This window comes from Cantharellus anzutake (assembly GCF_015039405.1).
Source record: "Cantharellus anzutake strain C23 chromosome Unknown EI90scaffold_28, whole genome shotgun sequence".
NCBI lineage: Eukaryota > Fungi > Basidiomycota > Agaricomycetes > Cantharellales > Hydnaceae > Cantharellus > Cantharellus anzutake.
Genome location: NW_024066978.1, coordinates 553150 through 690425, shown reverse-complemented (window position 1 = coordinate 690425; position 137276 = coordinate 553150). Strand labels below are relative to the sequence as shown.

The 137276-nt window shown below is 49.2% G+C and overlaps 25 protein-coding genes and 1 non-coding gene across 26 annotated transcripts; 14 read left to right on the top strand and 12 right to left on the bottom strand.

Annotated features, from left to right (window-relative positions):
- Positions 1-2358: 2358 nt before the first annotated feature.
- Positions 2359-2431, bottom strand: EI90DRAFT_t135. The gene has a single exon. It is a non-coding gene; the product is annotated as a tRNA-Tyr (tRNA).
- Positions 2432-15370: 12939 nt separating this feature from the next.
- On the top strand, positions 15371-16078 carry EI90DRAFT_3061088 (uncharacterized protein). The gene is made up of 3 exons (XM_039060534.1): positions 15371-15664; positions 15726-15785; positions 15841-16078. Exons 1-3 carry the CDS (start codon positions 15398-15400, stop codon positions 16036-16038), a joined length of 525 nt encoding a protein of 174 aa, XP_038915377.1. The 5' UTR covers positions 15371-15397; the 3' UTR covers positions 16039-16078.
- An 11479-nt stretch (positions 16079-27557) lies between these two features.
- EI90DRAFT_3061083 (uncharacterized protein) lies at positions 27558-28880 on the bottom strand (the record flags this gene model as incomplete). Its single annotated transcript, XM_039060533.1, has 4 exons — positions 27558-27638; positions 27865-27927; positions 28336-28568; positions 28787-28880. Coding segments are annotated over 3 exons (390 nt in total), but the record flags the coding sequence as incomplete, so codon positions are not given.
- Positions 28881-36829: 7949 nt separating this feature from the next.
- On the bottom strand, positions 36830-37592 carry EI90DRAFT_1232434 (uncharacterized protein). The gene has a single exon (XM_039051583.1). The coding sequence runs from the start codon at positions 37432-37434 to the stop codon at positions 36916-36918; it is 519 nt and encodes a 172-aa protein (XP_038915375.1). The 5' UTR covers positions 37435-37592; the 3' UTR covers positions 36830-36915.
- Positions 37593-38261: 669 nt separating this feature from the next.
- Positions 38262-39258, top strand: EI90DRAFT_1232455 (uncharacterized protein). The gene has a single exon (XM_039051584.1). The coding sequence runs from the start codon at positions 38520-38522 to the stop codon at positions 39066-39068; it is 549 nt and encodes a 182-aa protein (XP_038915374.1). The 5' UTR covers positions 38262-38519; the 3' UTR covers positions 39069-39258.
- Positions 39259-40528: 1270 nt separating this feature from the next.
- On the top strand, positions 40529-42189 carry EI90DRAFT_3289903 (uncharacterized protein; the record flags this gene model as incomplete). The annotated part of the gene is made up of 6 exons (XM_039067193.1): positions 40529-40722; positions 40850-41083; positions 41457-41582; positions 41637-41709; positions 41760-41836; positions 42055-42189. The coding sequence occupies exons 1-6, from the start codon at positions 40570-40572 to the stop codon at positions 42187-42189; spliced, it is 798 nt and encodes a 265-aa protein (XP_038915373.1). The 5' UTR covers positions 40529-40569.
- Positions 42190-42839: 650 nt separating this feature from the next.
- Positions 42840-44077, top strand: EI90DRAFT_3061062 (autophagy-related protein). The gene is made up of 7 exons (XM_039060532.1): positions 42840-42915; positions 42975-43091; positions 43154-43264; positions 43318-43374; positions 43428-43450; positions 43507-43547; positions 43605-44077. The coding sequence occupies exons 1-7, from the start codon at positions 42883-42885 to the stop codon at positions 43790-43792; spliced, it is 570 nt and encodes a 189-aa protein (XP_038915372.1). The 5' UTR covers positions 42840-42882; the 3' UTR covers positions 43793-44077.
- A 192-nt stretch (positions 44078-44269) lies between these two features.
- EI90DRAFT_3205073 (defective in Cullin neddylation protein 1) lies at positions 44270-45789 on the top strand (the record flags this gene model as incomplete). The annotated part of the gene is made up of 5 exons (XM_039066431.1): positions 44270-44367; positions 44476-44642; positions 44744-45210; positions 45288-45342; positions 45412-45789. The coding sequence occupies 5 exons, from the start codon at positions 44270-44272 to the stop codon at positions 45477-45479; spliced, it is 855 nt and encodes a 284-aa protein (XP_038915371.1). The 3' UTR covers positions 45480-45789.
- EI90DRAFT_1231776 (uncharacterized protein) lies at positions 45422-46252 on the top strand. Its single transcript, XM_039051581.1, has 2 exons — positions 45422-46099; positions 46165-46252. Exon 1 carries the CDS (start codon positions 45599-45601, stop codon positions 46070-46072), a length of 474 nt encoding a protein of 157 aa, XP_038915370.1. The 5' UTR covers positions 45422-45598; the 3' UTR covers positions 46073-46099; positions 46165-46252.
- A 309-nt stretch (positions 46253-46561) lies between these two features.
- Positions 46562-48109, top strand: EI90DRAFT_3061057 (uncharacterized protein; the record flags this gene model as incomplete). The annotated part of the gene is made up of 4 exons (XM_039060531.1): positions 46562-46681; positions 46762-46866; positions 46937-47885; positions 47939-48109. Coding segments are annotated over exons 1-3 (961 nt in total), but the record flags the coding sequence as incomplete, so codon positions are not given.
- EI90DRAFT_1232228 (uncharacterized protein) lies at positions 47273-49071 on the top strand. The gene is made up of 7 exons (XM_039051582.1): positions 47273-47662; positions 47724-47797; positions 47854-47885; positions 47939-48109; positions 48164-48634; positions 48688-48896; positions 48974-49071. The coding sequence occupies exons 2-7, from the start codon at positions 47737-47739 to the stop codon at positions 48981-48983; spliced, it is 954 nt and encodes a 317-aa protein (XP_038915368.1). The 5' UTR covers positions 47273-47662; positions 47724-47736; the 3' UTR covers positions 48984-49071.
- Positions 49072-49661: 590 nt separating this feature from the next.
- Positions 49662-53818, top strand: EI90DRAFT_2973219 (phospholipid methyltransferase-domain-containing protein). Its single transcript, XM_039055768.1, has 17 exons — positions 49662-49967; positions 50035-50381; positions 50443-50507; positions 50568-50815; positions 50873-50986; positions 51046-51481; positions 51535-51830; positions 51890-51978; positions 52035-52095; positions 52155-52221; positions 52276-52413; positions 52468-52685; positions 52735-52810; positions 52864-53017; positions 53075-53257; positions 53308-53371; positions 53429-53818. The coding sequence occupies exons 1-17, from the start codon at positions 49838-49840 to the stop codon at positions 53761-53763; spliced, it is 3021 nt and encodes a 1006-aa protein (XP_038915367.1). The 5' UTR covers positions 49662-49837; the 3' UTR covers positions 53764-53818.
- A 157-nt stretch (positions 53819-53975) lies between these two features.
- Positions 53976-54508, bottom strand: EI90DRAFT_3124664 (uncharacterized protein; the record flags this gene model as incomplete). Its single annotated transcript, XM_039063743.1, has 2 exons — positions 53976-54205; positions 54256-54508. The coding sequence occupies 2 exons, from the start codon at positions 54506-54508 to the stop codon at positions 53976-53978; spliced, it is 483 nt and encodes a 160-aa protein (XP_038915366.1).
- A 2705-nt stretch (positions 54509-57213) lies between these two features.
- Positions 57214-57900, top strand: EI90DRAFT_3061042 (uncharacterized protein; the record flags this gene model as incomplete). Its single annotated transcript, XM_039060530.1, is given in 3 exon segments — positions 57214-57579; positions 57590-57729; positions 57818-57900. Coding segments are annotated over 2 exon segments (454 nt in total), but the record flags the coding sequence as incomplete, so codon positions are not given.
- A 5606-nt stretch (positions 57901-63506) lies between these two features.
- EI90DRAFT_3061026 (uncharacterized protein) lies at positions 63507-64607 on the top strand (the record flags this gene model as incomplete). Its single annotated transcript, XM_039060529.1, has 6 exons — positions 63507-63523; positions 63583-63606; positions 63674-63733; positions 63784-63878; positions 63937-63975; positions 64026-64607. Coding segments are annotated over 4 exons (294 nt in total), but the record flags the coding sequence as incomplete, so codon positions are not given.
- Positions 63943-65132, bottom strand: EI90DRAFT_3061024 (uncharacterized protein). Its single transcript, XM_039060528.1, has 6 exons — positions 64954-65132; positions 64795-64851; positions 64677-64731; positions 64530-64591; positions 64395-64481; positions 63943-64346 (listed from the first exon to the last, which is right to left on the bottom strand). Exons 1-6 carry the CDS (start codon positions 65041-65043, stop codon positions 64293-64295), a joined length of 405 nt encoding a protein of 134 aa, XP_038915363.1. The 5' UTR covers positions 65044-65132; the 3' UTR covers positions 63943-64292.
- A 123-nt stretch (positions 65133-65255) lies between these two features.
- EI90DRAFT_3155059 (putative short-chain dehydrogenase) lies at positions 65256-66499 on the bottom strand (the record flags this gene model as incomplete). The annotated part of the gene is made up of 5 exons (XM_039065972.1): positions 66361-66499; positions 66189-66306; positions 65890-66122; positions 65488-65693; positions 65256-65433 (listed from the first exon to the last, which is right to left on the bottom strand). Coding segments are annotated over exons 2-5 (678 nt in total), but the record flags the coding sequence as incomplete, so codon positions are not given.
- Positions 66500-76448: 9949 nt separating this feature from the next.
- On the bottom strand, positions 76449-78092 carry EI90DRAFT_3016910 (uncharacterized protein; the record flags this gene model as incomplete). The annotated part of the gene is made up of 5 exons (XM_039057045.1): positions 76449-76490; positions 76530-76622; positions 77256-77331; positions 77405-77892; positions 77976-78092. The coding sequence occupies 5 exons, from the start codon at positions 78090-78092 to the stop codon at positions 76449-76451; spliced, it is 816 nt and encodes a 271-aa protein (XP_038915361.1).
- Positions 78093-79789: 1697 nt separating this feature from the next.
- On the top strand, positions 79790-81826 carry EI90DRAFT_3016909 (uncharacterized protein; the record flags this gene model as incomplete). The annotated part of the gene is made up of 9 exons (XM_039057044.1): positions 79790-80056; positions 80079-80124; positions 80161-80236; positions 80812-80903; positions 80974-81113; positions 81177-81248; positions 81398-81516; positions 81639-81729; positions 81788-81826. 9 exons carry the CDS (start codon positions 79790-79792, stop codon positions 81824-81826), a joined length of 942 nt encoding a protein of 313 aa, XP_038915360.1.
- Positions 81827-83633: 1807 nt separating this feature from the next.
- EI90DRAFT_1228197 (ubiquitin-conjugating enzyme/RWD-like protein) lies at positions 83634-85013 on the bottom strand. Its single transcript, XM_039051580.1, has 6 exons — positions 84779-85013; positions 84582-84714; positions 84390-84467; positions 84214-84329; positions 84043-84156; positions 83634-83942 (listed from the first exon to the last, which is right to left on the bottom strand). The coding sequence occupies exons 1-6, from the start codon at positions 84779-84781 to the stop codon at positions 83832-83834; spliced, it is 555 nt and encodes a 184-aa protein (XP_038915359.1). The 5' UTR covers positions 84782-85013; the 3' UTR covers positions 83634-83831.
- A 746-nt stretch (positions 85014-85759) lies between these two features.
- On the bottom strand, positions 85760-88078 carry EI90DRAFT_2922864 (riboflavin synthase domain-like protein; the record flags this gene model as incomplete). The annotated part of the gene is made up of 11 exons (XM_039054805.1): positions 85760-85904; positions 85956-86047; positions 86096-86232; positions 86285-86431; positions 86487-86598; positions 86645-86794; positions 86852-87024; positions 87088-87215; positions 87265-87549; positions 87602-87876; positions 87926-88078. The coding sequence occupies 11 exons, from the start codon at positions 88076-88078 to the stop codon at positions 85760-85762; spliced, it is 1797 nt and encodes a 598-aa protein (XP_038915358.1).
- A 216-nt stretch (positions 88079-88294) lies between these two features.
- Positions 88295-90649, bottom strand: EI90DRAFT_3204995 (uncharacterized protein; the record flags this gene model as incomplete). The annotated part of the gene is made up of 10 exons (XM_039066430.1): positions 89851-90649; positions 89749-89797; positions 89561-89697; positions 89378-89508; positions 89165-89313; positions 88931-89110; positions 88726-88873; positions 88545-88674; positions 88470-88488; positions 88295-88417 (listed from the first exon to the last, which is right to left on the bottom strand). Exons 1-10 carry the CDS (start codon positions 90339-90341, stop codon positions 88295-88297), a joined length of 1557 nt encoding a protein of 518 aa, XP_038915357.1. The 5' UTR covers positions 90342-90649.
- A 2246-nt stretch (positions 90650-92895) lies between these two features.
- EI90DRAFT_3155055 (glycoside hydrolase) lies at positions 92896-94820 on the bottom strand (the record flags this gene model as incomplete). Its single annotated transcript, XM_039065971.1, has 2 exons — positions 94579-94820; positions 92896-94523 (listed from the first exon to the last, which is right to left on the bottom strand). Exons 1-2 carry the CDS (start codon positions 94751-94753, stop codon positions 92896-92898), a joined length of 1803 nt encoding a protein of 600 aa, XP_038915356.1. The 5' UTR covers positions 94754-94820.
- Positions 94821-94863: 43 nt separating this feature from the next.
- On the top strand, positions 94864-96261 carry EI90DRAFT_3060962 (uncharacterized protein). The gene is made up of 5 exons (XM_039060527.1): positions 94864-95136; positions 95188-95450; positions 95506-95969; positions 96030-96112; positions 96168-96261. The coding sequence occupies exons 1-3, from the start codon at positions 94899-94901 to the stop codon at positions 95866-95868; spliced, it is 864 nt and encodes a 287-aa protein (XP_038915355.1). The 5' UTR covers positions 94864-94898; the 3' UTR covers positions 95869-95969; positions 96030-96112; positions 96168-96261.
- EI90DRAFT_3124656 (uncharacterized protein) lies at positions 96065-97173 on the bottom strand (the record flags this gene model as incomplete). Its single annotated transcript, XM_039063742.1, has 5 exons — positions 96065-96091; positions 96153-96395; positions 96452-96929; positions 96991-97043; positions 97099-97173. The coding sequence occupies 5 exons, from the start codon at positions 97171-97173 to the stop codon at positions 96065-96067; spliced, it is 876 nt and encodes a 291-aa protein (XP_038915354.1).
- A 1239-nt stretch (positions 97174-98412) lies between these two features.
- On the top strand, positions 98413-101076 carry EI90DRAFT_2973201 (uncharacterized protein; the record flags this gene model as incomplete). The annotated part of the gene is made up of 3 exons (XM_039055767.1): positions 98413-98685; positions 99643-99999; positions 100053-101076. Coding segments are annotated over 3 exons (1525 nt in total), but the record flags the coding sequence as incomplete, so codon positions are not given.
- Positions 101077-137276: the final 36200 nt, after the last annotated feature.

Genomic DNA, 137276 nt, shown 5'->3' with positions numbered 1-137276 from the left:
AGAGTGGATGGAAGTAGGGTAGGAGAGTGGCAGAAGGGTGGAGATGTTGTGAGGAGTAAGAGGAGGAGGGTGGCGAGAGGAGTGATGTTTGGTCCGAGGTGAGTATTGGAGCGGACGGAGATAGGGTAGGACTCCGGAGGTGGTGAAGCAGAGGGTCCGGAAGTCGGATCGGGATTGGGTATGTATGGATATGACAATTGTTCAGAAATCAGGAGAAGGATAGGCATGTACCAAAGGTTTGGCCAAACCTCCTTCACTGAAGAACCTCTTGAACAGAGAGGTACCACCATGCTCTCTCAAGAAAATGAGAGAATTCCTATCCAGTTGTCAGAGACCGGGTCGAGACGAAGGAGTGTCTCCATGACAGAGGGCTTCGGCCTCAGCGACTTATGCCAGGAGCGCTGTGCCTAGTAAACACGTCCGTGCCCTAACTTACTAACTGGCCACCAGAACTGAAGAGGGTAAACTCTAGTCGATTTTATTACTGGAGTGTAACCTATGTACAAGTGTAGTATATATAGTTACAGCGAGGGCGGGTCCGCAAATGGTGGAGCCGAGCGGAGCGGGGCTAATGGGGTTTAGACATTAGCCGATTGAATATTACCGACGAGTCGGGTTACGGGGTTAGCAGAAAGGCAGGCGATAACCCAGAAACGGAAAGGAGGGATAGGCCCGAAGGTGAGCTTGCAGGGCAAGCAAGTGTATTTCCCAGTGGAGGCGGGAGTGCGCTGTAGGCAGGCACAGCCGGTACCACGCAAACAAGCCGATTATCGCGATTCTACCACCCATGTCAAGTACCCCACTCCCGAAACACATCTACCACTGTTCCAGATACCCCTTCCATGTTTCCCATATTTTTTCCGATTTTTTCAAGCCATTCCCGACCACGGACAACCATCAGTTTCCAAATTGGGCAACTGTCACCCACATATTCCGCCGCTTCCTCTGTATCTCCATCAATTCTCCACCGATCCGGACGAATTTGGTATCGTTGGAAAGCCCTTGTCAACACGAGTCGAACGATGTTACGAGTGACGCATTTGGTTCAGCGGCTGTTCCGATCGCCATGGTTCTTTATTTCCTTAACAACATCAATATTTCTTTGATATTGCTTTTTTCTTATTTGTTCCTTGTGGATCTGTTGCCGTCCTAAACCCGTCGGATCATTCGGATTTCCACGTATTTCTTTCATATTTATAGTTACCCTCTTTCCGGTATTTACAAAAAAGGACTCCCCCAACAGAGAGAGGTGCTCCCCAAACGAACATGAAGTTCTAGCAGACATTACCAGTGCCCAGAGCAGCGAATACGAAGCCAAAGAGGCTCAAGACATAGTGCAGGGGCAGAGTTCCCCATCAGTTTGATTATCAGTGAGATTTACGAGTTTATCATTTTTTTTATCACATAGCACCGGACCATTTCTCCTCCCCCCTCCTCATCATCCGAACCTCCCCTGAGCATTCCCAACTCTGTGGCCCCCTCTCTTTCTCATTAGGGTGGTAGATCCCTTGCCCCCTTACAGCACTAGCGGACGTCGGAGCTGTCCGGAAGCCTTCGGGGCTCCATACTTAGGGAGGCATAGGTAATAAATTGAAAGGAGGGGGTGGTGACCATCGAGGGGTACCGAGGGGATTGCGGAATACGGGAGCTCCAAGGTTAGTGAGGAAGGAGCGGAAGTGGAATGGAGGGATCAGAGGGATCGGAAGTCGATGGCCAGGGATGGATATGACACCAGTCTCAGGTGCAACCACCCAAAACAAAAGAACCACTGAGAGAAAAGTCTCTCCCAGTGAAAAACACTCCATTGGACAGTGACCCTGCTAAGGCAGGGGAACAAGAGGAGTACCTGGAAAAATGTACTCACTCCATTCCCGGAGGGAGTAAAGCCGGAAGCCCTGAAGAACAGCCTGGCTGTCAGGGGACACCCCACCTGACCCTGCACCGTGCCACCCTACTCCACTCCCCTGCTATCACTCCTTGTTTCTTCTTTTCCCTTTCCTTCTTTCTATTTCCATTCCACGGTCGACTTCCCCTTCTCTATGTATCATTACACACCTAACCCCACTCCCCTGATCGCTGCACCCGCCACACGCATTCCCACTCACAGAGCGGCACACCTCTGGGATCTCCTGCAGAGATACCCAGGGAAGTGCAGCTGTGTGTGGAGATGATGTGGCTCCTCCCATGTGACCCCAACCGCATGTATATAATAGTGCCTGGGGTGGGAACAGAAGAAGCAGCCTTCTTCTCAACTTCCCACTTCAGACTAAGTGGTTGGGGACACTCACCCCGCAACGGGACCGCCGCTATGTGTTGGAATTTGTACACGTGGTCTCAGGAACCTTAATGCATAAAATATGGACATTCTGGGAGTCGAACCGCAGAGCCCTGCATAGGTACCTTGAGTGTGTTACCATTACACTAAATGCCCGCATTAGGCAGAGGTGGTTTCTAACACTATGCATAGCTGACACCTGTCCCATCGAGTCCCTCGTGCCGGGACCTCGCTGCTTTCGGAGCTGTCCCTGACACTGTTGTAGTACATCTACCTCTTGTTTTGATTTCCTTTTCTTTTCTTTTTATGTGTCACATGACTGCAGAGATGAACTCTATCTGTTTCTACTCTTGTATAAACATTACAGTTCATCTCAGAGGTGCCATAACCTGAATTACAATGGACACTGGCCTTCCCTGACAAGAAATGGTCAGGGGAGAATGACATGGAGTCATTCTGGCAGTGGTTCATGGAACTACTGGGATTCCTTGCCTCGCAAGGATGCAAAGGCCCCCAGTTCAATGAAGTCCATTTGGACTGTTTAATTCGTGGACTAGGGGGACCTGCATTCGACCTCAGAATTAGACTTTGAGATGAAACTCTCCTCAGAGGAGATGAGGGCATGTTCCTCAAAGTTCTCAACATACTGATGAGAACTTTCATAAAAGCATCTGCCACATTAAATGTGACAAAAAAGTACCGCAATGTAAAATATGAGGTGGGCAAAGGTTTAAAACAGTTCTATTTAGAACTGTCAAAACCAGTGTCCCAAATGGTGACACCACCAGACCAGGCATCCTTCAATGCCAGGTTCCTAAACAACATTGCCCTCAAATGGAAGAGGGAAATGATCACTCATGACAGAATCAGAGTGGACTTCTCCTCAAACGAGGAGATGATAAGAGCAATATCTTGTGTAGATGAGATAATTGATGGGCTGAAGATGTCTTCAGCATACAAATCAGGTTATTACACCCAAACAACCACCACAGCAACCACAAGCTGTGGTAAACCCTCCCATCAGGGAATAGGGCTGAGGAGCCCAAACCCAGATGGAAAGCGGACTCATCCTCAAAATATTCGAGGAAAACTGACCAAAAATCAGTTTCAATTTGCAGCAAGTGCAGCAAATTAGGGCAAACAAAAGATTGCCCTAAACATCATGCAATAAGTGACAAGAAACCAAGGCACATAGCTGCCATGGAAGTTGCCCATTTATCAGAAGAAGAGTCAGAGGACTCATTGGAAGATAAACCAGAGAATAACTCTGGTGACTCTGAAGCATCAAGCTTTGAAGTTGAGGACCCATACGGGGGACCTCAATACTCACCTGACTCAGAGGATGAGGAAGTCAATGTTGGGACCATAAGAATGGGCCCAATGTCAGTCGTTGACCATGATGACACCAACTCCAGAGTCAAACTGGCAGTAACATGCCAGTTAGAAGAATGTGCAGACAAGAACATCACAGAGGCTTTGGTGGAAACACCAAAGAAGGATGCCTTGGGAACCTACACAAAGGAACCCAAGAAGAACAAGGGGAAAGGGAAGAAGGACCAGAAGTCTGACAAAACCCAAACCCCCTCATTCAATGCGAAATTTTGTATCTCCAAAGATGCAGGGAAATATCCTGTGAACAGACTGCTCTCTACTAAGAGAACGTTGACAGCCCATGTCAAAATAGCAGGCATAAAAGCCTACGTGCTGTTCAACAGTGGAGCCAAAATGGATGCGATATCGCTGGATTTCATCCATGTGGTCCACATCCCAATTCTCCAGTTGGAGAATCTGGTCATCCTCCAAATGGGGATGAAAGGAACAAGATCAAAAATCTTGTTTGGAATGAACATGGGCATTGAGATCAATGACCACATTGAGAAACATTACTTCGATGTCATCCACATTGACAAATATGATGCCATATTTGGCACCCCCTGGTTGAATAAAAACCAGGTAAACTTAGACTTCCAATCTCACAAAGTGAGAATGGCATCCAAGGGCAACATAGACACCTTGGAGTTGGAGAAGACTGTGTGACGAGATCACATGGGTGGAAAGCTCAAGCAAGGACTCAAGAACTGCCAAGAAAGAAGCCCCCCTGACTGGGAGGCAATAAAGAAACACACCTCAGGGTAATCCAAAAGAGATAGCCTGAAGGTTGGCCCAACCCTAGTCCAGAAGGACTAGAACTTCCAGATGTACCATATCTGGAAGGACTCTCCATGACTAGCCCTGAGTTTGAAATACTCAGGGAATGGTGGAGAGAAAAGTTTGAAACTGTAATGGCACCAGCACCATTAGAGATGCCTCCGCTGAGGGAGGCTAACCATCGGATCCCATTAAAGGATCTTGTCATATCCATACAATCCCGACCTCCGCTCCGGGCTCCCGGAACTCCGAAACTGATTCTGGAGCCCTACTTCCCTTCCGTCACCTTCTCCTTGCCGACTCCCAAGAGGTTATCCCACCTCCGGCTCCAACACCACCTTCAGTCCGACTCCGGAACATTCCGGGTCCGACCTCAACCTCAACACCTCCCAGATGAGCACGCAACACCTATGCCCCTGACTCCGGACCTCCGCTCCAGAATCCTGTTTCGCATCTCTGTCTCCGGAACCTCCAGTCTTAGCTCCGACCTCAGACTTTGACCCCACCTCCGCTTATACCCATTGTATTGGTTAGCTCATTCCATTTAATTATGTTTGCCAATATTCCGGAGTTTAACTTCCGAGTTCGGACTTTCCGGACTTACCTCGGACCTTGCAACTGTTGCATTGTCCTATTCAATTCCGCTATTCTCCCTCATTCCTATTTGGGCTGCTGCTTCCTTTCTATTCAGTCAGCTGGCCATTCCCCACTCCCATCCTCCTTCCTTCCTCCTTGGGCCTTGGCCCTTCATTCCTCCTTTGAGAAACACCATTGAGTCAAACCCTTGACCCTCGGTGTTGTTCCTCTTTCCATCTCCCTTTGTCTCCTTTTTGTCCTACCCTTGTTCCTTTTGATTCCGGACCCCTCCTTATATACAATGTACATAGTAACTTGTAACCTCAGTCCGAAATTGACTTGAATCCCCCAAGAGACTTCCCCTCTGCTAGATCCGAAATTAGGGACCCCCAGGACAACTGTCACGACCCGACATATCCATCACTTCCATCAATGTGTCCTAGTGCCACTTGGCCTGTCCCTCCCACTATCATCATCATCCATCCACCCACCTGTCCACCCGTCACCCTCATCCTGTCAGGGACAGCTCCGAAAGCGGCGAGGTCCCTGCGCGCGGGACTCGGTGGGACGGATAGCGGCTGTGCGTAGCGGCGATCCCGTCGCGGGGTGAGCGTCCCTGACCACTTAGGCTGAAGTGGGAAGTTGAGAAGAAGGCTGCTTCTTCTGTTCCCACCCCAGGCGCTATTATATACATGCGGTCAGGGTCACGTGGAGGAGGCCACGTCATCTCCGCGCACAGCCGCACCTCCCTGGGTGTCTCCGCAGGAGATCCCAGAGGTGGCCGTTCAGTAGGCAGGAGTATGCGCGGCGCATGCAGCGATCAGGGAAACGGGGTTAGGTATGTAGTGGTACATGGAGAAAAGGGAAGTCGACCGTAGAATAGAAATAGAGAGAAAAGGGGAAAAGTGAGGAAGGAGGGACGGGGCTGATAGCGGGGGTCGCGGAGTAGAACAGTACAGCGCGGGGTGTGGCGTGGGGTCAGGCAGGTGTGCCCTGACACATCCGCACTTCCTCCCTCGCGTGCGTACCTTCCAACCTAGGTTGCCCGCTTCATTGTTGTCTGCTCACCAGCCGGACGGCTTGCTAGACGGCCAGATGGCCTTTTTTCTTTTGTCCGCTTGCGGACTATTGTTCTTCCTTTTGTTCCTTGCTTGCCTTTTGTTGACCAAGTTTGCCGATATTAACTATTTGTTCCTTTCTTCATTCATTAATATTGCACTTGATCCGCCACTCCTTCCGGGCCGGTCTCATTTAGTTACTTGTGTTTATAACGCATGTAGGTTACACCGGATGTACCTCAGTTCGTATATCGACTTGGATTCCCCCTTTAAACTCTTATCCTCATCGTAAGGCTTCTGTCTGAAATTGGGACACCAACGTAAGAACGAAGCGCAGCGCTCCACCCGAGTCGCTGAAGCTAAAGTCCCACCCCTCCGACCTTACGAGCCCAGACAACCTCGCGCGCCTCGCGGGTCACCCGGATACACTTCTGGCACATTCCTGACAACAACCAGCAATGGCACAGCGCTCCACCTGAGTCGCTGAGGCCGAGGTCCTTCCATGCTAAGTCTCCGATTCCACTCCGGAGTTGTCTGAATCCGCACGTTCTAACAGATCTGAACAAAAGATTTCGGGAAAATACCCTGAGATGCCCTGCAGCACTGCAGGAAGCACTAGTGACCAAAATAGATCACTATGTAAAAGCAGGATGGTGGTATCCTGCAAGCAGTGAGCGAGCATGCCCACTACTGTGCATCCACAAAGCAGACAGATCTTTGTGCACAGTAATTGACATGAGAAATCGAAACTCAAACACGAGTCTTGACATCACCCCAATGCCAGACATGTGACTGATCCAAGAATCAGTTGCCAGAGCAACATACTGATCCAAGATCAATATGTCAGACGCATATGAACAGATATGCATGGATCCAGACAACGTTCACAAGACAACGTTCCCTATGCCCCACGGAATGTACAACTCCAAAACGATGCAGCAAGGAGACTGCAACACTCCCTGTACTTTCCAGCACACATTGACCTGGGAACTACAAGGAGAAATAGGCAGATGTCTATATGTTGTAGGCAGGATAATTGCCCACATGCAGAGCTGGCTCAGATACCTGCTTTCACAACTATAAAACCCCTTTCATTCATGCGACAACTCGATATGAATTTGGTACCTAAAAATAGGGCTAATTCTTACAATTTCGACGATATCAAGAACGTCCTAATCAGTGGAGAATTGACAGAGTTCTGTATTGGACAAGTTAGGCATGGCAGGTCATGAGCATGTGCAGGTGTGGGAATCTCAAGCAGCAACCCAGAATTCCTGCCTCACTCATTCCCACAGTGTCTAATAAATTGGTAAAAGTGCTTATTGGCTGCGTGAAATTTATCTCTGGCTTCCCTTCCAATTTCGGCTCTTAATTCCATAAATCCGTTGAGATATCGCTTATTTTCTTATATTTTCATATTTTGCCATCATTTCAGTTATTGATTGATATTCTTTTATTGTTACTGTTACCCTTTTTTTATTATTTCGCCTAATAAGGTATGCAGGTGCCATATGGCACCAATATTTTTCATCTATTAGTTCTAAAAATAATTGTTCCTTATATCCTGTACATACCAGATTCTGGAAAAGAAGTTCTCCCCTCCCCCAATTTCTCTAAGGTGCTAGGATGCACTAGAGTTGGAGTGAGTGAGTGGAATTCCAACAGTAAGAATAAGGGCAGCTGTCTAGCTCACAATGAGTGAGTAGTGGACACTGAGCCCAGACCTTGCGGAATCCCAGAGAACCCACCACAGAGTTAAGGATCAAGACAAGCAAGTTTAGAGAGAAAGTAGAGGTTTGGAGAGTTTGGCCCCCATGAGCTTAGTCAGCATAGAGAGCTGTGAGCCCTCTTTCAACATCTGGTTCAATGATATCTTCACCAGCACAAGGTCGGTGAAGAACCACAATAAAGCACTATTGTGGTTATTCACTCACCTCAAGGGGGTGAAGTTCTACATAAGCCAGAAGAAATTCCAGCTGTTTGCTCCAATCCTAGACATTCTAGGAAGCCACATGGATGAACAAGGCACCCATGCCCAAGCGGATAAAATGGAAAATTTCTGCAACTGGTGAGAGCCAGTAGACCACACAGGAGTCTTAAGATTCCTGGGAATGGTAGAATATTGTGAGGTCTCAGTGGGGTAGCTCAGCACACAGAGCTGTAAGTGATACGAAGGTGTGTATTTTACGGTGTGTGTAAGCAGTTAACGGAAGTTACCACTTACCCACGTGACTATATGTACCTCGTAATTACATATGGCTCGGGGTTTGGGGCTATTGCCCTGACAAATATCTATTGATATTCATGCCAAACGTCAGTGGCTACACAGGGCCACTGCAAACAATCTGCTTGAACAAGCAGATATTCAGGTGGACCCCACTCCACCAGAAATGCTTTGATGAGATAAACTGTCTCATGTGGAGGGCTCCAATTCTGAAGCCCATCCAGTGGAATCCACTGGAAAACCTCTCGATAGAAGAGAGGGACAAACTCCACATCTGGGTTATAACAGATGCATGCCCAGCAGGCATGGGTGCACTAATTGGACAAGGCAAAAAGTGGCAAACTTGCTGCCCTGCCGTGTTTATGTCCAAAAAGTTCACAAACACTCAGCGTAGGTACTTTGCCTATGAACTCAAGGCACTCATGAGATGGCAAGATGATCTCATGGGAGGCTGTGAATTCACAGTAATCACAGATCATAAAGCCTTGGAATATTTCAAAGTGAAAAACCACAACTCAGGAAGACACCTGAGATGGCAAGCTTTCTTTGCAAGCTCCAATTGCAAAATAAAATATGTGGAAGGCCACAAGAACAAAGTGGCAGATGCACTTTCACATTACTATGACTTGTCAACTGATGAGGATCTGCATTTCAATGACTGCATGTTGGCAGATATTGTCAGGGCATGCCCTGACATGCCCTGCCCAACCCCCACTCCACTTCCTCGCTCTGCACTGCATCTTCCTTCTTTCCTCTTTCTTTCCTCTTTCTTTCTTCTTCCTTTCTTCTTTCTTTCTCTCTCTTACATGGACCACCTTTCCTGCTGTCCAATGTATCACCAGGGCCCACGTGATCGACCCCACATGTATATAATAACAGCTGGAGTGGGAACTGAAGAAGTAGCCTTCTTCTCACATTCCCACTTCAGGCAAGTAGTGTAGCCCTCCCCTTTAATGATAACTCACATTCCCACTTCAGACCAAGTGGTCAGGGATGCTCACCCCATGATGGGATCGCCACTACACATAGCCGCTATTCGTCCCACTGAGTCCCACATGCTGGGACCTTGCTGCTTTCGAGCTGTCCCTGACAGATATCCACCTGGATAAAAATGCAGAAGACATCATCCCTGACAGGGTCAAGGAGTATGAGGAACTGCTGCTAAGCAGCACTCTGAGTGAAAACTCAGAGAAAAGACTCGCAGCAATACATGCAAGTAATAACCTAGAGGAAGCTCTAGGGGGGAGCACCCAAAACCTGGAAGAAATCATACTTCCAGAAGAAAATCTTTAAAAACAATTCAAAGAAAAAGACCTCATTGAAGCGATGAAGTCTGGCTATAAAGAAAGCCAGATATACTGCATCTGTCATATCCCGGAATCCCGATCCCATGCACTCCCACCATACCACACCTTCCTAACAACTTCACCATCCCCTACACCATGCCTCCCCACTCTCCAAGTCACCTTCCCCCCTGACTTTCTCAGCTCCGGTCTGGTTGCGGCACACCGAACCTTGGCCACTCCCATCCCGGAAACTCGGTCCCGAGTCGGAACATTCGGAGACCCCGGATTTGCTCCAATATCCTGATGGACCTCCGATATCCCGTGACATGCCCTTAAACCCTTCCTCCACCCATTTCATTTATTTGAGTCACCTAACATCCTTCGGATACACAACTCCGCTTTCGGAGCTACCCGCATCCTTCAGTGATCTCCCTCACGTTATCATTTATTAGTCACCTTCCGTTCTTAGCACGACTACCTTTTACTACCATCCAGTCGGCTAACCCCCTTTACCCATTTGTCTTCCCCATTCATTTTCCAGCCTCCAACTCCACCCTCCTTGGCCCGACACCTCAGTTCCCCGTTTTAGATATCGTTCAGGACCTTTCAGTACCTCTCGGTATCATTCGGTACCTTTCAGTGTTTTCCCATTTTGTCATTTCGGACTTTGACTAAAGTCCTCCCCATCCTCCTTTTTAAATACACGTAGATTAGAACCTGTAGTTCCTCAGTTCTAATCTCGACTAAAATGCCACCCAAAGTCCCTCTGAGTGATTCCCGTTCCTGTTCTACAAGACACCTCAGACATAAGAAATACAAGGACTAACTGAGACGTAACGGAGGCACAGCGCTCCCTCCGAGTCGCTGAGGCCACGTCCTTCTTAGAGCCTCTTGTACCATCCAGCAGAACCAGGCTCCCTGAGAAGCTTCGGTTCACTACCGGAGCCCTTGGACCCCCCTCTAGTTGAGCCCCGCCTGCATTCGGACTCACGCATTTACCCCTCTTCCACAACCCGGGTTTTTGACAGCATCAGCAAACTTGGTAGGGAGCTCTGAGAGCTCTGTGAGCAAATTGAGTCTTTTTGCTGTGCACCCTCTACACATTGGGTGGAGAAAATTAAATGTTTGAATGATTTTATTCTCCTAAGGATGCAGAAGTGCAAAGATAATATGTATATACATTTTTGGAAATGGATGGTCTTCATATCTCCATGAAATCTGCTTGTTATTTTGGCACCAGTATGTCAGGGCACATACCCTGACTTAGCCCGGACCCGGACCCGCGTCCGGACCCGCTCCACTTCCCGCGCACTTCCTGCGCCGCACGCTCCGCGCACCGCATGATCCGACCCCGGATCCCACCTCATGTGACTTCCGGGTATCCCCGGAAGTTTTCACCATATTGGGGCCACTGTGGGAAAGTGAGAAGTTAACCTTCTTCTCACTTTCTTACCCACAGTAGGCAAGTGTAGCCTACTCTTCATTTATCTATACACTTTCTTACCCACAGTAGTTATGCCCTGAGATGGGCTGTGTTTACAGGCTAGACTGTGGACTGTAGAGAGGGGTCATGGGGACCCGGGGTCCATCCCCTGACACAGTAGTGCAAAGATAATATGGATATATATGTGTGTAAAATGGCCATTGTCATTGCTCTGAAAGCTCTATGAGCTCAGTGGGCTCATAGAGCTCATATACCTTTTGTGTTTACTAAAATCAGCACCTTATTTTTTTTATTGCTATGTACAAAATTTGAGGAAAACTCTGAAATTCAAAAATTTGCACTTTATCTTTCATCTCATTTCTTGCTCAAAACTCAACCAATTTTGATGATTCTATGTGAATTGGAAAGCACCAAAGTGTGGCAATGTAACCATGCATGTTATGTAGGGTATAAATCAGTTTTAAAAAAGTGTTCCAAATGAAGTAAATTAAAAATACCACCCAATAAAGCAAACAAAAAGCTGATGTATTCTTCAGATATCATCCAAGCCTTTGACACCAAATTTCCCATGGTCAAAAAGCCATGGTGGGAACTTTTCTAACACTGAAACATACATTGCTACATTGCCCCACTTTGGCACTTTCCAATGCACATTGAATTATCAAAAAAGTGATTTAATTTTTTCCCAATTTTTCCTAATTTCCTGAAATATCTCTCCCTAACTTATCCCAAAATTTCTGATTTTCCCCCTAATTTCCCCTGATTTTTTGGACATTCTCCTTTTTTAGAAAGTCCCCCATTTTCTGAATTTTCCTTAATTTTCCCTGACTTTTTTAGAAACCCCCCAGTTCCCCCTCATTTTCCTCCCATTTTCCCCTTCATCCCCCCCCTCAATTCCCCCCCCCTTCAATTTTCCCCTCATTCCCCCCCCCCCCAATTCCTCCTTAATTTTCTCCTCATTTCCCCCCATTCCCCCCTCATTTCCTGCTGTAGGAGAAATAACAGTCACACTATGGAAACCCATTATGGAAATATGCCAGATAAATCACAAAACCCCATATGACAAGTAGATATGAGAAAATAGAAGAACCTGAATTTTAATGAAATTTTACAAATTATTATGACTGCATACAATAAAATGGAAGAAAGAAAATTAGCAAAAATACTTCAAGCTTAGCATCAACAAGACGGAATTCTCGGGGGAATTTATAGCAAATATTAAACCAAGAATTAGGACAATCAAACAAGATTTGACTATAAAAACAGCCAGAGAACCTCCATGGAAACTACTTTCCCACGTCCGCACATGTAGCCGAGGATGGAAGTACCACAGAACAAGGATTCCTTAGGAACTAATGCAAAATTCAAAGTCGTGTTTATAATAGGAAATGTAGATGTCCCCCAAACGGACCCAATGAAAGCAATTACAGGGAAAACTACCCATAAACGACAGAGATATGACTAAAACTCCCGGAAAATGAGGACAATGTTAAAAGGACTCCTTCCACTTTGCAGGAAGTCGAATCCAAACCACCTCCTTGGCCCTCTGCAGGCCAAGAGGGGCGCTTTCCTGGCGCTGTTAAGTGCCAGGTCACCAAGATGCGCGATGCTGTTCTACATCGCGATTTTGGTGATTCATTATACTCTCCCCCTACTCATCTTGATCTGAGGGAGCATGGATTTGAAGGGCCTCAGAGGCCCTCTTCACACCAAGAGGAGCGTTTTCCTGGCGCTTTTGAGTGCCAGGTAACCAGGATGTTCCGGACCACGGACCTGGTGGTTCATGATTCTCTACCCCTTCCGCAGAAGGGAGACCAACCCTTTCCAAGGAAAGGGTTCTCATCTATTGTTCACTGCATAGTGAATGATCTGTTCTGCCCACAGACACTCCACCTCTGGGAGAGTCTGTGTGTTCCCGGCATTATTGGGTGCCGGGTCCCCAAAAATGCACGGTGCTTCTTTGTACCGCGCTCATTTCTCTGTTACCTTTCCATCTGGAAAAGGATTCTCTTCTGTCATTCACTGCATAGTGAACGATCTGTCTTGCTAACAGACACTCCACCTCCAAGGGAAGGTCTGTGTATTCCTGGCGCTGTTGAGTGCCAGGTCATCAAAATGCATGGTGCCTCTCTGCACCACGCTCATTTCCTTATTGCCTTCCCATCTGGAAGGCTGGCCCTTTCTAAGGAAAGGGCTTCTCTCTATTGTTCACTTCATAGTGAACAAGCTGGCCCCAACAAAAAACCCGTGTCTGAATGATCAGACATGCTCAGTCCTGCCCAGTTCATGGGCCGCGCTTCCATTCTGTCACTCATATGGACAGAATGACCTCTCTACTCTCCTAGATGATTATCTAGGGAGGAGCAGGTCGCTGCTCAGACCTCTGGCCCACATTCAAGTGTGGCGGAAATTTTGTCTTATTTTTTTAACCTAGATTCCTAGGTTGAATTTTCATTACTCCCCCAGACAACTGTCTAGGGAGGAGAAACAAACCCGTGCCCCTCTTTAGTGGTTATTTTTGTGGGTCAGCATCGCACTGACTCATATTAAACTATTATCTTACTCCCCAGACAACACTCTAGGGAGGAGCGGCCTCAGTGGCCTTTGGGATCACTGGCCATCACCGGGGTACTGACCTTTGGTGAGTTACTTGTGTCACTGGAGTGTCAACCTTCGGGTGTGGAATCACTGGCCATCACCGGGGCATTGACCTTCGGTGAGTTATTTCCGTCACCGAAGTATCAACCTTCGGGTTGACTGCTTCATCTCTTGCTGGGTAGAAGCCATGATGCTGCAAACTTGTGGGCATTATAAACTCAACTGCACAGTATGTGCCCAATCCCACAGTGGACCAATTCAGGTGTCACTGCCTTTTCTCATCAACAACAATGCTGTTGTTGGTTCTTTTCCTTTCCTTTATTGATTTTCGATGGTGACTCAACTGTTACTCTAGCTTGTCATATTGACACTTGCTACTTCATCGTTGACAATGCTGTTGTCGAGAGCTGGGTACATATGTTCCAGGAGAAACTCTAAGTGGGCTTTGCCTACAAACTACTACTATAGCCTCCTGCAATGAGTGTACCCCCACTTGCATACATTCTTCATATGTAGAGTGTTATATTTCCTTAATATGCTTGCTTTCCCTTTCATATGCTTTTACCCTGTCTGCGATTCAATATCGCAAGGGAGGAGGATGTAAGGGATTAACCTTACTTCACTATAATTCCCATTATAGTGATGCTATTATTTCTTTATTTATTTGTGCCGAGATATGTAATTTACATATATATACCTCGGAGTAGTTGTAAAGGCCTGGTAGCCTTTTACCTCTACCCCGTTGAATATACAGCACATTTAAGCTTATATTTAGATGGACTAACTGAGGCCTGAGGCGAATGGGGGAACGGAACGTTACTGTCCCCAAATAAGTAAGCAACCTTTCATGAACCCTGACCAGGAGAGACAAAAAATAAGGTCAACTGGCTGCCTGACAAATTCCCGCTACTCTGTAGCGGGTCTTGAATGCATAAACTGAATGCCCGTGCAAGAGGTCCTGTATTATTGCAAATTCCCTTGCTATCTAGGGTCCTTGTCTTGATTTGTAAGCCAACTTTCCGCATTTGTTTTGTAACTTCCATATCCTGTTCTTGCTTTAAAAGTTCCCCTTCATTCTCTCTTTCACGGCCTTATTTGACGTTTCCCTAATGTCTGTGGTCAATGATGTCATCACCCATTACACAACTCAATTTTCATCCCCAATGCCACTCTTGTCATTTCAAATCAAGCTGAGGGCCTTGGGAGTTGTCTTGTTGCAAATGCATGAATTCGCCACAGCGTACATGGGTAGAGCACTCGTTCAAGAGGAGATATCAATGTACCCCAGTGCAGTGACACAAGTTTGGCTAACCGCCGCACTGCGTAAACTAAATGCCTGCGCAAGAGGTCCTCTATTATTGCAAATTCGCTGGCTAACCAGGGTCCTTATCTTGATTTGTAAGCCAAATTTCCGCATTTGTCTTGTAACTTCCGGATCCTGTCTCCGCTGCAGGCGGCGTCCATCAGTTATGTATATCGTGACAAGGGTAGGGTCAGTGTGACGCTACCATAAAAGGATGCGCATTGAATGATGAGAGAACGACGATGAGCGAGTGAACTGAGGTGGGTCGATCCCTCACCCACTCGCTGCATACATGCTCCTAGTACATTACCATCGCATGTGACATATTGGAGTTGTTGGCATGCCATTGCCAAAACGTTCAGTCTCTGGGATACTGGCTTACGCGGCCTTATCACAACGTGCATCATGGGACCTCGAAAGGAGGAAAATTTGAATTAAAAAGGCAACATATAACGGCCAGCTCTGGTAGTGCTCCCTATCGAGACATGGCCACCACTCAACTCGCTGAACATCTCACTGCAGCCCGCAAGGCGCCATCCCCCAACGTGAAAACTGCTCTGCGCCTCTGCGACGCTTGGACTTCATACTCTGATGAAACCCTGAAGACCACCATGGATGAGTGCGTTACGGACAGCTTTGTCTGGAACGCACTTCCAGAATCACTCAGCACGCTAGGATGGAATCAGTTGAATAAGGCGGCGTTCATCGAATCATTCCGGACTGCTTGGTGGGCCGCGATTAAGGGAATGCAGGTGCGCGGTCCGATCAGTCATTTGTTTATGCGATAGGAGCCCAAAGACCATTTCCTTTCAGCTTATCGTCACAGACTTGGTGGAAAGCGAAAATAACGTGATTCTCTACACAAAGTTCGGGGTACGTCTCTTCATTTGTTGTCATACCGTGAAGGCCGACAGGTCCGTACACGCAGCCCGGCGTCGTTTCGGTAGAAGGGAAGTCGATCGCTGCTTCGTTCGTGAACGGGTTTCGCTTCAACACCGATGGAAAAGTGGTGGAGCAGAATGACTTCCTGGACACCAAGTGGAGGTCGGATTTCTGGGGGTCAGAGCCCCAGAAAACCATAGTAGCAACCGGTCGAAAGTCTGTCGCAGCCGGAGGAAATCATTAGCCGGAACTGGGCTTCATTTCGGAATCAACAAATAACAGTCAGTGTACGATGCTTTGCCGACTTGCCGAATGACAATGTAACAGTCGCTCAAGTCAGCCCACTTTTACCTGAGAATTCCCAGACCTCCAGCCAGGTGTCCCTGATACCTCCATGGAGAGAACAGCTGACTTCGAAGAGCAAGGAGGGCCCATAAGCTGAGGCGAGAAACAGAGCTTCTCAGAAGTAAATCTACACTTGATCTTTGTGGAACTGTCGAGCAGCGGTTAAACACGTTCAATGGCACTGAATGACTCCACTGAAGTGTTTCCAAGGTTGTCGCGTTCAGTTTCCCAGCCCAAGGGCCTTAAATTTCTGCACTGCGAAATGCGTAAAAGTGATATATTCAAGGTGCCGGGAACATTTAGAACACGAGAGAGGACTGTGTGCAAACGAGGGTATTTAAACGACACCGGGTGTCCTAGAACTGGGCTGGGAACTGCTACTAGATGCCTGGATCAGCTGCAGCACCATTTGAAGAAAAAATTGAGATCTAAAAATAGAAGAGGCTAGACTGCTCACTCGCGACGGGGGTGTTTGGGGTTAGGGTTCCATAGGTATGACTACATCACGTCGCTTCCCAAAGAAATCGTTATTGGGGATGGCACGTCGTCTAGAATTGTTAGTGATGTACCGCATAGTCCGACGTCCGATACTTATAGAGCGCTTTGGAGGCGTAAGGACTCCGACAAGGGAGAAGGGAAGGAAGCGTGTAGGACAAAGGAACAAAGGAGACCTAGGCATGACGGCGGAGGGGCGCTTTGAGCGGATGCGACCCCTTCAACAATCGTAAAGCATTGCTAAAGGAAGGACTTCAGAAACGACTACTGGGACTTACTTGTAGGTCATCAGGCGAGCATATCCTTGATAGCCTCCGAGAGGAAGCAGTCGCAGAGTCTCTGGCAGCGTATGAGAAGATAATTCAGAGGGCGAAAGTTGGGTGGGGTGGTTCCCCCATCCGCTTTGACTGGGGGAGTTTTGGACACCGTCCACCCAATACTCGATTGCTTGTAAGAGGAATTACAAGTGCATGATTTAATCCCTGTTTGCGTGTGTTTGTGCTGAAGATTACATACAGTAATTCACCCATGAATGGTGTTGTTTTTGTAATTTTGAGATTGCAACCTGAAATAAGCACCAAACAGAAATCTATCATTATGGATCATAGCCAAACTAAATGTTTACATGTATACGGAATATTAAAGCAAACAGACAGGAAATGAGTGAATATATGAGCAAACAAAAAATGAGGCCTTCCCTACTCAATGGTTTTGCGTGACAAGGTGTGACAATGGATACCATGTGCCAACCCAATCACTCGTTGTCATCCCCAATGGGCTCAACCTCCTCCCCTCCACACTCTCTGACCATATCTGATGCCAAACCAGCCAGCTGGGGATAGTTCGCTGCTATCCACTCCCTTTTTGTGACTCCTTTCGGTTTCTTTGGCACCCTCAGCTTTAGTGCCTGCAACCTTTCCTTCTCCTCCTTCCATGCTGCTGCACATGCCTTCTGCCCTCTTTGGAACTCTTCCCAATCCTTCTGTACTTCCTTCTTTACCTTCTCTAACTCTTCCTCCATCATCTTCCCCTTAAATCAGTCTGTTTGGTGCTGAACAAAGCCACTGTGTGTCACCACATGTCCAAATGTGCCTTTGATCTGACCACCCTCCTCTTTGTGTTTGTCTCCCTTTTCACACGAGAGAAGCTGGGCCTGAGCCTTTGATGCATACATTCCACACAGAGCTAGCTGGGCATTGGTTGCGTCTATGGCTGACACTGCACTCGCCACATACTCTTTTGCGCTCCGGAATTCAGTGCGTGTTTCTTGCAATTCAGCAATCAACTCTGCATGTGTCTTTGACTCATAGCTTGATCCCTCAGCTAGGTCCCATTGGATGCTTTTCAGTCCTGCAGAATCCCCATATGCCTCCTTTGGAAGTTCAAATGTTGAATGGAGTGGTGATGTCGAAACAACGAATTTGGACGATGATGAGAACAACATGATGTGCTCTAAATCATCGACTGCACACCTTTTTGCCTGGGAATATGCCACTGGTGTCTCAACTACTGTTGGAGATGTCATTAAGAAGCCTTGGCTTTGGCATGTTGGGGTGTGTATCAATGAGGAATCCTCAGGTCGCTGCCAATGTACGGCATGGATCATAGGATCAAATATTGGCTGATTATTTGTATTGTCATCGTTGCCTAAGTTGCCATCCTCACTGTAGTGATCACTCCAACTGCCAAGGTACATCCTGGGGTCCTGAGAGCTGTCAAATGGGGAAGGTGTGTCCTCATGCTGGTACTTCTTGGCCAAGAGTTGACTGTGGAAGTACATAATCCGCTTAACAGGTGATGTAACAGGCAGAGGGAGATCAGCATGGGTTGAGTGTTCAATACTCGGTGCCAGTTGTCGGGGGTGGATTACAGCTGGGTCAAATGGGTAGACACCAGTTACGTGGAAACAAGTCTTGACATGTTCCTTGGTGACAGAGTCCACCCAAGCCGACCCAAACACAGATAGAAATGAAGTTTTGTTCAACTTCTTTGGGACATCATTCTCCTGGTTATAAATATCATGGTGTTTGGTGAAGGATCTTTTGAGAAGGGCAAAAATCACAACATCAAGTCCTTGAAGCACATGAGTCGTATGAGCAGGATAACAAATCACAACAATTTTGTGCTTGCATGCATATGAGATGAAGTCAAGGCTGTAATGGGAGTTGTGCCCATCAACAACAAGGAGACAGTAATGGTCTGTGTCATATCCATCCCCGGCCATCGACTTCCGGTCCCTCCGATTCCTCCGTTCCAACTCCGCTCCTCCCTCACTAACCTCGGAGCCCCCGTTATTCCGCAATCCTCTCGGTACCCCTCGATGGTCACCACCCCCCCATTCCAATTTATTACCTACGCCTCCCTAAGTACGGAGCCCCGAAGACTTCCGGACAGCTCCAACGTCCGCTAGCGCACCCCCGCCTCTGCTGAGCAATACACTCACCTGCCCTGCAGAGTCCACCTTCGGGCTTATCCCTCCTTTCCGTTTCTGGGTTATCGCCTGCCTTTCCGCTAACCCCGTGAACCGACTCGTTGGTAATATTCAGTCGGCTAATGGTTAAACCCCGTTAGCTCCGCTCCGTTCGGCTCCGCCAATTGCGGAACCGTCTCCGCTGTAACCATATATATATCCCACTTGTACATAGGTTACGCCCCAGTAGAAAAATCAACTAGAGTTCCCCCCTAGGTTCTAATTGCCAGTCAGTAAGTTAGGGCATGGACGTGTCACTAGGCACAGTGCTCCTGGCAGAAGTCGCTGAGGCCGAAGCCCTCCGTTACGGAGACATTCTTTCGTCTCAAGTCTGGTCTCTGACAGTCTGCTGCCTTCTCCTCTGTATTTTCATTGAATGTTTGGAGCCAGTCCATTCCAATCTCATGGTCTGTCCAGCCCTTGTCAGAAACAGCAACCCTGCCAAAAGTGAGCTTAGGTTGAATTGTGAACATCAAGACTTACGCGCATTTCAATGGGTTGTTCTGCAACCATTTTGAATTTATGTTTTGTCCTTTGAAGATCATGACTGGTGGCATGTAGGAGCCATCAGCACAGACCGTCACAATGACACTAACATTCTCGCGGTTGCCATCACATTGGACATGTGCCTGTTTTGTCATTTTGCATGCAATCACTTTGATCTTTTCCCCAGTACCAAATGGAAACCTACTTTCATCCATCCCATATATGTTCTCAGGCAAGAAGTTGAACTCCTTGTATTGAGCATACAGGAGCTGAAACCAATGTTCTAAGGTAGTGGGGTTGACAGCACCACCGTGAATATTCTCAAGGTTTGAGCTCCATTTCAAATTGAGTCGGTCCTTGTTACAGATCAAAAAATTGTCAATCCAGTTCTTGCCCAGTGTTTGGAGATCAGGATGTCGGACTCAGGCAATTTCTAGTGCATACTCCACAGCTCCACCATGTGCTAAGGGGAAGCCACAGTCTGACATGAGGAGTAAAAAGTCAACAAGAGTATCATTTTCAGCCTGATTTAGCCATGATTTGGCCACAGCTGCTGCTCTACGACTATGTCCACCATTGTCAGGGCATGCCCCAGCATGCCCCACCCGACCCCCGCTCCGCTTCCCCACTCTGCACCGCTTCCCCCTCCTCTCCCTCTTCCTTTCTTCCTTCTTTCTTTCTTTCTTTCTTTCCTTCTCTCTCTCTTACATGGACCACCTTTCCTGCTGTTCAATGTACCACCAGCGCACATGCCCATTTCCCCTCCTGTATCTTACCATCCCTACATCACCGCTACTGCCGCCGCACTCGCCCTGCACCAACAGCGGGCCCTCTCGGGATCTCCCACGGAGGCACCTGGAGAACCACGGCTGTGTGCGAGGGTGACATGGCGCACCCCATGTGACCAATCCCACATGTATATAATAACAGCTGGAGTGGGAACCGAAGAAGTAGCCTTCTTCTCACATTCCCACTTCAGACTAAGTGGTCAGGGACGCTCACCCCACAACAGGATTGCCACTATGCACAGCTGCTATTCGTCCCACCAAGTCCCACATTGTCAGGGCACACACCCTGACTAGCCCGGACCTGGACCCACGTCTGGACCCACTACATTTCCCGTGTGCTGTAGGAGAAATAACGGCCACGCTATGGAAACCCATTATGGAAATATGCCAGATAAATCACAAAAACCTCATACGACAAGTAGATATGAGAAAATAGAAGGACCTGAATTTTTACGAATTTTTACGAATTATTATGACTATACACGATAAATCGAAAGAAAGAAAAATAGCAAAAATACTTCAAGCTTACTATCAACGAGACGGAATTCTCAGGGGAATTTATAGCAAATATTAAACCAAGAATTAGGACAATCAACCAAGATTTGACTATAAAAAATAATCAGAGAACCTCCACGGAAACTACTTTCCCACGTCCGAACACGTAGCCAAGGATGGAAGTACCACGGAACGAAGATTCCTCAGGAACTAATGCAAAAGTCAGAAGTCGTGTTTACAATAGGAAATGTAGGTGTCCTCCAAACGGAACCAATGAGAGTAATTACAGGGGAAACTACCTATAAACGATGGAGATATGACTAAAACTCCTGCAAAACGAGGACAATGCCTAAAAGGGAAGCGCGAAGATTAACCAGTAACGACCGAGACAAGCTTGATAGCCCATTAGAAAGGAAGGGATCCAATCTTAATCCTCCCAAATTTTCATAATAAAAGGATCATGCGTTAATGAGATATCCAATAACGGGAATAGTGACATCGAAAGTCCGAGCTTAGGGAAAAGACGATGTTTGCGTAGGATCCATAGTTACAACATACAACGAAATTTACACGGAAATTATTAAAAATGGGGAACTATAGTTATGCAAATTTTCAGCCCAAACAGTCCAGCCGTTGTGAAGTTATACCCATGACGGGAATATAGAAATCCGCATCATGTGTAATGACACGTGAGGGTGGCGATGCGCAGGGAACCGGCCGTCAGAACTGAGATCCGCACTTCGGCAGATCGCGAAGACCAATTTCCATCCAAATAAGGAACAGCCCGGTCAAAACAAAGCACGGAAAGTGCAAAACAACCTTAAATCATGAGGGAAAAATCTGAAATAAATCACAGAAGCCCATATGAAAGAAATAAACACCCACGCATATCATAAATCCCGAACAATTAAACGGAAATGGCGCCTGCATACGAACGACTATGGGAATGATGCACATGATTACCGAATGTGTGCGCGAACTTTTGCTAACTCAACGAATACCAGGAAATAGGACACAACCTTGGTACCATTGGAAAGGTGGGAATAAATGAAAATTTATGATACCAAGAACGTGAGAAAACATCCAGAAATGAATGAGATATAGGGACATGAAGTTAGAAACCTGAAAATGCGCAGGAAAACAGCTTCAAGAGGTCCAGAGTCCTAAATAAAATACATAAAAATATGAAATCTTCAAGGACGACCTACTATAACAACGAACAATACATATGGAGGATTAGGATGTGATAATACAAAAGGGAATCAGGGAATATGAACGAAATTCACGAAAACCACTAAACTACGACGGACCATGGCAGGAATTTTAGGGAACGATATTCTAATGAGGAGGAGAGCTATAACACATTCGTTTGAGTAATTCTTGATTACTAGCAACTTTTTCATTCAGTTTTAAACCTGAATAATTCACTCATTTACCATTTCAGTCTCATTTTAACTAAATGTCACTAAATAAAAATGGAATAAATCAGCTGAAGGTCTCAGCATAGCCGTACGCATAGTAATGCGAAGTTTGAATTCAGAATCATCGAGTCATAGCAAATTTAAAGGGAATTTGAAATAGGTAACTGTGGCAAATGCAGCGCAGCCAATTTCCAATTAACCATTAAAATAGCTTAGGCGAGGGAGGACAATAAGAATTCTAGGCGCAGTCTGACCACAGTAGAACCGCAGTTCAGCGCAGCAAAAGCGCAGTAGAACTATAGCATGAAAATTTCATTTTTATTCAGTTTGAGAAAAATACACTGTAAATAAATCCTGTAAATAGAAGGTATAGCGTGAAAAAGGAAGGCGACCCAAGGAGTATAAAAGGGAGACCCTTTCTGCGACTTTTTGCCCCCCTTAGAGAAGTAAGAAAATAGAGTATTATTTTTCTCAAGCATTTCTGGTTGTCACTCCAGTGCAAAAAAGTGATATACAGTTAAGATTGCCACTGTAGTAAAAGGCAGCAATAAAGGAGAGAAATATTAAGTAGATATTTCAACAGGAGAGCTGGTTAACACTCCAGATTTCAAAGTGTAAACACAAAACAGTTATTTTGCTACTGTTAAAACAAGCAATAAAATAAGACAAAAATAGAACAAATTCAAGGGACACTCCAGACACAATCCAAATTCATTAACTGAATAAAATCTTTGAAACTTCACTAAGTAGAAGATTAAATTCAAGTTTAAATCCAAATTAAACAACGCTACACAGAATTACACCTAGACAAATTAATAAATTTCAATAAAGAAACAGCTCCGCAGGGCTCGGTTTATCTGTAAGTCAATTCCCAGGAACTTTAAAACTAACCCATAAAAATAGAATTAGCCAAAACACTCGGATTGGTACTTTATTTACAATAAATAACACTAGTACACTTCCCCATCCTAACTAAAGAACCAGGGAACAGCTTGGTGGTGGTCTCGTTTGAACCTCCCAACTGACCTTCCTTTGTTCTCTCCTTCAGCGCATTCCCACACCGCATGCTCCATGTGCCACATGATCCGGCCCCGGATCCTGCCTTCATGTGACTTCCAGATATTCCCAGAAGTTTTCCTGATATGGTGGCCACTGTGGGAAGATGAGAAGTTAGCTTCCTTCTCATCTTCTTACCCACAGTAGGCAAGTTGTATCTTACTTGCCTTTCTATCTATTACATCTTCTTACCCACAGTAGGATTGTGCCCTGGATAGGGCTGGCCAGACCTGAGGCTGTGGGCCATAGGGGAGGGTCATGGGGACCCGGGAGTCATCCCCTGACACACATGCTGGGATCTCGCCGCTTTTGGAGCTGTCCCTGACAACCATTGAGCCTCCTTAGAAATGTAGTATAGGCTACCCCATAATCCAATGCATATTCTTTTGCACAGACTGGCTTCTGGCCTTCCTGCTTGGCGTGCGCTAGTCCAGAATGGTATGATGTGAGAGCTTGCAGCATATGCAGCTCTGCTGCTTGAGCCACCTTTTGCTTTCGCAACCTCAGGGAATCTGCATGCCTAGCCATAGAGGAAGTCAGGTAGAAATTGGCAAGCAGCAGGCACAAAAAGGGATGACTTAATGAAATGAAGCACAGATGTAAACCTGCCCAAAATGAGTGCGCTGTAGGAGAAATAATATTCAAAGAATAAAACAATGATCTATCAGAATAGTCAACGAACAGGTGACAAGTTCAGACGTTTAACAGATCTCATGATCTTTATGAGACTGGACAGACATTAGAAGATCATTATAAATTATCTACACCCATGTAGCATGAGATTTAATCTACTACAATCATGCCTAGAACCTGGCATAGGTGTAATATTCAAAGAATATATCCCTACAACAAGAAAATAGCACATAGACGGCAGAATAAGAAGGAACATTGGGAAAGAAATGTGAATATCTCGGGAACCAGTAAACTTTTGACTGTAATCTTTTTACCATCTGAAAGGACTGTTTCTTAACTTTATCCACGGTTTTGTTTCATTCTAAAAGCTTCAAAACTGACGGAGATATTGCTCAAACGGCGAAACACCTTATAATTCATGTATATTTATTTGCTAATTCTTACAAAAAGTAATGTGACTCAAGGGAAATATATTGGCGCCCGGAAGTCTGGCGGACCGAATACCATATGATAGAGTATTCCCCGGCGCGGGCGGACAGTTTTTGATCGCATCAGAAGAGGAGAAAATGCTAAAAAACCGGATCTTGTATATTTTCCCATGATTCATCAAAACTTTTTGATTTTAAGCTCAAATAAATCGGAACAAAGGAATGATTGATGATCTGGATCTCGGATCATAAGCATGAAGTGATTCAAAAGTCCGCGGATCAGTTAATTAATTGGGAAGGCTCTAGAACATTAGTAATGATGCGGCTTCACAAAAAGGGGTCAATTAGAGAACAGTCTAGAAAGTTCCTTTATAGCCGAGTCATTTCTAAAGATAACCGTTCGTAATTAAGGCGGTGTAGAGCATAGCTTCAGCGCTACAAGACCCCGCTAATATCGGCCCAAAAGACAAAGAAATGAATTAGTTATTGCTGAGTCATGTCCTAAGTCCATTATTAAGCTTACACAGCCCAAGCCCCTATATCATTCTAGAACTATCTATAATACAAATGTAGCACATGTAACTAGTGCGAGGCGTGGGAGTAGAGAGGCCTCTGAAAAGCATAAAAGGCCGCCGCTTCTGCCCCCTCTCAAACCTCAGGTAGAAATAAAAGTTTAATTCTCCTCACCAGTGGTTGGTTCATTTGCTCCAAAAGATAAAAGCAAATATTAGTTGTTAGCTAATATAGAACTAACACGTCACTCTAAGCGTGAGTTAGGGTCAGTTAGACACAGCTGAACAAAAGTGTCATAGTGAGAATTAGTGAGAATTTGGTGGAGGGACTTCTTAATTGAATAATCTCTCAGCAATACTTGGTTATCACACCACAGGAGAAAAGTGAGCGATCCTGAACCTGCTAGATAACTAGCACACACTCTAAGTGATAGAAAGAGCAGTTTGGTCACTCCTGTTTTGAGTAACATTTATTGCGGAATTATTTTATTAGTAGTTTTCCTTCAGTAAATTATCAGGAAAATCATGTCCTACTGAAAAGTGGTATATCTAGGTGTAATATTGACTAGAAATCATAGTAAAGTCAATATAGAATTTTATCCATAGACGATCTATACGTCAGGTGAGATCGTTGGGGGGTGTTTATTGTTGTTTAGACAGTGAACAATTATATATTTGGCAACCAAAACACAGTCAGTATGCAAATCAGCACAAAACTCTAATATCATTATTGGACGTAGGAAACTGGTTACATAAGGTGATCCAGCTCCGCTCCTTCAGCGCATTTCATCAAAACAAACAAACATGAGTGCATGTGACACTGGCTTTTTAGTCTTGGGTGACATCCCAAGCTCTGGAGTGCATGTCAGGGTTCAGCACCCTGCCCTAGGGTGCCCCAGACTCCCCAACCAATCCCTTCCTTCCACTCCTTCATTGTTGCCTTGTTGTTGCCTTTCTGTGTTGTGTATCCGCGTGCACGGGATAGCATGGGAACTTTCTGAGCGAGCAGCTCACCCAGAATGTTCCCACAGGTCACAGCCACAGTTCTGGGCGAGCAACTCGCCCAGAACGTTCCCATGCTTACTGGGCACTGCCACCTGGATGTTCCCTCCGGGTCACACTACACAACTCTAGGAGCTGTATAGTTGTGGGCATGTGACCCATTCCTTTATATAGCAACCATGCGGGGAGATGAGACCTTTACCCTTCTTCTCATCTCATGCCCTGCATAGGCAAGTGTATATATTATCTTTCCTTTTACTATACATCTCATGCCCCGCATAGTGTGAGGACAGGCCAGATGGGGGTTGAGGTCAGGGAGCCTCCGAGTCCGAGGCCGGGCCCTGACAGTGCACCCATACCACTGTAGCCCCACTCCTGGAAGCACGGGACACATAACTTTCGAGGATATGAGAAGTTAGGTTAATAGTCACCATAACTCATTTATTTCATGTCTGATCTGGCTAATTTTTTGCATAGTCATAGTAGTAGTTATGATGGACAATGTCAGAACCATGCGAAGGTTCGCCGAGGGTAGCCGTAGGCGACCGAGCGTTGCCTGCTAGTAGTAAAGGCGTCCTACACCCGACCGAGCTTTAGCAAGGGATAAACCCCACCAATCTCGAGGCCGAGGCTACTTAGGCGAGTGAGCCGGGATTTCGGCTTCAACGACTCTAGGAGGAGCGTTGCGCCTCGTTCTCGACGCGGTCCCGATACTTAGAAAGTCGGAGGTCTCACGGGGACAGAGGTAAGCTTTAGGGGGTAATTCTAGTTGATTTCGAACTACAGTACAAGCATTAGTTACAAGCTGTATATAAGCGCTAGGGAACTGAATAGGGAATAAGTCGCCAGATCTCGCGGAGATTGCGGGCGGAGAAAAGAAAGAGGAAAACAAACAAAGAGCATGTGTTCAAGACAGCGAAGGTCAAGCGTGACCTTCGCCGCAAGGTAACAAGGTGCAGCGAAACATGGAACAACAGGTCGTGGCGCTCTGCGCCGCTAGGTCGTTCAACGACAATCAAGGGAGGGGTTGTGGAGAGGTGGTGGGAAGTGGATAGACGGCGACGGGCGGCGAGCGGAGTGTGCGGGGAGTGTTCGGGCATGGGAGAGGGTCAGGGAGGAGGTCGTCTGGCCCCAGGGAACGCCGGGTCGTGACAGACAAACATGGAAAGAATGGGGGGATATCATTGCAGAATAAGGATGTTGTGGATGAAAAAACCATTGATGGGTGAAAACCATTCACATGTGAATTACTGTACCAAAATTCCAGACTCGGACCCAGTCGTTCCAGGGGAACGACTGGTGGAAAACATTGCATCCAGGATGATGTAAGCGCTACATGTGACTATACCGACGTCAGTTCAATGTATATCACTATTTACACCTACTTCAATGTAAACTCGCGAACGGCATGGCCACCGACTCCATCCCTATCCTGTCTGCACCCATATGCTGAGCCAATGGAAGATACAATAAGGAGAAATGTCGCTGATGTCTTTGGGAAGACTCTTTGTGGTTTCCAATTGAGAGCAGTCGTTGCCCAGATCCATTGGAGGGATTTGCTCTTGACAGCTCTGGCAAAACTTTGATATACTGGGTGCCATTGCTGTATAATGGCAGAAGGATTCTAGTAGTCATAACACCACTTACTGTCCTTGGCTCTCAGCAAGCAACTGGACTCAGTGCACTTGGTGTAAGATAAGACTGGAATCCTTACCATGAGTAGGACTCCAAGTAGGGCTGCTGTGGTTTGGTTCCAAGAGCAGAACCGAAGGTCCTAAATCGCAAACATGATAACAGGTTGGCTCATACTTTGGTACAGTTTGAGGGATTGAAGGATGATTGGATTCAGGCTCGGTATTGAACCGAGCCTTGGTCATCTCCATGACCAATTCGGTTCCTCTCGGAACTGAACCACAGCAGCCCTAAGTAGGAAGGCAACCTGCCGCTTCTCACTATGGGATCGGCTCCTTTGAGACAAAGGTGGGAGGCCACTAGAATCTAACTGTCAGAGTACAGCCCGGTTAAGTCCGGACTGCTTACACACAACTGATGACACACCTGCCCCATACCCGCACAGCCTGATCATCATCCCCGGACTGGCACAGACATTTGTTATATTTCCTTCTGCAGAGCGGCCCCGCTTCGCCGGGTATACTGACTTTATCATTCCCTGGGTAGCGAGTGAGGAAGATAACTTTCTTCTCTCACTTCCCCTCGCTGCTCAGGTATGTTGTACATAGTATATACAATGATATGATCTCACTTCCCCTCACTGCTCAGCTGGAATCCCTATCGCAATCCGCTTTGCCAGGTTCCCCCATTGAGACTGATCCTGTCCCCCTCGGCCTCAGCTCCAGCGAAGGCTCGGGATCCCTCGACTTAGAGTCCGAGCAGCTCAGTACCCTGACACTAACCAGCAATCATTGTCATCATTATTTTCGTTTTCCAAATCGTCAATGTCCTCCCATTTATCCAGTTCAACAATTTCCCCAGGGGTAAATGTTGCCAAAAGGAGACAGCCAATAAAATGCCACAAAGTAGGAGCTTTATGGGAGAATTTCTTTGCTGTCTGCTGAACAGACAGAAATTTAACTTCCTTGTGTGTCATTGATGAAGCTGAGAAATGGAAGCCAGAGGCTATGTCTCAATCGAGCTCATTCATGAGTTGTTGGCAAGTGTAAAGGAGCACTGAAGTGAGGAACAGGGTAGGATCCAGCGAGTAGAGCATTTAGAGACACTTTTGGAGGCTTTCCCTTTCAATAATGAGACCAACAAGCATAGGGAGAGACCCCTCGATTTTATGGAGATTTGTGGGGTTGTGACACAGATCATCACTAAGGCAAGCATTGAGAAATTCAGACCATTTGCTTTGAAGGAGTTAAGCACAGCCTCTACACGCACTCTCTTTGGCACTTGAAAGGGTAAAGGAAGCGGGGACTGGTGGACGTTCATCATATTGGACAGTGAGATCAGTTGCACAATAATATTCTTGTTGAGTATTGTTTGTTCGATTCAATATGCACAAACAACAGTATACAGCTGTCGTGGGAAAATGTTTTCCACCAGCCGTTCTGACAAGATAAACAAGCATAAACAGAACGGCTGGGTACGAGCCTGCCGCTACTCCGTAGCGGGTCCTACGTTTTTTTCTCCCCAACTCAATTGTCCTATGCACAGGGTCCTGTATGACCCCCAAACCCAGGGACCATTATCCTCACTCCCTCCCAACCTAGGGTTCCCTGCTTCCTCCCAAGCTCACTGACAAATCATATCTCCTGAAAAAGCTCATGTTCACTCCCGATACAAGTGAGTCGCCGATACATCTAATGCTACTTCACTTCTATGCATGCGGGGTAAGAGTAGCGGGATCTGCCGCTTCAGGCGACGTTCCCCAGTTATAGTATGGCTGAGAGTTTAAGACCATCTTTCCTGCTTTCCATGTTTTATCAGCCACGGACCTAACTTATATCCGCAAAACAATCGCCCAATTTATTAGTCCTCTCTTCTCAACTACCACTCCACTGGACGCCAACGGTTTTCGCAAGAGTATTCAGGTCAAGGAACGTCAACAGCCGCTCTAGACGAGCCTCTCATGAAGGACAGTGGTCGTGCAAGACCTGATGTGATGGGTGAATGGGTCGGTAGAAGCGAGTAAAAATTGTGAGCGCCTATTTATCCGGTGAACAGATGCACTATCGCCGTGGTTTAAAGGGAAGAGTATGGATTCTCAAAGGATTCAGAAATTTCCAGGAAGACGTGGTGGAAAGTGAACACCTGGTAATACGTGTTGACCTCAGTAACAAACCCCGCTCCAGAGACCGTGCAGTTCTTGCCGAAGTCAATCCCCACGAGGCACCAAGGACAAGTTCTGGTGTCTTGTAGAGATTGTTTTGGGCATGCAGGTTCACAACCTCAATGGAAGCCGTCAAGATTGGCTAGCTTCCTCCTCTGATGCGCGAACACTCGCGGCCCCACATTGCCTTTGCGACCGTGGCACTTGGCGCTTGGGGACCTTCAGTTGCTAGGCTAGAGAGTGAATAGGGGATTATCTATCCCAACGTCTACGGATAGCCTCGGTCTCGCCCCAGGAAGTAACGAATTTCCTAGGCTGGGAAATACTTTCCATGGAGAAGAGACTACACATATACGCGCCTATGACGCTCTCTCTTCATGAGAATGGCTTTCCACACTTTATTATAATCGTGAATGAGCACAATCATGCGAATTCGCTGAGCCCGTAACCCAACGCGAAAGCGTGGTGTCGGTTGATCCATCTCTACAAGTCATCATTCATCACTAGTCTCCGGCATCCCGAAGTCATGTGTGGACACAATGCAGCGACCATAACTTATTTGACTTGCCGAGAATTCACACGTTCACAATTAAAAATTAGAAGCTGCAAGATTACAAATTGGCTGCCGAGCTAGGACCAACGGCGAACGTTTCGACTAAGTTGGCCTTATCTGGCACAAACTGCAGACTTGGGCATTAACGGTATCGCCGGAGTGTCCGTCTGAAAATCCAATCACCTTTGAAGCTCACTTATGAAAGCGATAAGTATACCCTGTCAGGCCGTACCATCTGAACAAACAAGGAATTGATCCACACTTCCAGATCACCTCAGTAACCATCAGAGGATCAAAGCACCGTCCTGGTAGGAAAATCCCCACGGGATGGCACTGATTCAGTTTCATTCAGACAAGCGATGCGGGGAATCCTCAGTTAAATGAATGCGTTGTTCGATGGAAATAGGAATCTTCTTATCCTCCCCAGGCCGTGCCCGCTTGAATCATAACAAGAGAACACTGTCCAATGGATGCTGGTGCTTTGCATCCTATTCAATCTGGCCGGATTCGGATGGCTTTCGCTTGATAAGAATGGACTTGTTACAGGACACGTCTTCCTCTCCCCCACCTCACAGGTGTCCCCAACCCCTGTCTAACGAGCCATGCCCCCAGACAGAATGTCAAAATGTCGGATTTGGAGATTGTACGCCAATTTTTGTCACTGGCTCCTAGCAAATGATTCACCTGAGAGACTCAAACCCTCTAGTCTCGTGCACTGGACCTAATCGTAATATACGTTGTGACGAGTGCCAGGCGAATCAAAGAGGCAGTGGGCAGAGCTCCAACGCACCGAACGCGGACGCGAACGTAAGTCGAGCAAAACGTTTCATTGCCGCCCAAGATTTATATATTACTCTTGCGCGCTTCTCTCTACGTCCAGCAAAGCCAAACAGCACTTCTGGCGGTTGGTAGTCACCAAAGCTTCTCTTCTCTGCTTGAGTTCAACGGGCTTTCTTTCTATCGTACAGCGGTGACCAACGGCGCCGGAATTCTAATGCACCACTGGTATCCCCCCTAACCACCCTGCATCCCAACTCGAGGGAATCGCTGAAATTGCTCCGACGAGATCGACAGACTTCACCGATCCTATAGACTCCAGCAGCGGAATTACATCTTGTTCTTTTCTTCACAATATTCCTGATGATTATCGATGACCTAACGAATTCGTGGCGTTTACACGTTTGTTTGTGTACAAGAGGTCCTGATTACGATATTGAATAACGTTAGCTTAACTAAACATTGCACTACGGAGTTCCAGGCGCCGACATGATCTCCTTGTAACTCGATATGAAATAATACCGCCACTCATACCAAATGGGTAACCGAGCAATTGAATTATTAACTCCGCTAAGGGTCATGCTGACTAGGATATTACAGAGATCATCCTTGAACTGGTGGGTTATTCCAGGTGGTCTGCCACAGGGCACACTTTGCTCATGGTTAGGTCGTTGTCTTTGATCCCATCTTGAACTGAGTCAGTGACTTCCTTTCGTGGTGGGACATGGGATGCGCGCCTGCAATGAGTTCCTGAAAGATGTTATAAGTACGATTGTTAGCCTGTGCCACCTGTTGCCACGATGACGAAGAGAAAATCAATGGATTCAATCGGGAAAAGTGACCAACTGAGCGAGCGACGATCCCTTGACATGCGGCTGGCAAGGCTCGACTCAACCCATGCACGCATGCACACAGTAGCTCCCTCTGAGAAGGGGAGAGGAAATCATCAATCATCTCAAGTTAGCACTTTGGTACCTCGCTGCTGTGATCGGCGTTCAAGTCCGACCCTGAGGAGCTGCGCCAATTCATTGATCCCCCTTGGGTCGACACAAATCGGGCACCCTGAGGTTGTGCTGCGCCTCGCCACATCCCTCTAGAGTCTCTTCCCCGGGCGCTCTTTCGAGTAGCTTGTGGTGCGTGTCCAATATCTGGGGGAAACATTAAATCACAACAAAACACACCTCTGAAGCTGCGATTTCTTGCTTATGCTGGAGTTGGGGGTACAATCGTATTGAGAAGCCTTGATTAGCATTCCTGGCTGCACGGTCAAGACCCCTTTTTTAAGAATATACGCATGGGTGCAGTGATTTGATTGAGAAGCGCTCAAAGGCCATTAAGATCGTTACTGTCCTATTATCGCCCTGCAAAGAAGGACGGCGTATTCGCTATTACAAAGTTGTATTTTCGCCACTTAAGAAGATAGCCGGCACATGTGGCGAGCAGTTCATTGGGCTACGACTCCGCCAGGGTGCCTTATCCTACAAGGAACACTGATTTATCCTCCCGACCCAAGGACGGGAAACGTGGGGATATCGTGGCACACCTGTTTACTGTCGAAGCTCTTCCGCCGAAGATGAGCCATGGGCGCTAATCAAAATGATACGGGGAATTCTGAATGTAGTGACCGCGATATAGGATCGGTTCCAAATACTAAACCATCACTGAGACACCTAATGTAGCATTGTCTTGAGTATCAACAACTTCATGGCGAGCCACAGTGAACGGCGCATCCATTTGAGTTTAAGAAGCTATGAGAGAAGCTTCTGCAGAACTACATCTTCTATCACACAGTCATTCAACTGGCGAGCGCTTCCAACCGTGACTTGTCACAACGTGATGCGTGTCACTCCCACGCTTGGTCGGGTAATTCCAGCAAGCACTCCTCCAAGGGAAACGAAATGGAATCTACCGTTTTCACCCGCACCACTCAGAAAAAAGAATCTCACCAGAAGAGGAAATGGGCTTTCACTGGCACGGACCTTGACCACGTTCCCTGATTCACTACTAGATTCCAAGCTTTTTTGTCTTGTGTGCACGCACTCTCGACCCCTAAGCTGTACGAGCATACTGACCGATCTGGAAAAAGATCTGCAGACTCAATTAAATATTGCCGCTAAATTATCTTAACTTAATGGAGAATAATAAGCTCATCGAGTCTCCTTCTGGCTATGGGCACTCTAGTGGCCCCTGCCAATAACTTTGACTAATAGCACACACTATATAAAAATGCCTGGGGAGAGTACATCGTCTCCCCAACAACCCTTCCACACCTCTCACAACCACTCTGAATTTTGTACCTATGGCAGATACTCAGAATTCGTGCGCCACTTGTGGAAACAATCCACCCGTACGCGTCAATGATCTTCGCTCGGCAATCAACCTGATGATGAAAACCCCCTAGCAGGCTCGTACTTGCTGTGCGATACCCAACAAAGGCCGCGTGGATGCTGGCGAAACGACTGTTCAGGGCAACTGTTTGTACTCACTTAGATTCCTCTTCCTGGAAACGGCCTGACATCCACCCCCTGACTTAGCCAATAATTATTCGACTGATCGTTCCGCGCGTGGCGACGACCTAATGAAGCCTTACCCGATCTGTCAGCGCTGTACTCCCCCAAGCACGCCCCCGCAGCAATGTGTGCTGAGTGCAGAGCACGCTTGAACCATTAAGCGAACACTTTCGTTCGCTCGCAGCCTTTATGGGCGTCGTTTTCCCGGTGATCATTCTGTAGCGAGATCCGATGTTGTCTGATTTGAGAGCAGTATTGCGCCAATGTCATCTAATGTAACTAGTAACAACCGCCATCGATCTCATAGTTCCGATAAGTATTGAGGTCTCCTTGCCATCGTCATAAGTCAGTTGCTGGACGTGTGACAAATATTGTTGGAGGCTACAAGAAAAATTTACAGCGAACGAGCGCTAAACTGGAAGTGGATACCGGGTCTGGAACACGAATGCCTAAGGACTAGCCTCAGGCACTGTTCATCAGGACATGCGTGGCATCAGTGCCCATGTGGCTGAATAAATGCCGTCGCCATATCCTAGATCTGTGACGTCTTGATGCCCACGTGTTACGGCACCAGGCTGTTTTCGCATGCCGGTCGTTTCTAAGATGCCAACAACGAGAGAACAAACGCTCTAGATGGAAGAAACCGAAGTTCTACATTCCCGCATGTTTCGCTGCTTGACTAGTCTGCAACCTCCGCGGATTAGGCGACCTCGCTGAATTCCGGATTTTTCATTCAGGGGGACTGGCGCCATTCAGTTTGAGCTCCGGCTCGTTTGACACCGCGCGCCGAACTCACCCCTCGGACTCATTCCGGCAAAATCGGATATGGGCGTGTACAACAACGGAGCGGAGAATACTCATTTGGAAACTTAGCTCCGCTACTCCTGACTCCACCACGTACTTGCCGAGGCATCTGACAATGACAAAGAGGGTTATAGTACTCTGCTGCTAATTCTGGTCGATAACGGGCATTCGGGCATGAACTTGGGACTGGGCTGGAATTCCGTCCCCAGGCAACAGTGACATGCATCCGTGTCTATCTTTTGAACACTTTTGGGGAATTCGATTTGAAAACCTTCCCGTTTACACAGCGCCGCCGAATCCGATCCTCCATGTCTGAAAGGAACAACCAATGCCTCACTTGTCTCATAGAGACAGATCGTACGTGCTCTGGGACGCCTGCTTCCCCAGAGACCTGCTGATCTCTGCCTAGGCGTGGGAGGGCAGGCGGCGAATGCAGGCGCTCAGGACTGGAGTTGCATTGGTGATAATCCAACTCCCCTGCATGAACCAAGGCCGGTCTTTGGTCCCCCCCTCCATACTGACATCTTCATTTGCCTGCCAGAGTTGCCGTGCACGTCGCCATGTCCCACCCACGACAAGTCGCTTTGCGGAGAGACACGGAGGTCAGCCATCTCAGCTTCTCTCACTTGCTGGACATTCAGCCTCACGTCACTTCGTTTCCAGAGGGGACTAACAACTTCCCAGAGGGTGAAAGTAGTGCAACCACATAGAACGGCTTTTCTCCCCAACCCTGCAGATCAATTGACTGACCGACCGGCCGCACTGGACCTCCCACTTATGGTCACTTACGTTATCCTCCGGAGGGCCGGCAGTAAACCTCCCAGGGACCTGATTGGGCGATTGAGGTAATCCAAATGAATGTATGGACGATCTTCATCGGTTCGTTTATTTGGCAGGAATGAAGGATCACCCCAATCGTCCAATCAGGTCCCTGGGAAGTTTTTTGATTGGGTCTCTACAAACCGCTCCTGAGCTTTGACCCTGAAGCCCTAACCGAAGGACTACACCTGGAGTTTCGCTCACAGACGGAACCTCACTCTCAATACTTCATCAGCAAATGGAATTGATTTTCAAACAATAAAAACACCACATTTCAGTTCGAATTGGGACACATTTGTTAGGATGGAGATGGAATTGGCACCGGTGAACTTCTCAGTCCATATTGCGAAATCTCAATTCGAATCATTGCCCTCAAAGCTTAAGCGCCGCTTTTCCCTGATGATTAGCAGCCTATGGATAATCCTCATTGGTCGATAAGTAGCAGAGGCAATTATAGTGAGAAATTAATAAACGCTTACGACATCGGTTATGCGTGACAGGCGTTACGCCTCCGTTCCAGCGATGCAGCCCATAACATCGAGCTTGGTCGGTATGGCAGCAAGGCGTCTATAGCCTGTACACGTTGGAGGCGTGCTTAGATGTTGGATCGCGCGGCTTATTGGGGCCCCTTTGCTCGCAACTCTCTTGGTCATTTGTCCGGAATAAGTAGTTAAGCCTCGTTGCTCAGAGACCTATACACAAGTTCTTCGCATGCTGTCTCATGAGCGGACTATAGTAGGGTTAATAGCTTTCACTGTAGTTTCAGCCTGCAATCACGGATTCTGATACTCTACGCAGAATAAACGACACGACCTTTTTTGGAAGGTAATTGATTTCAACGGGCTGTCAAACATCTCTCCAGAGCAGCGAGGTAGTTCGTTAGGTGACCTGGGCTGATGTTGCTTTGGTTGGTTTCCTGGATAACTAATCGACAATGGTCCCAGATGACGGAGGTGGGTCACCCACCGCGCAACATTTCATCCAACGAATTTACAGGATTATGTCCCATGGGAGGTTCGGTGGGCAATTAATTCCGTGGTTTGGTATGCTTTTTTTTTCGAATAAAATAATCATTAATGCCTCTCCGAGTGCCTCGGAATGACAAAGGAGCAAGTCCCAACCAAGCTTGAAGGCCGTTATAGCAGTCCAGGACGCCGAAAGACCGTTCCCATTCAGCAAGGCCGGTGTTTGTGGACGAATGAGCTTGCATGCTCTGCTCCTATTGATCCGCCTGGTATCCTGTCCCCCCACATACACGCCACCACCTATGGGCGTTGGTGAACTGTAACATCTTACTATGCCACGACGACTTTACACGTATAACTCACAACGTCTCAATTCCATGATCAAAGTCTCAAACATGATTGTGATAACGTTGGAAAGTGAGCACAGGTGACTCTTGCTGAAGTAGTCATGGTTCGAGATGCACGCAAGATCCTCCCAGATTGCCTTCGTTTCCTGGTTCGTAGGACGTGAAGTCGCACACCATGATCCATAAGCCCCCATGTCATAGCCATAGCACGGAGAAATAAACGGGGGGACAGCTGAGACTCGCCACGACATACAAGGGGAGGTCTTTGGGACCTGCTACCGTGGTGCAAGATTGAAGTCCGCCATTGAAATGTGTTACACGGTACGAAGTAAGGCTGCGCCTGGGCGGGGTCAGCACTTGGGTTCGTTCTAGTATCTCCGGTCGCGAGGAAGCAGTAGCAGCGCGCCCTTTCTCCACAACTTTCATGGTTTACGGCTGAGATTTGACGCATACCGGGGGACTCCTCGCCGAGACAATGCTACAAAGTGGCCGGCCACCGGGCTGATGTGGCCTCTTTCGAGAGTTGGAGGATGGCTGGCAGGCGTGGTGCCTAGGAGATGTGGATCGAAAGTGCTAGATGTAGTAGCCTTTTGCCCCGAACCTGCACACAAGTATTGGCTCGATCGATGGGATAGATTGGAGGGTTCGCAATCCTTCGAACCACCATGGCGACTCAAATATAGATGTGGTATAACAGGCGCGCCCAATATCGGAAAGATAACTGCGTTGTCTTGCTTGTTGAGGAAAATGCCCTGCGAACGGCTCAGGTTGTAGGGGTCTCGATTCTTTTTGGAAACATGTTGTAAAGGGCCATGCGTCGCCCTAGCCCAACTTTTGTCTACTGGCACTAACGGGACTCCGTTCCTGGTACATATGAATAACTTCCGGAGATGTGACAGGGTAGTTGAGCGTCCTGATGAAAATGGTACCCTCCCGGTCATGAATTGTGGTCAGGAATGAAGATTTGATCATAATTTGAAGATAAGGCATCACAGGCCGACTAATAAGCCATATAAATGGGACTCTGAGGTCACTTTCCCTGCCTTCTAAGGTTTCGGTGTTTCACAAGAATTTCAAGGACCGCGGCCGCGCGGACTTAAACCGCCCACACCGCACCGCCGCGCGTTAATTCGCACCGTATTGATTCCCCTCTCTACTACCCTCCCTCGATTCCAGCGGCCTTCGAAACAGTGCCCATGGTGAGACAAAGGCAACAGGAACTCAGGAGGGGCCATGTCCCTCTTGAAGAACTTTGGTCGTGTGAGATCTATATAATTTGGTAGAGATCGATCGAGAAATTGTATGGGAGAGCGTGCAAGAAAAATTCACGAGCGCCCATGTATCCTGGCGAATGGATACACTATTGACACGGCTTTTAAGGAAGAATATCGATTACCAGGGGAGTACAGAGACTTTCTGGGGGGGTGGGATGGGACGACACCTGGTGACGCGCATTTGTCTGACAGTGCCACAGAGGCCTTGTAATTCTTACTGGAGCCTGCCCACATAAGGCATCAACGACAAGTTCTGGTGCCCTTTGAGGCTGTCTCGGGCATGCAAGCCCACAACCTCAAGGGGAAGCAGCACTTGCCTACGTTTGCCACTTCCATCTTGATATACGAACTTCACCCGCGGCCATTCTGCATCACCTTCGCCGCCAAGGTACTGCGAATTTCGGGATTCGGCACTTTCAGTTGGGCCGGAACGTGGACAATGAATCGTCTATGTTCACATCTTGGGGTAACCCCCTGGTCTCGCTGGGAAGGGGCATCGTTCAAACGAAGTAACGAATTTCTGAGGCCAGGAAATACCACCCTCCATTGGTGCAGAGACTATAGGGTGGTTATGCGCAACGCGTATACGCCGACGACGTCGCTCTTCATGAGAGTGGCGTTCCGCACTACATGATAATCACGAATGAACATGCTCACGCAATTCGTGCCATCTCCATAGCTTTGAACGAAAACAAAACGCGGCATTGATCGACCTATCTTTACGAGTCTTCAGCCTTCAGAATCCTGGAGTCATGTGTGGCTATAAATGCCTTTTGAGTCGGGTTCTGAGAAACCGCCTTTTCAGAGAACTCCCACTCGATTTAAAAAAACGGAGGTTGATAAGGTCACGAATCTTCTGGCTTTTTCCCGAGCTATATTCAGTTCCAATGGAGTTGTACTTGATACACTCATGGTTTGAAATGGCACCTCGTGCAATCGTTCTTGGACTAATGGCACCACCAGTATGGCACAGTATGGCACCCGCGTCGACCACTGCACGCCAGCTCAGTAGGATGCGGACTGCGCCGATGCTCCTTCGTTCTTCCAAGCTATCCCACTATTTATATCTCTCGGGGGGGTCAATCACAGCCCTGGAAAGGGAAAAATTACCCAGGAGATATACACAACTTGTCTTATCCAGCTCTCCTTCAGGCGGCCAACGCAAGGACTATAATTTCCCGGTCAAATACTTGATGGAAATAGGGTTCTTTTCATCCTCGCTCGGTCTTGAAGCCCGACCGAATAATAACCAGGGCACCGCGCAGTACATCACATTCATATCCAGAGACCCATCGCCCTGATAAGAACCCTCTTGTTACGGGGCGCATCCTCCCCTCCCCACCTCTCCCAAGCCTTCGCGGGTGTGCTTGAAAACCTTCGTGCTAAGAAATAATGTCCACACCGAATCCGGAACGTTCAGAACCTGGATCATCGGAGATTGTAGGTTAACCTCCCGCTGCCACCTCCTGGCAAGCAGCTCACCTGAGACCCTCCAGCCCTCTAGTGCTGGATCCAATCCTGATCAGGCTGGTAATGAACCAGGCCCCGGCGCAAATGCAAATGTGAGTCGATCGAAACGTTTCCATCGCTGCCCAAAGCTCATGCAGCGTTTTTGTTTTCCCCTCTGCTTCCAGGGAGGCTCGAACAGCGAATCACCGACGATTGAGCGCAGAGAACGAACTTCTGAAGGTTGATAGCCACTGTTTCCCTACTTTTTTTGGGTTCACGGAACTCTCTTCACCGTATAGCAAACTCCACTGGTATAACTGCATATCCTGTCTCACCGTTCAAACTCAGTGAACACCACTGAGATCGCGCTTCGAGCGCCCCCCATGGCTGAACAGCCTTCTCAAAGTCTTGTCGGATATCTGAATCACTTTTTTCTCCTCTGCTTTCACAATTCAGCTAATGATTGTGTTTGTATACGTCCGGAAGGAACCGATTTGATTGTACAGAGATCTCCTGATCGGGATCAGACTAAATAACGTCAGCATGACTAAGTAACTGCCCTTGCAGCTAATCCCCACTAAGCACCAGTCGCTCCGAAAAAATGCCGCCGTAATTGAATTCACAACAGCGACAGGATGGGTGCCTGGGTTCTTGTAAGATGTTAATTATACTTCCGCCTGTTCGCCATGATGACAATATTGGACGCACGCAGCCGATCGGCTCTACTCGACCTATGCGTGCGTGCGCACTTTGAGAATGAGACATACGATGATGTTTCAATACTCCGCGGGGTAATAAATCTGAATCGCCACCACCCCTCGATTCCCGTGGGCGTCAGGTTACAGCAGCATGCATGATGGGGATGTCAATACATAGTGAAATTGCTGGTGTGTGGCTCCTGTTACGAGGTCCTCGGGTTGGTCTTCCCTGGGGGGTTGCCTCAGTAATGTTTCGCAGACTGAACGCGATAAATTGAATTGAGTTGCCCAATTCATCGCATCATAAGAGTCGTGTTTGCAAACTATGCCTCTTCCGCACGTTCGAGTGCTTTCGCAAGCACCTTGTTGTGCAAGTCAATTAACTACTAGTCACCACAATAACAGGGTTTGCATTTCACAATCTCTGCAGATCCTAGGAGCTGGAAGCATATTGCGAGACTTCCATTCAAACTCTGGGCCGCGTGTTCGTGCGCACGATGAGCAGCAGCAGCGTCCCATGCACCCCCATTTAAAAACTTTATGGATGACGTAGGGAGTAATGGACTCAACATTGTCGAAAGGAACGATCTCTGTTACGGGGCTTTCATGAGCATGGCGTCACTACCGGGACGTTCACAACTGCATTGTAAGCTAGATGAAGTCGGGGATGTTTGTGCCCCTCGAGGGCAGTGCGATGAGGCTAGCCTACTCGACAGGTTACCAGATTCTTCATGCCGAAGATGGCGTTGCCTTAGGACACCGTTCTGCCGTCAAGGCCCACCCGCCAAAATGTACGCGTAACAATGACGTGCGAATTAAGCGGCGAACGCAGTGACCGCGTCATAGGTCCGTTTTCTGGATGCGTGGTGTAAGATCACCACTGATTATAAGACATGCACTAGGTTAGCAATACCTTCTATAACAATATAACACAGGTCCATACTGGGCCAGGTCACTTGTCCGAGCCCGTCATAGGGCTACACGTTTTCGTGACGAAAGAGGCTCCGACCGACCATTACACAACCTACAGTCAATTTCGTACCGTTGTGGGACTTGTGGCCAGCGCCGATCTTGCCGCCGATTGCGATTTATTTGCCATTCCCGAGGCCTCTCGGAACCGCTATATTAATGAGCGGAACGAAACCTCCCGTGTTTACATGCCGGACTCGGTAGAACACTAGACAACTCGGAAAAATAGGCGCTCAATCCAGCGAAGTTGTGTTTGCGTGCACGTTTCCAACACCAGTATCTGAGATTCAGCCTGTGTTCCTTTGACGTCACACGATGGAGTGGTGACTCTATCACCATGTTGTTTCTTGACTACTTTAGGAATGAGTCGCGAGTGCTGCCGTGCTGCCTTCACGTTGTCTCTTGGCTAACTTTAGGAAAGAGTTGGGAATGCTGCTGCGCAGCCTGAGGGCTGTTTCACTCACTAGCATTTCGTATTAGAATCAATTTGTTGGATCATGATTAGTACGTCTGCCTGTGTTTTCCTAAACCAGACCTACGCAACACCATGGACTTGTATAAAATTAATTTGAGGGGGATGTGCCTCTTCGTCAACGAAATCCCTCTCTCGCCCTTCCTCCCACTGTTCAGAGTTTTCGCACCTATGGAGTCGAGGCGAACCAGCAGCATGCCACCGCGACTGTTGTGTCTATTGTCTGTGTATGCGTGAACAATCTTTGCTTGACGACCCGATTGTTGATGAAAACCCCCTAGCCTGTTTGTAGTGCCGGCGAGCTGCGCAACGACCATCAGGGAAATGCTGCTACTGCTCCTGCTCGGGCCGGCGGTTCGTATCCCCAGACTCTCCTTCCTGGAAGTGACCTGACCTCCACCCAGACCTAGTCAATCATGACTCGAATAATGGTTCAAATGGCATCGCGCCCGTGAGGTTTCTAGCATATCCCGTCTGCAATGTGTGTGCGGCAGCCAGCTCTCAAACAAGCGGCGATCAGTCGCAGCCATTGGAACCATCCAACATTGGATAAGCAAGGATGTTTATTTGCTTGCGGCCCTCATGGGCGCGCCATGGCACTTTTATGTGGGAATGCCTGAAGTTGTCTGATTTTGAAAGCGGTCTTGCACCAATGCAATCTAATGTACTATAAGTAATCTGAAGATGTCTCCTCATCAGTCTCGTCAGCTAGCTTCTAGCGGACGGGCAGCGGTTGAAGGCATTGAGAAACAGCGACTTTCTGCACCGGGTGACGATGACCCAGAGACTGTCGAGAAGCCTGGGTCCCAGGGCCGTGAGGTTAAGCGCAAATAGTGGCGTGGCTGGGGCACCATTACCGCATCCGCAATATAATAAGGCAGTGATGTAGTGAAGTACAATCCTATGTGTTTTGGCACCAGGCTGTCTTCGCGTCCCCGTCGTTTTACGACTGGGTACGATACAGCTCATTAAGTACTCCTAGTATTAGCATACATTGTTGAATTGCTCACCTGGGTACGACACGGCAACACCGTCAGGCGTTGTACCGCAGGTGCTGCACTATCGCACTTATGCTGATCAACGATAGGGCATTCGCCCCAGCTCATCCGACGCCTTCCGCCTCGTATCGCCCCTTCATCGACAACTCCCCGTCGTCATGGTCATTGAATCCCATTGAAAATATGCCGAACGGCCTTGAGGCTTGGGCGGTATCTCTGGGACGAATGGTGAATTTGCGCTAGATGAAAATAGCTGGTGTTTCACTAGTTTTGGCCCTGATATCTCGCAGCCTGTAGATAACTCGATAAGAAGAGGAGGTTCAACAATGGGATATTGAGAACACGGACATTACAAAGAGAACTGCTTGTGTTATTGATTCCCCGTGGGATCAGCAACCCCTATCAGAGTATTTTAGCTAGCGGCAAACAGACGATCCATTTGAGTTTAGTATGCATGTACATTACATTTCAAATGCGTGACAGGTGACAGTAATTGCGCGGCTCCGACGACCCCCCGCGTTTTGTCTCCATGGATGCAGTCCATGACATCAAGATCGATCTAGTAAGCCCGAGCGCCCATGGTGGCTAATATGCACAGGAGGGATCTGAAAGTGTGTCTAGACATTGGATCGCGCAGTGACTCGAGACGTATTGAGGGCCCTTCTGCACGCGATTCTTTTTCATCGTTTGTTTGGAACAGTTCAGCCTCGCTGTATTGAAGTCTTAGACATAACTTTCGTGGGTTCTTCATGCACTGTTCCATGGGCGAATCATACTAGTGGGAATAACGGTGACTCTAGCCTGGAATAACTGATTCTGATATCGAACGCAAAATAAACGATAAGGTTGACCTTTTTTGGAAGACAATTGATTCCAGCGGACTGTCAACTGCATCTCCCCGGAGCGGCGAGGTAATTCTTTGGTGACTTGAATTGAGGCTGCTTTGGTTGATTTGCTTGGACAGCTGATTATAACGTTTTCCGAAAAAAGGGAAAAGCGACAATGGTTCTCGATGACAGAGGTGAGCCATCGGTTGTGCAATATTTCGTGATGAATATTCTAATTAATATATAGGAATATGTCCCATGGGAGGTTTGGTAAGCGGTTCAATGGCTCCTCGTTGCTGCGTCCGGTGAGAAGTTGTTGAATACAGGACCATTAATACTACTATCCGAGTGCCTCGGAACGATAAAGGTGGGAGTTCAAACACTCAAAATATGTTATCCATCGAATTTGATCGAAACAACTTAGAACGTCGCGAGATCATGGATCCACTGCCCGGGGAATTGTCCGAAATATTGAAGACCATCTTGAATAAAACCTCGTCAGAAAAGGGGCGTTCTGTTGTACCGCCCATCCATTCTGCAAACGTCATTACACCGTTTCCCCTGAGCATTCGCGTTCGAGTTAGCGGAACTGATGTTGGTGGTCCAGACTAAGTTTGCATGCGTTGCTCCTTTAGATCTGCCTAATTCCATATTCTGTCCGCCCCTCCTGTGGCAATGGTGAATTATAACGCTCTTGTATTAGTGCTCCCATCTCGTGTTTTGCGGAAATTCATGGATGCCTGCAGAAGGTTGTCTACCTTACGTAACACTCTTGCGTTCCTTCCTGTTGTGGTGTGTTGTTGCGCGGCAGACTGACCACGCCTTTCGTGCCATTCCACCATACGGTCCAACAGAGGGGGAAGCACTCTTTTCAGGGGGGTTGGGTCCTCTCTGCTTGTACGTTCCGCGACGTTCCTCACTCTCCTCCTCTTCTTACTCCCTATCGCCTATTTTCTCTCCATGGTGACTCGTGCCTTATCCTCTTTGAACAGCTCGGAAATTGACATTGCCCCTTTCGTTCTTCCTCCGGCGCTACCTTTTTAATCTGCGGCGTTGGCATTTACTTGATCGTTTCCGTCTCGCGTTTGGATGTCGTTCCTGTTTGGCGGTCAGTCTTCGAAAGCGCGACAGGAGCAAAATCGTAAGGATAATCTAGTGACACAGTTTTGTCAAGTCACCGGTGCTGGGTAAGTATGAATTCGTCTCACTGCCTTAGCGCCGTCCTGGCTAGCGAGCTAAATCGCTCTTCCGATGATTCACATCAACATTCATGCGGCATCTACGTATTCTTACAGCCAAGCAGACGCCGTTAAATACTTGAAGAAGCATAATTACCGGCTCGAAGCCGCTCTTGACGGGTTGTACAATGACCCGGCAGCGCTTGCTGCACTGACTGGAAATACTAATAAGGACGCGCAATCGTCAGCAAAGAAGCTTGGAGATATATTTGACAAATACAAAGGTGTGTCCGGTTCGTACATCCGAAACTCCCTTCGGCACCTGTTCGTGTGATCACAATTGTTCGATCATCGCGTGCTCATTGTGATCCTTTTACTCCTGTAGACGATGAAGATGGGGATAGCATCACGGTCGAAGGCACTATGAACTTCTGTGGAGATGTTGGTCTTGATTTGGAGGATGCGGTAATTCTCGCTGTCTCACATGAATTGCAATCGAAATCGATGGGCGAATTCACACGGACAGGATGGGTGGACGGATGGAAGAATCTCAAATGCGACTCCCTGGAGTCTATGAGGAAGGTCCTCCCTTCGTTGCGGTCGCGGTTGTCGAGCGAACCTGCGTACTTCAAAATCATTTACACATACGCTTTCGACTTTGCGAAAGCCCTCGGTCAGCGGAGTATTCCAGTCGAGAATGCCAAAGCATTCTGGGCAATGTTACTGCCGATTGGCCTTGAAGGCGATGCGCTGAGGCGCGAGGATGGATGGAAATCGGACCATAATGGTTGGTGGTTCGAGTTCTTAGATGCTAAAGGGGGCAAAGGAATCAGCAAGGATGTCTGGAACATGGTGAGTGCGCAATATTTCCGATTGGAGAGATGTCTGAACGCTTATCGTGACCCATCACCATGGTTCTCTCGAACTAGTTCTACGAGTTTATAAGGTCGATAGACAGCCGGTTCGAGAACTATGATGAGGATGGTACGTTCGGCCTCTATCGTCTGCCGTATGGCGATGGCTCATAGTCACCGATTTCTCTTCTGAACATAGCTGCTTGGCCTTCGATAATTGATGATTTTGTCGTGTACAGTCGAGACCGGCTTAAATCCTCCCAATAGAGCTTATAATTGCGATGTCTTGTTCTTCGCCTTCTGTGGTTATTATCTTGCTGTTGTATTTTTGATCGATTATTGGCAAACTAAGATTTGCATTTGACCGGGCGCTAAATCCTATCACAATGTGTTTTATCCTGATGCACCGGCGAGGCCCACCGCGGTGGCCACGAGTTATGCCTCGTGTCGGCCTCGATGCTCGCTTCCTTATTCAGGCTGGTTCCTTGCTCGGTTCGTCTGGAATGCAAATCCTTATTGCATTAGAAAGGGTTGTGGTTGTATTAGTTGAATTTCAGGTCAACTTCAGACATCCAGGCAGGGACTTGAGGTTGTGGTTCCAACCATGCTCCTGTGTTTGTTATCCCAACATTCAAACATCCTCAGTCGGCATTAGAGTTTGTCTTGAACCCATATGTATATATACCACGCCCACGTTGTATTCACGCACCTTGCCTGTTTTCCGCTCCTTCCCCTTCTTGTCGTCTTCCCTCTGTCGCTTCAACTTCCTGTCTCCTCTCCTGTGCTCCGTTTTCCTTTCATTCCCGCCCCTGGTTCTCTCAGCTCTACGTTGCTTCCCGTTCGTATCTACTTTGTTTTGATTAAGCGATATCTTCATGTCCCGCTTCGTGAGCACTGTGACTGGTCCTCATACCCGCGGGCCTAACGCACCCCTTCGTCCCGAACACACAAGGTAGATCATTAGCACAACATTCAGCTCTTATCTGATGCTGTCTTGAACCGCGACCACCAACGACCACTACTGTATTCAGCACCATCAATATTACTACCGCTAATGGCACCTCTATCAACATTTCTGGCTCGCATATCCAACTGGAAGTAGAGAATCTGCCTCCACAGGATGGGGCTGTGCGTCGACGGCCCTCGTTTCGCAACATGACCAAGGAGCTAGAACACTCTGAAGATGAGGACAATCGCACTACCGTTATGTGGGAAGAGACTAGACGTTTGAATCCTGCGATGGTGCGTTGACCTATCATTATTACTATCGGGCACTGAACCCTGGTCATCACCCCATGTAGAAACCTCACCCGCATCCGCCTCCAAACAAGCCAGTCAACAGTAGTCCTAATGCCATCGTCCCAGTGGCAAGCAATATCAGCCGGACAAGAGTAGAGAGTATGAAGACGAATTTGTCGGCTCGACGGCCCAGTGTCGAAGATCGGCACACGCGTGCGGACAAGATACTTGTGCGTTTGTTTATCAGTCACTTTATTTGGTGTAGATCAAAGGCGATTGACGAAATGTCCTCTTTTCGCCCTACTTATAGGGCACTTCCAATGAACATCCTTCCGCTCACCATGAGGGATCACTGCCGCAGAGAGGCAGCGGGTCAGCTGACGCGACTCGCGGCGCGGGAGCGCGTGTATCGTCGGTGAGCAAGTCTTTCCGAAATGAATATTGGACACGGATTAGCAATTAATTTGAGCATGATAACGACATAGGGTCCAGCAGGGATACGATCTCCAGAAGGTCCACCCAGCCAATTCATGGTACCAAAAGGGCCACATTCTCCACCAGTTGTTCACCAGCATGCTACCCCTCAAACATCGGCTGTCCCAATTCAGTCGGTTCATCCACTACCACGCTCTATCTCGAATCCCGTCCCGATTGAGGCCTCCGTCACAAAAGAGAAAGCTGATGTCGACGACAACATCGATGATGATAAGGACGGTGTTAGCGTATCAAGTTCATGGAGGCGCCGTTCCAGTAGGTTTGGCGATACGCCATTGCAAGATATGATCCCCCCGATCGTCAGCACACCCAGCACCTTCAGAAGACCAAATTTAACACATCTACACACGAGCGATCCCGTTGAGACGTCTACAATACCCAGGGCCCCTTCGCCGTTTGAAAGGCAGGAGATCGTTCAGAGCACTCCCGCCATGTCGGTAAGGACGATAAATGGGAGGAGGGAGAGTGCATCCATAGCCACACCGACGGCGAGAGCAAACGATGTGGCATCGAGGAAGGATGATACGATGTCGAAGGACGATGCTGCATCAAAGAGGAGCGATGTAATATCGAAGGCGGACGATGTTGCTTCAAGGGTAGGTGGGGAGAGCGCAGCCACTTCTGCTTGGAAGAAAGCACCTTTGCCTCCCTCTGAAGTTGGTCGGACATCGGTAGTTGGCTCCACGCAATCTTGGTCTTCGACGGTTATTGAGAGGGTCTGTCCATTTTTCTCCCCCCAATGGTTGGGGTATTTCAACGGACAATTTCTTTCTTTAGAGTCCCGGTGTTGATGGAACGCAAACTCCTCCGGAAAACTTGGGAAGTACTCCAGCGAGCGTCACCAAAGGAAAGTACGGAATGCACATGACCAAATCGAGCAATGCACCTACTATTGAAACTCCAGAAGTGGTCCCAGCGTCCCGGTTCTTCAACACGACTGTAAGTGAGGGTTCTTTTAATTTCGCATTAGTTTGCAATATCTCGTTTTGAAGGTCCCAAGTTCGCGAGCCCCATCATGTGGGAAGGACGATGCGTCAGAGGCAAAAACCGGAGAGTCGGCTTGGAAGAAAACCCCTTTGCCTTTGTCTGAAAGTGGTGTCTCCACTGCTGCCACACCGTTCGTAAGGCCAACTCACACACCACGTTCGAATTCTTCCGAGAAGGTATACACCCTGTGTCCGTTCGAGATCATATAACTTTTTCTAATTTTTCGCTAGAACCGAATATCGAACATTGCCAGGGGCCCGGCTTTGCCTGAAGAAGCCGATTTAATCACATCGTTAGGGTGGAACATAGCTTCAGACACTCCAGAACAGCACGTTGCCCTTGAGCCCGTCCCAGACGATAATGCGTCTGTGCGCTCGGGCTCGGGATCTCACCACACCGGACGTCAGTCTGTGGTAGGTGGAGCGCCCAGTTCTCGCACTTCGAAAATGCGCCTCACCTTCAATTTTGTCCCCTTGTCTCCTTCGAAGCAGCAGTCGGTGTCGGCTCAGCAGCATGTGGAGCACCGCGTTCATGCGCCGCCGACGGATACTCCATCCGGAAGATCGATGTGGAAGAGTAAACTGCTTCCGAATTCGGAGACGGCCTCGGAAGATGGCAAGTCTTCGAAAACGATTCCTGGAATACCGGTCCCGATTGAATTTGGGCCGCCTCCTCAATCAATCACCGGACGTTCACACAAGGTAGTGCTGCCTCATGTATTCCTTTATATCTTCATCCAGTTCACACGTCACAGGCTCGATCTATAGTTACTCCGTCCAATGCCAGCAATGTGGACGTCGCTGAAAAGGGGCCTGCCCATCCTGCTCTTTCCCATGCTTCCACCCCGGGACCATTTGGTTTGAAGACTGAATCTCTGGATCCTCTTGCTCATCCAGGCTCTATTGACACTGCTCCTCCCGCTGTTGGCCGGTATACACCAACGTCTCCGGAGACTCGGAGCATGTGGGCGAATAACTTCCCTCAGCCATCTGCACTTCCTCTCGGAAAGATTGAAACTGAGTTTTCGGGACTGAACCTAGGTCATTTTAATGGGCAACCGGAAATATCATCCGCAACCGAGACCCCACAAGATGATCGAACAACTTCAGAATCGCAACAAACAGCGAAGATTGTCCCCAGTGCGATTCCCGAACCTCGCATAAATTCATTAACGCAGCCTCTGGTAAGGAGTCATTCCTCAAGTACGTCGAGAAAAATTCAGACGCCGTTTCGACCCCCAATGCCAATTCCAGTGCGCATCTTTATCTTTCTCTATGATAGTGCTGCACTTACATGTTATTATAGTCTTCAGAGCCTCAGTCCGCTGAATCGTCCCCAAAGCAGCCTGCTTCACTTACAACTCCTTATTCGCCCCCCGACGAAGCTGTTGACGGGTCATCGCCCAACTCGCTTGGATTATTTGGTGTTGGACCCAGTGAATCTGGGCTCTCTGGGTCTGGTTCTCTGAAGCGACAAGCGAGTAGGGTCGGGAAGACCGGGCCTGTTGCCCCAAGTACCGCCCCGGACACACCGAGGATGATGGCTTTGATGTCTGTTCCTGCATGATATGGCGTGATTTCATCAGTCTTGCATTCCCCACCTTTTATTCTCGTCCCTCTTCTCTTGTACAATATCCCTGGAAGATGTATCTTTACCCTGTTTGGATTAAGGGATCGGAGCTAAACCGAACACAAGGCGCACGCTTTACACGTGGACTTCTCCGCCATTATAAGGAGCCGCGCGTTCATTTTTCTGGCTAAAACATACCTCAGTGCCTTCCATCTAACCAAGTAACCCTCCGCACCTCAGTTCCGAATTGCGTATTTCGCGCTTGACGCTGACGTAAGCTATTGAAGTTTTCCCGTTGAATTATCCCAGCGCCTCCGAACACGAGTTGGCTATAGATGAGTGAACTGTCAGAAGACACTGTCTTACGACAGCGCGCCCAAAGCTCATTGCTGTCGGAGAAACAAGAATGCGATGTGGATAAGCTGACGGAGGAGGTCGTATGGGGCAAGACTCCTGCTGGCGTCGGTGAGAAGCTTCCATTTCACGCAACCGTCAATAAGTATCTTCAATTTATTGTCAACTCCGTTTCTAGTGTTCCCTGTTCCTACCACATACGACGTCTTGACCAATCTATTTTACCCAACTCATCCAAAATCACATCTAGACCTCTTCAATTTGTCTCTATTGGCGTTGCAAGTCCTACTTTTCTTTTCACTTCCAAGAACCACTGCCCGCGCATTTTTTATGTTCTATTTTGCATTCTGGAGATGTGCTTATGATCTTGGGCTTGGGTGGATTTTGACAAAACAGAGCAAGAAACGGTGGATTGTTCGCGAAGTGCAAAAACGCGGCTGGCTTGACGAGAACAAGCGTCCCTTAATATATTCATGGATCCGTAATCAACTACAGGGGAAGATGGGGAAAGACTATTCGTTCGATGTGAGCTTACTGGATCCGTTCTTTCTTTTGCATGGATAGCTGAATCAGAGCTTGGTCAAAGTCTTTGCCAATTGAGTACAATGCATGGCTTCTTTTCCGTCAACTCGTTGATGTCATCTTAATGAAGTTTGTGATGTTTTCTACTTTAGTTGGTTATTCGACTAATCCCTTCGTTCCTCTTTCAAGTGATTTCCTTTCTTACACGCTTTTTGCATTTACCTGTTTCCGCCTGCCTGAAGGGCTTTCGATATGGATGCACATCTTGAGATGGGCTGGTGGTCTCACGCTCATCGCATTCAACCTTTGGGTGAAGACCGAAGCGCATCATGTCGTGAAAGACTACGGCTGGTATTGGGGTGATTGCTTCTTTGAGCGGGGCGCATTGGTATTTGACGGCGTCTTCGAGATGGCGCCTCATCCTATGTACTCAGTCGGTAAGCGTCATGATCGTGTTTATGTTTGGTGGCTTCTATCGACTATCTCCCATCCAGGATACGCGGGGTATTACGGATTGTCAATGATTGCCGGCAGCTATGCTGTTTTGTTTGCCAGCTTGGCGTGTCATGCCGCCCAGTTCGGCTTTCTGGTTTTCTTTGAAAACCCTCGTAAGTTAACTTCTTCATTAATTACGTTTTTTTCACGTTGTTCCCCTCCGCCCATATAGATATTGAGAGGATGTACGGCCAAAGAAAACTGATGTCATTACGGACACCACCACCACTTGACACGGACGCGGTGGAAACTGAGGCCAACACTCCTACAGTGCCAGGCCTTGAGCAGCTTTCAGGCCTTGGTGCCTCTGAAATCTTTTCGCTGAACAATGAAGCCGATGAGTCAGTGACCGAGGTCGAAACATCCACAGATACGGATGACCACACAGAAACCGAAGCTGAATGTGAAGATGCTGTTCCTTCACGTTCTGGGCGTTCCGACCGGCTCGGCATCGGTAGACAGTCACCTTTGCCGAACAGCATCTCTCGCTCTCCCCCTTCCAAAGCCAGACGCAGCCGTGCGCGGCGGCAATCTTTCTCGCAACATGATCTGCTTACCCGCTACTTCAGGAAGGATCCTATCGGATTCCACAATATCGACGTATTGAGGTAAGGATCTGAGCTTCAACACGAGATGTCTGCGGAAGCACTCATTATGTTAGGGCTGGCGACGTCCAACTTATTCTACTCATTTTCTATGCTGTCGGGAGTGCCATCACTCCTTCCCTATCTCCGGCTAGTACTCTCGCAGTACACTTTGTTCACGCTCTTGTCTGGCGTATTTTCCATTCTTTCGGCCTCGGCTCTCTCCTGAGAAGCCAGAGTGAACGTAAGGCTTATGTGAAACATTTTATCAAACACTACGTCTATCACAGCGAGGATGTGAAACAATCAGCGTTAGAAGAAGCGTTCACCAACTGGAAAGGGTTATACAACTTGAGTTTGTGCATGACCTACGGTAAGTAGTAGCTACGTGAGGCCTTAACGCAATCAAAAATTAATAATTCCGTTTCACAGCATCTTTTATTGGCCTTGCATGGAAGACATACGCTCCGCCGCAAACTTGGTCCCATGGGGATGGTTTGCTTCGTCATATACTTGGAGCGGTGCGTGGCCTGTCGCCTCAGTATATTCCAGGGATCTCCGTTTGACAACATTGCAGATGCTAATCGCGTTGCATGGTTGGACAGCCAGCCAATCCTACGATGTACTTGGTGTCTTTGGTACGCTGTTGCAATTCTACACGAGTTAGGCGCGAGCAAGTTCTCACCACTTCCAACAGGATGGTTTTTCGGAGATTTCTTTATTGATGACTACCCAGCCACACTCGATTATACTGGTATCTATCGGTGAGCAATATCATTGGTGTACTTGATCTGTAACTCTTATCTTTCGTGGCTCAGTTATTTGAACAACCCAGAAAAAACTATGAGTGGCGCAGCACTCTTCGGAATGGCCTTAATCAGTGGCAGCAAGCTGGTTTTTGCTCTTGCGGTAATATCTACAGCCTCACATTGGTGGTTTTTAAGCAATGTTGAGGAGTGAGCACCCCTCGTTCTGCGTAACAGGGCGGAACTTTGCTGACGACTCGGTAGTCCGCACATGCGCAAGGTGTACGGGCCTTCGATTCGGAAGGAGGCCGGTCTTACGAAGACGATCAAACTTCTTGCAATCAAAAACGCCGTGGCTTTGGAGCGCGGCCCTGGACGTCATTATGCACCCACTATCAAAAACGTCGCAAAGGAGTTCCGGGGCACCATTGACAAGGTCTATGAGGATTACACAGATGTATTGGAGGAGTTCTTTACCAAATGTGAGTAACATTCTGGTTGTCCTTTGAACGTGGCTGACCGGAGAACTAGCGCGCCCCCGAGTTTCTGAGGTAGTTCAAGAGGCAAAAGTTTTGCTTCAGCAATCCGCCGAGAAACTTGTCATCACGTAAGTGGACACTTGGCTGCTGCTGTTTAAGCAAATATTTGACCCTCAAGAAGTCCGCTGGCGCAGGATCTTTCCTCACTAGATGTATCAAAATACGAGCTTTTCTTTGATCGAAAACCTCTACGTTTCCACTTAGGAGAGCCCATCCGATTAACTTGGCGAGCACCTTTGAACCACTCGCGGAAAGATTGGATTGGAATGTACAGGGTTCGCTTTTTCTTCACAAATCCTGCCGTTCACTGGCGCTGAGCGATATATCGAAAGGCTGGCGCTAATAAAGATAAACGTGTAACCAACACGGTTTCCTTGTCTTGGCTTCCGGTCCATGATGAGGAGTGGGAGGGCAATTCCCCCATCTCTCCGGACCAGGTGACACGCCCAGAAACTGATAATGGTGTGGTCGAGTTCAATGGCAGCAAACTTCCTTGGCACGTCGGGTTGTATGAGGTGTGGAAAATCGAGTACCTTTTCGGCAACCCCATTGAATCCAAGTTCAGATTCGTTATCACCACGACAAGAAATACAACGTCATGAAAACTGCCCCACCTGTAGAGATATACGGTCCGTCTTCATGAAAGCCCTAATTTTCAACGGTCTGATAAGTGCATTCAACCTTAGTGACACGCCCAGATGGGATGGACTTCGATTCAGTGCGATCATGCTTGCTCCGTATCATCCCCTGGTGTCTGGACTCCGATCCATCTTTACTTCCAGCCTCTGCGACCAGGTCTCGGCGTACCGGAGACAACGATCGTGTGGAATCGGATGATGACTTCAGATTCTGGTCTGAAGCCCAAGCAAAGAGAATAGCAGTTTGCATCAATGCCGCTTTTGGTGTGGAATGTTCGCACGAAGTCATACTCGGCGAGGCAAATGTGTCGGCATTGGCCAACCGCATATTAGCGATGAGGGAACTAATGGACTTGGATAAGCGCCAGGCGGTGGGGGTGTAAATACATGTCTAGCTAGGACAGTGGAATCAGACGAAATGACTTCTACATAATGACTTCTACAAAATGTCCCTTCTAAGTGAACAAAAAACTCCGCTATTCTTATGGATGTCTCAACACCAAATAGCTCTTACGATTAAGAGCATTTTCTCTTCCCATATGTGATGTCGACCGAGGTAAGGATAATAATATTAGCAGAACAGGATCCTCGACCATTAATGGGAGTGGGAAGGCGGGGCAGAATGATGATTTGGGGATGATGGTGGAGAACCGAGGAAGGATCGCTCCTCGCCTCTAAAAACTTGAGATGGTGGGAGAGTGTGACCTTGGCCAGAAGAAATGATAGGGACGGAAGAACCGTGGGGAGACGGAGCTGGGAAGGAGGCAAAGAGTTCGTCACCGCTCGGGGCTACGGGGTAGGTTCTCGTGGCGTCGAACGTTAGATCTGGTACAGGGTTCATCAACTAGAATAAACTCCACACGACAAACACTTACCAGGCAAGTTATGGGCCGTCAAAGAGCGGGGGGTTCTGACAGGGGACGTGGGGGAAGGGGGTGCCCTCAGCACGGAAGGAATCCTGTGGCCATCAGCATCAGGTTGACGAGTGCTAGTGATCCTGATCCTTCCTTCCGGCGAAGTCGAGGCTGAGCCTGTGCCGTTGACATGCACTGTGAGGGGTTTGGTGAGGGCCTTCTCGCGACGCGACTGGGAGCCCTGACGATTTGCCGCAGGAGAATTCTCGCTCATATCTGCTCCCAATTGGTGTTGGTACAAAGCACTGAAGGATGGCAGGATGAGGGACAATCCCAAACGCAACTTTTGAGGGCCTTTTAAGACTGAACAACTTGCGTTAGCTATTCCATCAACCAGAGGATTATAATCGCGATAACGATCATGTCGAATGATCATGGAACAATGCCCTGGCTTGCATGAACGTCTGCAAGAGCTAATTCCCGTCTAGGAAGGTCTCGCGGAGAACGTCTCACCCAAAAGGCTCTTTCAGCAGAGCGCGAAACCCGGGAAGTGTGGTCTAGAAGCAAAGAGTTCGAGCGTGCCACCAGCGCACTCACGCTCCGTGCCCTCAAGATGTCAGGATTCCGGCTGGCCTGGCTTGCGAAAATAAGGCGTGTGGTTGATATTCACCCATATCTCAATTGAAATCGAGATACAACTGACGCAACCAGATTGTGTTCTGCTGTGAAATTCACCAGCTGCGTGCATCCTTCCCACCGATAGCTTGTGTACGAGCGCCAGCCATCAAGACAGGTGTTGGTCCGCACCGGAGAAAATTAGCAAAAGAAGCCGCGACTGAAGAAGAAGGGTCTGATAGGGTCGGCGTGAAAACAACTGCAAAGGGGTCTTCGTACAAAACGAGGTTGATTTATCCTGGAAAGGAAGGGATTTCGGGTGAGTTTGGAGCCACCTATTAATTCAGGGAAAAAGAAAATCGTCGGGCTCCATCCACCGCACAACCCGTTCCACCCTTTCACAAGTGCAACAACTTCGCCCCATTCACAGTGGAACAACCGACGAGAGGTTATTGACAGTTGTTTACACGGTCCGGCGGTTCCCCGGCCGCCACCATCATCACTGGCATGGCCATAACCCTTTGTACTCCTGTGTATTGTGCGCTCAGATAGAGTCTATCTCTGCTCTTCTGTCTCACCACCGCTACCTCGGACCGCGTGGCGAATTGATGCAAACAGAAACATCGCAGAAAACAATTTCGTGGCTTCTGACATTGCTTTTAGTCCTCTATCGCCTGTTTCAATGATCCCTGGGGCCTAGTACACTTAAGGGAAAACCATATGCACCAATGGGATGCTGGTGATGACATCATCTATTTTTGCTTTGAACCTTCCGATAGATTGGCTGCCGATCGTGTCTTGCTGAAAGTGTGAATCAGCGGTATGATCAATGTCCACCAGCAGAGGGAACAAGGGCCCAGACTCCCTTGCATTGCTTTATTAGACGATTTGAATTGTCTGTAGGGCACTATCTACCACGAGCCATGAAATGTTGCCAATCAATGTTCAGCGTATTCGTTTTGATAGAATCTAAACAAACCCCTCTCCAGCCGCGTTATCATCTGGGATTCAAGGCTAGACTGGCTGAGGGTTTTATGCCAGTTGCTGATTCAGCGCGCACATCAGATCTGCAGATTTTTCATGCTCAGCAAAGTGGTGGGTGAAATCTAGCCCTGACCGAACCGCACCAACTCTAGGCTTGCACTTATCACCATTAACTACTCGATCAAACAACCATGTTTTCGGTAGCATGTGGGAGCAGGTATTCCTTCGCGATAGAGACTTTCCTTGCAATCGTCCTCCGACTCTCCCACACCTGGTGGTCAACGCTCACCCATGCACTGGAATACTATGTACCTTCTCTCGACTTGATTTATTAATGACTCGAGTTTTCTAATGACCACTGCTCCAGACTGCTGTCTCCGTCTATCTCTGCACTCAACCCCGGTTGGCTTCAGCCTCGTGACTGACGGTTGAGAATGTTGTATTTGGAATCCTGTCACCGTTGGACGTGTCGATGAATTGGCTAATCGGTCACTCCGGGAAAGACTTCTCCGTGACGCAACTCCGGTTTCGAGCTCTTGGGCTCGTTTGCAGACCGCCACACTGAACGGACTAGAACGGGGGGGTTCGAATCCTCAGCTCTATTGGGCCGAATCCGGGTGAATTCATCCATCCCTATACTAAATCGGGTTTCAACCTGGCGACGCACCATATGGTGCCTGAGACATGATTTGGGTCGTTTTGCGCAACGTGATAAGACGTGCGGCATGGAAACCCACCGTTTTCTACCCACAAATCTCCGTGCTATGAAGCCGCAGGCAACCGATGAGTTGTCAGAAAACCACTCAGTTTCGGACTTGTGACGTTGCGCATACCTTTGTCTTCATAAAGATCTAGGCACGAGCAAATAATACATGCATTCAGTGCCAACTGAGAGGTAGATAAGTAACTAAAACGTTTGATTGCCGTCGCTCATCCAATTCAATTTGCATGCCCTGTGTTCGTGCTTCTGCAAGCACAAGAGCATTTGCACTATCAGTACCAGTACTGAACTCTCCCTTCAGCATATCGCAAACAAGTGATGGTACGTACAAAAATCCGCAATGACAAGGAGCTGCTCCCCAGGTGACCAAACATTTAAGATGCAACGACGATCACTGAGTGGTAGCTCGAGCAGATAGAGCTCAGTCGAGCATCGTTGCTGCGAGTGGAGCGTTGGGATGGCCGCTGAGTGCGCGGGCGAGGTGAGTTCGCGACTGAAGAGACACAGTATCAATATTGGAGAGCGATCTCAGGCGAAAGGGCGATGCAGAGAAATAGGGCTCGATATGGCAATTGGAACTGAGATCCCGGACTGCAAATGTATCCACCCAACAGCGGGGGATTTTGGGAAAATGTTATGAACGTTCGTAAGAAGAGCGTGGCTCGCATGCAGTTACTACAATTGAAATGGGCCTTCAGTAACAGGGACGATCTAGACATGATAAAAGTCTTCCATGCCTCTTCACGCAGCAGCTGTCAGCTGAATCGCACTTTGGAACCTTCAGTCGCAGCAATGACAATCCCCCGAGACGGGCTCACTTGTGGTACAGTGTCCATTTATGACAACGTTCTCACTCCGTCTTGGCAATTGACTTGCGATACTGCTCAAAAGCTAACAACCTGCTTTTCACTCCTTGTGTTTCTCCTATCCTATTGGCAGATAGAAGGTACGGTCTTCTGGAGAGGGGGAGGGCTGAATTGGGAATCGGAGGAGCTTGAATACCCGCCAAATAAAGTCAGAAGGGGGAAGAAGCACAAGTTCGGTGGATGGGCCCCCGGAAACTGCAGATCGCCAATCACATATATTCTATACCTTCCTTCCCTTACGAAACCCATCGCTCTTGCTTTTGAAGAACGATATAATGCGAATGACGAGTTGCGCCCCCACCCTACGAGCTGTATGTGGCGGATGATAGGGTGTTAGGGACAGACCGGCTTGAATGTGGGCGAGATCGGTAGGCATGGGTATCAAGCCAGCACGTACTGGAGCGGACTTGTCAAACTAATTGAGTATACGCGGCCGTAGAGGGAGTCCTACCTAGGTTGGGAGGGTCATGGGGACCTCATCCCACGATTTTAAGCGCCCAGGGTGTGAAATCCATTGCATTGAAACGCGGCTTACATTTAAAAATCTTATTGTTGGCTGTTATCGTTTATGCATTACATACATGTTGAACTCCGCCACATCGTAGCGGAGTTGAATTGCATTACTTAAGCCAATATCGCGTTGAATGATGACGTAACTGATGGCTTCTAGACCAACTTTGTCGGTTGGCGACTCGCTCAGAGCTAAAAATCCCAACGCATTGGGAGCAGAGGAAGCTGCGGTAATATTGCGGAGATCATGGAGAGTAAGGAAATCATGGAGTTCTGGAGATCGGTCTCATGCCTGTGTTACCACAAAATTCAAAATGGGATGAAATAAACAAGCACGCAACGAAGCCAGTAGGATTACGGGTTTACCTCCAAAGAAAGTCTGATTTCATGTTTGATTAGGACAGTATACTGCAAATGCAGCAGATAACCCTGTTCGACGATGGAAACGTGGAATTTTCCTTTCGTCACGACTTGAGGATGGTGATGTCTCACCGTTGGTAACCAATGCGAACTGCCTGGACTCGACAGGCACACGAGAAGACAAAGATATTTGAGACTCAACATTGACTAGAACTAGTGGATAGATGAGTGTAAAGTGCACTCGACGTTGTACTTGAACTGATACCTACTCTCCTACTGCATAGCAAACACAGATTGAGATATGGGAGCAATCATTAAGTCGGTGGCGGAAGATCATGATATCACTAACATTGAACCTTGTCCCATGTTTCACAGTAAAAGCAAGTCCCTCCAGTAACCCAACAGTGTTGTTAGGGTCCCACTATGAAAAGTGGCTTGATTCCGTCTTCCTTGACTAGAGTATGGGATGCGTGGACCAGGCATTATCATCTAATCCCAGTGTGCCCACCCATTTCAATCCCTCGGTGACTCGATTCACCACCGTATCGTACATGTACACACACTGAAGTGTCAACTTCATTTCGAACATTGTCTATCGCAAGAACACGCTTGAAGATCGAGAAAAATCAGGTGGCAATCGGGGCTTCGTCATTGGTGTTTTGAGCGTATTATGTTGACTGTTACTCAAGACCTTGATAACACCTTGCCCCAAAAATGCAGAGGCATCAGAACGCACAGGGCACGACAGGTAACAGATATTATAGGTCTCACACATCAAGGCATCACCAACGGCGATAAAATTTTTTGGAGAACGGCTTCGAAACATAACGTTCCAAAACAACTGTCCGGTGCGTCCGATCAACGTCTTCGGTAGCCACCTGGACGATCCTAAGAAACCATTCATCCCTGATGTATTCTTCTTTGAATTGCCGAGTCAATTCATGCATTCTGCGAATGTCTCGGGATGTGTCAATCCCGGTGAGCACTAAACATAAACATGGGTGTAAAGTGACAAGGCCGGCCGTTGGTTCTTGAGTATCCCCAAGGGCTTCGGCCAGTCGCTGGCATTGGTGTGAAGGTACACAAATGTCCCATCCTCCAAAGACAACATGATTCTTAGGAGGCATCCTTGCCACTTTCCCTTGCGTTTCTGGCGATAGTTTAATATAGCACCTGATGTTCGGAATGTATGAAATCCATTCATATGGACCCATTTCTTCAGAGCCAAGGGCAATGATTTACTCCCTATAAATGCAGAACCAGAACAATCCACAAAGAGTGCGCATGGGACCGGGATTACCGAGGCTAGGCGGCAAAAAATCGAATAGAGTGTGGCATTATCGGCCGAGCTCTCAACGCCGGTTACGGCCCCTTGGATAACTTGGGGCTTCTCATCGCAGTATGCGGTGGCCAACGTCTGCAGGGAGATTCAAGACTGGTACACAGCCATTCCCAACAAAAGACGCGGCGCACCATTTTTCACTCACGAGAATCATGAGGCTGATTTTATCCGGCCTGTGAACGTCGAGGTCACCAGAGTACGACGGTCCTGGCTACTACCTCCTAAATCCGGGAAGTATGCAAACGTCATCCTTGGGAGCTTCTTGGTCGAAGTTCGAGAACAGTTTGCTAAGTGCGGGCAGTCACAATGGGCCGGCCGATGGAGACGCTGTGAGGAAGGCTGGGGCAGTTTCAGGTTCAATTATAAGAACGGCTTCGAAGTAATTCGCCAGAACCCTGTAGCCCGATAAACTAGAAGGCCTTTAATGAGACAAAGTGATGGTGCGTGCGCTAGTGGAGCTACGGTACCTGGCCCTTGCCACAACTGCCTTAGCTGATAAGCAGCCGCCGCAGCCTTGCTGGCCATCGGGTGGTGTTGTCGCATTCGGGAAATGCCGATGGAACTGGTCGTCTGGTTTCATTCCTATTTTTTGGACCGCCGTCACTCACCTAGCGTAGGAGATATGTACCAATTCAGAACGATCCGTCCCCCCCCTTTCCTCAACTTCTTCATCGTTCATGTCTGCTTTCACCCCTAGTTTGAACGGCCCTGGCACGTGACCATGTATGGTGTGCAACGATGACGGTGGCCGCGACGCTTAGGGTAGAACAACCTGGGGTCTTCATAAACGAAAGACAAGCACTGGGGAGTGGCAGGGGAACCATATTCTGCGATTTTCACTGTCTCATCGTTACTCATTTGCAATGGACCCTCTAGAGAAAATGCCCGACGATCGGACTGTATCCTTATCATTTTCCCCTCGCGTCCCCCTTTGATACTTCTTCTTATTCGAGTCCGTCTCACAATTCGACTATGTTATATCTTTGGATCATCCATATCGTAAGTTCGCGCACTCATCATGATTTTTCTAAAGCGCTTCTCGTAACGTGCTTTGACGTATGCCTCCGAGCTGTTGCTCTCCTGGACGACGGGCGACCGCCGGGCTGAATGCGTCCGTTTGGGGGGAAAACCTGAAATATAAGTCCAACCAACAATTCTCTCACCGTCCCACAAACGACCATCCTTTGAAACCACAATGACTGACGCAAATATGAACTTTGGTATCACATTTCAGGCGATCAACTGAAGGGACTGGTCCATGAACGGTTCTAGCATCGTGTTCGAGATGTCGATGCCGTCAATCCCTGGAAGGTAGGTCACGGCAGTATCGCTGTATAGTCAACACCTCTTACGTCCTCCAGGTCTTCAAATCCATCCATGCCTACCCCGTACCACCATCGACCAATCTGACTTGCTCCTGGATGATCCCACACAGCCCATCATAGAGATATGGGAGGCGGAACCTCCTAGTCGACTCCTCCACGTACAAGCAGAAAACCCGCCAGCGAGTAAAGAATATCCCATTCCCTACCTCCCTTGGCAAGTGACCCCGCGTTTCCGACGATCTCTCTCTTTTCTGGCCGCGATGATGACCGTCACCTGAGTAAGGAGCAGCTGAAGGAGGCTGTCAATTCCTTCGTGGAACAAATGACTCAAATTTACGGCGACGGAGGGAAGATGGATTATGTGCCCTAAACCGCATTTCACCCCTTGTGGGAGCGGCAACAAGCTTATGCCGCCTCCATTGGTAGCATTCGCACCGACGGTCACTTTAATTGGCCGCTCGGTGCAGCATTCTGCTTAGTCGGATCCAAGATGATCTGGGCGGGATCTGCGCAATTCCTGTGGTCGGACTCACTTCCTACGTTGCCCACTTGCAGCCAAACATTTCGAAGACGTGATTAGAAATTGGAGGGTGCCATGCTGTGGTTTGATGGTTGTCTGGATCTTCAGATGTGCTGGAAGTTCAACGGCTACTTAGGGCGCAGTGGCCTTCGGGTACGACGGGAATAAGGTGGCGTGGTAGAAACTTCCCTTTTCTATTTCGTTCAAATTAACGCCGTACCTTGAGCACTTTGGTCCCTCTTTGGCCTACGCGTTAGGTCCTCAATACCTATCTATAAAATATAGACCTTTTCGCTACTTCTTACCTCCCTCAGTTCACTCAGCGTGAAGCTAAAGTGAGAGCGATACTTCTATCAGTTGTTATCAATCTTACTAACAACTCGTGTATGATAATAACATTGCAATTAGATATTCTTTCAAGATGAGTCTGGCATGATGTGCATCGTACGAGGGCCATCTGTCATATCCTCTTCCGCGGAGTTCCTCTCACCCACACGTTGTCCGTGCGTCGCAACTGCACTGACGGACACGCTCTGTATGCAGCTTTCACAGGTGCGTTGCGCCTACTCGACATGCGAATCGCTTTAGCGGCGCACCGCCCATGATCGAGCTTGTGGATCCCGTATATATATATCCCAAGTATGGGGCAGACAACGAGGACATCCAATTCTAGATTATTACTATTAGGCGCAATCCCCCCGAAGCAGACTGCCGCCTTCTGTGCATCGTCCCCAGCTGAGCAGCAAATCTTCCCGAAGTCCACACGTCGCTATTTGATCGAACTGCATGCGTTTTGTGCCTCGCGTGGGCACGCATCAGGCATTGTCGGCTTCAGGTCACTACCAGGAGATCGGTTGGTTGTTGCCGTTGACTACCGTTCGCCGTCCATTCCACCATCCAACTCACCCACGCATTCCACAAAAACCACCTGGCTCACGGAATCACTTCGTGATGGAAAAAGTGTGAGAAACTAGCGGTACGTCAGCGCTAGATAGTTATACCACGTTCAGTAAGTAGTCCAGTACGATCAAGAAGTACGGTCTTATCTTAGTTCACGATAGTAGAGCTGAGGAGAATAAAAAACAGTCGCGATGAGTGGCTTTTAAGGTCATCAACAAAATACAAAATGAAAAATGGGCAATCCTTGGCGGCTGGAAAGCCCGTGTGCCTCTACAGTGGGACGTCTACCTTCCTCTAACAGAAAGGTGATGTCAATCGACTTCGATTGGGGTGGAGAAGTTGGGAGGGCATATTGCCCAAATACACAACTCTGTTCCGAATTGACGGATGGGCGAACTCGCACCGACCTCATGATAGCGGGTTGCAATACACGGCCAAAAATCCAAAAGAAATAAAAAGAGAGATAGCTCACATCTCGTGTTTCTGTTTATCGAACTTTCATTCTTGTCATCTGCAACGGATATCACAGAGCACTGGTAGGCGTGTGTTTATCATTGAAGTGCAACTGTGAGTCACCACCTCATTCCCCAAAGGCGAAGTGGCAAAGATTTGGATGCCCTACTAGAAAGTAATCGAACAGTAAACTGATCTTGTAAGTCGTAACTGCTGGGTCAACTAATCCTGCCACTGTACTCATGTCACTTTAGGTATCTTTCCATTGAACAGAGATAGAACTATCTCGTCAAAATTGATGGTGGAGGGCGTTTGCGGTGGGGTAGGAATGACCGGTTTGTTGATATGCATGATTCCTGGCGAATGCATACAGAAGGTCACATTGGTATTGTCCCAATGGATGGGACGGAGGATAGAGATGTGCAAGAGGTGGTGGCATGGCGATAGAACTTGTCTCTATCGACGTTGAAGCAAAGCCCCCAAGATGGGAGGGCGAAACGTTTCTTCAGATTCTTCACAATGAAAGGAATGTATGAGCGATTACTCAGGAGAACCATAGGGAGAATACACAGATATATGTTGCAGTAAGTCGCTGTTCTAGAGCCGGCCGAGAAACCCCTCATTCTACTTGCAGGATAAGAAATGTGAACCTACCTGTCCAGAGGACAGGGGATCGTTTGAACACCCAGATAGGTAATATTGTTAATCGGTATAAAGTCTAGCGGCTCATTTCGGCATTCATCCTTCACCAGTGGAGGGTTTATCATATCTGCAAGGTTAAGCCTTGTCGCCGTGCCTGTGTTTTCGATGACGACCGGTACCAATCAATTTTTTTGTTTAGATGAAAAACGGGCAATTCGCATGCTGTCACCTCTCAGCGGTCATTATCGCTCATTCATTGACGTGAGTGCTTAGAACGGTCGAAATTATATTTAATACACCTTCCTCCCTAGCACTTCAAGAGCTTTGAAAAAGGTTTTGAGGAACGAGGGGCTGATTTGTCGAAGCTAGACAGAGCCGAAGTCGCGCTTTGGATATGGTGTCTGAGGTGTTTGTGTTAATTAAATCCATATTGAAACCCTTCGCAACGTAGAGAAATATTCGAGATTGAAGAAATGTGTTTCCTTAAGGGGACAAAGCCAAAGGTAAGCTTGGCTTCTATATCAAAATTCGAGTCATTTCCCTGTCTAAAGAGCGGACCTCCATCCTCCCGTTGGTACTTTCCACCCGTTCCATGCTATTTCTGGGAAGGGAAAAGCTACGATCAAGGAAAACCCGACCGTGGTGGACGTTAACCTCAATAACGTGTTACATATGTTGAAACAATGCAAGATCGAACAGGCATTTCTAACAAGGTATATATGTTTCGTTTCTATTCCTCTCGGTTAGGATCGTAATCCACAGGGTTTATTGCATTGCATGCAATGGATGTCAGGCGGCATTCTAAACTCTCAATATATGATCATGCTTTGGACCATTTTCCCTTGATTCTCATCACACTGACCGGCAACTTCGCCTATGAGATGATTTAGAATATGGGTATGGGGAGATTCAAGCTCTTCACCTTTTCATCGTAATCTGTCCATTCCTCTTCGCCTATATCTACCTCGAACTCCGTCCCGGAATCAATTCCATTGCATCTCCACGTCCCCTGAGAGGAATGAGCATCTACAAAGAATATTGGAAAGGATGAACGAACCGTTGGATCGAAATCTATAAACTCTAGACCCCTACAATCGAGAATCAATAAGGGTTCCCACCCTCACCCCCATCCTCGAGGGCTGCATATGGCTTGACGCCGAATGCGGTATCGAATGTCGCGGAGGATTGGCGTTTACAAAATCACAGCGCCATAAAAAATTAGTCTTGGTTGACTTGGTCGTGGGCATATCGAGAATTGTCTAGAGCCGATATACGAATTGCTTAGAAGAAGAAAAAGAACTATGGCTGAAGTTCTGGCTTACTTTTCGATTCAGACTGACGAGTTTTGAATGTACCTCGTGGCAGCTACTGCACTGAATCTAATCACACATGTATCGGGGTGTTTAAGATAACGGCCACCCGTTATCGCATTTGCATCGTTGATCGTTGGACAAAACAGGTGTGATAAGAAGAATATTGACCTTGAAGAAGTACTCGAAGCTGTCAGAGCCAGGTTGGAGATCGGTGACGTTCTCTAGTTCAGCCTTGATGGACAATAGCAATCGGACCATTTTTCTCGAGTTATGATAAGCGATTTATCGATCGCGGGCAAGGCAAGCTCAGAATAGGCTGGCGAAACGGATGGCTGTGCGAGTCTATGTAATAGTCTAGTTGAAATTTTCAGAAAAATTCGTATTTACATTTACATTTACATTTGACAGCAACAGTAACGACTTGTGAACAGACTTCATTAGTAAAGCCCTAATACACACGAACTCGTTACCAAGCGATGTCGGTGTGCTTGTGCGAAAGGAACTTGGCGTGATCCTCCTTTGTAGACTCCTTGATGACTTTGAGGGTACCCAAAACTCCTTCGTCGATGGGCGTCCTGGGGTAAGAAGGAGCATACTTGTCGAAGTAAGGAACGAGACGATTGGCGAGCTCCGTCCCGGGGATGTAGCCTGTTGATGGTGTTAGAACGGGGTAACTCAAAAAAAAAGTGTTGAAACACATACCGGGGTAGATAGAAAGTAATATAATATCGCTTCCCACGGTTTTCAATGCAGCGCCGTACTTCCTGACAGCCATGTTGAGCGCGGCTTTGGTAGTACTATAGGTATCGCCCAAGAAAGGAATGCCGATGGCGGCGGTGATAGAACCCATTTCGGAAGTGAGGAAAGCTACGCGTTTAGCAGTGCCTTTGTTGATGAGGGGGTGAGTACTCGGGTGAGGCGTAAGGGTGCAATGACATTAATTTCGAATTCCTCATGGAACGCTTTGAAATCGCTGGTGTGTGGGTGAATTGCGAGGGTGATCGAATGATCGAATGACCGAATGGAGGACGTGTGGGAAGGAGTAGGAATAGTTAGTCACATGAAATCTCAGTTAGACTTGGGGGAGACGAGTAGCCGACTTACACGTCGTTTCCGAACGTCTGATTGGTCTGGTAGTCAACACCAGCGTTGTTGATGAGGTAATCGAGACCGTTGGGGAGAAGTTTCTCAGTCTCAGCCACGACACGAACAAAATGCTCCTCTTTGGAAACGTCCAAAGTGAGGAGGTGTAGACGGCTAGACTTGGGGAGAGCCGCGAGACCTGGGGCGCTGATGTCTCGGGCAGTGGCGATAACGACGTTGGAAGGGTCTTTAATCTGTTGTTTGTACAGGGGAAGGAAAAGTTTGACATGTCGTGCAGATATAATATGAGGGGTACTCACGAGCTCCTTGACGAACTCCAAGCCTAGACCGCGAGAGGTACCAGTGATGAACCAAGATGGCATGTTGAGCGAAACTTGAAGCTTTAAGGTTGTGTACTAAAAGATATGGAATGTGTGACTGAGGGGATGGGTCAACTTGAACGATTTTGGGAGCCTTTTTATCTTGCTCAACTTTACACCAAAATCACACCCCAGTTCCCGTGGAGGCGTCAACGGCATCACCCCCACATAGATTAGAATGTATATCCAAACCTGGGATCCATTTGGGAATTGGATTGAACCATTGTGAGAAAGCGAGACAGCATTTGTCAGAAAGAGGCTGTGCTTCTACTATGCGCTGACTTTGCGATGACAAAGCTTCTGAGGGTTGAAGCCCAAACCAATATTCCTTGATGCTCAAGTTCCGATTGCGCGCCACTCGATACGCACCGATTCTTTGTATCTTCCTTGATGGTTGCGGGGGTGGAGGCAAGCTCCGGCGAATTCGCCTTTTTAGGCGATCTCTTCAGTAAATCATGACTCAACCTGACTCCCATCTGATCGCCTTTCCTGCACCCATAACCACAAACTGCAAGAGTATCTCTGTACACATGGGCTTCTGTATATGCACACGTGTAGACAATTCCTTTAGGCAGATCGCTGAGTCAACAAGAGTTGTTCGAGAGATTGAGGCTTGGTCATATTCCGGTGGCTCGGACGCTCGGATCTTGGATGGGCTAAGGGGCGCGCGCGTCCATCACTGTCACCAAGGCACAGACCGTCTCGAAGATTCTTTTTTCCAGCCTGATCCATCGTCACTGCATTTGCAGGACGGACCCCTGGCCGAGGGTGCGCATCGCATTCATTTGCCCATACATTTTAGTGAGCTAGATCGTCTCTGCAGCCATTTCCCAAGATATACATTTCTTAGATACCGCATCGCTACCCCCCGCGTGAATCATCTGTCTTGTCGCTCATTCCCCATGCATATCAAGTGTATACGGAACTCTTTTCTAGATCGGTGGAAGGCAGGAAGCTTCTGTGGTGGTTTTGTTTTTCAGGAGCAATTCATATACAAAGCCCAACAGTCATCAAGTACGGCCTTCTACTGATATAATGGAGAGTTAGTTCTTGTATTGCTTCAACCAAGAAACCGTTTGGTTCCCCACCCCTCCTCCATAATAATAATAGTCTCTTTCGAGTTGATATGTCTGAATAATGCGTTCGATCCCTCGCAGACGGACCTGGATATACATACAATTCCAGATTAGTGCTGCCCAGCAAGATTGACAGTTCCACAACGAAATCATATGTTAATTTGTGGCGCTGTGACTTTCGCCTCATCTATGTACGACTTCCGGCATCCATCATGCTTTAAGGCCAAGGGCACATCGGTCAGATCCAGCATTTTCGCAAGGGGCAACACAACACAATCGGTGGTTTAGATGAAACGCCGAGTAAAGGGAGAGGGCGAACAGCCAAAGGGTTCAGAAACCCTTACAGACGGCGGCAGTGCGTCGCATCAATCAGTCTGTGTAAGCTACGACCTGGCGTGCTTTCTAACGCCCCCCACAGCAAGATGCCGATGATAGGGTACGTTGAGGGAAACACCGCGGCGACTTCGTCTAGAACCCCTGCGCATCGTAGAATGGGGTTCAAGAGACACCTAACCAGTAATTCAAACAATGACCCGCAGTTTGTCGTCCCCACACGCCGGCGGTAGAGATTGCTCCTCCAATTATAGAATAAGGTCTAGCCGTGTATGAAGACGAGGGGATGAAAGTCAAAGAGAAATTCGAAGAACTCGCCGGTACCATACCAGTGCCATACAATACACCACACTAGCACTAGCACTGCACACGAAATATCCATCTGCATTACGTCTAGCTCCTGAGACGAAGATATTCATATACAAGTAAGCAACCGGCCCAGCTAGTAGGGCCGCATCAGGGCCAGCCGTCCTGACCCTACTTCCTCCCATGAGATTGTATAACTGCATTCAGTCAACAGAACACAGAATCTTCTATCCAGTATTCATCGCTTTGCTGATCGGAATAAATAACCCCTCAAGTGCCCGGCCACAAACATACACACAATGCAAATGCGATGTCAATCCGCACAACCATCTCCCTGCCACTAGGCTTAGGAGGTATGATGGGGTGTGTGCATAGGTATGAACGTGGACAACGAATCGCGGACCCCTTCGCCGAAACTTGTTTCACGTGCTTATGACTTCAGACTGACATGAGAGGGCGGAGTACTTGCGCTGCTATATAGCATTATGGTGCAAGGCCGTGGGGCCATTAATTCATGGATGGTCAATGGCGTGCGTATTCGAGCTTGCTGCCTCAGCCAGAAGTATTACCCGCTGAATCGGCGAGAACAGATCTACAGCCGAGAAATGCCTATTGCCCGGTCGGCGGCGCTCGTATTTTCGAAGATAGAGGCGCATGTACACATAATAAGTGACGTCGTCCGAAGAGGCTAATTTCCCAGCGCTTTGTATAGGATTATGAGAGGAGTAAGCCAATCGCGGCGGACCACTTCGCCGAAAGGTTCACCATTTGTTGACGCTACGATGGATGTGGGGCACAGTGCCCGCTAATGCTACGCTGTATGTACCGCGCGTTCGTTAACCTCAACCGGAAGTAGTAACTAGCTGTACTACCCGCCAAATTTGGCCAGGAAAAAAAGCCAGAGCCGAGAAATACATCAGCACTTTGCACGGGATAATAAGCTTGAGGTTATGAGAGTGGGGCTGACAATCGCGGAGCTCTTCGCCGAAAAGTTCACCGCTGATTTGTGCGACGGATGCGAGGCTCGATCGTTGCCAGTACATATTATATGCTATCACGCGCGTTCAACTTCAATTGAGGTCACTTCGAGACAAATTGGCTGGTAAGAGCCAAGAGCTGAGGAGTGCCCAATTTTCCAGCGGGATATTTGTGTAAAGAGCGTGACTGGTAAGGTGTTTCGTGGACCTCTTCGCCGAAAGGTTCGCCGGTCATTGAGGTAGCAGAGGCGAGGCCGGCTGTTCGGCTGCTCGTACCGCATTGATGCGCTTGAGCAGATTAAATGCATTTCAACCCAAAGTGGTGCCGCCAAATTGGCCAGCTGGTAGACAGAAGAAAAGAAGAGAATCCAAAGGCCTACGCAGTCCAAGAGTCAACAGATTGCAGGGAAGAAGTAGTTCCTAGAGGAGAAACCCACGGTGTGCGGAATCCGCCTCGGCAGAACGGTATGTAGGCCCTAGAGACAGCCCCTGTGCATAATTCCAATTAAACTCAAAACAGTATGCATATCCCTAATCATTCGAGCGGTGGCGCAATGGTCTATCTATAGAGGCAGTGCTTCAACATCACCGCCAAGCCTAAGAAGCTCCATGGGACATAGAGTTACCGCGTTTTCATAGTAGCTACTTACCTACCGAACAAAGAAAAGCAGGCGCAAAACACGCACACAACCACACTACTTATACGAAACAACAATTGGCAAACGGTCACGGCAGGAGTTGCATTCAGCACTACCATTCATCGGATCGGCCTTTCTTCAGCCAACACAAATTGGTCTTGTACCTTATAAAAATCGAACAAAGGCAGCTTATGTGTGTAACGGTATTTGCCGTGCTGGCGTTACGCCCACGGCCCCTGTCGCAAGGCCAACCAGGATATCCAGCACTTCAAGTCTCGCGTCGGTCCATCTCATGTATACCATTATGGACCTGAAACGCGAGGCGCGAGGCGTTGTCATGCTAAGAGCTGGAGTTATGAGTAGTCGGCTAATTAGAGTGGGAGTCAAGCAAGCCAGGCACGTCATGATTCGACCAATTTCCATCTGCTCCAAGTTGTTTCACGCACTATTAATCCCGCGCAACGTGTAAAAAACGAGGCCTACACATGCATGGCAAATCAGGAGCTCCCATACAATTTACCAGTCGAAATTTCGAATGGAGCCTGAAGCGCGCATCGAGTTCTCGGGGTTGTCCACCAATGCGAACCGCGTGGACTTGATTGGGCACGCCAGATGACAAAGCCACTCGAAACTCAACACTGGATAGACCTAGCAGATAGGTGAATGCGAAGTGGCATTGTATCTGACAATCTACCTCATAGCAAAGACAGATGTGCAGCGACCCAACAGTGTCGAACCCAAGTGCTTGATCAGTGTATTTCAAAAAGTGGCCTGAATCCGATACCCCAGAGGACTCTTTCCGCTAGTAGACGTACGTTTGTATCGAAGTGCAGCTGCGAATCACAGTTTTATTTTCCCCAAGGCTCAATCATGAAGGTGGTAAAGATTGGGACTTCGGGGCAGGCTCGGAAAGCAATTGAATAGTGAACCAATCTTATAAGCCGACTAATCCTTGATACTCAGGTTGCTTCTGGGTATCTTTCCATTGAGCAAAGGAAGAACATAAAGTTGATGGTGAGGGCGTTTGCGGCAAATGACCAGCTTGTTGACGCGATTCCCAGCAATTGGAACGATTAAGAATGTCTTATTGATGTCGTCCCAATGATGGGACGGAAGATAGAGATGTCCCTTCACTGTGAAGGAGCTGAAGAAGGGCTAGTTCGCCCTCTCATCGAAGTGGTCACCGCATAATCCTTCGCCTCAACGTCGACAGAGACAAGTTCAATCGCGACACCGCCACTCAGGGTGCCTGCTTCTCGCCCAGGCCTCTCTTGTAATGTATGAGCGATTACCCAGGAGAACCGTCAAGAGAAATACGTCACTGTTCTAGTGCCAACCAAGAAAACCCCTCATTCCACTTGGAGGATAAGAAATGTGAGCCTACCTGCCTAGTGGACAGGGATCGCATTGGAGCGTTTGAATACCTGCCAGTGGGTGGATTCAGACTTACAGCCATGCTTTGATGACGAAACTGATACCAATCAATTTTTTTGATGAGCTTAATCGAGGTGAAAAACGAGCAAATTCGCACGATCGCATCTCGCAGCGGTCATCCAGCAACGCGACTGTTTAAAACTGTCGGGACGAGATTTGATGCACCTTCTTCCCTAGGACTTCAAGAAGGTCTTGAGAAACTAGAGGCTGACTTGTCGAGGATACACACGAGTGCTGAAATCGCGCTGTTGGAGGCTTCTGAGGTGTTGTGTTGAGTCCATATTAAAGCCGTCCTTCACAGGATAGAGAAACCTTCGAGATGGAAGAGAGGTGTTTTCTTGAAAAAGGGACGAGGCCAATGGTAAATAGGCCAAGCTTGGGTTTTTTATGGAAACGTCAAATTATCTCCCCTGTCCAAAGACAACACGATCGGGGAGCCACTGCACGGAACGGGTGGAAAGGATAGAAGTATTGCTAGGAAGGAAGAGGCTGCGGCCCTCCGGATATCGGGGAAAATTCCGGCCATGGAAAGGAACGAGGGGTAGAACTTCAAGAAGCGGTGGCCGATGAAACGTTTCGTGTGGAACAATGCAGTAACGCTATTAATTGTGAGTGGTACGATTATTATTATTTGACTGATGAACGTTTGCTACCGGCTTGTGCTTGCGCTAGATAAAAACTTGCCTTTCGCTCCCCCAGCATGAGTTTGGGTGATATCCTGTTTTTATCAAGATTGTGAACGCTAGGAAAACTGGTTCGGCTAGCTCTGAAGGAGCACCCTGGAGATTTCCCCAAGCAAGAATTTTCACTATGTTGGACATCGCCAAATGTGCCTCGTACCACCAGCCTCTATCGGAATAGAGGTTCAAGTTGGGATCCGACTCGGATGACTGTTGGCCTCAAATTTATAAAGGTACCATTATCAATACAGTTGCGCATTTACGCTCATTGCCGACTTGTTTATTTACTCTTGAGTCTGAACTCAGGATCCTTCGAAAGCGACGATTGTCGAAGCCTATCGCGCGGGGAGAACAACCGTTATTGCCGCGGCCCGCCTCAATCTCGGCTTGGACCCAACCCCAGCATACCCCTCGGGCGTCCCAAAAGGAATTAGGAGGAAACTCACGCGAAGTTTATGTCGCCACTCAGTGACTGCAGCAACCCCCGTGAGGGTAATCCCTCCTTCTCCCTACTTCCCAGCTACTCTGCCTCCGATCCCACATCCCTTGAAGGCTGATCACCGGACTCCCTGCCACCGATTAGCTGGGAAGGCAGTGGTGGTCACCGACTACAAGCGTTCCAAGGGAGGTCCAGCAAGCCGAAGCCATTCTTGCTGCACTTCATCATCAATTTGGCAATTATTTTACACCCAAAGAAACAAGATTCACAATCCGCGCACTGCCGCTTTTCTCCAAGCTCAGGGATCCAGCTTCTCGGATTAGCGCTCGCCTTTCTAGTCAATCACTTCAGTGAACCTGACTCACAGCTGATGGTCCATTTCTGCTTTGGTTCCCTGACCCTGCGACCGCGAGTGCGACTTTCAAGAGCTTCTTCTGTACATGCACGCGTGTAAATTGTGATATTAGGCAGATCGCTGAGTCAACGGTGACCGAGGGGTTGTTTGAAAGAAGTCATGTTCCGGTGGGTTGGATATTGGACGTTGGATGGGCTTAGGGACGCGCCCATCACTATCGCCAAGGCACAAATTGGCTCGAGAATGCTTTCCGAGTTGATGCAGTATCGTCACTGCATTCGAATCTCTTGCACGACGGAGAGCGCATCGCATTCTTGATCATTAACTGTTCATACATCTTGGTCAGTTCGATCGCCTCTGACCATTTCTGAATATGCAGTTCTAGACATCACGTCACTACTTCGCGTGCCGCACCCCTGTGTCCTTTTGCTCTTGCCCACCGTGATCAACATGGAGAACGGCCCTGCCCACCAAGGTTGAGCAGGGGGTCACTGACTTTCCCTTACAATTCGAACTGAGTACTCGATTCATCTGCCGCCTGTTGCACACAGGCGGACTTGGGTGTGTAGTGCAGCAGAGTGGCCGGCACTATGTGCATCCGGAGCTCGTTAGTGCGGATCTGCGAGGGTGGGCGGCTTTAGCGGTAGCTTTTCATGAGTGAGTGACTCATGCATAAGCCCACCTTCACAAATCACGGCCCTGCTAATCCACCGGCGAGAAAATCCTTGGTACCACTAGACGCGTTTTAGCTCAGAAAGAAGCTCTTCCCAAGTTGATGTATATGTCGTCTCTGCATCCGCCCGATCCTTGGCAGACGGGCCTGTTCACTTATTGATCAAGAGTTTGACTGTATCTTGTCGTGCTCTTGATCAATAATTGTTTGTGCATCTTGGTGAGCTCGCATGTTCCACCCGATTCTTTAGATAAACAACCATCCGGTGAATGCGTATCTTGTGCTACTTATGTTCGATACGCTCAGCTTGCATCAAAGCACGCGTTGCTTTGAGGCTCGGGGTGAAGAATAGAAACTCCTATCGTTCCTCCGTTATCGGAGGTTTTACTGATCCATCGGGCATATCCAGCATTCCGCATGGAGCAACACGAGACGATCGGTGGTTAACATGAAACGCCGAGTGAAGGTAAGGGCGAACAAACTACGTTCCACGGTCACAACGATGATCCGATACGCCATGACAATGGGTCCAGTATAGTACCGCTAGCGCGAGGACGCAGGTAGGGGGGTCCAGAAACCCTTCGCAGCGTGTCACATCAATCAACCCAACCACCCCTGCTATAGGCTAAGAACCAGTGTACTTTCTGGCGTTCATCGACAAAAGCCGATCATAGGGTATACAAGGGACATACCGCGGCTGGCCTAGAACCTTGCGGGTAGTACATAAATAGAGTCCAAGGGTCATCCCATCAGTAATTCAAATAATTAAGCGCCAAGCTAGGATGTTTGTCCTCCCCATCAAATCGCCCAAGCTGGTGGTAAAGATGTGAGGATGACATACCAACCACAGAACACGCCCGCGCATGAATAGGAGACTAGTACTACGCAGGAAATATGCATCTCCTTCGGTCAAACGTAGTCATCCGTTGCCCGCACGTCTAGCTTCCGAGACGGAAATATTCATATTACAAGTGACCAGCCAAGCTGGCTGAGCGTCCCAAAACCGCAATATTATGGCAGGGCTGAACCTAGACAGGTTACCAGCCTCTATTGGGATAGGCTGAACCACCAGTCCCGACCCTGCTTCCTCCCATGAAATTGTATACTTCTTACCCACTCGAGGTCTATACATCATTAATTTGCTGATCGGAGAAAAAATTAATGACCCTCAAGTGCCAGGCCACAAACAAACACAATGCAAATGCGATGCCAATTCATAGAACCATTTTCCTTTCACAATGAACAATGAACGCAGACAGGGTACCCTTTCGCCGAAAATTGTTTCATCGTTTATCGAGGGTGCGACATTAGACCGGCAGGGCCGGATCCGAGCGCGCTGCTAGCATTGTTAACGCTTATGGTGTGGAGGCCGGCCAGGGGTGCATTCAGGTGATTAATTGCGTGCCACGCGCTTACCTCGCTAAATTAGCAAGCTACAACAGATCTACACACCCAATACGCGGCCGGGCTCTCGCTTAACCCAAAGATAGAGACGCACGTACACATAATACATGGTGATGATCCACAGAAGCTAATTTACAATGCTCCGTATCGCTTGGGTGTAAGAGTAAGCCAATCGCGGACCCCTTCGCCGAATGGTTCACCGTCCATTGACGGCATGATGGGCCTGGGGGTGGCCCGCTGCCATGCATGCTGTAAGGCGCACCCGCGAATCCGAATTGTCCCCGCCGGAAGTATTGCCAGCAGTATTGCCCACCAGGAGCTAGAGTCAAAAGAATACCCAATGTCCGTTCCGCACTCATTCAAATCAAACGGGCTGTCCTACGCACGCGCACCATACACAATACAATTCACAGAGACTGTTCTCCAGCACTGCTTTGCATGGTATAAGGAGAGTGGGACTGCCAATTATCGAGGACCCCTTCACCGTTGATTGACGCGATGGTGCCGCGCAATGAACGCGAGGCTCGATCGCTACCGGTTCTTATTATGTAGATGCTATCACGCCGCTTTGATTGCGGCCTTCGGCTAGATCAAAGTAGTACCATGAGACGTAGAAATTGGCTGGAAAAGAGCCAAAAGGCGAAAAGTACCCAATGTCCGACGCCCACGAACACGTCCTGCATGCACCCATACATACGTGATGTCAATTCACGGGAACTATTCTATAGCACTCGCAGAGAGGACAGTTGTGCGCCGCGCGCAATGAGCTTGGTCGGTGGGAAATATTGCTCGCGAACCTCCTCACTCAGAGGTTTTCCGTTTATTGCCACAGCGGGACCGAGGGGAGTGGTGCTGTATATGTCCGCAATGCACCTGCGTGTGGTACGTGCGTCTCAACCCCGAATGGCACCCGCCAATTGGCCAGCTGATAGCCAGAGGAAAAGGAAGAGAATCCAACGGTCTATATAGTCGACTCCAAGAGTCAACAGAACGTCCGAAAGAAGTGGCTCATAGAGGAAAAACACTGGAGACAGTGCGTATTGCACGCGTGATGCCAGCGCACAAGGTGTATAATGCAAAATCGAGCCCGATCCGGGTCCATCAACGGTATTCCCTCCCGGCAGACCGTACAAACATGGTATGCGGGCCCTAGAGACAGCCCTTGCATATAATTCAAATTCAACTCAAAGGGGTATCATCATGCATGCCAGTATGTATATCTGAACATTCCCTGGGGTTCGAGCGGCGGCGCAACGGTGCAGAGCGCTGCTTCTTAGCCGGCGAAGTAACGCAGTATTGTAACGTCGCCGCCAGGCTTAAGAAGTTCCATAGGTCATAGTTACCGCGTCTTCACAGCAGCTACTTACCTGCCTAACAAAGAAAAAGTGCTTGAGCAGGCGCCAAACACGCCACACTAGAACAACAATCAGATCGGAAAACGGCCTGGCTACAGTAGAAGTTAATTGCACGTACTGGTAGCACAACCATTCATCGGGTGAGCGTTCTTCAACCAACACAAATTGGTCTTGTGCCTCCCCCCCAAAAAAAAAAAAGGTCAATAAGAAAAAATCGAACAAAGGCGGCTTGAAGTGGGGAACGGGTTACTTGCCATACTAGTGTTATGTACACCCCCTGACTCTAACTTGTGACCGTGGGGAGCCTGTCGCAAGGCCGAACCGGATTTAGGAGAATCACTCATCATTCCCGATCTCTGCATCAAATTCCGCTGGTCCATGTCCTGGATATCAATATCGACCCGAAACGACGCATTGTGCTATAGAACTGGAGCCAGAAGTAGCCGGCTACCTACTAGTACTTTATAGGTGAGGCACGCGACTGGGCATGTGCATGTGGCCACGGTCGATTTGCTTTTACTCCAAGTCGTTCACTCGCCAGTAATCCCGCGCAATGCTTTACCAAGTAAGGCCTACATATTCATGGTAAATCAGGAGCTTATGCTACTTACCTGTCGAAAATTTAGAATGAGGCTAGCGCGCGCGTCACGTCGAGTTCTCAGGAGGTGTTCGTTTTCAGTCGTCGCGTCCTCCCTGCCGATGACCTGGGAGTACTACTTAAATTCTTTTCACATTGTATGGTAAGTGTACTACCGAGATTCATACAGTCACAACCAAAAGAAATGACCAACGGGAAAAAATTAAAGCAAAGAACGAAGGGAGTCAAGAGAAAAGAAGAAAAAAACCAAATCCGGAGCCGGCAAGTGTTGACTAGTTAGTATGACAGATAGATGGGTAGTTGAATTGATTAAAAGGGGGTGGAACGAATGGCGTTGCATGAGTAGTTTATCGCGCCAAGACAAAAAGTTGAGCTGAGGAAAAGAAATATGTGAAGAACAAGAGAGAGTGTGATGGTGAGCAAGGCAAGAAAATCACGGACGAAAGCAAGCAAGTGACAACGAGAGCATTTTGAATTCCGCAGCACAACACCTCCTCTACCACTCATATCCCTTCTCGAGCCTAACCAAGTGCAACCATAACGTGATCATACAATCGTGTGTCGACAATCCCATATACTTTGGTGAGAACGAAAGCACCTGAGTCAGGGGTGAGTAACGACACATTTCAGCTGTTGACGCCAGCATTTCAAAGGGTTTGATTGCCTGATATTGAAAAGCGGATGACGTGAGTTGTGAGCTGGGCGTGCATGAGGGAATTAAAAAAGAGGAGATACGTACGACAAGATCTCCTGTTGACTTGGAAAATTTCCATTTACATTCTCTCCAACCGTCCACCAAGAATCGCAAGCATTTACTACGAGTTGAAAAAAAGCCTGTTAGCACACTCATTCCCAGACACTCCAAAGGAGAAATAAGTTGCAACCCACTCTGCACTGGCGGCCTTCACAAGCGCACTCTCCTCCTTCATAACAGCATGCCTCAATAAGAAAGTCTTCTGAATCCTCTTAACCTCCTTCCCATCCTCCTCCTCCTCATCATCATCATGCCTCGCACCCCCCTTCTTTGCACTTCCATTAACCAGCAACGTACCATTCGCACCAGCAACACCATTAGCATCTTGCTGAACGTACGCAACGATATCCTCCCCGGGCCAATGATTAAACTTAACGAAGGTAGCATAAAAATCCTTCTCCCATTTCACCGTTGCGATTTCTTTCTTAGATTGAGTGAACGTCAATTTAGAGGGTTTCTGCGGTGGTGATGAATCGGAGGAGAGATAATCGTTTGGGGGAGGGACGAGGGTGCTGTGGGAGTTGGTTGGGCTGTAGGATGCTCGTGGGGGTGACAGGGCGTAGATATGCGTTCGCGGCGTTTGAGCCTCGATGGGGACATTAGGATCGAATTTTGTTTCAAACTGTTTTGAAGGAAGAGGCGAAGCGCGCCATGGCATGCCAGTCAGTATGTGTGTGTATTGTGCATGTGAGTTGAAAAGGCCACCTTGTATGCGGTATAAGGTTCGCCTTCTGCGTTCATGAGGATGACTTGAGCATTTCGCCTATCGCCACCATTAGGGAAAAACCATCGGAATAAGAACGGGGTGTCTTCTTTGGCCATTTGGTTGTCGTTAAGCTTTTGCCACCGAGTTCGGAGGCACTGGAAGCGAGTCAGAATGGGTAGTGGGGACACGTTGAGGTAAGTTGGTGATATACAGGCGGAGGAAGGCTGGTTGTGTGTATAAGCAGGCCGTGCGCGAGTTGACGGGACAAGGAGAAGCGAAAAAGTCCAAGAGGGTGCCCGAGAGCTCAGTGGAGTGCGAGTAAAAAGTACGAGGCGGTGAAAGGCTAACGAAGACCAACGGGTGAGGGCTAGGAGGAAGAAGCAGAGGGGACCGGTATATAAGTACGACAGATATCCTGGATCCTGATTGAGTTGTACTTCTTTTTTTTCCTCCTTTGCTGTGCAAACAATTTGCCAACAATTCAAGATTAGAAGTAAATCAATTATTTCAAGGATAAACTGCAATATATGGATTCCGAGTTCAGGGTTCACTAGTGATTTACTGGAGAAAAGCGGAGACCGATTAGAATCATAGTTTGCCAGTGTTGCGGCGGTGAGGCCGCTGCTCAATCAGCATTAGAACAGGAGTTTTATTGTGGCCAGGCAAAGCAGGAGCAGGGGCGGAAGGGGAGAAGGACACGCAAGAGGCAAGTGGTATTGGTCACCGGTGGCGAAGAGGGGGGATGAGAGGAATACTGGTTTGAGGAAGAAGAGTCTGAGAGGAGGATTTCGCCCAGAGGGGTTAAGCGCACTCAATTACGTAATAAATCCAATCGTTTTTTCGACTTCGGCAATGTCCTACAGTAACGGACAAAGGAAAAATGAGAAAGGGAATGACTTTAATATAATGAAACCATCTCGTTGCTAATCTGGAGAAGAAATGAGATCCAGATAGTTGCGTGATTGAGTTTGATCGCTTTGGAGGAAGTGAAAGGGCCGGTAGAGATTACTTTGATGGGTAACGGGAAAGAAAAAAGACGCTGGGGAGGAACGACCCTTGGTTGCAATGCGAGTTCTCAAACAAGGTACTGTTTGGCTTCACACGGGTTCGCCAATATCCAGGGACTGTCATCAGGTTCGAGCGCCCCCCCTTCAGCAGCGAAAAGGCGCCAAGTGTAAGGGAGAAAGATGCAAGAACCACCCGCCAATTCCGCTCATAACCGCCCGCACACGCTGCCACGCAACTCACAACGAAAACAAGGATGACTCGTCAACGCGATGCCGAGAGCGCAAATTGCGGCCCAAAGGCTCAAACAAACAGGTTCGATCTCAATGCGCCTTTATTCTCGATTAGGTAACGACATGAATTTTTCCTGTTTCAGGTTGATCCTAGACGCAGCCCCCAGAAAAGCTACTCTCGTCGTCGAGTGCCTAGTCGATATTGGACAAACAGTAACAAAGGGTCTTCTATATGTGCCACGCATCAAAAAGTGCCACACTTAACAGCTTTAAACCTCTGGATTTGAGGTGCCGACTTCGTGGTTACTCCTCAATGCTCATCAGTGATTAGATGCTTTGGAGTTTCAAATAGAAATGACCTTCTTCTAACCTTAATTCTATGAACTATACTAGTCCATATACGCTGACCATTGATGTTCATTGCCTTTGGATTCCGCCGACGACAAACGTACTACATATGTTTAGTTTTCCCTTTCTCCATCTGAAACGCTCTTTGGCATTGCTTTTCACCATCATCATGTATGGCTACCAACTGATCAGGTACGCCGTCTTCAGAACTTCCCCGTCAATGCCTCATGTCAGACACGCAGCGAAACACATACAACTTAAGGTCCGCCTTTCTTCGTATGCTTTCCCCTGTCTCCCGTTTTTCTTTCCCACGCACTTCCAATCTCACGAAGTGGGACTTACAAGTTTTAGTGTGGTCAAGTCGGCAGCGCTTGGTGTCCGGTGCTGGGGCCGAGGGCCGACCTACAAATATCCAACCAATTGGCCTATGGCCTTCTGGTACCGCTGCCCGCGATCTAGTGCTTGACCAATTCCCCTCAATCTTGGCTGGTGTTGTACTTCGGTATTCATTCCCAGTACACTGCATTTCATATAACACCCAACTCCATCGACTTGAACATTTGTCCGTTCAATAAACGAGTAACTCCACACCTTGTAGCTTTTTCCCTTTTGTACCCCACTTCGTCCATTGCAATCATCTACCTCAAGATCCTCACCCATCCCCGATCTCCGCTGTGAGCACTTACTGCCGTGCAATCAATTCTGCATGGCAAGTGTCATCTCCCTCATCTTACTGATCATTATACTACCTTGATAGTACAACTTGGTCTAATTCGGCTTTAAGTCGGGCTCTTCCCCTTCCGCTTTTATTGCTCCATCTGCGTTGATGGGGATAATCACGGCGCGACGTTTGATCGGGGCGCCGTTTACGCGCGCTTGATATGAGGGCTGGGAGAGCGGCGAATTTGAAACTGGTATCCAAATTCGGTGTCTGTTCTCAGTTCCCACGACGCATGGCCCATTTGAACTTTTTTGATTCTGATCGTTCGAATTCGACTTTCTCCTCGCTTCGCCCAATCGATTCAAGTCTATCTAACGCCACGGGACCCGTCATTAAAAATCAGAAAATTAGAAACTCTGCATGCTCCGAATAGCCTCCGCCCCGCTCATAACACCTCTGCCGAACTCAATCTCTCCATCGGGCACCGCGGCCTCACCAAAGCATTTGGCATTTGAATAGCTGAAGGGTTCTAGATTTCAAAACTGTGAATTGAAGCCCTTATTCCATACGTTGATTGTTGTGGTCCAGCTATTTTATCGCCCGGCTGGGGCGAGCGGCGGTTGTCAATTGGGCGGTAGTTGCCCTGTCCGCTGCAGTTGGCCATACAAAAAAAATCGAGGGTGCGGGAGTTTGCTGTCATGCATGCATGCGTAATTCGCGTAACGTTTTCCCTGTTCTCGTTGCAATCAGCTGAAGAACGTTCGCCTTGCCAGCTGGCTCGGGTTGTCTCTTATTCTGAACGGGCGGGCCACGTGGGACTAGGAGTGCGTTACTCGAAAAAGAAAGGTCTAGCTAGCCCGGGTCGCTTCTTATTCTGGGGTGTGGAATGGGTAATGTGAATGAAGGCTCGCAACTAAGTTTTGCTGATCAACCAAATAACTATCGCAATGTAGGCATTTGGGCAATCTACTCGGGGTTCCGCATGCAATACCCTTCAATGTGCTATTAACGCGCGGGCCTCATGTGTGCGTTGCAAAGCATGACAAATTTGAAGTGCTATAAAAACGAACGCTATGGTTGCCGCCGAACGGTCCATCGTCAATCACTTTCATAGGGAACAAAGGTTAGAAAAAGCTCTTTGCTGATACGGTTTCTCTTCTCCCTGGATCTTCAGCATATACTTGAGGCGCAGCAATGGCCCATCTCATTTGAATCAGCCACGTTATGGGGATCGATCCGTTTATTTTTCGGGGAAATTACTCCTTTCTTACAGAAATGGAATTGGCAACGATCGTACGTCGTCTTCAACTGAATCAAACGTTTTGCCTGAGACAAACAGAAAACTACTGTAGAGCTCATATGTGTTCGGGTTCTCAGGTTTTGACCTAATTAGGTCATTGCTCTGAAACGTGCAGGTTTTCGAATTTCACATTAGCCAAGCCGCCGATATTTGCTTCGCAATCGCTCATGGGTAGGATCGTCTGCGTCCCCCCTCCTTTCCCTTCCGTGAGCCATGAGTGTTGTGGGGATTATCTTGATTCTGAGACTTAACCTGTGCGCACAGGCTTTCAGGGAGAAGGCCATTGTTGAGGGAGGAGTCTAGGTCCTAGTTCCCATGGCTTGTTCTATAGACTAGGCAATGGAATCTGATAGCGCATGACTCCCCAGATTGCCCTTAGGTTGGGTCCGCGAGCACGTACAAGTAAATCCCGCACTCGATTAGGTTCCCTCTCTGATTCTTCACATAGTCACTGACTACCTGGGAACCAGCCATAAGCAATTCCCCGGCTAACTGAACGCCGCCAAAGGGGGGATCGGTAGTGGCAAGGCATTTGAATGGGGTGCAATAACATTGCATTATGCAGTATGTGCGTGTTATGGCGTTCGGCCTTTCCGCCGCCGAGAATATTTCCCGTTTGTTGCATGAACTACGCCACTGGCGATCCTGTAGGGGGCATCAATGGCCAGCGTTTGGATGGACAATCTTTCCAAGGGGGGGGAGGGGATGTGGCGCGGGCACGGCATACACCACCTGGTCTCATGGAACCCATGTGTTCTCTGGTTCCAAATCCCTATTTCTGATTGTGTTTTTGTTCCCCTGAAGCGTGGACCTTCTGGACTCTTGCTGCAGCCTAGTGTCAATGAGGTAATGACCATATCAGGGTAACATGAATTCATTGAGTATGTCAATCATTCATTTTCAAAGTTAACCCAATCCGTCCCTCAGCATTTTTCACGGGAATTACAGCCGGGACTGGTCAGCAGGACCACGCAGCAACCGCTCTCGAACTCCCCCGTTATTTTTTCGCGAATAAGTCCGTGATTAATGTTCTTGCAGCCCCATACCTCCGACTCAGTGCATCACTGGCGTTTTACAACTGATGTTGTTCGACCTCGCAAGTTTTTTTTTCGTTCAGGCCTCAGCTAATTCCAAAAACACATGATTCTTGCGCCCTCTCCCTCCCTCTCCCCTCCTCCCCACACACTTCCGTAGAGTACAGCCGTCAGGCCAGTTCCTCGGCACGCGAACTGATGGCCTACGCCGCTTTCTACCGGGGAGGGGTCGTTGGGGAAGGATTCCTGATGCGGTGACGCAATACCTCTTCTTTCCATCCCTTTTAATCACAGATGACAGGTCCAAGCATCTCCCATGAGGGATTGGCAGGATTATTTCTAGTGGCCTGGTTTCCGTCTGGCAGTCGTAAATATCCCAAGTTCGCCCCGAAGATTCTCGACGTTTCGTATTTCACGGTGTGGGGGGCTTAAATGCCCCTAGTTGATTTAACAGCTGAACAGCATAATCTTGGATGTGAGACCAGAAAGTTAAAGAACAGTCCGCCTTTGGAGGTTCCACCGTTGCTGGCTGGTTCTCAATTCCTCGGGACTCCTGTGCTATGATTTGTCGTATCATCTCGTCGAAAGAACGCCGAATTTCAATGGGGGAATAGTGAAGATCTTGCGACGCATTCTGCACAGTTGGCTGCCCCCTGCATAGTTGATTGCAGGATATTGGTCCAGGTGCACACAAAGGAAAATCGTCCAATTAAAAATGTGATAAAACAATAGACAGTTAGGTGTTACGGTCGATACATCGAAAGCAAAGAGGAAGAGAAATTGCACATGATAGCGACAAAAAGTCTTAACGAGCAGGTGAATGGGGGGACTAAAGCTACAGATACTGGGCAGAATCGTCGCAGTGCGTGAGGTGACCATGAATCATGAAGTTGCCGGAACCATAAAACATGTCCGTCCGATCAAGGTAACACTGACGAATCCCAGCCTACAGCCGCTTAAGACCTTTCTTTCGCTTCGACACACCACCTGGGCCAGTAACTGATCGCTTCAACGACTTCGTTGGTGCGACGTTCACCGCAGTCGTTGGGGCTGCGCCAGCATTGGCAATGGCGGTGGGCTGTAAAGGCCCGCTGCTCGGGGTTTATTTCCCGAGGCGCTACTGTTCAGAGAAGCTACACTCGAGCTCGTAACAATAGTAGATGAAGATGAGGTTGTGGAGATTTTCGTGGTGCTGTTGTTGTTCGATGGAGAAAGCTGCAACGGTTCGGCGTGCTCCGGCGGAGCGAGATGCGCAATGAGCGTAGCAGACGTCTTCATTGACTTGACTGGTGTGATGTTGTTCGTCGGAGGGATGATCTCACGAGGAATAGGGGCTGGGATTGAGATCGCTGGTGGTGACCGGCTCGACGAGGCAGGATGTACCACTGATGGAAGTGAGTCGTTATGTGACATTGGTGCAGATGAGTTTGACGACGCTGAGGGTATATCAAACTCTGGGGGTCGTAACTTTGGCTTCGCGTGCACCTGAGTGATAAGCTTCGCGTGTTTGAAGTACTCGTCGTAATTTTCGAGGAGCAGCTTCCCTGCAGCCTCATCGAGGGCCGACTCCGCGTTAGGGTAAATAAGTAAACATTTGATCTGTAAATTGAGACACATCTCAACTATGCAACAACAAACGGAGTCAATGGGACTCACTGTAATCAGAATGTGTGCAATCCCATATTCTTTCTTCCAATCCTTCTTCAGAGTATTAACGCAGATTTCCCCCGACTTTGAGACGTTGGGATGGAATATACGGGTTATCATCGTGCCTATCAAACAAAACATTAGGACGCGTAAAAGGGGTTGAGTGCAACGAAAGGGGTGCATGCATTTTGGGGGAGCTGCGGGGAACTCTTCCGTAAATTGAAACCTTATCTTGAAATATCCTCCTTCATACGGTGTCCCCTCTATGAATTACCGCCACACCAAGCCAGGTAAATTAGCAACGCTTGACCTCCAACGTAAACAAACAAATAAGGCAAAACCACTGTCGTGTGAAGTTGATCGCCTGCGATACTCACCGGGGCCGGCCACGATACCAATGACATCGAGTATATCTTCATCGTTGGTGGCGATCCGTATGCCGTCAGGTGGAGAAGTTCGCAGGGTCGTGATTTCTTTCATAAGCCGGCGCATTGCGCCAGATGTTAAGGACTACAGAGGAACACGCCTCAACAACGACCTTATAATAGTGAATATGAAGATTTATGGAACTGACCATACTGGGAGCACTTGTCGAAGCGGAACGAAGGCAAAACGTTACGGAGAAGAGGAGCTGTTGCTCGATGGGGTTGTTCACGGTACTTGCCGGAATGCTTACGTAATGACGCAATTATAACTGAATTGGTCGAGGAGGCAGTCTTCAGTCTGGGAACTTGTATGGTCTCGGATCAGTGCTCGATCGAGGATTTGATGCTCATCTAACAAGGTTTAGGGCGCTCGGCGCTAATCCCATTTGTTTTGCAAGCGTCCTCAGGCTCCTCAGGCACGGCTGAAAGGGTTGGACAATGAGTCAGACAGGCATGTTCTGGGGCTACTTCTCCACTGAACGGAGTTGGATCGCCGCAAGTCAGCTGCAATTCCCAAGGCAATGCACAGGGGATACTGAGTCCCATCCAGCTAGCTGCCAATAGATCGATGTAGAGCTGAAGACAGGTCTCAGTTTCTAGCGGACCTGGACACCTCCATGCGAACTTCTGAGGGGAGTAGGAGAGACAAGCTACGATATCAATTGTCGGAAGTCTCACCGGTTCGTTATATGTTACATATTCTATATTGGTTTTTGATGAATCAACTCGTTGTTATTTTACAATTTGATTATGCCATCCAGGAAGGCAGTCACTTGCTCGAGAGCATCATAACAGGGGAAGGGCTCATTGGCGGCGTCAGAACGAATCACCGTGGCAAGGCTATTTCCGACTCTCCGAGAGAGGGATCATCGACTCTATTTCACGAGGTCGATACAATCTCCGAATGATTACCGGGCTCTTGCCATCTTGCCACCAGCGAGTCCGACTTCCACATAATGGTTTTTCCGTTCATGGAGCACAGGCTGCCAATATAGTAGGCAAGCTTGGTGCATCACTCCTAGGTCATCGCGGTCAGTATGGCTACAACACTACAGCCCGAGGTGGCGGAGGTCGATGCAAGTAGAGATACAAATGACACAATCGCAGCCGCCTGTTAATCGGCAATGTTTTTAGCTCCACGTCTCCTCAAACCATCTCCCCTCCGATTCCATCTGTGTCATGTATGCTCTACTTTGGGCTTCCGTCCATTCACCTTCGCCTTCCAATACTTTCCGGATGGCGAGACGTACAGCCGCAGGCATCTTATTCGAAGATCTACGATAGATCGAGTGAATACTGGGACAGTAGCGAACAAGGGATACCTACCCGGAGAGATACACGTATGCCCTCCGTAAAATAATCCACTCCCGTATTAGTTCCCTGTCAACTGGGATTATATCCTGGACGTAGATTTTATTCTCCTGGATTGTTACGGTTATCCTAAGCACTCGGTTGAACGGTTGAACGGAGAGATTCTCAATTACCTGATCCCTCGAAAAGGCAAGTCGCAATCGTAAGTGTCCATTCGCAACATATCCCTCTAGCTCCTCTCGATAGAGGTAGTCAGCTGATGCGGACCTGCATCCAAAGTAAAGTAGATTATCTGGATTACTCATCAGTTTGTCGGAACCACCAAACGGGCGTCGGCTGCCCACCATATTGACCCTCATCTATTCTATGCTGAATAATCGCCCTCAGTGGAGCAAGCCCAGTCCCAGGGCCAATGAGTATCACTGGGGACGACTCCTTCCTGTTTGGAAGCACAATGTTTCCTTGTTGGAACGCAAATGACACTTTGTCACCTGTCACACGAGACGTATATCAAAAGGAATATTCCTGCTAAACGACATGACGCACCAATTTGCAAACGACTGAGCCAAGTGGAACACAGTCCCCGACGAATTACCTTTAATGAAAGACTCCTGTAACGCACGATTGCTACAGTGAGCTGCACCCTCCCTGGAAACACCTAATGGGAATTAGGCAGGGGAACGGGCGATAGGTTGTTAACATACTTGGGATGAGTTTGATATGGAGAATTTCCTAGGGCGGATGGTAGGGAAAATATCGAGAACGTATTCGATTGGTATCATTGTCGACTTGAAGTCTGCCAAAACTTCAAGGATTGTACGCCGCGGGCGCTGGGCGTATTCAAACAAGTCATCCTTAAAGTATCGCAGTTCAGAAGGGAAGCGCATGATATAGAGAACCGGTCTACTCACCTGACCCTCACTTGACGAGAATTCTTTCAGCCTATCTAGTTCTCTCTCATCGGAGGTGTATTCCCGGCAGGCTTCAAAAAAAGAGCGTCGAGGAACAGATGCGATATCAATGTGCCCAAGGAGCAAGTCTCTCAAGGAGGAACGTTTTGGTAAGGATGTTGGTAGGAAGTCATCTGGAAGCGTCGCCGTGCGTTGACCGGTAAGCAACCCCGCGAGGAGCCGGTGGATTGACATACCCTCATCGTCTTGCACTACCTCAAACATTGCATCTGCGTGATCTTTCCAACGCATCCGGGAGAGGAGGTAATCAACATCAGAGGGTTCGTTCTGTGGCCGCAACGTAATGACATCTCCAGGCTGGAAGCTACGTTAGCGTTAGCAGCCGAATACCATTTCATGCCTTAGATACTGACTTGTTGTGTGCGTTTTGGATCTCCAGTTCAACGTGCCTCACGTCTTGATACCAATCGCTCCGAGTAATACGTTTGTTCTCAATCACACGCGCGCGGACGTCAGCTGGAGCTTCTGAGCACGATCTTGAAATATCCAAAAATTCTTCACCAGATGGACAAAGAAGAAGACGTGCTTTATGAGCCTTGATGTACACCGACGGGGAAGAAGCCTCAGCGGAGTGGTCGTACAATTCGTTTAGTCTCTTGAGCAGGTCATCAAGCCAGGGATCGAGCGTGCCATATATGCTATGGAACCTACATAAGGGCGGAAAGAAGCACATTCGGGAAGCAAACGAACCCCAAATAATGCTGTTCATCTGCATCCGCGCGGGGAAGTATGGCATGAGCTCCGAGGGAAAGTAGACGACGATAAAGCCTCTTTGTCGCCCAGCAAAATCGTTCATAAGATGAATCCCCGAGACCAAAGACAGCTATATCCAGATGCTCAAACATATCAGGCGTGAGATCAACCCTAAGCAGTTGTTTCCAAAAGGATGTCATCTCGTGCGGTTCATCGCCGTTGCCGGTAGTGGAGCAGACGAATATTACAACGTCTTCTTCCAGTAGCCCTGACTGAAACTTCTTAAGGCTCCCGGAAGCCCTCGTATCCGATGACACGCACTGGCGAATATCCATCCAGTGAGGCAATTCTTGCACGAAAACTTGACCTGCGTAGCAATCTTCCTATCCGTTCAGCCACGTCCTGGGATGTACCCGTCTCAGTGGCGAATAGAATGAGGATAGAGGAAGAGTCTAGTTCGTTTTCCGCGGCCATCGCATGGGGATAGACCTAACTTATTCGGGTGACTGGCTTTGAGAGTCAGATGAGGGAACCATCACCGATCGGTCACGTCACGCAACTTCCTTATTCAGCTCATGTCTACAGATCATTTACATGTACAACATATCATAGCTTGGCCCTCACGGGCACAGTCCCAACTCCCTTACACAATGTTTGAGCAGGGGCTCTAATGGGGGTTGTTCGTAGCATTCAGTAAGAGTTCGAGGAATAGATTGATGAACCAACTGACCGTCGCTTCGGCGCGACACCATGCTCTATCGCTTGGATCCACAGTGCCACATATCTTGAGTATATTCTAGATAAGAGGATTCCCTGGAGATGAAAAGGCTCAATTTCTATCTTGGAATGGTGATAGGATACCTACACCGCCGATGTACCAAAACCTGGTGGGTGAAGAATGAATGCGATTGATGGACCAGTTTGGCTGAGGACAACTTACCCTGGGAAACCAGAATGCGTCCAAACACCATATATGTCACTATCAGGCTTCATTTCCCAAGCTGCAGCTGTCTGGTCAGCTATGTGACGACCAAAGATCTTACGACAAGTCTCGAGCATTGATTTATAGCCTATGACGGGAAAGGTTCAGAGCGAGGCCCAGGAACAAAGCACCTGCGCACCCGTCGCTAGCACGACGACGTCGGCCTCAAGAAAACTCCCATCCGTCAATCTAAGCCCGTTTTCCTCGAAGCTTTGGACTTGTCCTTGCTTTACTTTCACGTCTCCCCTGATGATCAAGGACGAGCAGCCGACATCAACGTAGTGACCCTGCATGAGGAATAACCGTTAGACGTTTCAATTGTATAATTAAGACCGCACACTGACCCCCGAGAACCGGAAGTACTGATACAGTAGTCCGGGGCTCCCCTTTCCTCTTAGTTTGAAGCCAACTCGTTCAAGGCCAGCGAGCAGTTCTTTGTCCTCCTCGTTGATTGCCGCATGCGTCATCACTGCATATGGTTCAAACGCCTTGTAAGGGAACGAAATCACGCTTAAATCTACTTCCTGGACGAGCATTATGCGGGATTTACAAGCCGAATTCGAAGGTCAATCCCCTACCTCTGTGGGTGGGCCACCCTCTCGATAACCCGCGGCGTACTGGAGTTTCGGGATACCTACGTCTCTACTGACCACAGCCGTTGCCGAACGCTGTATCATAGTCACATGGGTAGCCCCTTTGCTATAGAAGTCATGAGCAATATCGTGTGCTGCGAGGGGGAGATCTTGTTGTGGGCTCGGGAAACTGTGACTCCTTGTCATTGGGACACTTACCGGAGTTGCCACAGCCAATAATTACGGCCTTCTTGCCTTTCCACATTGCTCCGCCATCGTGAGCACTTGAGTGACGGATACTGCCTGTGAAAAGTCCTTCCTCTTCGAAGCTAGGAACATTCGGTTCCCCTCTATTACGGCCTGGGTTAGGATTCGCATGAGATGTGTTATCATTGGACCAACGCATGACCAGTTGCTTGAACAAGATGCTTGCACTTCATTTTTCGAATCGACCCATCCCCTGTTCGTACAGTGAGAGTCCATGTTCCACATTCTTCGTTGTAAAACGTTGAATTAGGCTCAATCGTGGATTTCAACCACTACCAGGAAATTTTAATCCTTGTTCATCTCATTTCGTGGGGAGGATGTACCACATTCAGCTCCATGATGCTCGCAAAAGACTCCATCCAATTAGCAACCCTAGTATACCGATAAGCCCAGGGCATAAAGTAAAGGAGGGAGATATCACATACTTATCTTTCGACAGAAACACCGGCCAATCATCGGGGTAAGGTAGGAACGGAAATACGTTACCCCAGAGAGCATCATGGAGGACAAGCGAGTGATATCTTTTCCTCCATGAATCTCCCAGTCGTTCCTGTTTATCAACAATCAGGGTCACGATACCCAGGCGGCGCAGTCTCGCTGCAAGCATGAGGCCTGAGTGACCAGCACCAATGATGATAACCGTTGGATTTGGGTAAGGGGAATCGGGGGTAAAGGAGGATAAGGATTGGCGCTCCTCAAGCCAGTTGAGAGATGGGCGCGTAGGGCCGCGTTTGAAGCCAATTGGACGGTTGGGCCCCACGAGAGGACCATGATCTTTGAGTTGGTGCAGAGCTAGCGACAATGTCAAGGCACGGAAAATTCCAGTAGCAGTATCCGGAAGAATCCTCGCTACGCCTTCTCCAAGGGAGGTGGGGGTTTCGAAAACAAAAAATCCTCTGAGCACAGAAATGGTCATGGTCACAACAGAACCTTTTTGATTGGGCTGGAAGAAACTGACTGAATCCAGTTTCCCGTGGCGTTGAAGAGCGGTGGAGTTTTCTTATCATCTACTTTGATTGTCTTGGGATCGATGCCCGGCAGTCCTTTCCGAGCGCGGAAAAATTCCTCGAGTGAATCTCTTGAAACAGACCTCAGATCCCAGTCACAGATAAGAAGGCTGACCCGAGACGTCTCAGTTGTGTCTCTTCGACAGGCATGGAACGAGTCCTCACTCGCGAAGATAACCATTGGGGAGGAATAGGTCCACGAATCCAATAACGTTACGAGTTTCAAACGAGTTTCTAAGTCGAGTTAGGAAACCATCAAACGTCAATTCCGCTGATTGCGAAACAGGAATCATGTTGGCACGCGTCAGAGCGCAGAAATTTGTTTCGGAGGGTGGGGGTTGCGTGCAGAGCACAAAGAGTCAGTCTTTCTATCCATCATAAGAACACAAAAGGGCCGATGATCCCCCGAAGGGTAACACGCTTCCTACATCGCAGGAGCGAGTCCGTGGCACAAGTGCCAACGAGTTGCACGTGTACAATTAAAACGAATCGGTCAAACACAGCGGTCTAATCACACGCGGCGTTCTAATTAAGCGGGCCCCGTCCTGTTCCCACCAAACATGCGCGCAACGACGCTCCGCGCAATAATTTACAGCGAATTGATTGGGAGTTTGTGCTGGGAAGGGTCCAGCTTCTGCTAATGAAGAGGTGTTGAGGAGGGAAACCGCACCAACAAGATGGGACTGTACTAGGAGAGCATCGCATCGGCAAAGGGGCTTGCAGGAACTGGAAACTACTCGGATTAATTTCAGGGCAAGGAGAAAGTGGGACCGCAATTATCAATAGAGAAGGCCACAGAAACTAAAGGAGCTACCTCTTGCAAGGTGGCCATATAACATATGCATAACCATAAGTTTAGTCGCGTGTCGCGTGAAGCACTGTAGAGTCTTCCGTGGCCAATATTATGTAGTAAAATCTCGACGCTGAAATTATGTCATTCACTTTCCCTTTTGCCATTTATTATTCATTTCTGCTTACGCTTTTCCTTCCTCTTTCCCTTTTTGTCCTCTTCCTCCAAAGTTATTCGCGCGTGCTTCCTTTGCTTTATCACACTCAGGATTTTCCAGTCGCAGACAAATGATCATTGTCAGCTTCGGTCCCCTATAGGCTATGCCCCATCGACTTGCAAACTATGGGTCATCCCACAAACCTGTTACTGAGAATCATACGCATTTGTATACCTCGCAAGTGCTGTTGTTTCACACACACACACGCATGGGCCTCACCCCTGTCGCCAACTTGGCTGCTCGATCAAATGTTGTCTCTATCCACATATGCATCCCTCCGTCTCGTACTTGTGATCTGTTGTCTTATGTGCTCCGGTGGCATGACCATATCACCCTCACTCGCACTTGTGCGAACTCAAATTCTTGACCACCACCATCATGACACGCCACTCTACCCTCCTACTTGTATGCGTGTGCCATGCTACAACTAACATTCGGACGGATTCTCGAGTGAGCCAGTGCTCTCACATCTGCAAGTGCCAATTGGGAACCACCTAGATCCGTTGGGGATGTAACGACCTCTTCATTGAAACCTTCCAGTGGTCGTGGGACAAGATGGTGGGCTAGTGTGAGTTAACATACAGGGAAAACAGTATGGTCACTCCAGTATACATTTCCTCCACCGATATCCCCTTGGACGGTCATTGTTCTCTCAACCAGACATCTCAAAACCATCAATCCCCATGCAGGATGGGTTACCAGGATATCGGCAAGAATGATTTTTGCCCCTATCCCTATCCATCGAAATGGGTGTTAAATAATATGTCATCAGTGTGGATCGGTTCAGAGAATGGAAAACGGGAAAGTTGAATGGTTGTATGTCGCCGATCAAGTTCACCTGGTGGCTCGTACCTTTGTGGCTCTCAGAGTACTTTGCTGTGAAACGGATCACCACTGTTCCTATCTCCAACGATTCCAAAGCCATTAGTAAGGAAAGAGAGAGAGACGGTGGAAAAGAAAGAAGATATAGTTGCTCACCCATGTGCTAAACTGTGTATCCCAAGAGAGTGCAAGTGCAGAGTCGGGTGAAGCACAGCGGACATAGTTTCGAACTGAACTCGAAACAGTTGTGCTGCATATGCATGGCAATTGAACATTGAACCAACGAAGAAGAATGTGTGGTGATCGTGATCGAATAATCTTCAAATCAAGAACTCTTGTTGGCCGAATTATTTGGTTGTTCAATGATGTGGAAGTCTGTTTCTGGCTGTTTCGGGAATAGATTAGAGTCGAATCTCAATATAAGATTGGTCTTCATGGATCAGAGGATGAATTGTTCTATTAAGAGGGGAACGGAAAAAAAAGAAACAAGATGAGGTGCGAACGCCATGCTGAGCTCTCACGCTCAAAGCGAGCGTATTCGAGCACGGGATAAATCGGTGCTGACAAGGCAGCTACAGGCATCATCGTCATATTGAGTACACCAGGTTCTCAACTACACGTCGTGGAGAGACATTTACAAGGCTAAACTCACAGGAACCTTCCCTTGTGGCTCAATGTCACCAAAGATAACACGAGCCACAGCCTTGAGTGCTGAACATGTGAAATCAAAGGATGCGAGATATGCCAATTCTAGCTGCAAATCCTGCGAGGCCAGGCGGGTCTGTAGGCTCGGAATATCATACGGAGCATAGGTACTGACAACATAGACAGATCGTGAAAGAATGCCATCAGCTTGATTTCTTTGCAAATGACGGATGAGAGCTTCGAAGTAATCCAATTGCCACGCACTGTGATGTGCGTTCCGAATTGCAAAAATGATTGTCGTTGCCTGGTGAGCCAACGCCAGCGCCGGACAAGAGCTAGCTTCCGCCGTAAGAAGGGGAGCGTCCTCTGCCATGTATAGCTCATGATGGAACGATGACGCGGACAGTTGATCGGTCTTGTCAGAAACGTACGCTGCAAAGGCTTCATATGACGGCCCAGCTGCATTTCGTACTCTCCCATCCGAGGTGCGAACAATATTCTCAGCATCGTCAATTGCACGGTTGAGAACTTCCATAGCAGGGGTGAAAAGAATAATGCTTGTCTGAGTTTCCAGTCTCCTTGACCTGGAGAGATGAGAGATGGGTACGAAATTACTCGGGCCATGAACCACAGTTACGGCTAGGTTGTGCGCCTCGAGGCTTAAAATTTGGTTCTGCCCTTTGAGAGTCGCCAGTTCCTCGAAATTTGTCTCAACAATCGCGTCGCCCCAGCTGCCAGCAAACGATTCCTTCAATTTATCCACCCTGGCATCGCTCGCATCTAACATATCCTCCATCAGCTCCGCATTCTCGAATGCCTTCCAAACCTCCTTCACTGCACCCACGTGTTTCTCAAAAGTATGACATATCATGACGATATCTGCACCAGCTTGAAGAGCCTGCACAGCACCTCTCTCAACGCCAACCGTTCCAGCAATTGCATCCATTTCAAGGCAATCGGTGACAACGGCGCCGGAGTAGCCAAGCTGCATGCGAAGAACCTCGGTTGTAATCTTATGTGAAAGGGAAGCCGGTTCATCGGAGCCTATGATAAAAGGAAGAGCTATGTGAGCCGTCATGATGCTCGCAACTGGGGGTTCTGCATGGATGAGAGCTTTGAAAGGGACGAGCTCGAGTGAATAGAGGTCATCAAGTGATTTTGGGATCTTTGGGAGGTCAAGATGAGAGTCTACATGGGTGCCCCCATGCCCCGGAAAATGTTTCAGGGTGGGTGCGATCCCTGACAAAGTTAATCCTCGGGAAGCAGCTCGGACAAACTCGGAAACGTTGTAAGGATCGTCACCAAATGACCGCACCCCAATAACGGGATTCCGCGCATCAGAGTTCACATCCGCAACGGGAGAGTAACACCAATTGAGACCAGCCAACTTCATTTCTGCGGCTGTGGCATGATAGACTGTTTGGACAAGTTCTGGCGAGCCCGTCGCAGCGAGAGCCATAGCCCCTGGGAATAGAGTCCCTCCATTCGGGGCTTCGGTCGAGAAAGCAGAAACAAGACCGTTTTCTTGGTCCATGCCAATCATCAGTGGGCGAGCATGACCTGCGTCACGCGCCAGACGCTGAAGCGAATTGATGAGTTTCCGGAGCTGAGGAATATCTGCTCGCACCCCAGGAGGTAAGGACATGGCATAGCTAAAGATGACCGGACAAACCTTTGACATTCCTCTTCATAAGGATAATATTCCCAACATGATACTCGCGGATAAGTGCCGTGACATTTGCATCGATCTCATAACCGTGAAAACCTAACACGAAGTGTTGGCCGATTCGCCTCTTCAGGTCCTCACTTAGCGCAACTCTTGGGAAAACTTGGGGGAGAGCAGCCATGGAGTAGGAGTAAAGTAGGAAGCCATATTACGTGCAAGAAGTTGGTGTGGCTGCGACACTTGGACTCCCACGGGGAGGCGCTGCACCTGACCGCAGTCATCAGTAGCCTTCCAAAGCCTTTCACTCCTTCTCATCACTGGTTAAGATGATCCTGGACATGGAGAAAGCACCTCCACCTCCACCATATCTTAGGGATGCAGAACTTGATGCTCGCCTGCAAAGGACGGCAAAATATCCGCCTACATTAGTGGGGGTACCCCCACACTTACTTCTTCAGATCGTCTACTGGACGTGTCCTGACTTTACTTCTTCTGAAGAGAGAAGGGCTTCGTTTTATTGGATGTGTTATAGCTTGCGTTATACGTGTCGAGACCTCTGGATAGGTAAGCTTCACACCTCTCCGTCGTCGTGGTTCCGCTCATAGTCCGATCTAGCATGTATGCACATACTGAGATCCTCGTATCTTCCCCTGTACGCTCGAAGAGTGAATCGGCCGTTTACGACGGACCCCTTCCCTTCGTCTTCTGCAATCGGACATCCACTATCCTCCTCGCCCATATTATCAACTCAAAGGGAAACCACAATATTAGACATGTTCATTCTCCTCAAAACGCGCGAAGATGTCCGTACGGATGAATCTTCGCTCTATCTAGATAATGCCGATGACCAGTATCGTGACTTATTCAACCTTATGCAGGTAGGCGCATTACCCATGTTCTAGTTGAGATTAATCAACGACACTGTGGAAACAGCCGAGGGCTCGCGTCGAAGATCTTACATGCAAGTATGGTTTGAGAGCAGGACTTATTGCCCCAACACCCACGTTTTTCCCTGCACCTGTCATTCCACCGTCGCCCCTTCATACACATTCCAATTCGTCCCAAGTTTCCCTATCCTCCTCTGGAAGGATTCTCGTCCCGTTCTCTGATCTAAGCATATCGTGGGGTCATCGGAGGGTCGGTTTGCAGTTAAGGGATACTTCGCGAGAGCCCAATTCGCTAAGTAAGCGAACTGTCCTTGAGGTCGAAAGGGTGAAGGGTGAGACGCTGGAGTCTTTGGTGCAGAGATTAGTTAAAGTATGGTTGGCACTTGCTAGGGCTGAAAGACGTCGATAAAATTCTGGGTTCAATTCGAAGGGATCGGTGCTCTGGATATGCCGTATTCTGTTGTCATTAGCGACCAGGGCGACCCATTGCTTATTAATAGTCCACTTAATGTACGCTACTTCGACTATATACCCACACAGGCGTTGCATTAATCATCACATATATGGCAGTATGTTGAACAAAGAGCGTGGGGAGCAAGGGGTGATTAGCCGTCCGAAGCCGCTTGATATCCCTAAAAAACCAAAAGGGAATAGTGGGTGTGGATGTGCATCGAATTCACAGTTGACGCTCACATCTCTTTCATCCAGGAAGTCGATATAGGCCAGAGCAACCGAAATCCACCAACTTAAGTCCACTCCCAACACCCTCGCCACTCCGTGATCTAGCTCAATTATTCCACTTGTGGAGTGTGCACCAATAAGAGGCGTAGTGTCACGAAACGCGAGCACTGGGGTGGTCGGGGCTGATTGGGGATGCGGGGCTGAGGATGAGCTCGGAGTTGAATGGAACTCGTGAGATGCCTGGATCGTAAACGACTGCGATCGCGAAAGTGTCAATGGTTTTGCGGAGATATATCCAAGATCACAGGCACCTTTCCGGCTCCGAAAATGGAACTTTTTAAAGCTGAAGAGAAGAACGAAAGTCGGCTCGGCGCGGTCGCGGCAATACTAGCAGGCTTGAGGACGAATCTGGTGACGCCAATGTGAGCAGGGGGAACATTTGCGACTGGTCGAGTATATGCTCCAGGTGCTCCAAACGGCGGTGGAGGTGATTTGGGTGAGGATAGACCATTGCGTAGAGCAGTTGCGTACAAATTCAATGAGCTACTGGAAGAGACTGGAGAATACGATGATGCCGAAGGTTGCGGAGGATAAGACATGCTGGGTGATTGCACTGAAGGGGTTTCTTGGGCGGCATGAGAGTACGCGGGAGGTGGAGGGTTCATGTCTATTCTTGTTTGGCAAGTAAATGCCAGGGCACCGGTCGTCGGATCTCCCTCCGATGGGTTACAAGGAACGAGGGAAACGAAAGATTTTGGCGCGAAGTGGGAAGATCGAATGCGAATATACCTTAAAAAATCATGCCAGGCGGATTGTTGCCAGCAACCACTCAGTCAGAGAAGAAACGCACCAGCCCGACACGGGTCGATGAATAGTCCACTTGACGCGCTGAGAAGGGTTATCCTATGGGAATACATGGCGTTAATATTCGAACACGCGATTGCACCAAAGTGATCACCTTCACAGAAGTGATGATTTCCTTCCCTATCAGCTCAGGTTCCTTAGGATCCACGGGTTCAGACGCAAAAGCCATATCGGTTCAACCTTCAATTGACATACACTTTCCCACATGGCTCTCTGCGTAATCTCATCTGTCACCGAGACACGGTGAGGTCCATCGAGGTTATGACAGCTGTTTGGTTGGAATCAGGGAAACATCAACGGGGGATTGTGAAATTAGGCACCAATGGATTCGGTATTTTGCAATATAGCCAAATGGGGCGCCTAGCGCTGAAGGGGAAAGCGTTTGACGCGCGTTTGATGTTGGGAGTATGTCAGACATGTTAACTGTGAGAGCGGGGGTCTTCGATATAAACAAGTCGAATTAGGGCGTGCGATCTGTATTATTTTGATCAAAACCGCGCAAACGTCAAGCCTGATTCCAGAATTTAACTTAGAATACCGCCTCAATTCAAGAAATTTTGGCTGCTCCTAGCTGGTAATTTCTCATTCTCCAACCTTTTTTTCTGGCACATGATCACCTCCTAGTAGGTTTACTCACGTCAACCATGTCGCGATTTCTGAAACGTCGTCGCGCTCTACCGACTTCGTCAACCACCCCGGAGCCTCTGAAGCGTCTATCATACTTCGTCATCTGTCCCAACGTCACCTTAGGTCCTTTCGTTCTAGATCTCGAAGGTGGTGAAATTGTCGATCAACTCCGTGATAAAATTTATGAGAAGCACAAGCTACTGCGCGAACATTACGATTACAGCGAGCTCGTCTTGTACAAGGTAAGTAGGTAGGCTCTTCTGTCTGGAGAATGCTGTGCTCATCCAAAGAAGCCTGATAATTTGACGAGGAGCGGTGATGGAGAGCTTATTGATAGAGCAACAGTTAGCATAGCCACAAAGGATCCTCTTGAGGGTGATAGTGAAGTAAACGCCGTTTTTGGACAAGACTCGGGTAACGTCCTGGTCCATGTGGTGGTCAAAATACATTGTATCGCTTCGTTAGTTCAGCTCAGCTATTGGCACGCCAGGCTAACTATTCTTTAGCCCTCCCCAAACCAACCGCCAATACAGGTACGCAGTGCATATACTCCTGGCCCCTTATTGAGTTTACACATTGTTGACTTCCCCGTGTGCTCCGCCGATACCCAACAAACAGCCCTCACTGAACACGATCTAGAATATGGCAACTTGGTTATCATGTACAACTATCTCTGGAAAAACGGGGCTCATTTGGGTCAAATCATTACTAAATCCTCAATCCAGGTGCCCGGCCTTGCTGTCAGTTACGAACTTCAAGAATCTGAGACAGAGGACCTCACAATGGATGATACTCCGACGAAGGATGAGGCATCCCAACCTCAAGAAGAGGACGTCGCAATGGATGATGCTGCGGCGAACATTCAAGCATCGTTTTACGACCTAATGCAGATCCCGAATGTGTCGTCCGTGATAAAAGAAGTGCTCGACGTGTCGTTTTATGTGCGGGATGAATACCGTGAACTCGATGCATTCGTGGAGGAGCAGAGACAATCAGACGTCGCTAGGCGCAGTCGCCGCACGCCAATTTTACTTATTGGACAACCTGGAATAGGTGCGTGAGTCCGTGCTGGATTGTCGTTGCACAATGTAACTGGTCACGCTCCTAAAGGCAAGACTGTCTATGAGGGTCGGCAACCAAGGTTGTGACCGCCCACAGTTTTGTGGCTGTGCTGGCTATCCCAAAAATGGCGGGACGGTTTCCTCTGCACACAATGAAGATAGTATGCAAATAAACATAGGATGTTGTTTGTAGTGACCTATATTAGTGCACCCTAGGTTTGCTTTTTCTCAAATGTGCTTCATTGTCGAGATATGGGTGAGAATCAGTTGAAAAAACACAAAAGATGGAGTTAATTTGAAAATCGACACCCAACAATACCTAGGTAAGGGTGACAGAATAAACTTTTAATTCAGGCGCAGGGGCTTGAGACTATTAGATGAAAGAGAATTTTTGCTTCAAAGATTTGGGAGATTAAATGGAGGCGGAAGTTGCCGAAGTCATCAAGTGTGCGCTCTTCCTGCCCGGAATGCATTCACAACCCACACAGGGGGTTGGAAAGAGTGTTGATATTATTATAGCATGGATTGAGGAATTTAAGGCCGTTCAGTTGACAGATGATGCGGGATGGGCAAGGAACCCAAAGACCACCATTGCACAACTGGAGCCGCAGTTGAGTGTAATATAGGCTCCAGGATCCTCTGGATTCTCTCAGCAGCCATACACCAAGAAATGGCGACAAGGTTAGGGAACTAGTACTAGCAAATGAACGCGGGGAACAGTGGGGATATGGCAAAGGCCCAATGATAATGGCCGATTGATGCAAATCCATGAAGTAACTTACAAAATAATCAGCTTCCTAGATGTCCAGGGACCATATCTATTTACTAATGGAAATGATAAAGAGATCGGATGGAGTTTGAGTTGTGTGTTGAAACCTCAAGCCACTCGCCATAATTCTGGCGAAAAATAGGTCACGTGGGGGTGAAGGTTTGTAACATACGTTGCCGAGCCTCACTGTCTACTTGACATACTGTCTCGTCAACCGGCTCGCAGAAGGAAAGCCCACCGTGCTTTCCAAGTCGCGTTCAATGCGTTTCGCGTTTCTCAGCTCTGGCGTTTACCATATTCCATCCAATTCCTTCGATGATTGGGATAATCCCGAGGTCTCCGCAGCTGGAAGCGGCGATTATGGCCTTAGTCTCTTCGATCTCAGTTTGGGTGAGGGTGTCAACACTCTGGTGTCGCGATGGAGAACCTTGGTAGCATCGTCGCCCGAGCCACGAAAAGTGGATAAATGGGTAAAGGAAAATCATGTGAAGAAGTTTTACATGAAAACATGGAGTTGGCAAGAAGTCTATGTTTCTCGGTGAGTTGTCAGTTACATAAATAAGGAGGCCTAGGAGTACTGATCCCTCCCAGCAATTATGCCATGGAGCAGAGGACTGAAGACAATGATTGGTGTATTGCGTTCATGAGGTATGGGGGTTCGGCAAGGTATCTACTGGATCGTACGCAACGGGAGGTAGATCGCGCCCTTGACTCAGCCATCAAAGACTGCACCCCAACTGACCTTTTCCAACAAGTGGTGACACATCTACCCGAGGAATACAGCCACCGTCTGGTAGAAATCAATCCCCTCCGAGATGCAGAAGGTTTGGACCGATCGAGCTCATGCACGCAGATCATTTCCCAATATATCTTCACCAAGCTCATGGAGAAGAAGGGATTGGAATTGGTCAATGCTTCAGCCCAATACTTCTACAATTGTATGAAGGAGCCCTCTACAGCCTCCACGGCTGGTCTGATGTTCGAAGCCGTTGGGCATGTCTATGTTGTCAAACGCGCTAGAGGTACCCTTTGCATACGAGCACTCGAAGATGGCAGTGAACAGCAACTGCATTTGGAACACATCGACCCCAGGGTGGAGGTATTCTCCCGTTTTCCATTTGATAAGGTCCATCATCCGGATGCAACCAAGTACTACCGACCGGTTTCTGGCAACCTCACTGGCATCGACTCGTTTGCTTTCGAAAGGGATGAGAATCACACCATCACCAGTGTTGTCCTGTTTCAGTATACGATCTCTACCCGGCATTCAGTCAAGATGGGATTCCTCAAACAGCTTTGGGACGCGCTGAAGAATGAACACTGGGGGGTGTGGCAATGGAAGCTTGTATTTGTCATCCCAAAGGATGAGGACCGGAAAGCGTTTAGGAAAAAAATGCCCACTAAGCCCTTGATGACAGCGGTATCTCAATTTGCGCTGGAAATTGATCTGGAGGATATGTGGGAGACAATGCGCAGTTCACACTGAATGAACAGGGCCACTTTTATCTGCTCAATTCATGGGACTTTTATCTTTTCCACCCTGTTGATATTGACCTTTGTAACACTTGAAGCATGTAATGCTAATTATGCTGCACTGCAGAGTCACTCCCGTGGCCGGCATCGGAATGTCACTTTAACAGTAGGTACACAAGTACCATGCAACTGGAGGATTCATCCCATGAGCGAAGACGCGGATTAACGTGTGCAACGAAGGGACCAAGTCAATGCGCCCTTATGTAACACTCCACTTCGGACAATTCGTATCAGAGGATTGAAAGGCCAAACCCACTGCGAATAAGATAGACGACTTCCATACCTCGGTACTATGCCGGGATTTGCCGAGTGTGGGAGTGCGAGGTCACGAGCGGTCAATATTTCTGGTCAGTGATACTTACTTATGATGAAAGAGATTTGAGTGTGCTAGCAAAAGCAGGCAACTCATTCTCAAGTTATTATGCCAAAGGGAACTGAGGGAAAAAGGCAATTGAAGGAATGGAATCTCCCATATAGCCGGGAGCGGATAAGTCCGAAAAAAAAATAGAGTAGCAAGGGTGAGTTACTCATCTAGCCATGGGAGCGTGGCTGTGGCAAAACTCACCCGGCCATGCTGGTATGCTGTTTTCCAACAAAATTTGTACTTTTATATTTACATGCTTTAATAGTCGAAAATGAATGGACACCCCCTTGGCTGGGTAGCACTATACCTTCTTGGAGTAGTCTCCGAGGTTATTATGCAGCACTTTCTGTGTACTGGCACTTGGGAGGGAAAGGGTATAATATGAATGGTTTCCTTTTCTGTACTCGGCAAGAGCCGTAATTCAATTTTACTCTATCCATGCGAGTCAAACTTGAAACCAATTTTTAAAAAAATTGGATTGTGGTCAGTGTTAAAAGAGATGTTGATTCCAACATCATAAAGTATTTTGGGATTTATTTGGCAATAACAAAGAATTTTAAAATTCTGAAACCAGGGAGCTACAAAACTACACTAGTTGTACAGCTTCCTGGTGCCACATTAGTATTAGAATATCAACTTTGTTTACATTGGGAAGTTGTGTGGTGGTTATTCATTGCGGTCATGCTGGGGCACTTTGAGGTGTTGGGGGCATTTTTCCCTTCTTATTCAACTTAAAACTCCCTTTGTATGATGACAGGAATGTTGCATATATAAGGGAGGAATTCTTAGACTTTTATCCCTCAGATCTCTTATATTAGTCTGAGGTGAGATGTCAGGGCCCGGCCTCTGTCCGGGGGCAGCCCTACCTCAGAGCTGGACACTTGCAGTGTCCCAGGCAGCCAGGTGTTTGAAAGGTTATCTTACTATTTTGGGGACAGTAACGTTCTGTTCCCCCATTCGCCTCAGGCCTCAGTTGGTCTGTCTAAGTATATGCTTTGATGGGCTGTATATTAACAGGGTAGAAGTAAAGGCTGATCCGCCTTTTACAGCTACCCCAAGTGTCATATCCATACAATCCCGACCTCCGCTCCGGGCTCCTGGAACTCCGAACTCCGACTTCCGGAGCCCTACTTCCCTTCCATCACTTTCTCCTTGCCGACTCCCAAGAGGTTATCCCACCTCCGGCTCGAACACCACCTTCGGTCCGACTCCGGAACATTCCGGGTCCGACCCCAACCTCGACACCTTCCAGACGAGTACGCAACACCTATGTCCCCGACTCCGGACCTCCGCTCCGGAATCCCGTTGGCGTCTCCGTCTCCGGAACCTCCGGTCTTAGCTCCGACCTCGGACTTTGACCCCACCTCCGCTTATACCCATTGTATTGGTTAGCTCATTCCATTTAATTACCTTTGCCAATATTCCGGAGTTTAACCTCCGAGTTCGGACTTTCCGGACTTACTCCGGACCTTGCAAGTATTGCATTGTCCATTTCAATTCCGCTATTCTCCCTCATTCCTATTTGGGCTGCTGCTTCCTTTCTATTCAGTCAGCTAGCCATTCCCCACTCCCAACCTCCTTCCTTCCTCCTTGGGCCTTGGCCCTTCATTCCTCCTTTGGGAAAACACCATTGAGTCAAACACTTGACCCTCGGTGTTGTTCCTCTTTCCAGCTCCCTTTGTCTCCTTTCGTCCTACCCTTGTTCCTTTTGATTCCGGACCCCTCCTTATATACAATGTACCTAGTAACTTGTAACCTCAGTCCGAAATCGACATGAATTCCCCCAAGAGACTTTCCCTCTGCTAGATCCGAAATTAGGGACCCCCAGGACAACCAGCAATGGCACAGCGCTCCACCTGAGTCGCTGAGGCCAAGGTCCTTCCATGCTAAGTCTCCAATTCCGCTCTGGAGTCGTCCGAATCCCCGTGTTCTAACACCAAGGGTTTATATACAATCTAATGCATTCTCGGCACAAATAAATAGAGAAGCTTCCGCAACGCTAAATTAGTGTTGTGACATAATTATTAGACAACACAACATCAACTGATGTTGTGGGCGGAATATAGACATGGGCTGGGGCCTCACATCCTCCTCCCTTGCAATATTAAATCGCAGACAGGGTACAAGCATATATACACAAGGGGAAAGCAAGCATTTTAAAGAAATAAAATTTTAATGTTCTACATATGAAAGATGTATGCAAACAGGGGCACACTCATTGCAGGAGGCTATAATAGTAGTTTGTAGGCGAGGCCCACTTAGAGTTTCTCCTGGAACATATGCACCCAGATCTCGACGACAGAGTTGTCAACGATGAAACGACTTTCTCATCGTTGTGAGTTTATTAAATACCATCGTCCACCGTGACGATGTTGACACTGGAGGTCGTCGACAGCAGAGTTGTCATTGACAAAGAGGAAAATGAATAATCAATGACGTTGTCATTGACGAAAGAGGAAAGGTACAAAATAGATAATCAACGACAGCATTGTCGTTGACGAAGGTAGGGATATGAGGGTCAGTTCCTCATCCGTTTACGTGGTGCAGACCCGGACAGGCCAGAGCCGGATGGGTGATTCGACGTAGTCCTACAAGTCGTTGTGGACCTAGCTGCATCGACAGCAACATCGTCGCTGAGATAGTTGTCGTCATAGTGACGAGTCTCGACATCAGCGTCGTTCATGGATGAATCCTCGTCTTGATGATGGTGCGAGTAATGAGCATGGTGCACAGGATGGCCGTGTCCATGGGAAGTGGAGGGAGCATGCCCACACACTGGTGGTGCGTGGGTGGATTCATACACTGACGAGTGTGCATATGTTGGAGGGGGGTACTGTGGCGGAGGTGGGACGTTTGAGTACGCCACAGGGTGTGGGCTTGCGTACATCATAGGTGGGTTTGAGTACGATGTTGGGGGAGGGTTTGAGTACATAAGTGCTCGTTCCTGATGTTGAATCTTATGATGCTCATGAGCATCGTTGGTCATTGGTTTTATCCATCGACATGCGAGGATGTACATCCATGCAATGCGAGGGGTACTGGTCAGGAAGTCTTTTTGCCTCTGTCTCAATGTCGTCACGTGACATACGCATTCATGAGGTGTGGTTGTTTGCAGCCACCCTGTACCAGTCGGTACAGGTGTCGACGTCCTCTTGCAAGGGCTTGCCCATCTTGAACGACCAGGCAAGATGGTACATTGTAGCGTAGAATCTCACACCTTCTTCGGTGTGTATGTGTTAGAACGCGGGGATTCGGACGACTCCGGAGCGGAATCGGAGACTTAGCATGGAAGGACCTCGGCCTCAGCGACTCAGGCGGAGCACTGTGCCATTGCTGGTTGTCCTGGGGGTCCCTAATTTCGGATCTAGCAGAGGGAAAGTCTCTTGGGGGAATTCATGTCGATTTCGGACTGAGGTTACAAGTTACTAGGTACATTGTATATAAGGAGGGGTCCGGAATCAAAAGGAACAAGGGTAGGACGAAAGGAGACAAAGGGAGATGGAAAGAGGAACAACACCGAGGGTCAAGTGTTTGACTCAATGGTGTTTTCCCAAAGGAGGAATGAAGGGCCAAGGCCCAAGGAGGAAGGAAGGAGGATGGGAGTCAGGAATGGCTAGCTGACTGAATAGAAGGAAGCAGCAGCCCAAATAGGAATGAGGGAGAATAGCGGAATTGAAATGGACAATGCAATAGTTGCAAGGTCCGGAGTAAGTCCGGAAAGTCCGAACTCGGAGGTTAAACTCCGGAATATTGGCAAAGGTAATTAAATGGAATGAGCTAACCAATACAATGGGTATAAGCGGAGGTGGGGTCAAAGTCCGAGGTCGGAGCTAAGACCGGAGGTTCCGGAGACGAGACGTGAACGGGATTCCGGAGCGGAGGTCCGGAGTCGGGAGCATAGGTTTTGCATACTCGTCTGGAAGGTGTCGAGGTTGGGGTCGGACCCGGAATGTTCCGGAGTCGGACCGAAGGTGGTGTTGGAGCCGGAGGTGGGATAACCTCTTGGGAGTCGGCAAGGAGAAGGTGATGGAAGGGAAGTAGGGCTCCGGAAGTCGGAGTTCGGAGTTCCGGGAGCCCGGAGTGGAGGTCGGGATTGTATGGATATGACAGTATGTAGTTTTGAACCAACTCGAACCACTTAGGTTCTTTGTCGCGGAGGAGCGCAGTCGCATCTGGGAATTCAATTCTATTGACATGGTCAATGTCGTAGAAGTGGGTAGGAAGGGCCACTGATCGACAATATGTCGGTGGGGGTAGGGGTTCACCATGCACTTCAGTGAGTTTGGCATCGTAGTACTCGTAGTAGTGGTAACCGGGTGGATGGTTCATGACAAATTCTTTGAAGGGGGCATCAGGGTCAATGACCCATTCGCCTTCCATCTCGTCATCGTTGGATGTGGGAGCCCATCTCTTGGAAGAGGTGGTTTTTTTCGATGGTGCAGACTTGGCCAATGCAGGATCCACCGGGCCAACCCTGGGGATAACGATGGTTTGGGGGACAGTGGGCCGTGATGATGAGGGAGCAGAAGATTGAATTGGGGTGGGTTTGGGAGATGCAGGGTGTCCCCTTGCTGTGCGTGCGACTCTAAAGACGTCCTTGTTGAGTTCATCGTTGGCCTTTCAGAGGGATTCGATCTGTCGATGAAGATGGTCATTTTCAGAACGCAGGTCATTGGCCTCGTTCTGCAGCATCTCATACTTATTCCTGAGCTTGTCGAGCTCATCATTCCTACGTTCGTCTTCAAACATAGTCTCTTTATGTTTCTCGAGTTTCTTCTCGATATGGGCCCACTGTCAGGGCACACCCGCCTGACCCGGCTCCACCCACCCTGACCCGGTATCCTGCTCACCCCTACCCCCCACCCTTCCTTCAGTTTCCTCAACTCTTGTTCTTCTTTCTATCCCTTTGTTCTTTTATTCCTTCATTCTTTCTTCTATCTTTATCTACATGGACGACCTTTCCTCATACCTATGTATTATTGACCCGCCTGCGACACGCGCACGACACACCCAGCCCCGGACGACCCGGATGGCCTCGCAGTGCAACTCAGCATGTGCGCATGCAGCACACACCCTCGGGATCCCCCACGGGGACACCCAGATGACTGTGGCTGTATGCAGGGTGACGTGGCAAACCTCATGTGACCTAAGCCGCATGTACATAAAAGTACCTGGGGTGGGAACCGAAGAAGTAACCTTCTTCTCACAGTTCCCACTTCAGTCTGAGTGGCCAGGGACCATCATCCCGGACCAGGCTCGCCAGTATGCATGCCCACTCCACACCCCGCAACGGCCCCAGTGCCAGGCATTACCCTCGGGCCATCTCGACCCCGGACGCGTCCCTGACAGGTTCCCAAGTAAGGTCACCAAGTCCCCATCAGACACGGAACCATAAAGACTTATCGTCGTCCCACCGATGGTTGACGATTTCCTTAACCTGGTATTCCCATTCTGGGTCGTCGCCAAAGTCATAAAATACTTCTATGGCATGCCCAGGGAATAACACAGAATCATTCGGCTCATGAGGTGCAAGCCATGAGACGTGGAATTTCGCAAAGATATTTCTTTGTGTCAACACTGGGGGAAGCCTGAGGCTGTACATAGTTTGATGAGTCCTCAAACACCTCCAGTATTTTGTAGGGGCCAATATAAGTTGGCAACAGCTTGTGCGCCCTCCCCTTGGGGAGGTTCAGATCTTTTGTTGAAAGATATGCATAGTCCCCCTTCTTCAGTTTGGGGGAATCAGGGCGCTGATGTCGGTTCGCCTGGATAGCCTGTTCTACATGACTCTTAATAATAGCATTGTGAGCAGCCTGAATGTTGTCCAGGGCCCGCTGGGCAAAGGATTTTACCCCTGGCAATTTGGATGACAGCAGAGACATGGTCATCTGTGGGAGGTATCTGTATACCAACTCAAATGGGGTGAATCCCGTTGATTTATTCGCATTTGAGTTCAATGCGAATTCTACCATGGGTATATGCACGGCCCAATCTCATTGATCTGGTCGGACGAATGACCGAAGGATCTGGACCACCATCTGGATCACTCGTTCTGCTTGGCCATCCCCTTGAGGATGGAACGTGGTGGTTAACTTGAGTTTAACACCCATTAGTTGGTGTAACTCAGTCCAAAATTGAGACGTAAACTTTGTGTCGCAATCTGACACAATGGATGTTGGCATGCTGTGCAAATGCACGACATGTTGCAGGAACAGATGTGCCAGCTCAATTGTCTTGACCTGGGTCATCACAGGCACTAGGTGAACCTGGCACATTAGACAGCACAGAACTACCCAAAGGTAGTTATAACTCAGGCTCATCGGGAATGGTCCGACGAAATCCATGGCGATTGACTCCCAAGGTTTCTCAGGGACTGGGAGCTGGTGAAGCAGTCCCGGATATCTGAGTTTGCTTTTCTTGGTCGTCTGGCACATCCTGCAGGATGTGCAGAATTTCTTGATGTCTTTTGACATCAAAGACCACCAGTAGTGTTTGCGTACATACTCGGGCATCTTTTTGATGCCGAGGTGACCAAGGATTCTGTGTGTGTGCTCGATCGCGATGCCCGTAATCCTCTCCCCTTTATGAATAGATTCAGGGAGGACAAGTTGTGGTTTGCCTGAATCATTCAGACGAAAAATTAGGCCATCGATGATTGAGAACTTAGGGAAATCCTCAGGTTTTGCAAGGATCCCTTTCCAAGCAGTGTGCTTGGAGTAGCCATCTTTCACACTTGCGATGAAAGCATTGTCCTCTACATGAGGACGTAGTTCTGCCAATGGTGGCAGTACATCTTCAAGGGAAAGCTCCCTCCTCCCTTGACAATCGTCAGGGGGATCGAGCTTGGATGCCTCGAGATCTTGTGGTTCCTGAGCGTCTCTGATAGAGTGAGATGCAGCCAGGCATATGCGCTGCAGTTTTAACCTGTGCAGGTGTAACAATTCTCGTGCTTCTTCAGCATGTGCCAAGGGCAAGTCATCGCCCTCTTTATCAATCCATATATCTGCGGATATGTAATCGTCGTAGTGGACATCCTCATCTGACGAGGATTCATAGTACTGCGACAGGGCGTCAGCCACTTTGTTTGTGTGGCCCTGTACATACATGATGTCACAATTGAAACCGTGAAAGAAATTTCGCCAGCGAATGTGATGCAGCGCAGTATGGTTCTTCTCTTTGAAGTAAGTAAGTGCCTTGTGGTCAGTGACCACAGTGAATTTTTGCCCACCAGTCAGCTTGTCGAGCCATTTGGTGAGCGCTTCCAGAATGCCTAGAGCTTCGAGCTCATAGGTGAAATACGCCCATTGAGTCGGGGTGAATTTCTTTGACATAAATGCAGCAGGGTTAGAGGTTTGCCACTCTTCACCCTGTGCGAGCACGGCCCTGATGCCAGTGGGGCAGGCGTCGGTGATGACCCAGACATGGTACTTGTCTTGGTCTTCTGAAGCAATTGAATCTGGTATATCCCAGATTATGGGCTTTAGAATCGGTGTCTTGCACTCGATTACTTTGATTTGCATGAAACACTTTCATGTAGGGCGCTCCAGCGGAACGGCATATGGCTAGTACATATGGATTGCAACGGTCCAGTGTATGCACTGACATCGGGCAGGAATTTTGCTAGGTACTCAATGAGACCTAGGAATCGAAGAACCTCGGTGTGGTTCTCTGGCATCTGCCAGTTCCTTATTTTGTCTAGTTTGTCGGAATCTGCATGGATTCCATTTGAGTCCACTTTACACCCCAGTATGTCGAGTACAGGGGTGAATGGCTCAAATTTTCTTGGGCTCACATAGAGCTTCTCGTCCTTTAGATGAGTATATATCCACAAGAATTTCTCGTTGTGTTGCTTCACTGTCGTAGTTCCAGTGAAGATGTCATCGAACCATATGTGGATGACTCGACTGATTTGGTCCCTTAGGATCCAAGTCAAAACATGCTGGAACGTGGAAGGGCCGTTACAGTCCCCTTGTTGCAGCACGTTTGATATGAAAGTACTGTATGGGGTACTCATCCCTGTGTATTGTATGCAGTCTAGTTCGATACAAATCTGTTTGTATGCATCCATCATATTGATTTTCGATTGATAAGTTACCCGAGCCATACTATCCATGATGAAACGCATGTCAGGCATGGGCATGACATCGAGAATAGAGTTCGCATTGCGATTTCTCGCATCAATTATAGTCTGTAAAGAACTGTCATATCCGTACAATCCTGACCTCCGCTCCTGGCTCCCGGAACTCCAAACCAGACTTCCGGAGTCCTACTACCCTTCCGTCACCTTCTCCTTGCCGACTCCCAAGAGGTTGTCCCACCTCCAGCTCTGACACACCCTTCGGTCCAACTCCGGAATATTCCGGGTCTGACCCCAACCTCGACACCTTCCAGACGAGTATGCAACACCTATGCTCCTGACTCCGGGCCTCCACTCCGGAATCCCGTTCGCGTCTCCGTCTCCGGAACCTCCGGTCTTAGCTCCGACCTCGGACTTTGACCCCACCTCCGCTTATACCCATTGTATTGGTTAGCTCATTCCATTTAATTACGTTTGCCAATATTCCGGAGTTTAACTTCCGAGTTCGGACTTTCCGGACTTACGTCGGACCTTGCAACTATTGCATTGCTCCATTCAGTTCCGCTATTCTCCCTCATTCCTATTTGGGCTACTGCTTCCTTTCTATTCAGTCAGCTAGCCATTCCCCACTCCCCACCTCCTTCCTTCCTCCTTGGGCCTTGGCCCTTCACTCCTCCTTTGGGAAACACCATTGAGTCAAACCCTTGACCCTCGGTGTTGTTCCTCTTTCCAGCTCCCTTTGTCTCCTTTCGGAGTACCCTCGCTCCTTTTGATTCCGGACCCCTCCTTATATACAATGTACATAGTAACTTGTAACCTCAGTCCAAAATCGACCTGAAATGCCCCCAAGAGACTTTCCCTCTGCTAGATCCGAAATTAGGGACCCCCAGGACAACCAGCAATGGCACAGCGCTCCGCCTGAGTCACTGAGGCCAAGGTCCTTCCACACTAAGTCTCCGATTCCACTCCGGAGTCGTCTGAATCCGCCCGTTCTAACAAGAACCGTCCTTCTTTGCAAGACAAAGAAGTGGAGCAGCCGTCGCGACTGCCTTGCATTCCCACCACTTGGCTCGTTCATAACGAGCAATCTTTTCTCGAAGCTGTGGTTCGAGGGCTTGAGGGCACGTAGCCCTTCTTTATATATATTTTTTGTTCGGATCAATCAAGTTGATCCGGTGGTTAACCTCCCTGAATGGAGGTAGGACCTCAGGGGCTGGTGCCATGACATCCTTGAAACGTTCACGCCACCAATTCCTGAGTGGCACGAATTCAGGGTCTGTCATTGGCAGCCCTTCTAAATGGGAACAGTCGGGAAGCCTGAGGTCTTTCGACCTCGGCTTGGCCAGTGATTGGGCCACTGGGGGGTGTCCACGTCTTTTTGAGTGGACATGGCAAGGACGCGTGGCGAAGGGTTTACAGCCTTCGCCATATTGCATCATGCTGTCTGTTTAGATGGCAATTCAGATCTCGGTGCAGGGGGAAGTTTGGGGCAACCGCATGCAGCAGCCCCCACGGAGGTTTTACCCCATTCTGTTAGGACATAAAACGTTTTGATGTCGCCCGTCTTTATGTGGACGGTGTGGGTTTCGAAATTGAGGGACGCTCTGTTGGCATTCAGCCAAGGAGCTCCGAGAATGGTGTCATAGCGGTCAATGTTGACGACGTCAAAGTAGTGAGTAGTCGTAACCCCATGAATGGTTACAGGAGTATTCGTGCCGTACATTATGCATGAATGACTGTTTTTGGTCCCCATCTGGAGAACCAAGGGGTTTGGCAACTTGAGCAGTGGAATGTGCACTGCTCGGACAAAATCTGGAGATAGGGCATCTGTTTCAGTGCCACTATCAAATAGGACAAAAGCGTTTACCCCAGCGATGTTAGCCTCGCCGGTGAGTGTCTGCCTTAAATCGGCACTGCAGTTTTCAGGGTATTTACCCACCTCTCACGAGATTCTAAACTTCGTGTCGAATATTGGCAGGATTTTCTTCAGAAGCTTGTTAGGCACTGAAGAACTCGTCACACTTTGTGTTGATGGTTTGTTGGATGAAGATTTAGGGACCGGTACTATGCTGTCCCTTTTGTAAGATTTTACTGCATCGTCGACAAGCTCAGCCTGTCAAAAACCCGGATCGTAGGGGAAAATGCATGAGTCCAAATGCAGGTGGGGCTCAACTAGAGGGGGATCCGAGAGCTCCGGTAGTGGACCGAAGCTTCTCCAGGAAGCCCGTGTCAGGGTTCAGCACCCTGCCTTAGGGTGCCCCGGACTCCCCACCTACTTTACCCCCTTTTATTCTTTGACTGTTGCCTTGTTGTTGCCTTTGTGTGTTGTGTACATGCGCGCGCACGGGATAGCGTGGGAACTTTCTGAGCGAGCAGCTCGCCCAGAATGTTCCCACGGGTCACAGCCACAGTTCTGGGCGAGCAACTCGCCCAGAACATTCCCACGCTTACTGGGCACTGCCACCTGGATGTTCCCTCCGGGTCACACTACACAACTCTAGGAGCTGTATAGTTGTGGGCATGTGACCCATTCCTTTATATAGCAACCATGCGGGGAGATGAGACCTTTACCCTTCTTCTCATCTCATGCCCCGCATAGTGTGAGGACAGGCCAGATGGGGGTTGAGGTCAGGGAGCCTCCGAGTCCGAGGCCGGGCCCTGACAGCCCGGTTCTGCTGGATGGTACAAGAGGCTCTAAGAAGGACGCGGCCTCAGCGACTCGGAGGGAGCGCTGTGCCTCCATTACATCTCAGTTAGTCCTTGTATTTCTTATGTCTGAGGTATCTTGTAGAAAGGGGACCGGATTCACTCAGAGGGACTTATTAGAACTTAGGAAAACTACAGGTTCTTGTTAGAACCGGGCGGAAACAGACGACTCCGGAGTGGAATCGGAGACTTAGTGAAAGGTTGCTTACTATTTTGGGGACGGTAACGTTCCGTTCCCCCGTTCGCCTCAGGCCTCAGTAGGTCCATCTAAACATAAGCTTTAATGAGCTGTATATTCAATGGGGTAGAGGTAAAAGGCTACCGGGCCTTTACAACTACTCCGAGGTATATATATGTAATTTACATATCTCGGCACAAATAAATAAAGAAATAAACACATCACTATAATGGGAATTATAGTGAAGTAAGGTTAATCCCTTACATCCTCCTCCCTTGCGATATTGAATCGCAGACAGGGTACAAGCATATGAAAGGGAAAGCAAGCATATTAAGGAAATATAACACTCTACATACAAAGAATGTATGCAAGCAGGGGTACACTCATTGCAGGAGGCTATAGTAGTAGTTTGTAGGCAAAGCCCACTTAGAGTTTCTCCTGGAACATATGTACCCAGCTCTCGACAACAGCATTGTCGACGATGAAGTAGCAAGTGTCAATATGACAAGCTAGAGTAACGGTTGAGTCACCGTCAAAAATCAAAAAAGGAAAGGAAAAGAACCAACAACGGCATTCAGCATTGTTGTTGATGAGAAAAGGCAGTGACACCTGAATTGGTCCGCTGCGGGATTGGGCACAAGTTTATAATGCCCACAAGTTTGCGGCATCATGGCTTCCACCCAGCAAGAGATGAAGCAGTCAACCTGAAGGTTGATACTCCAGTGACGGAAGTAACTCACCGAAGGTCAATGCCCCGGTGATGGCCAGTGATTCCACACCTGAAGGTTGATACTCCGGTGACACAAATAACTCACCGAAGGTCAATACCCCGGTGATGGCCAGTGATTCCAAAGGTCACTGAGGCCGCTCCTCCCTAGGGTGTTCTCTGGGAGTAAAATAATAGTTTGATATGAGTCAGCGCGATGCTGACCCACAAAGATAACCACTAAAGAGTGGCACGGGTTTGTTTCTCCTCCCTAGACAGTTGTCTGGGGGAGTAGTTGAAAATTCAACCTAGGAATCTAGGTTAAAAAAATAAGACAAAATTTCCGCCACACTTGAATGTGGGCCGGAGTTCTGAGCAGTGATCTGCTCCTCCCTAGATAGTCATCTAGGGGAGTAGAGAGGTCATTCTGTCCATATGAGTGACAGAATGGAAGCGCGGCCCATGAACTGGGCAGGACTGAAATAGAGAGAAGCCCTTTCCTTAGAAAGGGCCAGCCTTCCAGATGGGAAGGCAATAAGGAAATGAGCGCGGTGCAGAGAGGCACCGCGCATTTTGACGACCTGGCACTCAACAGTGCCAGGAAAACACAGACCTTCCCTTGGAGGTGGGGTGTCTGTTGGCAAGACAGATCGTTCACTATGCAGTGAACGACAGAAGAGAACCCTTTTCCAGATGGAAAAGCAACAGAGAAATGAGCGCGGTACAAAGAAGCACCACGCATTTTGGGGACCCGGCACCCAATAATGCCGGGAACACACAGACTTTCCCAGAAGTGGAGTGTCTGTGGGCAGAACATATCGTTCACTATGCAGTGAACGATAGATGGGAACCCTTTCCTTAGAAAGGGTTGGTCTCCCTTCCGCGGAAGGGGTGGAGAATAATGAATCACCAAAATCGCGATGTGGAACAGCATCGCGCATCTTGGTGACCTGGCACATAACAGCGCCAGGAAAGCATCCCTCTTGGCCTGCAGAGGGCCAAGGAGGCGGTTCGGATTCGACTTCCTGCAGAGTGGAGGGAGTAGGTGCTGCTGGGTTGTCAAACCCAGGAATTTCCGAAGCGCTGGGCAGCTCTATGAGCTGGCACTTGGCAGCAGCTGAAGCGCTGCCGATTCCATCTATAACCACGATAGATGAGAACCCTTTCCTTAGGAAGGGTTGGTCTCCTTTCCGCGGAAGGGGTAGGGAATTATGAACCACCAGGTCCGTGGTCCGGAGCATCCTGGTGACCTGGCACTCAAAAGTGCCAGGAAAAACGCTCCTCTTGGCGTGAAGAGGGCCTCTGAGGCCCCTCGGATCCATCCTCCCTCAGATCAGGATGAGTAGGGGGTTGGGAGTGTGTAGGGAGTATCTGGGTTGTCAAACCCAGGAATTGCCGAAGCGCTGGGCAGCTCTATGAGCTGGCACTTGGCAGCAGCTGAAGCGCTGCCAATCCCATCTAAAACAGATGGTAAACAAGTCGCTTGGGCCCTCACAATGTCGCTAGATCGACACCCAGCCCCCACTGGGGCAAGAGAGTCAATGAGACTTCCACACAGTGAAGCGCTGGGTGGCTTGGTGCGGTCACACTCTACAGCATTAGAGGAATGGTTATTCCATCCCAAACTGGGCGGAAGGGAAGTCTCAGTATGCTTTTCTAGTGTGCAAGTGAGTGGGGAGGGAAGTCGGGCCTGAGTGGCCACGGGTGGGTCAACTCGCGTTTTTGTCCACGGTTCTAACTTTGTTGACGCGTCCATATAGTACTCGTGTGCTCTTAAAGTAGGGAGAGCGGGCCCGTGATGGTGAACGCGAGGGTGGCAGTAGGACAGACACCAAGTGAGATTGAGATGCTGCAACAGGTTCAGCATCTCCTGAGATGGTACAACGTGTATGAGACGCGTTGCTGGGCCCTCACGGGCCCAGATCACCACTTCCAGATGGAGTGGTGTTGACTCCCACCATGGGACTGGAGGGAGGGCCAGCTGTGCTGGTGCGAGTCCGGAACTTCCTGGTTGTGAGCATCAGGAAGTGAGATCAAAGGTTCCGGTGTGAACCTTGATTGAATGTGCGCGTCGTCAGGGACAACGATGCATGGGTTGCCAAATGGGGTTCTGGCACCGGTGTTGTGGTAGCTTCCCAAATCCTGAGATTGGGAGGGGTTGCCTCTACTCTGAGGCACAGCCTAGGTGAGCATGCATCTAGGAATGGCGCACACGCGATTTGCGTGTGAGAACTAGGTGCAAATGCACGTTGTCGGGCTAGACAATGTGTGCATGATCAATGATGCGCGTTGTCAGGGTAGACAACGTGTGTGGGACACAGCAGGGTTCCGTCACCAGTCACGGTGCCGAGATTGTAAAAGGAAACTAGCTTAAAAAAGTGAAAGGTTGCTTACTATTTTGGGGACGGTAACGTTCCGTTCCCCCGTTCGCCTCAGGCCTCAGTAGGTCTGTCTAAACATAAGCTTTAATGAGCTGTATATTCAACGGGGTAGAGGTAAAAGGCTACCGGGCCTTTACAACTACTCCGAGGTATATATATGTAATTTACATATCTCGGCACAAATAAATAAAGAAATAAACACATCACTATAATGGGAATTATAGTGAAGTAAGGTTAATCCCTTACACTTAGTGTGGAGGGACCTTGGCCTCAGCGACTCAAGCGGAGCGCTGTGCCATCGCTGTTTGTCCATTTGGTCCTTAATTTCACAGTAGGTGAGCAGGAAGTCTCTAGGGGGCATTTCAGGTCGATTTCGGACTAAACCAAAACGAGTATGTACAAGCGCCGATATATATAATGGAAGGGGCAAAAGCACAAGGAGAACAAAGGGTAACCGAATTGGAACGAAGACGTCCGAACGGGAACAAAGGGTAGAAGGAGCGGAGCGGTACCGAAGGTCATAAGGCAGGACCTGTGATACGTCCGAAAGGAGGTAGGGAGGGCGAGGCCCAGAGGGGCAGGAGGATGAGGGGAAGTGGGGATGATGACTAACTGGCTAGAATAGGAAGAAGCAGTAGTCCAAATAGGGATGAGGGGAAAATGCGAGAAATACATTACAAGCGGCGAGAGTGCCAAAGGCGATTCGCGAAGCTCGGGGGTTGCGGAGCTTACGGAGGTTATGGAGGCGGGGTTGAAAGTCCGAGGGATATTGGCAATGGTGTTTACGTAGTATGAGGTCACCAATGCAATGGACTAAGACTGAGGTGGAGTCAAAGTCTGAGGTAGGGACTATGACGGAGGCTCAGAGCAAGGTACGAGCGGTGTCCGAGTGCGAAGTATGGGACAGCGGTGGAAGGTCGTAACTTGGTGGAAGGGTGGTGGAGGAGTAACAGAGGGAGGAGAGAGGGGAAAGGTAAGGGAGAAGGAGTGGCGGAAAGGAGAGTAGTCAGGTCCGAAGGTGAGTATCGGAGCGGACGGGGGAAGCGTAGGAGGATGACGGGAGGGTGGAGGTGTTGTGAAGGGGGAGCGGAGTAGTAGGAGGGTGGCGAGAGGGGCGGTGTTCGGTCCGAGATGAGTATCGGAGTGGACGGAGATAGGGTCGGAGAGGTAAGGAGGAGGTGTGTTGCCAGGACCGAAGGTGAGTATCGGAACGGCAGCGGTAGGTTATGACTCCGGAGGTGAAGAGGGTGGAGGTCCGGAAGTCGGGTTGGGGTCGGGTATGCACGGATATGACAGTTCTAATCTACAGGTATTTATAAGGGGGAATGGAAAGGACTTAGTCAAAGTCCGAATGATAATAGAAGAACACCGAAAGGTGCCAAACGATATCCTTAATGGGGAACCAAGGTGTCGGGTCGAGGAGGGTGGAGTAAGAGGCCGGAAAATGAATGGGAACGAGAAATGGGTAAGAGGGGGTTAGCCAACTGAATGGTAAGAAGAAGATAGTCGTGCTAAGAATGGAAGGTGACTAATAAGTGATGATGTGAGTGGGGTCACCAAAGGATGCGGGTAGCTCCGAAAGCGGAGTTGCATATCCAAAGGATGTTGGGTGACTCCAATAAATGAAATGGGTGGAGAAATGGTTTAGGGGTATGTCACGGGATGTCGGAGGTCCGTCGGGATATTGGAGCAAATCCGGAGTCTCCGAATGTTCCGACTCGGGACCGAGCTTCCAGGATGGGAGTGGCCAAGGTTCGGTGTGCCGCAACCAGACCGGAGCTGAGACAGTCGGAAGGAAGGTGACTTGGGGAGTGGGGAGGCATGGTGTAGGGGATGGTGAAGTTGTTAGGAAGGTGTGGTGTGGTGGGAGTGTGCAGGGTCAGGATTCCGGGATGTGACACAGCCACTATCTGCTCATCAGATGGCAGTTTGTCTGCCTGCCGAGCAGATGCTAATTTAATGGAGAAATTTTCGTCCATGGGATCCATGAACGTCATAGCACCAATGAACATGTCAGCGTCCACCTCTACATACTCCACCTCAGCAAGGAGGTTGGGGTCATACAGGTCGTTGTAACAGGGAATTTATCCCAACGTCACACAGGCTCACAGGGGGACAGTAATCTCCTGCCTGCCTCTCTCAATCTCACCAAAGGTCCTTGTGATACGGTGTTGTATAGTTGTGGCTGTGCAGTCACGGGACTACCCCAACTACACTCACCAATGTATATACATGAAAGAATGAAAGAGCAGTGTTTTGTAGTGCAAGGGTTTATCCCTGCAACATCGTCCACGAGTTTATCGTTGAACGCCTCATTGTTGGCCATATAGTCCTGCATCTCTGCAGGATCTTCAACACCTTCCGGTTCTTCTACAGGCTCTGAGTCCTGTAGGTCTCGCTCATCAGACTCGACCACTATGTTGTACATGCATGGTTTAGGCTTGTCATGATTTGGGCAATCACGTTGATACCCTACTTTCCCGCATTTATAACAACGCAGTTTCCCATCCTTATCCAAGGATGGCGTCGATTTGATCGCTGTAGACGACGTCGACTTTTCTGTTTTTGGAGCTGGCAAATAGCTCGCATGGAAGGTTGAGCGTTGTCCACTCTTCTGAGTTGACGTGTTCCCCCCGAATGTGTTTTTGTACACTTTCTTGGCGGACAAGGAATCAGCAGCCTTTTTGGGTGCTGCTGCAGTATTGGTATTTTGTTTTTGCGTCATTTTCGACACGGTTGGTGCCTGTGAGTCGTTATGATATGCAGAGATTGCCTTAATAGAATCATATGCATGGTCCAGGTGGAGCATGGCGGTCCACAACTCATCTTTCGTTGTGTAGTCCACGGAAATCTCATGGCACATAACCATCTCCCAACGCATCTCGCCAGGGATGGTGTAAGGTCGGTTGAGGTTCCGACCTTGGTGTTGACTCCTGCTATCCTCAAGCTGTCAGGAATTAGGCAGTATAGAGCTGTAATTTCGACAGGGGAGAAGAGTGAAAACCTGTTTCACCCTTCCCCGCAATTTATATACATTGTTTACATCGAGAAATAAAGAGTAATAAACAATGAAAGAAAGAAAGCGTGCACAGCACGCATCACCACACATCCATTCCCTACAGATGGCGTTCAGGAAACATTCATTGAACATTGCCTGGTCAGGAGGTGAAAGGTTTGCTTACTATTTTGGGGACGGTAACGTTCCATTCCCCCGTTCGCCTCAGGCCTCAGTTAGTCCGTCTAAATATAAGCTTAAATGTGCTGTATATTCAACGGGGTAGAGGTAAAAGGCTACCAGGCCTTTACAACTACTCCGAGGTATATATATGTAAATTACATATCTCGGCACAAATAAATAAAGGAATAATAGCATCACTATAATGGGAATTATAGTGAAGTAAGGTTAATCCCTTACAGGAGGCATGATCATCTCCTCAGCTGCACGATACAGCTGATTATAGAAGTGTTTGATTCCCTTTGTGGAATCGTATGAAAGCATTTTGAACGCTTGCATGGACGCTACTGCTGCAGACTTCTTGATGAAGGTGCAGATAAGGATCTCCAGTAGATCCCAGAATGGGGGAGTTACCCCATTCTGCACTCCAATGTGTATATAGTGCATTAGGAGGTCTTGCGCCTCGCCTTCAACAGTGGTTGTCAAAGGGTGGACATGAAACTCGTTATAAGCTTCACCCTTCCACCCACACGATGACATATAGGCTAGCCAGGAGTGCAGCCAGTTGTGGAATATCTTTGAGTTATTTTCTCCAGACCATTTGATGGTCGGAGTTAGTCCCTGCATCTTTTTGAGCAGTTCTGGACAGACATCTGCAGGCAGTGGCTGCAGGATTCGAACTTCACACTTCGGTGTGCAGATTCAAGAAGCTGAGCCATGAACTCGGATGGATCAGGCACTACTCGTGCTGCAGGTGCTGCATATGAACGCATGGTTGAGTCAAACAAACTGGGTCATACAGATGAGCGGTTTGGAAAGTTGGATGAAGGCTCCCGTTTTATTTCGGTGCCAAATGGGTCAAGGAATGGTGGGTTGGGCCAGGACGAGCCACCCTCGCCACCATCCTCGTCATCACCATCCCCACTTGGATGGCGGGGCCTTCTTCCTGAGTTAGACCTAACTTGGTCTACACACCTCTTGCTCCCTTCTGGAGCTGCAGGCGGTTGTGAGAAATGGTGGTAATTATCCAGCACCTGTCTGAGTGCTGTGCCGTGGGACAGTCTATCGGGGTTTTCACTGTTTGCCCCACGACCCACATTGTATGTGAATGCCGCATCTGTATCCAGATGGGTGTTAAAGTCGAAAGTGGATTCACTGAGACTATGCTCAGCGAAGATTGGTCTGACCTTGGCAGGCTGTCCGCCAATGTCATCTACACGATCCTGGACATAGATCAGGTGTTTTTCCATGTGTAATAATCGTATGGAACACTGGTGACTTCCGCATCACCATCCTCCTCCTGTATCATCTCCACAGTGGCCTTCATTGGCACTGTTTTCTTTCTCCTGTGGTTGGGAGGGAAGTTACGTGTTTGAGTAGCATCAACGCGTGGTATTTTCACCCCACTGTTCATGGGTTGCGACAACAGAATGAATGGCGCAGGCACAAAGCCTGGCCTGAAATGGAGTGGAGAAGTTCCACTCTCCCCTGCAGTCAACGATCCAGCCAGTTGTCCTGGGTCGATCTCCCTACCTTTCCCCATTGTGGGAACATGCTCGGCTTCTACCCATAGTCATGTTACGAACTGTACAGTACATTTCCCTTTTATAGCAGCCAAGCAGGGAATAGGGAAACTTACCCTTCTTCTCAACTCAATCCCCACTTAGGCAAGTTGTAGCTACCTTCCATAATACATGACAACTCAATCCCTGCTTAGTGAGTTTGAGGAGCTTGGGATAGGATCCAGCACTGTGAGGCCCCGGCCCATGTCTATATTCCACCCACAACATCAGTTGATGTTGTGTTGTCTAATAATTATGTCGCGATGCTAATTTAGCGTCGCAGAAGCTTCTCTATTTATTTGTGCCGAGAATGCATTAGATTGTATATAAACCCTCGGGGTAGCTGTAAAAGGTGGATCAGCCTTTACTTCTACCCCATTAATATACAGCCCATCAAAGCGTATACTTAGACCAACTGAGGCCTGAGGCGAACGGGGGAACGGAATGTTACCATCCCCAAATAAGATAACCTTTCACTTTTTTACGCTCTATTTTCTTTTCCATTCTCGGCACCGCGTTACCGGCACCGAAACCCCATTTGGCAACATGCACATCGTCGGCCCCTGACAACATGCGACTTCGATCAAGTTCTCACACAAACTTGTTGAATGACTTGACACATCTTCTTGATGTTGTGGAGATACAACACCAGGAGCACTGTCAGGGCACACCCGCCTGACCCGGCCCCACCCGGCCCCACTTCACCCGGTACCCCGCCACCCGGTCTTCCCCTACCTCCTCCACCCTTTTCCGCTTCAGTCTAAGTGGCCAGGGACTGCCTCCTGAGCCGGGCCCGCCAGTACGCACGCCCACTCCACTCCCCGCGAGGCTCCTAGTGTCGGGCGTCTCACCCGGGCCTCCTCTACCCCGGACGCGTCCCTGACAGCAGAAGAAGGCTTCAACCTCGTCTCCCCTATCCCTCCTCCCTCCCCTGCCATGGTAACCGAAGAGCAGTACGACGACCTGCTGGCCCGGTTCCAAGAACTACAGGCCATCATCGAAAGCCAGGTCTTGAACCAGCTGGCACCCGCCCCCATGCCCGCACCTACACCCGCCCCTGCGCCCCCATCCGCACCTAGACCCAAGGGGCCTAAGGTTGCCCCCCCCACTGCCTTCTCAGGAGCCAGCGAGGACCTTGACCGTTTCAAGGCCGAATGTGGCATCTATTTCCACGTCCGCGCGGCCGAGTTCCCCACCCCCCTCTCTCAGATCCTCTTCGTGTTGTCCTACATGAAGGGGGGGACCGCAGGAGCGTGGGCGACCCAGCGTACCATCGCGCTGTTGACGGCAAACTCTCCCACCCTCACCATGGACGAGTTCAACACGGAACTCGATGCCATGTTCCAAGACCCCAACCGGGAAGCCACTGCCCAGCAGAAGTTGGCGAGCATCCGACAGGGGAGTGACTCCGTGGACAAAGTCATCCAGGAGTTCGAGATACTGGGACCCGCCTCGCGGCTGGGCGACGTTGGGCTTGTCGACCGTTTCGAGCAAGCAATCAACGCCCGACTCCGCGAAAGCATTACCGCCTCCGCCCCATGCCTACCACCTGGGCCGAATGGAAACGTGAAGCCACCCTCCTGGACAACCAGTGGCGATGCTTCCAGGCGACACAACCCCGCGCGCCCCCGCCCAGGCCTCCGTTTACCCTGACGCGACCCCCGCCAACTACAAACCCCCCTCACGCACGTCCCACACCCGCAGCCCCACGACCTGGGCCCGCACCCCCGCCCCCAACTCCTGCAGCCCGCCCCCCTACAGGGACGGGCCCGCAACCCATGGACCTCGACCGCTCGAAGACTGACCACAGGAGGAACGGGCTGTGTTACAACTGTAACGCCCCAGGGCATATCGCACGAGACTGCCCGCAACCTAAGGTCCACCGAGTCCGACGCCTCCACCCGGAAGACCTTCGAGCACTGATGGAGGGGTTGAAGAGGCAGCTGACTGAGGAACCAGAGGGAGAGGGGGAAGAGCCAGAGGCAGGGCCTCAGGAGGATTTTCAGGAAGGCGGCCAGTGAGGGATGCGTCCTGGGCGCCTGCAGAGCATAACTCGTGTAAATACCGCAAAGCGCGTAAGCCAGCAATGCCAAAGCTTCACCGAGTTATCGCAAAGAAAAGGAGAAAAAGCGCATCTCCAGCACAAGAGAGTGAAAGAACCCCAGGGGTAACACCTGAGGTAGTGGTGTCCCCACCCGCCATCTACGTCCTCTCTAAACAATCCCCCAGGTCGCTCAGCCTCACCGTGAAGCTGACCGCCCTGACCTCCCTCGCTTCTGTATCCGTGTCAGCCCTCCTGGACTCAGGAGCCACCGGGAACTTCGTAAGCCCCGAGTTCATCCGGAAGCACAACCTTGAGACCACCCGGCTCCCTCAGCCCATCCCAGTCCGCAACGTCGACGGGACCCCCAACGAGAATGGAGCCATAACTGAGGAACTGGAGGCCCTCCTGACATTCGGACGACACACAGAGCGAGCCCGGTTCGCGGTTGCAAACCTCGGGCGACAGTCCCTCATCATAGGACATTCGTGGCTGTTGCACCACAACCCGGAAGTGGATTGGGCACGACAGAAAGTCACCATGTCCCGCTGCCCATCCTCCTGCAAGCTGCTAGAGGCACAAAGTGACCCGGACCTTGCCCTAGAACCCGGGGACGGGATCTATGCCGCGATCATTCCCCTGGGGTGGGGGCATGACCTGAGAGCGACTACGACACCCTCCCAGCGGATGGCCCAGGAAGCCCATGACCCGGGGGCAGAACCCGTGCCGTTTGAAGTGTTGGTGCCAGAGCACTACCAGGACTTCCGAGACGTGTTCTCGAAAGAAGCCTTCGACCAACTACCCCCCCGGAAGCCCTGGGACCACGCTATAGACTTAGTCCCAGACGCCAAACTACCCAGGGGGAAGACTTTTCCCCTCTCACGGCCGGAGCAGAAAGAGTTGGACGAGTTCCTACGCGAGAACTTGCAGAACGGGCGCATACGACCCTCCAAGTCCCCGATGGGGGCCCCAGTCTTCTTCGTCAAGAAGAAGGACGGGTCGCTACGCCTGGTCCAGGACTACCGGAAATTGAACGAGATCACGGTAAAGAACTCGTACCCGCTTCCACTCATCTCAGACGTTCTCGCCCGCCTCCGCAACGCCAAGTACTTCTCAGCTCTGGACTTACGATGGGGGTTTAACAACGTCCGGATTAAGGATGGCGACGAGTGGAAAGCAGCATTCGCAACCAATCGAGGGCTGTTCGAGCCCATGGTGATGTTCTTCGGCCTATGTAACTCACCCGCGACCTTCCAGACCATGATGAACGACATCCTTCGGGATTTCATCGATCGGGAGGTCGTCATTTGTTACATGGACGACATTCTCATCTTCACAGCCACCCTAGAGGAGCACCGGAGGGTAGTCCGAGAAGTCCTAGAGACGTTACAGAAGAGAAAGCTCTTCCTGAAGCCGGAGAAGTGTAAATTTGAACGGACGCAGATCGACTACCTGGGCCTGGTCATCTCAGAGGGCAGCGTCGCGATGGACCCCGTGAAGATCCGTGGAGTCCTTGACTGGCCGACCCCAACCAAGGTGAAGGAAGTGCAGTCCTTCCTGGGGTTTGTGAACTTTTACCGTCGCTTCATCAAAGACTTCTCTGAGAAAGCACGGCCCCTCCACGCGCTAACCCGGAAGACCCAAACCTGGAACTGGGGCCCGGACGAGGACTATGCCTTCCGAGCCCTCAAAGAAGCCGTCACCACCGCCCCCGTCCTCTCCTTCCCTACAGACACTGGCCGCTTCAGGCTTGAATGTGACGCCTCTAACTTCGCAACCGGTGCAGTCCTCTCCCAACTCCAAGCGGACGGGGAGTTCCACCCGGTAGCATTCATGTCCAAGAGCTTCACGGACGTGGAGCGTAACTACGAGATATACGACAAAGAGATGCTCGCGATCGTCCGAGCCCTGGAAGAGTGGCGACACTTCTTAGAAGGTGCCAGGGAGAAGGTCGAAATCTACACCGACCACCGTAACCTGAGTTACTTCCGGACAGCCCAGAGGTTAAACCGGCGCCAAGCCCGGTGGACCCTCTTCCTCTCCCGCTTCTACTTCACCCTCGTCCACCGCCCAGGGAAACTCATGGGGAAGCTGGACGCACTCTCCCGTCAAGCCGACCACCCGAAAGGGAAAGACGACAACGAAGGGCTGACCCTCCTCCAACCAGCCTGGTTCGAAGCTCGCGCGATGGAGGCGGTCTCAGTAGAAGGAGAGGAAGCAGGCATCCTAGAGAGAATACGCGGGGCAAAAGACCACGATGAGAGGGTGGTAAAAGCTATACGAGAGCTGAGAGAAGGGACACTAAGATCGGACGAGTGGGAGGAGCAGGGAGACCTAGTCCTATACCGGGGGAGAGTGTACGTTCCAAAAGACCCCCAACTCCGTCACGATCTGGTACGGCTACACCACGACGCATGGGCGACGGGGCATCCAGGGCGATGGAAAACCTTGGAACTCGTCTCCCGTGACTACTGGTGGCCCCGGATGGCAGAGTACGTCGGGCGATATGTACGCGGGTGCGATACCTGCAACCGCGTCAAGTCGTTCCCCTCACAAAAAGTTGGGAAGCTCACCCCAAACAAAGTCCCCACCCATCGTTGGCAGGTGATCTCAGTGGACATGGTAGGGGAGCTCCCAGAGTCAAAAGGATACAATGCCATCCTCGCAGTGGTGGACCGCCTATCCAAACGCATCCACACGGTCCCCACTGTGACGACCGTGGACTCGGAGGGTATCGCACGGCTCTTCCTAGAGCACGTCTGGAGGCACCACGGCCTCCCTGAGGAGATCCTCAGCGATAGAGGGAGCGCCTTCGTCTCCCGCTTCTCAAAAGAGCTCGCGGACCTCCTAGGTGTCAAGCTCACCCCCTCTGCGCCCTACCACCCCCAGACGGACGGACAGACGGAGCGGGTCAATCAGGAGATCGAGGCCTACCTCCGGGTGTTCGTCAACCATCGCCAAGACGACTGGGCGGATTGGCTCCCCTTAGCGGAATTCTCTTATAATAACCGCATCCACTCCTCCACCCACCGAACCCCTTTCGAACTCGACACCGGCCAACACCCCAGGATGGGGACAGAACCCACACGCACGTCTGAGGTGGAAGCCGCTGATGCATTCTCGTCAAGGATGATGAAAATGCAGGAGGAGGCGAAAGCAGCGCTAGAACACGCAGCGGACGAAATGGCCCGCTACTACGACCGAGATCGCGAGACAGCCCCAAAGTATCAAGAAGGTGACCAAGTCTGGCTCAACGCGCAAAACTACACGACCGACCGCCCGACCAAAAAGTTGGACCACAAATGGCTTGGCCCCTTCAAGATCGTCAAAGTCGTCTCCCCGGCTGCCGTCAAACTCCAACTCACCGCACGACAGAAAGGAGTTCACCCAGTCGTATCCGTGACAAACGTCAGACCATACCACCCGGACGACATCAGGGAACGACCCACTGACCCACGCCCGGGCCCAGAGCTCGTAGATGGAGACGAAGAATATGAAGTCGAGAAAGTACTAGACTCTAAGTGGCTACGCCGGAAACTCTGGTATCTAGTGAAGTTTGCTGGCTGGCCAAACTCAGAGAACCAATGGCTCCAGCGGGACCACTTAGTCCACGCCCCTGACCGGATCGAGGAATTCCACAGGACGCACCCCCAGGCCCCGGGAAGAGAGAGGGAGAACCACCTGGCCGCTTCGAGGCGAAGCGGCTTAAGGAGGGGGTGATGTCAGGGCACACCCGCCTGACCCGGCCCCACCCGGCCCCACTTCACCCGGTACCCCGCCACCCGGTCTTCCCCTACCTCCTCCACCCTTTTCCACTTCAGTCTAAGTGGCCAGGGACTGCCTCCTGAGCCGGGCCCGCCAGTACGCACGCCCGCTCCACTCCCCGCGAGGCTCCTAGTGTCGGGCGTCTCACCCGGGCCTCCTCTACCCCGGACGCGTCCCTGACAAGCACGTCCAATGCTCCTGCCAACACGGCCAGCCCCTCCACTGGCTGTAGGGCAGAAGACGACACCACCTCAAGTGATGGTGGTGATCTGGGCCTGCAAGGGCCCAGCGACGCGTCTCACCTATATGAGGGATGTTGACCAAGTCACAACATCTGAAGCCCTTGCAGCTGAGACTCTCATGGCATACATCCCAATGCGTGCATCGCATCCTCCATCCCCAAGCCACTCCCTCACATCTGAAATGGCGCGAGTACTAAGAAATCACGTCGACCAAGTCGACGATGACATCGCCGACTTGAGGGGCAATGTCCGTAACATGAATACCCAAATCTCTGGGAATAGCGATAACATCGCTCATTTAGATCGTAACATCATTGAGGTGGAAGAAAGACTTAATGAGAAATTAAATGAAATTCTCCTCGCACTCTCTCGATGCGATGAGCCAAAGCCACCTGCAGCAACGGTGGATAACCCACCTGCAAACCCTCCTGTGAACCCATCAACGGGTGGGGACCCTATTGTCGTCTCTGAGCAGATGAAAAAACCCGCTGTTGAGGCACGGGCACCCCAAGAGGTCCCTGTAGTCCCCGTTAATCAAACGGGTCAACCAATCATTGGGGTCCCAATACCTGAAGGGATCCCCACTGTCACTGCCATCGTCACAGAGGTGACAAGTTCACACCCATCCATCAAGGTACAAGAACCTGACAGACGATTTGTTCCCATCTTTAGTGGAACTAAGCCACCTACTGTCAGGGATGCGTCCGGGGTAGAGGAGGCCCGGGTGAGACGCCTGACACTAGAAGTCTCGTGGGGTGTGGAGCGGGCATGCGTACTGGTGGGCCCGGCTCAGGAGACAGTCCCTGGCCACTTAGACTGAAGTGGAAAAGGGTGAGAAGAAGGCTACTTCTTCGGTTCCCACTTCAGGTATGTTTATATACATGCGGCTTGGGTCACATGATGGGTGCCATGTCATCCTCGCATACAGCTGTAGTCACCTGGGTGTCCCCATGGGGGATCCCGAGGGCGTCCGCTGTGAACGTGCGAGCTGGACGTTGTAGGCGGGATAATCGCCCACGCACAGTGCCAGCTCGGATACCCGTTTCCACGATTAGAAAACCCCTTTTATTCACGCGATGACTCGGTACAAATTTGGTATCTAAAAATAGTCCTAATTCGTACGATTCCGACGATATCAAGAACGTCCCAATCGGTGGAGATTTGACGGAGTTCCGTGTTGGAGAAGTTAGGCACAGCAGGTCACAAGTATGTGCGGGCGTGGGAATCTCAAGCGGCAACCCAGAATTCCAGCCTCACTCGTTCCCACGGCGTCTAATAAATTGATAAAAATGCTTATCGGCTGCGTGAGAGTTATCTCCGGCTACATTTCCAATTTCGGCTCATAATTTTGTAAATCCGTTGAGAAATCGCTTATTTTCTTATATTTTCATATTTCACCATCATTTCAGTTATTGATTGATATTCTTTTATTGTTACTGTTACCCTTTTTTATTATTTCGCCTAATAAGGTATGCAGGTGCCATATGGCACCAATATTTGCCATCTATTCTTTCTAAAAATAATTATTAGATATAATCCTGTACATACCGGATTTTTGAAAAGAAGTTCTCCCCTCCCCCAAAATTCTCTAAGGTGCTAGGACGCGCTAGAGTGGGTGTGAGTGTGTGGAATTCCAACAGTAGGAATAAGGGCAGTGATCTAGCTCACAACGAGTGAGTAGTGGACACTGAGCCCGGACCTTGCGGAAATCCCGGAGAACCCACCTGTCATGACCCGGCAATTCCCACGGTCAGGTGATCACTCCCCACACCTTCTTCCTCCTCCGCTTCGACCCTGTCAACTCCACTGCCCACCCGACGCTGCCTGAACAAGCCCGTCACCCTTCCCTGTCACTGCTACCTGTTTCCACGGCCCATCATGGGCCTATGAGTCATTCCTTATCATGCTTGTTTTTCTTGACGGCCGTGTGCGGCCATCCTTCTCCCACACTCTTTGTTTGTTTTCGTTTCTTCTTAAGCCCGCCCGCAATCTCTGTGAGATCTGGTGACTTATTTCTATTCATTCCGTTATACTTAAATACCGGTTGTACACTACTTCGTACTTTAGTTCGAAAATCAACTAGGGTTACCCCTGCACCCTCTGTCTGACTCAGTCGCACCTTCTGCCTTCTGAAATACGGGGCCGTGTCAAGTACGAGGTGCAACGCTCATGAACGAGTCATTGAAGCCGAAACCCCGTTTCGCCGCGATTGTCATCCCCGCCCTTAATGGGCTGTTACGCTGGAGCAGCGGACCTTGACGGTCACCAACGGCGAGTCATGGTAATGTTTTCCCACACCCTGACAGTATTTTCAAACTCCCCTCGCTCTTGACGTTAAACGATGTCTCGCAAACCCAGAACCCGTTCTCAGACCCGCCAACCAGTGGCTGGTACTTCCACATCACCATACACGCAGTACACCTCACGCGTACTATTTGATAGGGAAGAGCCAGACGAACCGTTATTCGAGAGCTTCACGGCAGACCGGGCAGACTTATGGTCCTCAATGCCGGTGAAACGCCGTCGATACCACTGGCAACGAACGCTGAGCGAAGTTGACAGCGATTCACTTGGTAATGAGGCCGAGTCAACGGCCCAGATACCAATCGAGCCGGTGCCAGAACCCGAACCAGAGCCTGAGCCAGCGCCATGAGAGGAGCTACCCACCGATCCGCCAGTTACTGTCGATGAGATCGAAGAGATCGATATTGACCAAGCAGAGCAAGCCCTGCCAAAGGGACGTATGGCCTTCATACTCACCAAGGCAATCAGCGACCTTGCTCAAACCACTCGTGACATCCACCAGATGATTCTGCCGCCAGCACCACCGCCAGCTCCCCCACCGCTGCCTCGACCTGAACTGGCCCGTAAGAAGGTCCGTGAACCCGAACCATTCGACGGCTCTGACCGTAACAAACTCCGTACGTTGTAACGGGGATTTGCCGGTGCACCCTAAACAAGCCAAATCCCGCGATTCTACTACCCTCAGCAAGCACCTCACATCCATCACATGTAGCCCATATCCACTCACACTCCTTACACATATTTCCTATTTTTCTGATTTCATTTCCGGTGTCTAGAGGCCGATGTTTCCATTTTCTTATTGTCATGTGATACTCTTTCCTTATTTATCTATCGGACTCTTCCGTGACCCGCTGTACAGTAGCTAGAGAGTTATCAGCACCACACTCTAGAGGACCAATATACCCCACTTCAGACTTGACCCTCAGTGAGATTCTTATCCCCCCTCTTTCCTGTTGCGAGTCTAGGCAATAGACCCGTTACAACGTTCTTCGTCCAATGTGAAGTAAACTTTATGACCCACGCCCGAGCATTCCCGACCGAGGCTGACAAAGTCCTGTTTGCCGTTGTAACGGGTCTATGAATCTAGACTCGAGGCTCAGGTCTAGGGGGGGTAGGTCTCTCTCTCTCTCTTAGGTAGGATGTGGTCCTTGGGAGTACGGTGCTGATACTCTCTGTCTAACCTCTAACTAACTGTCTGTACAGTTGTCATGGAAGAGTCCGATACAAATATAAAAGGAAAGTCACATGTGTGAATGAATGAAAATAATAAGGAAAATAAAGAAAAGGTCATATCTCCTCAACCACTCCACCAAATCCGACGATCTTGGACTCGTCAGAACCACCTCCACAGTATCTACAACTCCTACTATTACCATGACTCACCAATCCTAGTCCCTGATGCAGTAGGGGGTGAAATGCGTGATAAGGGTTGGTTTGACCTGCACGGACTTGTCCCCACAACACCGTCTCTTACTTAAAGGGGGCGGCACTGGACTGGTTTGAGCCCGATATCCTTCACGGCCACCGGCCCGGTCGAGAACCACAGTGGATGAACGACTGGACAAGGTTTGTGGGAGAACTCGAACGTAACTTCGGCCCGCATGACCCTGTCGGCGAAGCTGAAGAGCGTTTGTTCAACCTAACAATGAAGGATGGACAGACCATCGGGAAGTATGTTACCGAGTTTAACCGCTATGTGGGTAAGTTGGATGACTGGGGTGAAGGAGCCCTCCATGCCCTGTTCTACCGCGGTCTGCCCGATCGCATCAAGGACGAAATTACTCGGTTTGGTAAGCCAACGTCGTTATAAGACTTATGGGACCTCGCCGACGAAATTGATACACGCTACTGGGAACGAAAGACCCAGACCGATTGGTGCAATAAACCCACCTCTGACACCCATGATAAAGGCTCCCAAAAACCGCACCCTGCCAAATCCCACTGATCCGCTGCACCTTCCCCTGCCACACCCTCCACATCCACCACCAATAAACCAAAGGACAAGCACCCCGACGGTAAGCCAAAATCTGACCTCACCGCAAAACTCGGGAAAGATGGCAGGCTGACCAAGGAAGAGCATCAACGGCGCTTCGACAATAACCTGTGCATGTTCTGCAGTAAGCCAGGACACGTAGCTAAAGAGTGTTACAAGGCCGGGTCAAGTGCATCCAAGGCCAGAGCGGCCAAAGTCACCACCCCAGAACCGGCCACGACACCAGAGCCGGAGTCAGACTCGTCATCTGACGCAAAAAACTAACCGGCAACCCTCCGGACACTGCACAATCGGAGGGTTGTACTCAACCCCTTTGTGTGAAGAGGGAGGTACGCTTGAATGCGTCTGCCCTATCAGACCCCAATTCTCTTTCTTTCTCTGTTTCTTTCGGTTCCTGTGATGGTCGATTTCCCGCTTCAAGGGGGAATGCCCCCGGCTCTCCTTTGTCTTCCAATTCCGGGGCCTCTGTCCCCTGTTCAAAAATGTTTTCCGCTAATGGACCACCCTCGTTTTCTCCTACCAACTGTGATCCCTCTTTTGTTTTTCCCACTCTAATTGATTCAGGTTCTTCCGATTGTTTTATTGATACTAAGCTTGTTAATAAACACAATTTACAGACCTACTCCGTACCCGCAATGCAGCTCCGCTTGTTCGACGGCATGACAAATCACATGATAACGCGTGCCGTCGATCTCCCCATCCACTTTGCTACCGGCGATGTTACCCCGACCACATTCTATGTCACCCCGTTGGATGGCTCTTGTGCTATCGTCCTGGGACACAACTGGCTCGCCCGCTACAATCCGTTGATTGATTGGGCAAAGAGCAGTATATCTTTCCAGACGTCTGAACAACCCAGGCCGACCCCCCAGAGCTCTCCTGTAACCCCGCCGGGTGTAGTCCCTCCAGCAGACACACTGGTCCCTGCCGCCAACACACCGTGTAACCCTGACCACCAGGCCCCTTCCATCAAGTTTGTTAGCCCAGCGGCATTTTCCCGGGCCGCAAAACTCGACAGCTCCGTAATTTTCAGCCTGAGCATCCCGTCTTGAGCAAGCGAGCTGCGCGCAACCGCGACCTCCGAGCCTGCCGACCTCGACGCCATACCAAAGGCCTATCACGAATACGCCGATGTGTTTAGCAAAAGCAAGGCTAACACTCTGGCACCACATCGTGAAGGATAGAGCTAGAGGAAGGTACGCACCCCCCGTTGGGAACCTTATATTCCCTATCCCCGACTGAGCTTGAGGCCCTCCGAGCGTTTCTCGACGAGCACCTAGCTACCAGCTTTATTAGGCCATCTTCGTCGGTGCACGCCGCACCAGTGCTCTTTGTCTGCAAAAAGGACGGTTCACTCCGCCTTTGTGTAGACTTTAGGGGCCTCAACCGGATAACCAAGAAGGATAGATACCCGCTGCCACACATAGCAGACCGACGCCCCAAGCCAAGCTAAAATTTACACCAAGCTCGATCTGCGGCACGCATACCATCTTGTGTGTATCGCCGCAGGTGACGAATGGAAGACCTCCTTCCGCACCCGCTACGGCTCCTACAAATGGCTAGTCATGCCATTCAGTCTCACCAACGTGCCCGCAGCGTTCCAGCGGTTTGTCAATTCCATCTTTGCTGACCTCCTCGATGTCTGTGTTGTCGTCTACCTAGATGACATTCTCGTATACTCAGAAGACAAGGCCTCCCATGAGGAGCACGTCTGAGAAGTCCTCTGCCGGTTATGACAACACGGCCTCTTTGCAAACCCGAAGAAGTGCGAATTCCACACAGACACCACGGAGTACCTCGGGTACATCCTTTCTCCCAACGGGCTAACCATGTCTGCGGAAAAGGTTAAGGCCATCCAAGATTGGCCCAAACCCCACAAGGTAAAGGACGTCCAGTCCTTCCTAGGATTCGCTAATTTCTATCGGTGTTTTATCCACGAATATTCTGATATTGTGGTACCGCTGACCCGACTCACCCGCAAGGGAGTCCCCTGGGTGTTCTCTGATGACTGCCGCATGGCATTTCAACGCCTAAAGCGGGCCTTTACCTCTGCCCCCATCCTAACCCATTGGGTCCCCGACGCGCCCATCATCATCGAGACAGACACCTCCGATTATGCAATATCGGGCATCATCTCCATCCGCTGCCCGGATGATGAGATATGCCCTGTTGCTTTTCAGTCAAGGACACTGACAGCGCCGGAACTCAATTATGACACCCACGACAAGGAGCTTCTAGCCATCTACGAAGCCTTTCGAGGATGGCAGCACTACTTAGAGGGCTCGGGAACACCCATCGACGTGGTCACCGACCACAAAAACCTGGAATATTTTCGCACCACAAAGCTCTTGACCCGCCATCAGGCACGGTGGTCAGAGTTTCTGTCCCAATTCAACATGGTGGTCCATTTCCGCCCCGGAAAATTGGGCACGAAACCGGATGTGTTGACTAGACGGTGGGACGTCTACCCCAAAGAGGGGGATAGGGACTACGCTCGCGTTAACCCTCAAAACTTCAGACCGGTGTTCACACAGGAACAGCTCGTGTCCTCCCTAAGAGCTACATACCTCGCCGAACCCGTCCTCCGCGCAAGCTCCCTCGTTGATGTCAACGCTATCCATAAGGACATCATCACCGCCCTTCCCCATGACCCCGCCATTGCGGACTATCTCACTGCCGTGATACCAGAGGATTCCCGTTGGTCTAGGGACACAGATGGCCTCGTAAGGTTAGACAACCGGATCTACGTCCCAGATGCCAACGACCTCAGGCTCCGCATGCTGAGATACAAGCATGACCACCCACTCTCTGGGCACTTTGGACGGAACCGTACCTTGGATCTTGTCCGCCAGGAGTATACCTGGCCAGGTGTGCGCACCTTTGTTAAAGAATACATGTCTTCCTGCACTGCTTGCGCCTGCGCCAAAACTCCCTGCCACAAGCCGTACAGCCTGCTCAAACAGCTCCCAATCCCTGAACACCCGTGGCACTCCATCTCCATGGACTTCATAGAACACCTTCCCGCCTCTTCTGGTTACACTGCCATATTGGTCGTCATTGACCGGTTGTCCAAACAGTGCGTCTTCGTACCGTCTATGGACACCGTCACGGCGCCGGATTTGGCAAAGCTGTTCTTACTCCACATCTTCTCCAAGCATGGCGTTCCCTCCCACATCACCTCGGATAGGGGATCCGAGTTTATCTCCCACTTCTTCCGCTCCCTGGGCAAGGCCCTCGATATATGGCTACACTTCACCTCGGGATACCACCCTGAAGGCGACGGTCAAACCGAGCGGATGAACCAAACCCTGGAGCAGTACCTCCACGTTTATTGTAACTACCAGCAGGATAACTGGTCCGAACTCTTGCCCCTCACCGAGTTCGCCTACAATAACGCCCCGAATGCTACCACGGGGGTTTCACCGTTCTTCGCCAACAAGGGGTATCACCCCAACCTTGCCGTCCACCCCGAGTGAGATCTGACCTTGGCACGAGCACAAGATTACTCAGTCGATCTCGACTCCCTCCACCAGTTCCTCCGTGAAGAGATGACCCACGCCCAGCAGCGCTACCAAGGCCCTGCAGATGCTCGATGGCTCCCTGCACCGCTGTTCAAAATCGGCAGCTCAGCGTTCGTCAGGGCCAAGTATTTCCGCACTACTAGGCCATTGGCAAAACTCACCGAGAAGAACCTTGGGCTGTTCGAGATCATTGCACAGCCAGGTTCTCATTCACACACACTCCGCCTCCCCAACACCATGAAGGCTGTGCACCCAGTCTTTCATGTCTCCCAACTTGAGCCCGCGATACCCAATTCCATCCCTAACCAGGAACAGCCTCTGCCACTGCCAGTTGAGATCAATGGCGAACTCGAGTACGAGATTGCCGAGATCCTGGATTCCAAGACTGACCGATGGCGCAGCTGCAAGCTGCTGTACCTGGTACGTTGGCTTGGGTATGAAGGCACTGACGAGGAAACCGAGTGGCTCCCCGCTACGGAGCTGGAACACGCCTTGGATCTCGTTGCCGATTTCCACGCACGATATCCGGCGAAGCCGGGACCACAACACGCTTGACAACAGAGGATGGGATTGTTAGTCGGTAAAAGCAGAGTCTAACAACAGAGTAGAATAAGAGTCAGAGGTACTAGTCTCAGCCTGCCCCGCTCTCTCTCCACCCAACCTTGCACCCTGCTCCTCAGCCTCCGCGTGTTCCCTCCTCGACTGCATGTCCATTAGGCGTCGCTCCTCAGTATTGGTGATGTATTCGAGTAGGCGGCCCGCTATAGCGGTCAGGCCTGTCAGAGTCTTGTTCACGGCCAGGATTGCCTCATGGATTTGCACAAGGTGATCCTCAGTGGAACGCTCTCCCTCATCGTCTGATTCGTCGTCGTCCACTTCCAACACCTCCGCATCCTCCTTAGGCCCCTTCACTTGTGGGCGCTGTAGGAGAAATAATATTCAAAGAATAAAACAATGATCTATCAGAAAAGTCAACGAACAGGTGACAAGTTCAGACGTTTAACAGATCTCATGATCTTTATGAGACTGGACAGACATTAGATCATTATAAATTATCTACACCCATGTAGTATGAGATTTAATCTACTACAATCATGCCTAGAACTTGGCATAGGTGTAATATTCAAAGAATATAACCCTACAACAAGAAAATAGCACATAGACGGCAGAATAAGAAGGAACATTGGGAAAGAAATGTGAATATCTCGGGAACCAGTAAACTTTTGACTGTAATCTTTTTACCATCTGAAAGGACTGTTTCTTAACTTTATCCACGGTTTTGTTTCATTCTAAAAGCTTCAAAGCTGACGGAGATATCGCTCAAACGGCGAAACACCTTATAATTCATATATATTTATTTGCTAATTCTTACAAAAAGTAATGTGACTCAAGGGAAATATATTGGCGCCCGGAAGTCTGGCGGACCGAATACCATATAATAGAGTATTCCCCGGCGCGGGCGGACAGTTTTTGATCGCATCAGAAGAGGAGAAAATGCTAAAAAACCGGATCTTGTATATTTTCCCATGATTCATCAAAACTTTTTGATTTTAAGCTCAAATAAATCGGAACAAAGGAATGATTGATGATCTGGATCTCGGATCATAAGCATAAAGTGATTCAGAAGTCCGCGGATCAGTTAATTAATTGGGAAGGCTCTAGAACATTAGTAATGATGTGGCTTCACAAAAAGGGGTCAATTAGAGAACAGTCTAGAAAGTTCCTTTATAGCTGAGTCATTTCTAAAGATAACCGTTCGTAATTAAGGCGGTGTAGAGCATAGCTTTAGCGCTACAAGATCCCGCTGAGATCGGCCCAAAAGACAAAGAAATGAATTACTTATTGCTGAGTCATGTCCTAAGTCCATTATTAAGCTTACACAGCCCAAGCCCCTATATCATTCTAGAACTATCTATAATACAAATGTAGCACATGTAACTAGTGCGAGGCGTGGGAGTAGAGAGGCCTCTGAAAAGCATAAAAGGCCACCGCTTCTGCCCCCTCTCAAACCTCAGGTAGAAATAAAAGTTTAATTCTCCTCACCAGTGGTTGGTTCATTTGCTCCAAAAGATAAAAGCAAATATTAGTTGTTAGCTAATATAAAACTAACACGTCACTCTAAGCGTGAGTTAGGGTCAGTTAGACGCAGCTGAACAAAAGTGTCATAGTGAGAATTAGTGAGAATTTGGTGGAGGGACTTCTTAATTGAATAATCTCTCAGCAATACTTGGTTATCACACCACAGGAGAAAAGTGAGCGATCCTGAACCTGCTAGATAACTAGCACGCACTCTAAGCGATAGAAAGAGCAGTTTGGTCACTCCTGTATTGAGTAACATTTATTGCGGAATTATTTTATTAGTAGTTTTCCTTCAGTAAATTATCAGGAAAATCACGTCCTACTGAAAAGTGGTATATCTAGGTGTAATATTGACTAGAAATCATAGTAAAGTCAATATAGAATTTTATCCATAGACGATCTATACGTCAGGTGAGATCGTTGGGGGGTGTTTATTGTTGTTTAGACAGTGAACAATTATATATTTGGCAACCAAAACACGGTCAGTACGCAAATCAGCACAAACTCTAATATCGTTATTGGATGTAGGAAACTGGTTACATAAGGTGATCCAGCTCCGCTCCTTCAGCGCCAAGTTGTTGAGGTTGAGGTACCCAGTTGAGAGCGGACCTCTTGTTCAAGGTGTGTCAGATGTAAGGTCTGCTGCATGCATGGTCCTGGGAAGGCCTGCCAGGAATGTTCCTGGGTGAGGCAGAGGTGTGACCTGGTCAAGCATGGTGCAGAAACGGTGCCTAAGCGCCGCCGGGTTGGGTTGTCAGACCCTATACAAGGGCTTGGGGGCTGAGGAAGGATGTCAGGGCCATCAGGGTCGCCATCAAGCGAGTTGGTGATATCCTGGAAAGGATCGCAGGACAGGTTGGTGAGGAGCCACGTGGCAATGTGAAGAGGAAGGGTGTGGTAGAGAGTGAGGCAGATAGTGGAGAGAATTCGAGTAAAGAGGACGAGGATAAGGACAAGCAGAGGACAGAGGAAGAGTTGGAGGGAGTGGCGATAACAGCACTGGGAATGAGGCCATGGATGTGGAGGCTTCCAACATTGGTTTGCCCTCGTTGTAATCTAGACCCTTCTTCCTATTATTTTTTTTGTATTAATTCTTCATCCACTTCGCAAACTAAGTGTGGTCAGGGCCTGGCTTGCCTGGGTAGCATGAGTGGAAATCAGTAACCAACTCTGAGGCATGTCCCAGCT

Excerpts from the sequence above, each read along its gene's own strand:
- EI90DRAFT_1232455 (XM_039051584.1), top strand. The coding sequence starts at position 38,520 with ATGTGTGGCTATAAATGCCTTTTGAGTCGGGTTCTGAGAAACCGCCTT.
- EI90DRAFT_1231776 (XM_039051581.1), top strand. The coding sequence starts at position 45,599 with ATGTGTTTTATCCTGATGCACCGGCGAGGCCCACCGCGGTGGCCACGA.
- EI90DRAFT_3061088 (XM_039060534.1), top strand. The coding sequence starts at position 15,398 with ATGGCCACCACTCAACTCGCTGAACATCTCACTGCAGCCCGCAAGGCG. Across the intron at positions 15,665-15,725 it reads CCGCGATTAAGGGAATGCAG|CTTATCGTCACAGACTTGGT; the intron begins GTGCGCGGTCCG and ends ATTTCCTTTCAG. Across the intron at positions 15,786-15,840 it reads TTCTCTACACAAAGTTCGGG|CCCGGCGTCGTTTCGGTAGA; the intron begins GTACGTCTCTTC and ends CCGTACACGCAG.
- EI90DRAFT_1232228 (XM_039051582.1), top strand. The coding sequence starts at position 47,737 with ATGGAACGCAAACTCCTCCGGAAAACTTGGGAAGTACTCCAGCGAGCG. Across the intron at positions 47,886-47,938 it reads CCCGGTTCTTCAACACGACT|GTCCCAAGTTCGCGAGCCCC; the intron begins GTAAGTGAGGGT and ends CTCGTTTTGAAG. Across the intron at positions 48,635-48,687 it reads TCACCGGACGTTCACACAAG|GCTCGATCTATAGTTACTCC; the intron begins GTAGTGCTGCCT and ends CACACGTCACAG.
- EI90DRAFT_1232434 (XM_039051583.1), bottom strand. The coding sequence starts at position 37,434 with ATGACCGGGAGGGTACCATTTTCATCAGGACGCTCAACTACCCTGTCA.
- EI90DRAFT_3061024 (XM_039060528.1), bottom strand. The coding sequence starts at position 65,043 with ATGGTCCGATTGCTATTGTCCATCAAGGCTGAACTAGAGAACGTCACC. Across the intron at positions 64,852-64,953 it reads GCTTCGAGTACTTCTTCAAG|ATTCAGTGCAGTAGCTGCCA; the intron begins GTCAATATTCTT and ends ATGTGTGATTAG. Across the intron at positions 64,592-64,676 it reads GACTAATTTTTTATGGCGCT|GGTGGGAACCCTTATTGATT; the intron begins GTGATTTTGTAA and ends GATGGGGGTGAG.
- EI90DRAFT_1228197 (XM_039051580.1), bottom strand. Across the intron at positions 84,468-84,581 it reads TGGTATCGTGGCCGGCCCCG|AGGGGACACCGTATGAAGGA; the intron begins GTGAGTATCGCA and ends GGTAATTCATAG. Across the intron at positions 84,330-84,389 it reads CCCCGCAGCTCCCCCAAAAT|GCACGATGATAACCCGTATA; the intron begins GCATGCACCCCT and ends TTTGTTTGATAG.
- EI90DRAFT_2973219 (XM_039055768.1), top strand. The coding sequence starts at position 49,838 with ATGAGTGAACTGTCAGAAGACACTGTCTTACGACAGCGCGCCCAAAGC. Across the intron at positions 50,816-50,872 it reads TCATCCTATGTACTCAGTCG|GATACGCGGGGTATTACGGA; the intron begins GTAAGCGTCATG and ends TCTCCCATCCAG. Across the intron at positions 52,222-52,275 it reads GATTATACTGGTATCTATCG|TTATTTGAACAACCCAGAAA; the intron begins GTGAGCAATATC and ends TTCGTGGCTCAG.
- EI90DRAFT_3061062 (XM_039060532.1), top strand. The coding sequence starts at position 42,883 with ATGGATGCAGTCCATGACATCAAGATCGATCTA. Across the intron at positions 43,092-43,153 it reads AAGTCTTAGACATAACTTTC|CCTGGAATAACTGATTCTGA; the intron begins GTGGGTTCTTCA and ends CGGTGACTCTAG. Across the intron at positions 43,548-43,604 it reads AGTGCCTCGGAACGATAAAG|AACGTCGCGAGATCATGGAT; the intron begins GTGGGAGTTCAA and ends GAAACAACTTAG.
- EI90DRAFT_3060962 (XM_039060527.1), top strand. The coding sequence starts at position 94,899 with ATGATCCTGGACATGGAGAAAGCACCTCCACCTCCACCATATCTTAGG. Across the intron at positions 95,137-95,187 it reads GTGTCGAGACCTCTGGATAG|CATGTATGCACATACTGAGA; the intron begins GTAAGCTTCACA and ends AGTCCGATCTAG. Across the intron at positions 95,451-95,505 it reads ACTTATTCAACCTTATGCAG|CCGAGGGCTCGCGTCGAAGA; the intron begins GTAGGCGCATTA and ends CTGTGGAAACAG.